This window comes from Paramormyrops kingsleyae, chromosome 11 (assembly GCF_048594095.1).
Source record: "Paramormyrops kingsleyae isolate MSU_618 chromosome 11, PKINGS_0.4, whole genome shotgun sequence".
Classification (NCBI taxonomy): Eukaryota; Metazoa; Chordata; class Actinopteri; order Osteoglossiformes; family Mormyridae; genus Paramormyrops; species Paramormyrops kingsleyae.
In genome coordinates, this window is record NC_132807.1 from 4694090 (window position 1) to 4833181 (window position 139092).

The window sequence follows — 139092 nt, forward strand, 5'->3', positions numbered from 1 at the left end:
ACTCGCTGAAGCCCCTTAAATCCTCTTCCCTAGTTCCAAGCCCAAAGACCTTCTTTTCAGATGCTAATGCCTTCAAGAGCTCAATCGACGTGCCGATTCAGAGTATCGGCCCGAGCACACTTCCTGTCCCCTCCCCCCCCCCACCCACCCCCAAATATCTCAATCCAGAGCTGATTCAAATGCTCGCAGCTAGTAGGAATGAGAACTTTGAGGGTCTACCAATGACCATCATCTCTGGTCTACGGTCCACTGGTTATTTCACTACCTGTACTCATGTGCTTTACCATGCCCTGCCCCGAAGTCTGTCAAAGCCTCACCATTTTCCACTCCCAGTCAATTCTATTCTAGTTAGCCAGTTGTGAATGCTATCTGTGTACAACCCAGCCCCCAGCAGGAAACTGGCCATCCAGCTGCACCTACTTGTGACATTGACATGTCATTTTATGTGGGCGACTTCCCCCCCCAGTTTTCTTCCAGTCTGAATGATAATGATCCCTTTGCTTAAATCGCAACACTATGTCTGCATTGAGACCAGGCAAATAAAAGTGCTCTGAAAATCTGTTGCAGCAGTGCATTCTGGGTGTTTCAAATGTCCAGAACAGAATAGGTAATACACATAACCATGATGCTTTTCAAGTGTCCCGATTATGAATTGACTCATCGGTTATCTCACAGATGCACTCGGCCCAAAATGCTAGCTTAATTAAACTGCTTATTACTGAACGGCCAAAGACCACTTTTTCTGTTGTGTTTGTATTAATGGGCAAAATTAATAAGTAATCCATCCTTGATATTTTTAAGATGGTTTTCAGCTGACTTCCTGTTTGCTGATCTTTAAAAATGCAATTTACTGGCGTGGTGCCATCAATCATTGCGTAAACATTAGTATAGTGCACACAAGACCTATTTTTCAAATGGGATTTACATATCAAATGATATGCAGGTAATTTAAAAATAGAAAAACAGCTCTTTATTTGCAAGGCTTTAAATTTCTGATGATTTACTGCATACTTCCCAGATGTCAGAGATCGATAAAGATTCCCAGCCCATCTTGCAGTCTAGCTGACTGATGCTTGGTCTCCGTAGCGACAGAAAAACTCCTCCTTGGAACCCGAGACCCAATCCAGGTTGATGCTGTGAAGCAGGTGGCCGTGTGAAGGGCACTGTTTGTGGCGATCCTGCCCCCTGCTGGTCCCAGGATGTAGGCTGAAATCCTGAGCAGTTTGCCATCTCTGTGTGACCCCTGCATAGTCTGCATGCAGGAGACTGACTCCTGCCATTTCCTGGGAAGGTTACCCGTGAATACAGGGCAGGACGGTGAGGATGGAAAGAACCAGGTTCCTAAGAAGACGTGAAGGTTGCAGCCGTTCCGGAAAGTTCCATCATAAAAGCAAACAAAGACGTTACATGGAAGTTTTATTTACACAATTGACCCAATTTATTTGCCTTTGTCCTCTATATGTTGCATTCTTTCTCACTAAATAATGTATCCATCTAAGACAAGGGTAAAATAATCTGTTTAATGGCAGTGTTGACCTTTAGATGACACCTGCTGAAGCGGCCAGGCGCAGAGTCGCCCCTCTGTCTGCTGTCGGCGTGCTGGGGGGGCGATACTGTCACTGGAGAAGCATCTGCCTTGGACGCCCATAACACACTGGGGCTAGCGGGGAGGGGGGGGCTGAAGGAGAGCAATCGGATCACCATTGCACAGCAAGGTGCGGTCAGGCAGACTGGGGGCATGGGTCCCTGCAGAAAGAGAGACGTGCAGAGCAGAGCTCCGTCTGAATGCAAGGACTGCAGATTTTGATTGGACAATTGCCCCCTTGTGAGTGTAAACTCTGTTACAGCTGTACCTCTCCCCACTGGTCATTTAACAGAGTTTATAAGCCCGTTCTGTAAGTCAAGACTGCAAGGTCGACCCTGTTTACAGAGCGGTATCTTCTGTACACCATCAGCATTTCTACAAACCGTTTGATTATAGAAGCTCCGGGGGGCATCAGGGCGGAAGGTCGTTGTTTTGAAATCCAAAAGCTATGGCACAAAGTATTTTTCATAAACTGCTTAACTATGCCGTCCAGCTGCATAAATTTGAATAAACAGCAGCAGATTTAAGCAGCTATGGCTATTCTGGGAACGTGAGTGGCGACCTTTTGGGAGCTGGTCTTCCCTTTCAGGGTTCTAAGCTTCCCCTGTGCTTCTCTGTGGTCCTCTGCTCACTGTGGAGATTCTACGGTGTTTTGGAAACACGTATGTGACTGGCCTCAGTCCCCCTGCGCCTATGGGTACTCCCCCTTATAGCCCATTCCAGTACCCTGCGACCCTCGTCTTTTCAATGAAAAAAAGTGTACTAATTAAGGAAATCACAGTGATGACACACATGTATGCAATAGCAAGCTTGGCAGGGAAGGGTATCATGGAGCTGGGTGTTTAAGGGTCTGCAGACACACGACTATTCTGTCAAATCCAGGCTTGAACCAGCAACCTTCCAATCACAGGTACAGTACAGAGACTTAGCCCACTGAACCATGATCCATATCATAGCATTGTGTTGTTGTGATCAAAAGGCTAATGCAGAGCATTTTTGCTAACCTAGTTCTAAGTTAGATTTATTAGCATTTGAGAATCTAATTTCAGAGTTGAATGGACATGTTTGTAATGACGTGTGTGTGGAGCTGTGATTGGCCCACCTGCGCCTCTGTCATATAAATCATAAAGCTGACATTGCTGGATTATTCCAGTGGTGATACGGTCCATAAAGGAGGGCAGGCTGGTCATAACAGCTGGCAGTTACTGTGAAGATAAACGTACAGAATATAATGAGTCTGTACATTTCAAGGCTGTATATCGTAACATTAAAAATGTCCATGGTGTTGAACCTTGTGGGTTACTGTCAGAGGGGAACCGGCCATCCTCAATCGCTTTCATTCCCATTCCACACTCCGACAAGCAAAACGAGCTGAAACTTGCTTTGAGTTTGTGACAGATCGGGCCAAGCCGTTGTCAGTTGTTACAGAGTCTTGGTTTAAAGCAAAGCCGTGGCATAAGAATGGGAGTTTCCTAAAGGAAATCTTCTTAGGAAAAAAAAAAACTTGATTCACATTATTCCAGGAAATGAGGAGGCGTTCTGTGTAATTTTTCACTGAAGTTCAATTTACTGCCAGTTTAGTTACAGCAGAACAAGCTGGATATCCAGCTTGTTGGAGGGAATCTGTGAGCCCTGCACCTCCTTGTTCATCCTCCAGAAGGCTAGGAGCGTAGCCTCTGAGGGTGGCGGTGCCATGCAATCTGATTAGCTGGTTTGGCGGAGGCAGATCGGCGCAGAGGCGATACAGGAATCCAGTGAGCAGGATCAGTGAAGCGTGAAGCTAAAGATTTGCATTGCAGAGGAAGCAGGGAGAGCAGCTCAAACTCAGCCAAGGGCAACGGATGATGGGGACGGGCGAGGTATGAAATGCTAATTACCACAAGCAAAAGTGCAAAAAGAAAATGGAAAACAGTTCTGGCTGGGAGCATCAAAGAGATGTGCAGTGAAATGTAACTTTCAGCAGTGCCGTCCCCCTGAGACGTTTCGCTTCACAAATTGTGGAGACGTGCAGAGAGAAAGCCTGTGTGTTGTTTTACTGTGGCCGGCCAGGAAGCTCCTCTACAGGGCCACACCCATACATGTGTTTGATTTAACGGCCTCTGAATACAGACACCCCTCCAAAAACAACACCCCAGGGAGAGTAATTGTAAATACACATGATAAGACATTGCACGCACAAGAGCAATTAAGAATAATTGTTAATGAAAGCAATTAGACATACATTGCTGCATTATTTACCACAATATTTATGATAATGTAACATCTGTAAATATAAGCACTTTCACGTGGCTTTCTGCTACATTAGCGTGCGTTTCAGTGCATTTCACAGTGCCCATTGATTTTATACGTCCTGATTATCCTCTCCTCCCTCTGAAAGGAGCTCTTATTTTCATACAGTGCTGGTTCTGCTGAAAAATGCACTCCCTTTCTAAATCGATGCAGAGAAAACCATGTGCTCTCTATGTGGTCTGAAACTCCTCCACGCGGTCTGAAGCTCCCGTCGTGATCTGAAATGTCTGCTCGCAGTCTGAAGCTCCCAACGCAGTCTGAAATGCCTGCACACACTCTGAAGCTCTCAAAGCGGTCTGAAATGCCTGCATGAGGTCTGAAGCTCTCGATGTGGTCTGAAACACCTGCACGTGGTCTGAAGTTCTTGATGTGGTCTGAAACACCCGCACGTAGTCTGAAGCTCTCGACACAGTCTGAAACATCTGTGCACGGTCTGAAGCTTTTGATACAGTCTGAAACACCTGCATGTAGACTGAAGTTCTTGACACAGTATGAAACGCCTGCATGCAGTCTGAAGCTCTCTACGTGGTCTGAAACACCAGCATGTGGTCTGAAGCTATTGATCTAGTCTGAAGCTCTCGATGTGGTCTGAAACGCCTGCATGCGGTCTGAAGCTCTCGATGCGGTCTGAAACACCTGCAAGTGGTTTGAAGCTCTTGACAAGATCTGAAACGTCTGTGCATTGTCTGAAGCTCTTGATGCAGTCTGAAGCTCTTGATGCAGTCTGAAGCTCTCAACATGGTCTAAAATGCCTGTATGCAGTCTGAAACTCTTTGGATGGTGCTGCAGTGCAGCCAGCTGGTGTGGGATGTTCACCACAAGGTCCACCTGTCTGCACAGAGCACAGGCTGCCAGAGTCCTACTAAAATCCCTCATGAACCTTGGCAGGATGCCCCCTGCCAGCCCTGGCACTGAACATACCCCCTCAACCTGCACCCACAGAGCACCCATAAGGCAAGGCCGGGTGGTCTGTGGGCAAAACCATCTTAACCAAACACTGGGTGATTTTGCCCACACATGCAGGATGCAATGCAGGAGAAAAACTGCCTCTAGACTTAAAACGCTGCAAAATTCATAAACGAGTCATTTCCCTCTCAGGAGTTACGAAGGAGCGTAAGCTGATTCCACAAAGTCCATCAAGCCAGAAAGACAACCTACACACAGCACGTCCAGCATTTCATCAGCGTAAATCAGGACGTTTGCAAAGTAGATAACACTGAGTGCTACATGGTATGTAGACTATATAGATTATATATACTGGTATATAGGTTATACAATGCCGAGGTGGGAAATAAAATTCCCAAACTTCCCAAAGGCCATTCCCTGCCTGCTTAATGCTCTGAAAACATTTTCAGACCTGCACCATGAATGGATTCATTTATTTGTACCTGTAACCCTTTTACAAATCTTAAAAGATAGATCATACAGATAGACAAGCATCCCATTTACCTTAGATGCCTTTTAAATGCTTTCTGCTTAGCTCTTCAGTCTCCTTCTGAGGTGCTTATATAACCTCCTATCAGCGTTTCTCTTAGACTTACTCATTTTACTCTTAATGCCCAAAACTGTAATCTGACGCTCTACGGTACCTTATCCGTGGAAAACAGCAGTAGATGCGTGTCTGTTAGTTGATGATGTTGTGAATAATTGATGCTTTGGGGCAGCTCTGCTGGGAAGTTAAAAATACATTGAATTGGACTTATTATGCAGTGAGTGACAACACAAGGATCTCTCACATGAGAGCAGAGGATTCTGGGAAAAGTCATTTTCTTTAAAAATTTATTGCTGGAAAGTGGGTTTGTAGCCACAAGCTTCTAAGTGTGCCATTTGTTCAGATTTTGTTTGTGATGACGGTGCTGGCTGTCCCATGGTTGACCCGAAGATCAGGGGCTGCAGGTTCAGCGATTCACCATTAAACAGTCGTATACTCAGCTCGTACATCATGAGGAAATGTGTGGTGTGTTTGATTTCGCAAGGATTTTACAGGGTGAGATCTACTGACAGCCGCTTTCCCCCAAACAATAAAGCACTCATTGGACAGCGTTCCTCAGCGTGGATCAGAGAACTATCTGGATGGGATGACAGTTCCCACAGGGGCTTTTGGCCGTTCTCTCTGTATAAGTCTGGAAACGTATGCTTTTCCTCTGAAAACAAGAAATACTGACCACTGTCAGACACCTTCATTACACCCAGGTAGTCAAAGCACATTGTTAGCAGGGTGCAGTCAGGGTTCATGGTAAAACAGTAACTCCTACTCCTGCATGCAGAATGATGCACAGAAAACAGTGCAAGCTTAAACGGTACCCAAAATCGGTTATGTAACTGAAAGGTGACTAATTTTCCAACAAAACTGTTACCGTGGGCAATCTAAGAAACTCAGGAACACATACACTAAATATCCAGCAGCACTGGGATCCTCTGCTGAAGGGTGGGTTTCACTTTTTACTCTCCAATAATGGTCTGAAAAACAGCGTGTAAACCAGCCGTTTTTTAACCTTCTGATTCTGAAGCATTAAAACTGACACATTATGTCTGATTATGTAACTTCATCGGACAGACAGGCAGCTGTCAGTGTTTCTGTGCATGCTGATGTTCAGAGACACGTTTTACTTGTGATCTCTTTCAGGGTCTAACGGAGCACGCCACCAATAGCCGTGAGGGGTGGTGAGGTTTCAGGGCATGTTGTGAGCCTGTTGACATCATGCAATTGCTTGAAACTGATAATAAGCTCCTGGCGTTAGAGGTTGTTTTTTCTTCACCAGCCTCCGGAGGATTTTTCTGGTTTTAACTGCCAGTGTTTTTAGCCAGTTTTTTCTTTCCTGTGCGTAACACTCATGCGTAAGTCCTCAACAAACCTACACATTTCATTAACAGCTTCGTTTTGGTATGTGGGGGGTGGGGGGGGTGGATTTCATTATTTCAGGGGGATTTTCTTTCATTAACTCACCAAACCCATGAGCAGCAGTCTGAAAATATGGTGGAAGCTTTGAAATGTTAAAATAAATAAATGCATAAATCATAAGCGATGGCGTAATATGCTTTGCAAAGCCAACAGATCTATTTTTAACCCGTAGGAGAGGCCTAACAGAAATGAGGAACCTAGCTATTGGATCAATTCACCTGCGAGCGCTTATTCTGTCTGCATAAGATATTGGACAGCACACTTATGTTTTATTTTAATTATTTATTTTGCAGCAACGTCAATCCATACTTTCGAGCTACACAGTTAATAAATGGAAAGTCACTGGAGGTTTAAATTGGGTTCTGCATTCTCTCCCTTTATAGATTCCATCTGTGCAGAACGAATTAGGCCGATTTCTCAAAAGAAACTGTTTCTTCTGAAATGAACGCGCATAAATCAATAGTACAGAAGGCCTTTGTTGAGAGCAATGCTTTTGTTTATGTAAATGAAGAACTTGTTGCCTGTGAGCCTTTAACCCCAGATGCACATTCGCTTAGTAGAGGTCAGGTCCCTCATAAGCGATAAGCGGAGCACCTTCTTCCGGAAGGACGTCCCATTGTGTATCTTTAATGGGTAAATCTCCGTTTCTATGCCAAAGCATTACAATAGAGTTGAGGAATTGTGCTTCTGGGGGTCGATTCCTCCCTTTGTGGCTGTGAACTTGACAGACAGATATTGATCCGGGGTCACTCTGTCAGCAGAGATGAGAGGTCCCTCTGGTCTGTATTAAAGAGCCCTCGTCAGATCTGTTTCCGGCTCTGGCTGAAACAGATCTGCAGAGGACTTTCCCAGCTGGAATGTGACTCTCTTTGAGGTAAACAGGTAATCCCACGTAGCGGATGGAGATCTTTCTCTGGATTATATAAATCCTTGTCAGAGACTCCAGAATCCGCCTCTGCAAGGTGCACTGCCAGTCTTCCACAATAACTAGCAAAAGGTCGACCGATTTCAAGTAAACATTTGTCCTCTTCCTCACACTGTTTTCTAACTCGATATTTAAGGTTACCTTCCACCCATCCATACATACATACATTCATTTTCCATAAATGTTTATCCACTGGAGGCACAAACATGGGACACCCTGCACAATACACTGTACGTCATTTTAATGGGCATTTTGGTAATCCTGATATGCAGTCTGTAAAGCAGCATAACATGTGGGCCATTTACAGAGGTGGAATAGTTCAGATCCAGAAAGTAAAAATCCGGGCCAACATTTTGTTTCAACCAACCAATTAATTTAAAAAAGTCACAGTCTCACAGTCACAAAGTACTCAACTGGTTGGTTGAAACAAAATCTTAAATTTTCAATTTCTGGACCGGAGCTATCCACCTTTGGTCATTTAATGTATCTGTATGTTGTCACACCAGGGAATCGCCTCACTGGCATTCAACATGCACAGGAAAAGCCACCAATGTGTACGAATAAGATGGGTTAAGATGGTCCTCTCCATGTTAGGACGGCAAATGCTTCCAGGTGCTGACGAACGCGGTGGGGATCAGCGAGTACGGTACCGTGCTGATGCTGTTCCAGCTGTCCGACGTGGGGTCGTAGCAGTCCAGCGTCTTGCAGCGCTGAGTCCCGAAGTAGCCGCCCACCACATACAGCTTGTTGCCGGACGCCACGGCATGGCAGCTCATCCGCTTGGAGGTCATGTCTCCGACGCGCGTCCACTGCCTGCTGTCACAGTCAAAACGGTAGGCGCATGCGGCCGTGAACTCGGTGTCCCCGCCCATGATGAAAATCTGGCTGCCCAGGACGGCGGCTGCCGTGTATCGCCATGGCTGTGGGCACTCGGCTGCCACCGCCCAGCGGTTCTCGGTGGGGTGGTAGCACTGCACCTTGGGGGCGCCATCCCTGTGGAGGGCCGAACCGCCGAAGACAAAGAGCTTGAGCTTGGCGCTGACCACGGCGGCGTTACAGACGCCATCCATCAGCGGGGCCGTCATCACCCACTTGTTGGACATGGGGTCGTATCGCTCCACCTGCGTCAGTGACACCGACGGCGATGCGGGAAATACGCCCACTGTAGCCGTGTGCCCCCCCACCACGTACAGTGAGTTCTCCAGCTCTGCCGAGCCATGCCCAAAGCGGGCAATCAACATGGGGGCTCCTTTGGACCACTCTTCGTGTACTGTGTCGTAGATCCAGACGTCCTTGGAGACTCCATTCTCAGACCCCCTCCCCCCCGTCACGTAGACTTTGCAGCCAATGGCGCTGGCGCTAAACTCCTTCCGGGGACTCGGAAAGTCTGACTTGGGGATGATTTGCTTGGCCTTGTGGTCCACCTGGTAGATCTTGTCGCACATGAAGGTCTGGCCACCCAGGATTAGTAGCGCGTGGCCGGCCTTGCGGGGACGGGCGTACGGGCTCATGACCACGCCGTCGTTCTGTAGGATCCTCCTCTTGCACCTCATGGCTTCCTCGACAATCTGCCGGCTCCGCTTGTCCGCCATGACCAGTTCCTCACATGCCACCGCCTCCATGAGGCACTCGGAGGGCAGCAGTGCCAGACGGATGCCACCCAGCAGCTCTGGAAAGTCTCCCCTGCGGTTGTCCAGGTCGTGGCGCACCCATCGCAAGACGGCACCCACCACGACCCGCTCGTCCTCGATCTCCAGCTCGTCACTGAGGATCAGGTCAAGGAGCTTATCTTTGGAGAGGCTGTAGAAGTCCTCAGTGTCTCGCACAGCTTCGAAGTGCAGCAGGCACATCCTCCAGGAGAGCTCGTATAGCCGCCTGCACTGGTGGGCATCTGAAAGCAACATCATGCCCAGGCAGTTGGACACATGCAGGTTCTTCTCAAGGAACTCGGCGGCGGCATCTCGGACGTCGTGGAACTGTAGCATGTCTGCGACCTCCAGCAGGGACTCAGCGTTCTCCTCGTCAATGATGACCCTTGACGAGTAGGCAAAGTCCAGCAGCACTTCCAGCACCTCAGGATGGACACTGTCGCGGAAGTCCACTTCGCCGTCCAGGCTCTCCCGGAGGCCCGCACCAAACATGGCCTCAAAGTAGCAGCTGCAGGCGGCCAGCACGGCACGGTGGCAAGGGAAGAAGCGCCCCCCCGCCCGTAGGGTCATGTCCGTGAATGTGCTCTCCTTGCGGAACGCATTGAGGTGTGCGAGCATGTCATCAGCATGGGATGGCTTGTGGAAGAGTGAGATGTTGACGGAGCCCATGCTGCTGCGGGATTTGCGGTTTTCATGGTCGCTGACAGACATTTCGCCAGTCCCTGGAGGTCCCACGGTCTCTAGTTCTTCAGCTGGGGGAAGGGGGGGGAGGTTCCATTAGATTCTTATGTATTATTAACTAACAGAATTAATAACGTTCTTAATCAGAAAGGACCACGAACCACTAAATCTTTGGTTGTGTTCCAACTGTAACGTTTGTAAAATTTTAAATAAAGCTTTAACCGAAACTGTTTTTTTTATACTGAACACCACCATTGCTTACAGCTTGGAGATTCGCTCATTCGCCACTCTCGGTCCTACAGTATGTAGTGTCTAAAGCCAGTAGTAGAACGACTGACAACTAGAAGGGTCGGCATCCACATTAGCCCATATCACAACAACAACAACAACAACAATACCTAGATAACACAAAACAGCTACAGCTCATGACAGGACAGAGATTCCAGCTTATTTGGATGGTGACAGGGAACGAGCAGGGCTGTTTCCTCCCAAGTCTAAAAGAGTGAGTGCATCACAGACCACAGCCTCTGAGGAAGATCTCAGGAGGACAGGGAGGAGGGCAGCCGTTTCATTTACTGTGCAGTCATCTGTTACGGCCAGAGTCAGTGAGAGACTGAGGCAACTTTGAGTCCTTTCTGTCTTTAAGTGTCTAGGGGAATAGTCTGTAATCTCAAATGAGGCAGTCCACCCCCCCCAAAAAAAATCATAGCTCTGCCGTACAAAACAACATCTTTCCCACCTCAGGACTGGTTCTGTTCTTTCAATAACAGTCAGTAATCCAGAATTTACTCTTTGTGATGCTATGGGCACCAGGAAGAGGGACTCCCAAAGTCAGAAGATGCCCCAATCCCAAATATTATTTCTGGGGGAAAGGTTTTTTCCCCTAAGGCTCTATGAACTACGATGAACATAAAGTTAATTCAAAAGCAAAAATACACTGGAAAAAAAAATCTTGCGAAAGAAACGCTAACCACAACACGAAGCACAGCCCCTATTCCCCTACCCCCGACAAAAAGCACACGACCGAAATCATTTCATTAATGTTCTTGTTTCTTGCTGCATATATTGATACATTGTACAAAAACGAGAAAATGCTGCAGAGATTTCTGCAGGCATACGCAAAGTAATCGGTTTTAGTTTATAGTGCACTTAATATTCAGGCGCCTTTGAAATTGGCAATAATTTGTAATATTTAACCGAAACGGCAACCGAGTTGGAACTGCGCATTAAACTACTGACATTGTACAGCTAAACTTAAATCCATAATGCCCAGTATGTACGGTATTACGTTATTATGGTAATATACGGAAACAGAAAAATAACAGCGTTAATAAATTTGATCAATATTTGGGCAAAATCTTAAAAACGTACAACACACCTGAGCCTCTAAGAGCTGTTCCTGGGCACACAAGCTGCTGACATACATAACATACACAACAGCCTATTATACGTCACATGCAAAGATGATTTTAAGTTTTTCCACATACGTAACATAATATTATATCACATAAAAAAGACAATTTTAACTTTTTCCTGTACGACTTATAAGTTCCGATAATCGACGGTTCCCGATATCCATTCCTTCCAAAACGATGCCTTGAAACTAGTAAAGAAAACATTTTTTTAAAACCACCTGACATGCAGCGACATGCAGTGGGGAAGCACTTACACGCATTTGTTAAAGAGGGTTCCAGACTTTCGGCACAGTAAATGTTATCATCCTTGTGTGATGCCAGATCTCTGCACAGCCTCCAGTCCCCCCGCTGCGCTTCGGGGAAAAGCGCAGCCTCCTGACGCACCGGGGAAGTCTGTGATGCACGTCTGACGGGCGGTATTTACACAATCCGCTCAAGGACTAACATGCCATGTGCGCTTTATTATCCAACAAATCAGATTTACCTTGGTTAAAAATTAAATTATCACCCGTTTTAATATGTAGAAAAAAAAATATTGGATGCTGCATGGTTTAGTTTGCGGATGCATTAATATAATACATGTAGCCTGTATATAAACTTGGGTATACAAATGTGCTTCCTTACTGCTGGTGAATATTGTCAATATCAGCGAATATTATTTTGAAATTTACATTAATTACGGGCGTAATGTCATCAGGTAGAGACAGTCACCGTATTTTTTTTCGGGCGTAAATTACACGCCAATTACACCGCACAAAAACGTGATCGTAAACGTAATAGGTATTTTATTGGTGTTCAGTACCCTCTAGTGGAGAAATACTGCTGTTGCCATTCCGTATGCTGAGTAGTAAAACCGTTGGAGTGGCTTGTGTTACTCGGACTCCCTTGACAAATTTTGGCGTGATCCATTTTATCTTCGTCTTCTTATATATAAACATAATTACACGATTTTTTTGCGTCTTGAGCTGCGCGGTATACTAAAATGTTGCTTATTATACGTTTATACGCAATTTTCCACTTCAATAAACTCTAGTAGGCCTATAACTATATAGTTAGGGATGTGAATGTAGCTATTCCAGAAAATACAATGATTCAATTATACATTTTAAAACTGTTACGAACAAGGTTATTCAGGGCTACTCATGTCAGTGTGTGACCAGCTCCCAACTTAAGACAAAGAAATACAGTGACTGAAGTAGAAAACCTCAGTAGTGCCAAAAGAAAAAAGGATGAAAATATTTTTTTGTGTTGGTTACAGGATTGCTGAACTCCCTTTCCTATATATTTGATGGTCTTATAAATAAATCTCATATCCTTCGATTTAACTACAGTTATATAAACACATTTTTTCTTTGCATCACCCGGATTACTTGGGAATATTTGCACATTTCTCAGAAATTGGCAGGAAGTACCGATAGTGCTTCTCGTCACTGGTCCCATCAATGACTACCCTAAAAAACCTGTTAGAAAGACACGGACAGTATTCTGTAGTGCCGTAGGGTGGCCTACTGCACAAATGGAATCAACATACATATATACACTCACCTAAAGGATTATTAGGAACACCATACTAATACGGTGTTTGACCCCCTTTCGCCTTCAGAACTGCCTTAATTCTATGTGGCATTGATTCAACAAGGTGCTGAAAGCATTCTTTAGGAATGTTGGCCCATATTGATAGGATAGCATCTTGCAGTTGATGGAGATTTGTGGGATGCACATCCAGGGCACGAAGCTCTCGTTCCACCACATCCCAAAGATGCTCTATTGGGTTGAGATCTGGTGACTGTGGGGGCCATTTTAGTACAGTGAACTCATTGTCATGTTCAAGAAACCAATTTGAAATGATTCGAGCTTTGTGACATGGTGCATTATCCTGCTGGAAGTAGCCATCAGAGAATGGGTTCATGGTGGTCATAAAGGGATGGACATGGTCAGAAACAATGCTGAGGTAGGCCGTGGCATTTAAACGATGCCCAGTTGGCACTAAGGGGCCTAAAGTGTGCCAAGAAAACATCCCCCACACCATTACACCACCACCACCAGCCTGCACAGTGGTAACAAGGCATGATGGATCCATGTTCTCATTCTGTTTACGCCAAATTCTGACTCTACCATTTGAATGTCTCAACAGAAATCGAGACTCATCAGACCAGGCAACGTTTTTCCAGTCTTCAACTGTCCAATTTTGGTGAGCTCGTGCAAATTGTAGCCTCTTTTTCCTATTTGTAGTGGAGATGAGTGGTACCCGGTGGGGTCTTCTGCTGTTGTAGCCCATCCGCCTCAAGGTTGTGCATGTTGTGACTTCACAAATGCTTTGCTGCATACCTCGGTTGTAACGAGTGGTTATTTCAGTCAAAGTTGCTCTTCTATCAGCTTGAATCAGTCGGACCATTCTCCTCTGACCTCTAGCATCAACAAGGCATTTTCGCCCACAGGACTGTCGCATACTGGATGTTTTTCCCTTTGCACACCATTCTTTGTAAACCCTAGAAATGGTTGTGCGTGAAAATCCCAGTAACTGAGCAGATTGTGAAATACTCAGACCGGCCCGTCTGGCACCAATAACCATGCCACGCTCAAAATTGCTTAAATCACCTTTCTTTCCCATTCTGACATTCAGTTTGGAGTTCAGGAGATTGTCTTGACCAGGACCACACCCCTAAATGCATTGAAGCAACTGCCATGTGATTGGTTGATTAGATAATTGCATTAATGAGAAATTGAACAGGTGTTCCTAATAATCCTTTAGGTGAGTGTACAAAAACCTTTGTATTTCCTCCACAGTGTGTGTGTGTGTGTCATGTATATATTACATCGTGGGGACCAAATGTCCCCCCAATGTGAAACAAAAAAAAGTTATTTTGATGTTGTGGGGACCATTTTTTTCAATCCTCACAAGGGGAAACTCATTTCTATAAAAATCTGTGACTGCAGTCAAAAAACGAAAAATGCTTCTATTTTGTTTGGTTACTTATGGTTATGGTTAGGGCTGGGTAGGGGTTAAGGTTATCATAGTTAGCATTAGCATTTTCCCCATAGAAATGAATGAGCAGTCCCCAAAAAGATATGATTACACGACTGTGTGTGTGTGTGTGTGTGTGTGTGTGTGTGTGTGCGTTTGGGGCTTACAGATTCTGGTTATGGTAATTATTATTGTTATTATTGTAAAAGCGGGGGGGGGGGGCATTTTAGCCTACAGTTGGATTTGTTGGGGAGCTTGGAGAAAGATTGTTGTTCGTACTTGTACCTTTGATATATTTCTATTAAACTTTGATCTTCGGATTGGCTTTTGACTTGGACTGACTGCCCTTTTTGGATTGTGATTTGACTTTCTTGTGTTATCTTATGTTATGTTTGTGTATTTCGTGTTAGTCCCTGGTTAATTCTGTAGGGAGTGGCTGTCTTTTTGGTTTCTGTCTATATGTGTTTGGATTGTGTTACAGTAGGTTAGTGTTTGTCTTTTATTTGGATTTTCCTTTGGTTTAGGGCAGGGGTGTCAAACTCCATTCCTGGGGGGCTGGAGCCCCGTGTAGCTTAGCTTTTTCCCTGTTCCCACACAAATGACTCAGCTCAAGAGCTGTGTGGTAATTAGCACAAGGAGTTGAATCAGGTGTGTTAAATGAGGGGAAACCCAAAAATGTGCAGGGCTCCGGTCCCCCAGGACTGGAGTCTGACACCTCTGGTTTAGGGTATCGGCCTGGGCCACCCCTGAAGTTCACGTTGGTGTTTCTGAATGTGATGTTTTTGGCAACAGAAGAGTGTGACAGATCAGTTGTTGTTCTGACTTTGGTAGATTACTGTTGGTGCGTCTTTCATGTGAGCCCCGAAACGGCTGTTTGTCCAGCTTGTTGTTTCATGATGGTGTTGATATACCCCTATTTTCAGTCCCTGTGTCGTGGAGATTTGTTCGCTGTCTCATCAGGTGCAAAAAAAATAAACATTATTATTATAATTTCTTCGAACAGTGAAATCCTACTGCAGAAAATAAATTAAATTACAGTATCACCTGCCACCAGGGGGCAGTAGAGTTACGAGCTGTTCTACATTAATGTTTCATGTCTAATATCGGCATATATATAGTCGGTATATATAGAGTTGGCCAGATCAGCATGCAGTGATACAAGTAGTGGAAAGAGATACGGAAAAGTGATTATGGTGCTTTTTACTTTTGTGAAGTTGCGTATGGGTTCACATGCGGAAAATATCATTAAGAGTAACCGAGCTATTCGCAGTTAATTCGTATAGTGTTCCAGCCCGTTTCATGTGTACGTCCATGTGAGGTTAGAGATAAATTACAAGCAAAGTAAAGATCCAGAGCAGCGGAGCTCATTAGAGCAAAAGCGACCCGACAGCCATGAAGAGAGAGTGGGCCAGGAATGGGACCCGGTGCTTTCCTGCCCTCTAGGGCCAAGCTTCGTACTTTCAGCATAGCTGCCCTTGCAGCTTACAGAAAAGCACTTAAGTCAGTCGTCCTGCGGTGGTTTAGCAGTCCCATATTTAGATGTCGAATGCCAGCCTCTGAAATTGAATAATGTGTTGAGAACAGGCGGCGATCTGGAGGACACAGCGATACGAACAGCTGCTGGGATATCACTGCTATCAGTGCGGGATTTAGGGGACCTTGCTAATTTTATCATATCACAGCCAGCATAGAAAAAATAATTACTTTGGAAAACCTTTTCACTTAGGTGTTAAACTCAAAGCTTTTTATCCAAGCCTACAAAATTAGGTGTGCCAGCCCCTTGCGTAGTAAAACCATTTTGGGGGAAGGTCATGTCAGGATTAATGTTTAGGGTAATACCTGCTGTGCAATCCTTTGAGGTCCCGACCTGAAGTAAACATTTTTTTTTAAATTATTATTATTATCTGTGCTCAGGTTTCCTGCAATATTAACCCCACCTCCTCACCCAGTCATTTTAAGCTGGAATCGGACTTGTTTTTTTTTATTTTATTTTTTTTTCGTATTTCTCCTTTATTCCTGTGTGTGCCACCTTGACTGTCAGTTCCTTTGTGTTTTTAAGGTGGGCAGGACCAAACACACAAACGAGTCTAATTCCGTGTACGTGATGGTGTACCTGGTGCTCTGATTACTACCGTCGCTTGTGATTTTAACGAACCATGCTGACAGTGATTCTATATAAATAAAATCTGAATTGATTTGCATTGAAATGTTGACACCTTTTCCAAAATTAGACCCAGAATGTAGATTTTGGTCTTTTATCTGCATTGCACAGATTCGGCAGTATTATAATAACAGCCCATCGACTTTGTTATCTCATATAATTTCAACGTTCTTTATGTGCACATAATGTCTTTACTGTACAATCAGAGCAGATGTCTTTGAAATCTCAGTGTCATGAATTTATAAACTCCACTGTTATAAGAATAGCAGCATGAATCTGCGCCTTAATGAGATAACACATTCCAAACTCCAAAACGGAAAGGCTTCAGTATATCGTAAACAAAGTAGGCACTATGCATACACGATTTATGATGCACAGAACAACTGGATTTTTGGATTGTAGTTTTGCCTCAGCTGTAGCCTTCAGCTACTTAGTGATACAGGACTGATGTTGAAATAATAGTAGACTTTTGGTCATATTTATTCTTTAGTTACTTAATGGCATTGGATATACACTGGACTAACATTGGACTAACGTTGGGCTAACTTTGGACTAGTGTTGGGCAAGCGTGGGGTAACGTTGGACTAGCATTGGGCTAACGTTGGACTAGCATTGGGCTAACGGATTAACGTTGGACTAGCATTGGGCTATCGTTGGACTAGCATTGGGCTAACGTTGGACTAGCATTGGGCTAACGGATTAACGTTGGACTAGCATTGGGCTAACGTTGGACTAGCGTTGGGCTTTGGTTTCTGCCCAGCTTTAGTCTTAAGCTCCTTAAATCTTTTGCTGCTGTTTGCCTGCATTGGCAGTTCCTGCCCAAACACTGTGCTGACAGGGTCCTGGCAGAGTACAAAGTTCTTAGGGATAATTAGGCCTGTCTCCCAAGCTGTGCCCAACTTCGGTGGGCTCTGTCTCTCTCACATGCTAGGGGAAGAGGGCTAGACCCTTTGGCTGTGCCGTTTTATCTTCTTTGCTAGCATTTTCGGGCCTTCATCAGGGTTGTCCCTCTGAAGGTGTCTATTTGCAGGGAAAAAGCATAACATGGGCCCAAAACATGTGTGTCTCCGGTCGGGAGGTGAGACGGCGTCTTGTAGTGTGGCAACTGGGACTGTTTGGTTTGACTTAAGCCTCACAAAGAGAGTGAAATTCAATCTGCAAGAAGAGCAGCCTACAGCATGTCGGCATGGGTAGGACATTCTAGACTGCAACGTGGCACTGATGTGTCGGGTGTGAATATGATGGCATTGATCTGCATTGATGGTGTTTAGTGCGGCACAAATCTCTCCAGTATGTGTCAGTGCATTATCATTGGAAAATTATAAATGTATTAAAACAGCACAGCGGTGCTGTATAACAGAATCGACTATTTTTTTGCTAAAAATGCATTTAAGAAGATTTGGCAAGTTGGAATATTGATTTGAATAAAAGTCTGTAAATAAGTAGACACTTTTTTATTAAATGCCAAGTTATTGAAAGTTAAAAATGAGTCCTTTCATGTGGGGTGAAGTTAATTTAATCTTTAATCTAGAGCAGTGGTCCCCACCACGGACCGGTTTTATTCCATTAACATCGGACGGGGGGGGGGCGTGTTGAGAGACATGTAACGGTCCCCAACCTTCTTTGCCATGGTTTACATTAACTAATTTCATGTAAAACAATATTTTCACGGACCGGTATAGAAACAACTAAAAACAAAGCCGAACAAAACTACAGCTAAAAGCGGCCCTGGGGACCAAATTGTTTGTCCGTTATAAGCGTAATTCCGTTATATGCGAGTCCGCTATATCCGATGCTTTTTCTGCATGTTCTTAAAGGTGCGCGGCCGGGACCAGCGGACCGCGTCCGTTATAGACGATATTCCGGTATAAGCGAGTCGACTATAACGGGATTTTACTGTAATCGCCAAGTGCGTTGCCTTATCGCACCTATGAGCCACAGATGTTAGTGTTTTCCAAGATGAAACAGCCTCTGTTATCCGTTCGCCGCGGCCCGGTACCGGTCCGTTCGCTGCGGCCCGGTACCGGTCCCCGGCCCCGTGCTTGCGGACCCCTGATCTAGAGCACTGTAGCTGCCCCATTCGCTTCTCCCCGGACTGACGGTGACACGAATAAGAGCAAACTCCTCTGATATTCATCTTTACCCACTTCCACCCTACGCCACCTAGCTAATATTGCTATATTACAGAGTTTCCAGCTGCTGCTCTTCACGTTACACCCTAGTCTTGTCGCATTTACTGGGATGTTTATTCCATCTTCACTTTCTAATTATATGAGATATCACAGTGCTGATTGTGGAACGTCCGGGGCTGAAGTTCCCCGTGTTCTGCTGGGCAGAGGCGGGCCGGTCCTTTTCACGGCCCCCTTTCGGCTCTCCTCTGGCCTCGGTGTCACCCGGTGTGTCTCCGTGCTTGAGCCATGGAGACAGGGAGTTACATAACAGCAGGATGTCTCTGTGCATGAGATGCGTGAGCACAGGGCCCGGGCAGTGTGTCGGGGGGGCGGGGGGGGGAGGATCCACAGCCAGAGAGTGATTGGATTTCAGACCCCCTTATCAGCCCTGGAAAAGCGCTATTTCAGCCATCTGTGGCACGCCGACTCCTGTGCCCTGCCGATCGCTTGCGTTACCAAGTGGAAAATACAAGGCAAAGCAATTTCCCATCCAAACCAGCTTGGGGGTTAGGGGCGGAGGAACTCACCCTTCAGTTCGGGGTGGGAGGAGTAGCAGGGTCTGAGCAGTTATGTGCAAATGACCATTTAAACCAGCATTTAATATCTGAAGCCGATCCCTGTTTATTTACACAGATGAAAAAGGGGATGAAAGATTCAAATTCGCTAAAATACTCAGGAGGCCCAGCAATTGGATAATCCCAGTCATGTGACCCCCAGTTCTGGGTGATGGCTAAAATGGTCTTATCAGGGCTAATTGTCTACTGGAGGTGAAGTGCATACCTCAACGTCGTGTTTAACCTTTGTTGTAAACAACCAGCAGTTACTATTACTGTTGGAAGCCACTTACTTGTGACTCATCAGGACAGATGACCTGGTCACACTGGGATACCTGTCAAGGAGTTTGGTCAGTTTTTTGTAAACTTTCATAGTAATCTATAAAATTCTAACTTTGTTTTGATGGCCAGAAATAGGTGGTTTATAAACTTGTCAAGTGGATAATTTAATGCTGACTATATATCTAACTCCATTTATAATATATAGGGTTAACCTGACTGTTTTTACGGTGATACATTTAATGAAAAGCTCACGCCTGAAGATTAAAGAATGTCATCACAGTGAGGAATGACTCCTTTGTGTTACTGGCTCACGCATGGAAATGACTTACAATTTAATATTTAAAATGTGCCCATTTTTTCTCGTTTTCCTAACAGAAAACTATGGATTTCTGCCTGTGAGGAGGCTATATTAGTTCCAAAAACACCGATGAAGGTGTTGAGTGTTCTGGTCTGTGGCCACTCTGCTTTACAGATCAATCTGTACTCTGCTCTCTGCTGGAGCCCTGCCGGTCAGGTGACCTCGTTACCCATCCTGCTGAAGGAGAACCAGCATCTGCTCCTTCATTGATACTCTTTCATGTACGGAGATGTACAGAAGCCTGATGTTTGTAGAATGAGAGCTCCATCTGTGTTCAACTGTGTCTGTGACTGTGAGAGAACATTCGTTCTAAATATTCCCCTGACCTCATAATGTTTATATGAATAATTGAACACAATGAACATTAATAATCTACATCATTAAAAAATGCTGTGGGGACGATTTTGGTGCAGAGGGTTCCGCCTTCTTTGTGGAACTCTTATGTCTTCAACCCAGTTGGTTCTGTCACACACGCCTGAGGGGACACCATTGGTGATGCGTTGATGGACTAAGGATCCTAGCGCATGGGGGACGGAGCAGTCACATGTCTCCAGGTGTTCGTCAGAAGCTTTGAGACAGCAGGGCAGAGCAAACCGGACCCTTTGAGTATCAATACTGAGCTTCTGCATAACTGATCAATCTCAGTTTAATCACAGCCTTGATCCATCCATCTCCTGCTTACCCAGTACAGGGCCTTGAGGAACCTGGACAGCCCAAATGGGACATATGAGGACCTGGTTTAAGGATTAGCCAGTCGAGCTCTCTAGCTATGCTAGGCTCTATGAAAGTGGAATGTGGGGTGAATGTAGTTGCAGTTGCCATGGTGAAACCAGGGAAAAGGCCTCGCACTTCATAATCATATATGGGAGTGTGTGATTCTATAGTGAGTGTGCACACATCCTTGTGACTGATTTGTTTGAGGCTGAAAAGAGGTTTTACATTATTCAGACTGCGGCTGGAATATGAGGAGTGTCAGTCAAAGTTTATTAATGGCTTTTCGAGAGCATCAAAGGGGAAATACATCCCGTTTCCGAGGAACGCCCTGTCCAGCCAGCGGGTCCCACGCTCTGGTCCTCTGGCGCCGCCAACAGCCCCCCCACTAGGTGCCAGGGCCATGAGGGCTGCCAAGGTGATCCGCGTCGCCAAGGACGACAGGGTCACTTAGCGCTGTCACTGTCTGGCACCCGGCCCCTCGTTGGGCTGGGGGAAAAAGGCCGTTTATAAACAGCAAGGTGGGCCCCATTTCCCATGGTCATGCTTAGCTTTCGCGTTTGCGCACCTTCTCAGTACGGTAAAGGTTGCTGTGTACACAGGGCCTAATTAAAACCCTGCTTTATTAGGACGGCAGAATTCTGCATCTGCTGACCTGAACTTCTCTGAGATTCACTCTCTCGATACTCATATTACGCTGCAATCCTCCCCCCTGTGAGGTCTCTTACCTCATTCCCTCCCCGAATGGCACCTTTTAACCTCTTAATTGGCGTTTTTGCTGCCTGCTCAGATGCCATTTCGAATGTACCATCTACATCATCAAGCCTGCCCACCCAGAACCATGAATCTGAGTCAGCTAAAGGTTTGATTCTGTGTCGCTTCATAATTTTGAGCTGGGGACCCAGAGGGTTGTTTGATCTCACCCTATCGACAGTTTCTGTCTCCCAAAGCCCCATTTTCTGTGCCAGGAACTGGAAAAGGGCACCTGTGGTCACTTTCTGGTATCTCCCTCAAAAAGTCATAGATTCATGCCCAGCTGTGCACTTCAGATGGAACGGCAGTGTTCGCCCGGAAAGCAGTGCATGAGGGTGCTGTGTGGGAATTTAAACTCAGAGTGGTGCTAAAGAGATCCCCGACCCACCAGCAGAGGGCAGTCTGCACAGAGACAGGTGGCCTAATACAGGAGGCAGCCCTCTGTCTGGGTGGATTTGTAGTTGCGGGGGGTGGGAGGTGGAATTATCATGGCTGTGACAGGTGGAGTGACCTTGCCGACGAGGGTGTGAGCTCTGGGAGATGCCAGTCGGCTGAGCAGATAGGCTGCATGTCCTCAAACCCACGGCCCTCTGTGAGGTTGTGTGGTGATGGGTTTAAATCCCTTACATATGCCACCATCAGATGAGCAATGGAACCAAAACAAAGTGCCCCCTTCTCAGCCTGGCGTCTCAGGCACACGCGTCACTCGGCTATGCCGGTGCAAAAGACCCGTGTAAGACTACGCCGCTGTTTTTATCCGCCAGAGAGCTTCAGCTGAAACGCTGACTGTTAATTTTAGCCCTGCAGGACTCCCGTAGGACGTATAAATATTTGAATGTTCTGCCAACCTCACTAGAGGGATTGGATGAGCTTAACTTTTAAAGCTGAAAGGCGTAACCTCGAAGCTGGCAAAGCCAGAGCCTTGAGCTGAGTAATCTGGCTCCAGGGTCAAATTGTTTCTTATTAATAGTAAATTATTTACTCCACTGCAGGACCTACGACGCTGTATGTGTGTCCTTCAGGGATAGACAGGGCCTAACCCTAAGCTACCGAAGCAGGCCACCTCGTCTGGACCTCATCCAGAAGGTTATCCTCTGTGCTCTCGTTTCAGGTTACCACGGTGACAGGATTACGTTTCGTTTGCTATGTTTGTTTGTTTATTAGTTTGTTTGGCTTGTTGTGTGGAAACAGTATTGGTTTTTAGCAGGAGGTTAAAGGTCATCTCCCGAATGTTTACTCACTTTATTTGGGTGCTATTTTGCTTGAGTCTCATGTGTGCATTTAACTAGAGCTGACATTTTCTTCACTCCGTCAGATTTTTTCTGATTTTATTAGGTGAACTTGATGGACGAAATTTCACAAAATACACCCAGTGGTCAGTTTTATTAGGAGCCCTGACTGGAGAACCTGCTCCTGCAAACAGTCATCATGTGGCCTCAACTCTAAATACAGTGTCAAGAGGTTCACCTGCTGTCCGGCTGAACATTAGCTCTAAGTAGTTTTGAACATGTTATGATTGTTGTTGGACAAGGTGCTTCCAGCATCTCAGAAACAGCCACCTTCGTATGTTTTCATGCACAACAAAATCTACAAATAATGGTGCAATGAACCATTCTGTGGCTGACAACACCTTGTTAATGAGAATGGCCAGACTCATTAAAGCTAACAGAACAATCACAAAAATAGCAGTTCAGCATAACTTGTATGCAGAAAAGCTTCCTTGAATGCATCCTACTCCTGAAGTGGTTATGACAACAAAATTGGACCCTACCTGGTACTAACTAGGCATAACTAATAAAGTGGCTCTTACCTGGTACTGTTTAGGTGTAACTAATAAAGTGAGTCCTACCTGGTACTAACTAGGTGTAACTACCCAGTAACTAGTTAGGTGTAACTAATAAAGTGGGTCCTACCTGGTACTAGCTAAGGGTACATAATAAAGTGCCAACTGAGTAGATATATGTAATTTTAAGTTATAAATATAGCTTTATGTTTGAGGTTATAATACAGTCCAAAGCAAGCCTCCCTTTCACTGCAGTTATACAATGGATTTCTGTATCACATATTCAGTATGGATCCACCTACACAGCACTTTGGGGATTTTGTACAGGGACTAGTTCAGATCTTCAGAGGCGTGTGGGGTATCTGAGGGAGGTAGTGGCAGAGAATGAGTGCTGGAACCTCACTCCTCTCAAAATACTGTATGGCTACACTTCTACCAATATTCAATTACCTTGGATTTGAAGGGACAGTTCCATGGCCTTAAACCAGGGAAAGAGTTCTCCAGACTATATTATTTTATGGAAGATCATCAATTGTAAGTTATTACATGACATATGATCCTCTTTTTCTGTTGACATGCCAGCCCATAATACTACTGCACCAACTCAGTTCAATCTGATACCTCCAATCTGAAATATAATTGGCCGAACCCTACTCCAGGATATTTCCATAGTGACCCAAAACACACAGTGAAAGGTGTCAAACACATGCACAAGTCCTGACGCACACAAGTAGCCCAACACCCCTAACCTGTACTTAACCTTGAATCATTATCTGCACCCTAATCAGACAGACAGTATCTTAATCCCTGAAACATCAGCTGTTGTATGATGGTTGCAGTCACCTAAATAAAGTATTTAACTTAGCGTTTAGCTCCGCTTCCTCACATGTATGAAATATTGGTGGTTGTCATTCCACTTTGCTTTAGCATTCAGCTTAATGGTTCTTGTAAAAACTGCGTGCCATTTAAGGTTTTCTGATAAGTATTAACATTCATAGACTCCATGGCTTTCTCTGAGGATGTCTCTAGAGAGAATGACATATTTATATGTTGGCGGTGTTTGGAAATTGTAAATCATATGACATGTGAAACTCCATGTCATAAGGCCGCGATGTGTTGTAGCGGCCTCTGTAGCAGTATGAGGTACAGGTTAATGGCTTTCATTAAAGGAGGAACATCCCAGGCATCCAGTCTAGTCTTCTCCAGTGTCACCTTCTTGCCGCCCTCGGGTTTAATGAGTTACGTTTGTCAGTAAATTACTGGGGGGGAGGGCATGCTGTGGAAGTCCCTTGGTCATTCGCTAAGCTAGTGTTTGTGGGAAAACGCTTGCCTTTCATAAATCCACGCTCTGCTCTGCCGAGTCGTGTTTTCTTCCGTGTCGCAGAGAGGAACATGGCTGGCCCCTATCCTAAGGACCACACTGTAATAAAGTTATACGTGGTATGGGCAGATGGCGGTCTTTGCATTCCTTCGCCCGGTTTCCTCTGTCCGCCAGCGGGCTCACGGCCTGCTCCGTGTCAACAGCGGCTCCTCGGGTGAAACATGGAGGCTTACTGAGGAACCCCTGCCCCAAAAGACCTCCTTCTTTTCCGCGTCAGTGGCCAGACTCGGTCCACCTGTCCACATTCGTGCTTCCCGGTGACTTATGGCAGGGCCAGTGGGCTTATAGCCAGGCCCTCACACGGGGTATTGGATCTGATTCTTATTTTCAGGAATACAGAAAAAACAACATATTTGTGTAAATTTTAAGTGAACAGAAAATGCGTGAAAAGTGAGATTGAAGTATGTGGTACATTACATATTAATGTATTTCTGTTATGTAGCAATATTTGTAATGACCTGCTCTCATATCATAACAAGGTTACTGAATTGCAGCATAACATTATTTCACCATTTCATCTGGAGAGTAAATAAAACCAGAAACCTTCCCCTATAAGGTACTTACAGATGTCTCCTCCTCTAGACTAAACTATTTTCGATAGCTAATCTTTCAATAGGCTTTCCTGCATTAAACTGGGAACATCGCTCACTTTCTAAAGTGTGCTTAACAAGAATTCCGATTTGCAGAAGCCATGCAGAATAAGGGCAGCCGATCGCAGAGACATTATGGACTTCATTTGCAGGGGTATCTCTGGTTGTACCTCATACTGTTTATCTGCTTCCCGGTGCAAAGTGAAAACAGCCGGCTTGGGCCCTCTATTTTAAGCGAACCTCTGTTTTGGATGCTCAGCCTCGCTTTGGCTAATCCGTGCACAGAGGCCATTGGAAGGGAATCCTGGGATGGGATGTGGAATAGAGATACATGACACATGGGCTTGAGCTGTAGGCTACAGGTCTATTAAAGGTGACAGGTACCTGGTATGGACAGATTCAACTCAGCACAACAGCAGAACCACAAAAATTAAAATACCAGTTCAGCAAAAAAAGGGCTAGAAAGAAATCAAAGGTAGCGTTACAGGGCCAAACAAAGCGAAGGGAATCTGGGACTTTGCTGATGCAGTTAAATTAATAAATAAAATGTGTTTGTGTGTGTGTGTGTGTGTATATATATATATATATATATAGAGAGAGAGAGAGAGAGAAAGGGGGGGGGGGACTGAACATATACATAGGGAAGAGTGAGTGCAGGTCAACTGCATTATCACCTACAATCCTGGTCACCTGTTTCTTCATCCCATGGCAGATGATGGTCCCGCCCCCATCTGCTCACAGCCATAGATCAGTCTGTATAAATATACAATTCCCTTTCTCTAATTCTATTACTTTACAAATGTTTCTCATTAATGCTGTGGAGGACAGGGTATGGAAAACAACTGGAATTTCCAAAGCCCCCTCTTATAGCAGAGCTCCCCAAATTAATTTTTGTAATAAAACTGAACAGAAGAGAATGGAAACCCTTCACCTAACAAGTGAGGAAGAATGTAAACTGTAACCTGATACCATGGAACGCTTTAGATTATTTTCAAAGTATTTCAATGTCCACGAAAAATCTAAGATTCTAAAATAAGAGTCTGAAACATTAGCTGAATAACAAACAGCAAAACCGCTTATGAAGTGAAAGCCTGACTTTTTTTTCCTTGTCACACTGGTCATCTAAGCATCAGCATAAATAAGTGTATCGCCCTCTAGTGGCTGAGTAAGTACTGCAGTCATTTACGGTGAATATTGGAGGGGGGGTTCTGAAATGGCACCGAAAATTGTCATTTGCACCTTTAAAATACCTTAAAGTGGCTTCCAATTTGCCTTTTCAGGGCCCTATGCCTTGTATTAGGTTTTCATCCATGGAGAGGAATATGCAACATTTTTTAGGCAATAATCAGACATTTTTCATTCATATTTACATCACTTACATTGCATTTACATTTTAACACGTAACTTGAATGAAACATATACTAATTCATGCATATTAAAATGTGGTTAGAAATTCAAGTTTTGTAATGTAATTAATTGAATAAGGGGTGTCTTGAATGCAGGTGGCAGTACCATAGGGATGAGGAAAAAAAATGAATATTTCATACAGATAGGATCATCAATAGAGATGACGAGAAGAAACTTGTATGGACCTTTTCTTTTTTTTTTTTTTTACCTAAATTCACCTTCTGCAGGATTTTCATGAATGATTTATCACAGAAACAAAAGAGACATGTGAGTGAGCACGGTTGTGGTGACCTCTTTTTTGTTTGAGAAATGGGATAGAGGACCTGAGATCACATTTCAATTTTTCATTTTCTCCAAGTATTACTCAGGGGTTTTCCAGCATGGTCCAGAAGAGACCACTCTTTGGGGTAATTCTAAAATTCTAAATTTCTATCTTGGCCTCTCATTTTCTGAGTTTTCTTTATCTCTGGAAGCTGTAGCGGTAATGTGATGTTCAGTAATCCTAGTGAATTTGGGGTCACCCCTTGTAGTATACAGTGGTATGTTAACAGAGGTGAGATACCTTCAAATGCACAGAAGTCATCAGTCAGACATTACATGTGGTGCAAATCAATTATATCATCAGCATTTATCTTACTAGACATGCTTTAATTATTTGTGCCTCATGAGAGATTGGCTTCCTGTCCAGGGGTGTCCCCTGCCTCATGCCCTTTGCTTCTTGAATATTTTCCAGGCACACTGTAACCATGCACTGCATAAGCAGTCATTAAAGGACGGACTCATCTTTCATCGTATGAGTAGCTGCACACCTCCAAACATTCTGTTGTCCTTAGAACCCTCACATCATGTTATCTTGACTCCTACCAGAAAGCATATTGAAGCTGAATAATTCTACATCTCTCTCTCTCTCTGTCTCACACACACACACACACACACACAATCAGTCTGTCATTCACAAACGCACACGCGCGTGCCCAGTCACTCGCTCACTCGCTGTAGCGCTACGGACGTTGTGTTCCGTTATTTTATGACCAGAGTTCTTGCTGAAATGCCCTGCTGTCACCAGCCGTTATTTAGTGTTACCCTTTCTCTGATCTCGGGGATAAAAATAGCTGAGCTCTTTCCCACTCAAACTTCACGTTTAGCTTTAATTCGGTTTTGACAGGAAACGCCCCAAATCCGTAAATCCATACGGCATCACAGACGCATAAATCAAAGTGCTGGGCTTCAGCGCGATGGATCCTGATGGCCCGGCCCGGTATATCTCCGCTTCTGGAGCGAAGAGCTGCGCCGTTACCGCCCCCGAAGCGCGCGACCCCGCCCTTGTTGCTCGGCAACGTGTTTACGCTCCAGCTAGTCTGGTGCACGCTCCGGCTGCTAGTGCGTCACGCGCTAACAGCCCGCTTCTGACGGTAAGGAAACAGCACCTTCTCCTGACATTTTACACCAGTTTAACTCTTTTAAATGTCCCCCTGGCGTTGTTCCCCGTGAGGTGTTCAGGATACTCAAAACGTCACCATTTCATTTTTCACAAGGCGGTTTTAGCGCCGCTTCACGGAGAGCTGTACTGGTCGTGTGGCTTTAGGGTACCAGCCTCTGGTCGCCTCTCATTTCCCCCTCTCCGCTTTCCCCTTCGGTGTATTGACTGTGGCTTTGGTACCTGTCCTCAGCACCCCTAAGACACGCAGCATTTATCTTTTATAAAGTCACTTTGACAGAAAAGCTTAACCTGTAACCTATAATCTCTCCCCGAGATTTGTTCTGCGACTGGTCCACATAGCAACATATCCTTTATGAAGCTGCAACTTCTTGCAAAAATCCTAATATGTTTTGAATGTACAGTACTGACCTGCTTCCCTGCCTGTCCTGTGCAGAAAGTACAAATCCAGAGTAAGATTTTGTTTCAGCCAATCAGTTGAGTACTCTGTGAGTGTGGCTCTTTTTACTCAACTGCTTGGTTTGAACAAAGTCTTGGTCTGGATTTATACTTTCCACCACTGTTCCTGCTAAGGGCAGCCTTTGTTGTGGCAAACCACACTGTGCCTGGAGTGTTATAGGAATCCTCTCCCTTCTGACTGTTCTGCTGCATAATGTCATTGTCACGTTTAGGGGTCACAATTAGGGTTAAGTAACTGGAGATTGCCCCAACTTCCACTGTTCTCTCACTGTTAAGTAACTCCCCCAACTTGGTCCTTTTTATAGGAAACACCACTCCACTCAATGTCCTGCCACAGACGGTTTAGTTTGTATGTGGGGGGATTATCTCGGGAGCTCGAGTTTCAGTCTGTAAGCAACACCCCCCCCCCAGCCCTGGCCTCCCCACCTCCCACCCCCACAGCGTGGTGCTCCCTTTTTAAATTAGCCGGTAGTGGTGAAGCCATCCGGCTCTTGGGACAGTGCTGTCTGAGGCTGGGATAGCAGCAGGTTTTTCTGCTGGTTTCAGAGAGAGCAAAGTTCATCGGCATGGCGACGCCAGGCACTGGTGGCCTCGAGGTCCTTCTGTCCGCCTTGAAGGTAGGTAGGCCTCATGTGCGCAAAGGCGGGTGCGTAACACAATGTTTTATATTCTCTTGTGTTCCATGTGTGCATTCCCTTTGGGAAAACCCCATTCCATTTTCCAGAAGAACTCCAGTACACTTTTCACCTTGTTTCAAATGGTTTTGCTGGACACCTAAGCTGGTGTGCAATGTGTACCGTTCCATCAGCAGGTTCAGAAGTGGGTTGTATTTCTTGAGACCCGGATTGGTAGACCCACTGGTGAGTAATGCAGTCCAGCTGTTCAGCTGTCCAAAGAAACCATTAGGAAATATAAGGTCCACTGGCTTCATCTGGAATTTCCCCTCATTTCAATAAATTCAGCTTGATGGATCTGGCAGGCTTGATTGCCTCATCTCCTGCCTCTTTTAGATAAGCCAAGATTGGGTGAGACTCCCCGGGCAGCATTCAGTGACTGTCCGTGATTATGGCATGCCGTTGACCTTTTCAATTTCACTATTCATTAGACTAAACAAAATTAAACAAGTTTTATAATTAAGAAGTATGAAATATTTGAGCCCAGAACACTTAGCAATGAAGTGAAGGTGCTAAAGTCGATTTATTAGATTCATTAGCATGCTAACAATCCGCTCGCTGTGTATTTCTACTTTGCTTCCTGGTATCTTTGAGTCATGGAACTGTTGATGAGAGCTATTGATTTTAGGATATTGATTAAATTCCTCCTTTATGCTGCCCTGGTAGAGCTTACTGTGCTTGCAGTTATGCCCCTGTGTCTGTGGCTTTGTACAGTGAGCACCTATCCCTTTCAAATTTCAAAGAAGGAACTTCTAATAAAGTGCTAGTTTTTCACTGTGTGGTTTTGGGAGTTCAGTCTACTTGCATGTTTTGCTGTCTGCTTTCATATATCAATGTGAGTGATCTTACCAAAATGTGATGACTTTCAGTACAAAATAGTGTCAGTATTATATTTGGTGTACTGTAGTAATTAAAAAGTATCAAATGGATCTTTATAAGCATACATATGCTATATAACATACATATGCTATGTAACATACATATGCTATGTAATACAGTGAGTAACATTTAAATGCACTTTTTAAGGTACAGCACTTACATTTTCTTTGGCATTCCTCTGCCTGCCATTTCCACGTATATTTCTTCAGATAAAACTTGTTTTTTAAAATTAATCTTTAACCTGCTTACATAACAGGATAAAGAACAGAAGACAATTTGTGGGGTTGAAAATCAGGAGAAAGTGTTTTTAGTGGTGTCAGTCCAGGTAGGAGCTTATGGGAATAAAAGAATAATTCAGTATATCAGGTATCCGGAGCCAGAGGACAGAGGAGGATTGTACAGCCTAAGGTTGTTGTCCTTATTTCTCAGGAGATACATTCGGTAATATTGTGCATATAGGTGGATTCAGTTGTGGTTTATACAGTTGTTTACTTTAAGGGATGTACCTCTTGTGTATTTAGGAAAGCATTAAAATGCTTTTTAAAAAGCATTAAAATGCTGAGCCTTGAAAAAAAAAAACAGTTTAATTTTGTCTATTGTTCTTCTCCCAGGTGATCCATATCTTTAATTATTATTTTTTTACTTCCTGCTTATCATTATGGAAAAAGAATGAGTGTCCTGTTGCGTAAATGTGCTGTGTCTAGCAGGGGGTAGTGGTGGTGTACTTTTGAGGAGGGAGGGACACTCTTGCCTGAGTTAGCATTTTTCTTTGTCTTTCAAAACAGCTTCTTGATTTTTCATGTTAGAGCTGGTATTCACCCCTGCCCTGCCCAGACCCCATTATTCCTGAAAATGAAATCCCAATAAACCTATCCTTCCCTCCCCATATTACATGCTGAAATGGATCATTAAATGTCTTAACAGAGAGGTTAATTTTTCTGGTTTTCTATTAATATATAATAAGTTGTCAACACACCGTGCCAGTAATGTGTACCGTCCTTATCACGCTTCCAAATTGAGGAGCCAGTTTAACCCTATGTCAGCTGCAAAAATGTGAACCAATATTAGCACACTAAGATGAACATACAAGATTCCCTTTTGCTTTCATCTAGCAACACAAAACTGACGTGAACATTGAGTTTAATGTCATTTCCTACCTGTGTTCCTGATTTCTGTCATTTTTTATGTGTGATCTACTGTCTGTGTTTCTGATCACGGTCAGTTTTCATGTGTGATCTGCTGGTTGTGGTGTTCATTTCTGCTTGGTGTTTGTCCTCTCTCAGTTAAAAGAAACACTCTGCTCACATACTGTACTATATGTGAAATCCAGGTCCGGATCCAAAGTGCAGTCCTCTTTAGCGTAATTACTTGTGAGTTTGGCTTGGCTTGGAGTGACTGCTCTAAGCTATTAACGAAACAGGAATTGTGGCACAAATTTTCCAGCTTGATGCCTGGGTAATGAGCACGACACGCCAGCTATCCTGTTTGTGTCTGTGTTCGCATCACTTGCAGTCGCTGGGACCCCAGCAGCAGCCCCGGTCTGTGCCGTGTTGATCGTTTGTGTCACGACTGCGAGTCGACAGAGGATATGCCTTCCCTGCCTTTGTGCTTTTTGTTGTCACCGCGTCATACGCCGCACGTCAAGGCAGTAAATGCAGATCTGCTTCGCGTGAACGTTAACGATGTGTGTTTGCCATTGCCATCAGGCGCCTCTTTGTCATCCCTCCGCCCGCGAAGGTGTGTGCGTGCCATGCCAGCTGTACCCATGATTCCATGCAGATTACGCTCAAACTGACGGCCTGTCATTTTGAAGCTGGCTTCAGGCTCCAAGCCTCGTGTTCTTTCTACGCTCCTCTTTCAGGTGTTCCGATGCTGCTTGGCACACCCTGTCTCACCCGGCACGAGTTCAGTACAGAGTCGTCAAAAAGATTTCCATGCAAAACTTTCATTCATAATCCTGTTGCCTAATTAATGGTGCAGAGTCTATGGCCAATGCCAAAGGTGCTTCTTCAGAGGCTGTGAGATTTAGGGTTCTACAGTAGTTCTGACAGAAGTGGTTTGCTGAGGCCCGTTTCACTTTAATTGTCTCTGGCTGTGTTTCAGCACTGCATATTCAGCCCTTAGAGCTCTAAGAGAAAACAGGGAGAAGTGACATAAAGAGTGATCACATGGTCTTTCATGGATAAAATATGCTTTATTTTTTAATACAGGATTCTGAAAACACTGAAAGCTTGCTGAATATTCTCAATGTGCTGGATGAGCTTCTGTCAGCCGGTAGGTAACTTTAATATAACATGATGAATATCATGCCTCTATATTTGGACTGCATATATATTGCTTGTGTATTTTGTTGTTGTCAAATATTATATGTATGTATATGTGAAATATGCATAAAATTCCCTTTTACAATTTGTTTTCCATATGCAGTATCTTTTATAAACCATGTTCCCTGTAACTACTGATGGAAGAAGGGAGGCTGCAGTCCCATGGTGGGTGTGATTAGCGTGACAGGATGCAGTGCGGAGGCCTGCTAGGGGGTAGGGCTGTGGTTTGGGGGAAGTAGGATTCAATCAAAAAATCCAAACGGAATATGCGGTCAGTGACCCTTTAAAGAAAATTAAAGGAAACTATTTCTGAACAAAATGCATTATTAACTGAAGCACAAATTGCAAATGAAACTATGTCTTAAAACCTGGGACTACACAAACAACAGCAGCCTTCCAAATCCGCTCAGCTAACCCGTTTTTAACCGTAACAAGGTGCTCAGGCGTTTGTAGGCACTGGCTTGAGGATCTGTCACTACGGAGGCGCCAAAGTTCAGTGGAATCCAACCCATTGGCGTTGGCTAGTCGCCCACCATGTCACGGCTGTCGGTGGCTAAGAGATCTAAGCCAACAGCGATCAATAAAGTCACTAATGGGCAGTATGGTTAAGCCTGTTGTTGATGGACAGGTCTGAATAATCTCACCCACACTGGGTTTGACGCCTTGTTTCCCACCTGACCAGCCGTAACCTGTGTTTGAAGAAGGTGTTCAGTGCCCTGTGCAGTCTTCTTCTCACACTCCATTGCACTGCTCCTAGGCACAGACAGAAGGATCCACTACATGATATCCAAAGGCGGCAGCGAGGCTCTCCTTATGGCCCTGTTGAGCGTCGCCAGGTCCTCCTCTCCCAATGACAGTGTCCTCCTGCCCCTGCTCCATCTCCTGGCCAAACTCGGGCACAGAGGTGAGTGACAGATGGAGATGGGGAGGATTCATCAGACATGCCGGCACAAGTGGCAGCCCTCTCGTATGGAGTGACAGTCTGCCAGGGAGTTTTTGGGTTTGCCCTGGGTGAGCTTGTGTACACATCTCCCATTTCCTCCAAGACACTCAAGGTCACATATGAAGTCAACACAACCACGATAGTAGAAACTAATAAAAAGGAACGTGCTTGTAGTATATATTTTTTCTTATATTCCCTTTTTTGCTTTTGCAGTATGTGTTGATTACCTAGTGCTGTTGTAAATTGTTTCAGGTTCTCTTGCTGTTTGAAAGTTAGTTCAGTTGAAGTGCAATCAGAAACCCACTTTCAGAAAGACAGCTGGACAGGACTCCTAACATCGATCCATCATGTTAACATCACTGTGATTGGATTCGGGTCGGTGGCTGCTGGCGAAGTGGTCAACACAGTTCAAATATGTGTGGGAGATTTGGACCTTCAGCTGCCCATTTAGGACTGTCAGCAGTAGCTTTTCATCCAAGGAATGATCAAATTGGTTAGTGGCTTTCAGAATGTGCGTGAGTCACCAGGTGTCATCTGTCAGTCTCTGTCTTAGATGTTTGCTACAAGGAACGGCTTATATTTCTACCTCTTCACTTTGGGGCAGTGCCAAATCCCAGTTCTTTAAACTCCCCAGACCAGGTGCAGTCAATCATTCAGAAGCCTAACATGTAACTGGAAAGAGAAGTGCTATCTGCCTAACTTTTACATATTATGGTATAAGTAGTATTTTTTTTCAGGATCTGTTTAATCATTGGCCTTGTTCATGGATAGTCCTGTATTTTCGGGCTTTGCTGTTTACCGCTTCAGAAAGTCACGCTCCAGGGTTTGCAGTGTGTTCTGTGACTTCTGGCTCTCACTGCTGAGCTGTCCGAGCTATTTAAAACCCTTGTTCTGCCCACATGGTATAGAATCTCCACCTGTTTTTAGAGGGTTTCCAGGCCAGCGTGGGCCCCGGGGAACTTCTGTGTAGTAGCAGAGGTGTGTAACACCAATAAGTTGCAGCCGCTGTCACCTATGTAGTCAGAGAGCCAGCTGTGTTGACTGCTTACGTTACTGTGTTGGTTTATTTTAATATGGAAACGCATCCCTCTGATATCAAGCAAAACGCGCCAGTGTAATTGCCACCTAGCGGTAGTCTGGAGTTCCGAGAGTTGAGCCTTTTGAGGTCTGACATAGACTGTGCACTGCAGACAGGAAGATCGGTCTGAAGGCAGAGAAGATGGAGGCCGCGCTCCCAGTGCTGGACCTGCTCCGCCAGAACGTGAAGCATGCCAGGAGAGCGGCGGCCTGCCTATGGGTGCTGCAGGTCTTCTGCTACTCTGGTGAGGACTCTGTCGGCCCTGCCCTGCCCTGTGAAAAAATACAGGCCTCCGAAAGTGCGCAGAGTACGCTGCGCTGGAATGCAAATGCCCTGCGTGCACATGCATCGGCCTTCATATTCAGGCATCATCATCACCATCATCATAGTGTCTGATGGCTGTCAACGTGCTGAATAACGTGCGTTTTTCTCCTTTTAGTTTCCACGGCAACCTTACTTGGCAAGAACAGGGGGCTGGACATCATTTTTAAATTAATATCGCCACACACAACAAAACAGACTCGCACAGTGAAGTGAGTACCGCCTCGCCTGTCAGGCCGCCCCGGTAACCAGCGCGGGTGGGCTGCACAGGCTCCTATCAGCTGCTGCATTCCGGAAATCCTTGGCATAACGTAGAAGCTGCCATGCTTTTTATTAAACAGAGACTAACAAGCTCCATGGGGACTCTGGGGGGGCTGTGTTTGTTCAGTCTCCTATTGATAGCAGCAGTAACCCTTTTCCCTAATATCCCAGATGTGCTTGATTTGTTTTTCTCCATGGAGTTAATGTGGTAGTTCTCCTCTTAGACAGAACAGAAATATTCTTCTCATACAGGAGTAGGAGTACTTGACTTGTACTTGCATGGGAGTTCTCCTGTTTTTTACATGGTGTATATCATGTAGTATCCACCCCCTGTATATGGGAGTTGTCACATTACACAGGACAACTAATTGGAGTACTTTTAATTTTTTAAGTGTAGCCATATTAGAGATCTCACATTCTCATAGGCTGGAGCACTTATTTCTGTTTTGATCATCAGTCTGCATTAGTGCTCCTCAGGTCCTGCTCTAAGTGGCCATGACTCCTGAAGGTCCCGATAAGCAGTAGCGCCTGACCCCATGTCCTCATTCCCCATCCTGCTGTGTTAGGGTCCCTAACATGCCAGCTTGTGTCGCCCCTGCGGTTTTCTGCTCTTCTTCATTACACGAGTCATAAATCCAGCCATCTCCAGGCTCCTGCTCTGTCTAGCTAGTTTGCTACCATTGTTACTATAATTAAAATTTTTTCATAGTTTTTTTTTATTACTTTCAATTTTAATTTGGAGTCCAGCTTTGTTTTAGTTTTAAATGTTTTTTTATTTGTTATTATTGATATATTTCTGCTTAGTTTTTATATATAGTTTACTTTCAGTATAAATGTTTAGTAATTTTATTTCTTGGACCAGATTGAAAGTTGTGGAGCTGAAAACAGTAATATCCTCAGAATGGGCAAAGCATCTTTTAGGTATTATTTTAATGGTAATTAAAGATAAACTAATCATTACTTTAGCCTAGTGTTTTCCAATCCGGTCCTCAGGTACCCACAGACAGTCCACGTTTTTGCTCCCTTGCAGCGAGCAAAAATATGGACGGTCTGACTCTCTGCTCGGAGGGAGAAAAAACATGGACCAGTTGTGGGTCCCTGAGGACCGGATTGGGAAACACTGATTTAGCCAAATTATATTAAAAACAGTATTGGAAAGTATTTGTTGATTGTTTATATTTTATTTCAGCTAGTTTCAGTTTAGTACATTTATAGTTTTCATTTAGTTGTTTTTTTTTTGTTCTATTTTTGTATCGTATTTCAGTTTATGAAAATATTTCCTCAGTTTTAGTTTTTGTTTTCTTTAACAATAATAGCCCTGTTTGCTACTCAGTTAGCCTTACTTGCACCTCTTTGCTCACTGTCATATATGTTCCCAGGTCTTTTTTTGCCTCTTTTTTTAAAAAAAGGTACCCTTTAATAACTGTTTAATCCCATATGGACAGTCAGTTACTGACTGCTACAGCAAGACCTTCTTTTGGCGGACTGAGTCACTAGGTTGGTGCAAACTTTGTGAATGATTCCATAGCACACACATTCTCTCCATGTGCTCTAACCCATGCGATGCTTTCTGTTTGGCAGTAAATCTTAATATAGAAGTAGGATCATGTGGGAGCAATTCTAATGGACAGGGCACACAGTAATTTTTAACGTGGCATGATGCAACATACTTTAGACTATCACCCCACTGTAAACGCCATAAACCCTGTCACTCACTAATCACACAACCTGTAAACTGCAAACTGAGACAATCAGGAGCATAAATATCACATAAAATGTTATAATTTAAAACATGTCATATATGTACAACACACACGCACAAACATATCTTTGTGGGGACCGCTAATTCATTTCTGTGGGAAAAATGACAATGGTAACTATTACAAACAACCTTAATCCCTACTAAGCCCTAACCATACCCATAAGTAGTCAAACAAAATACAAACATTTTTGCATTTTTAGTTTAGTTTTTTGATTGCAGTCACGGATTTTTAGAAAATTGAGTTCTGGTCCCCATAAGGTAAAAAAAAACACAACAGGTATTCATTACTTTGTGGGGACAATGGTCCCTACAAGGTAAGGTATACCTGGACCCCACACACACACACACACGCACACACACGCATTCACTGGTTTTTATAAAAGGTTATCCTTGTGGGAACTGAAAAAATTACAGATGCACCGATCTGAATGTCGTTGCCGATCCAGGCCTATTTGACGGTTCGGGTATTGGTCATACATGACCGATCCAGGTCCGATACTCACTTATTTAGGTTTTGGCAGTCTCTAAAAAGAGAGCTCCGATTCCCTGTCTATTTGTACAATCAATCTATTTGTACAATCAATCGCATGACAGCTCTTTCCCATGCTAGATGTTGTTTTTGTGGCATTCTAGCTCAATGCTAACGATGCCTCTCAGTTTTTTGATACTCGGTGGGTGTGAGCGCAGTGCCTTCCGCCTGCTGTGACGTCATGCGCATACTCTCCTGGAAGATATTGAGAGTGAACTGCAAATGCCTCAAAAACTCTTAAAACAAGATATACAAACAAGGTAGAATAGTACGTTATGTATGTTTTTTATCTGTATTAACTAGTTGAAACATATTAATATACACACACATATATATATATATAATACATTATATATTTATTATAATAAAATATTAATTGTATTGAATCGGAATCGAGTCGGAACTAAAAAAAAAATGTGGATCGGCCCATCCCTAGAAAAAATTATTCCCATAAGGTCAAAAGTTACTGGTTTATCACATTGTGGGGAAATCTGGTCCCCATAGTGTAATAATTACAAAAACGTGGTGCGACTGAGCCCAGATGTGCCAAGCCATGTTTTCCAGCTGCTGCACTGTTCAGTTGTCTGTTTACCACCTAATGGTCTCAGAAATGTGGGCAGAGTAGCATGTAATTCTGTAGTTAATTAATAACCCAGGCAGACCCAAAGCCCAGCTACGTGTAATTTATTAATGAATGACCTGCTCCATGCCTGCTACGTGCCTAAAGCCTAATTTGTACCTCCACCAACATATCCTGAACTGACAGAGGACCTGTAGTATCAGACATTAAGTACACATTTATAAAAGCTGTTAGGAATCGGCAAAAAAAAGGCAGGATCATCGATGGATTACTGCTCTCCTCACTCATATCGCAAGCACATACGTGCAAGGCAGGATGCTTAATTACCCCCTGCCTTCCAGAGCTGACTTCCTTCTGGTTTACACCAGCATCCCACAATGAAAGGCATTTAAAAACCAATGGAGCAGCTTCAAAATGTGCAAGAGAACTTATCTGGACCTTTTCTTTGTCATTCAGGTTTGAGCACTAAAATAGAAAGCTGCTAGCTTCGCAACCGTCATAGAATTTTCTGTTTTGGTTTCATGGCTAGTGATGAAAGCTGTGGGCTGATTTTAGACATTTAAACTTGATATGAGCCATATGTATGCGGATCGTCTTCTGGAAGATGCGCCTAATGCGTTTTCCGAGGTAGCCCTGGGCCGCATATGTAATGAAATGCGTAAGCCTGTGAAGTAATGGAATTAGGAGTATCAATCAGCACCACTAAATAATGTTTAATGGGAATTTGCATAAACGTTTAGTGTGGGTGTGCATTAGGATGTTTGGATCAGATAATAAATGAGAGGTTTTAGAGGGGAATTGAATTAAGCACTGTACATGAATAATCTTAAGGTTTGCAATGCTGAGAGAGCTCTTTGCGCTGCTGATCAATAAAATACTGTGATATTTCACTTTTTTTAATATGGCATTCGCAGTTCTGTTACACTTTATTTGCTTTACTTATGGAAGAAGGGGCTCTATTTTTCTCTGAGGCAAACAAAGCAACTGTGGTTTGGTTATTATAGTTTTTTATTTTTTAAAAAAAAGCAAAAGCCTCCCTAATTTGGCAATCATGGCATGTGTGGATTTTCGGGTTCGTGCCATTGTCCTCAGTTAGCAGGAGGTAAACTGTTCAATGATTCATTTTTATTGTTTATAAAAGGTGGCAAAGGTCCCAGGCTTTCTGAGAGAGCTACTTTTTTCATGAGGAAGTACTCTGATTCTGTGTGATGAATGGATTTGCATAACTGGAACTGAGTCTGAGATGTTGATGGTAATGTGGAATATTATAGATAGGCAGAGAGCTCACTCATTTTCTGCTCATCTAACAAACCTTCCACTGGCATCTGCAAAATCAGCCAAACGGCACCCTTTACTACACACTACAGTTTCGGGCTGTACTATGTTTCATCGTTACAAGAACTGATAGAATATTGTGGTTGTTAAGTTCCAAGCCATTTATTATTTTGTAATTTAGTTAATGACAAATTAAATGATGGTAGTGTTGTTGCAATCTGAAATCAGCATGCACACACATTAAAATGCTTGTGCTGACTTTGCTTGGGTTTTATGTATAGCTAAATTATTACTTTAAATATTAATCCCAAATATGTCTTCTGAGGAACGCCTCTCCTCCTGGGCCATTTGTCTTTATTAAAGGTGTTATTGCTCCATATCTCTGAGCTTTGAAGTTTGAGAAGATTTTTTTGTTCCCTTTTTTCAGAGCTGCCACAGACACGTTCGCAGCACTATTGCAGGCAGGTAAGCTGCTGTCCCGCTTAGGGGACTCTGTCACATGCGCTCCACTGTCCCTGTGACATGGCCCTGCACTGCACGATAGCGAAGCCTCTCTAACCTGTGCTGCCTGCCCTGCCGTGCCTTGGCCTTTGTCCTGTTTGTGTGTGTGATCCTGAAAGACGGTAGAGTACTGTACGCTAGTTAATGGCTGTGAGCCGACATTCATAAACATCATGGTTAAGTCAGTTTTAATGAGCGTAGACCACTCTATTTCATATGTGATGTGTAGTAGTATTGATAGTTTTTTTTTTTCTTCTTCAAATAAACGGATAGATTGTTGTTCTGGTTTAGTGTAGCCTGCAGAGAGGTATTTTCAAATGCACACCTGTAGGTGGCAGTGTGACTCCTCTAGTCCTGTTTGAGTACGCATCCCGCACCTACTGGTGCACTGCGGTCTCTGACTTCTTTAGCTGGTGAGTGTTATGATGTCGCTGTTCTTTAAGCTTCCTTCTCAAAGACATGCGTCTGGCCACTGACAGTCTGCCACACCCCCCCCCCCCCCCAACCCCTCCCGCTCAGTAGGCCCTGGCACGGCCAATTTTCCTTGGCAGATGTGTGCATTGAGCAGTGCACTCAGTTTTATTTTTCAGCCGTCATGCATTTGAAGGTCAGAAACAAAAGTCTTCGAACATTTAATGTCGTCCCAACATGCTGCGCATTATAACAAGACTTCAAATTCAATTGCAATTACATTCAGGTACCAAAGCAGAAGATGTGGCATGATGCGTTGGATTGGTGTCTCACATGCTTATTTACATAATCATTTAGGCTTCTGTGCCCTTTGAATAATTTTATATCAAGCAGTCCATTTTTGGCTGTAGCAGATTATAGCAGACGGCGGCCAGTGAAACCCACCAAGTACAACCAGTAACACCCATTCCATTCATTTTATTTGATATTTGCATTGCAGGTTTGAGTCTGTGCCCTGTGCAGCTGGGCAAGCAGCCCTGGGGGGTCAGAGGGCCCTGAGCTGAACTGCTGCACCCTGCGACCCAGAGTCCAGTTTGTGTATTTGGTTACTCTTGCTTCTTATCTTCCCCATTCCTTGGAGGTGAAGCTGGTAATCACAGTAGCAGTCTGATCTAACCTGTGCAGCCACACATTACTGAATGAGTGATTTGTCACAGTCACCCCCACCCTGGCTGTGGTTCTTAGAATGCCTTGCTGGGTGTTGGGTCGATCCTCGGAGGGGGTCACAGCCTAGCTAATTAGTGAGTGATGGTGGCGGTCAGGAAGCGTTCTTCGGTTTTCCACTGGATCGACATTTATGGTCTTAAAGAGATGGGTTTTGTCTCTGGTTTCCAAATGCCCACAATCCCTCGGGAGGTGTCCGGAGAACCATTCCTCCCCTCGTAGAAACGCTGTCCGTATGGCACTGCCTTCCACGTAAAACGGAATTGTGACAGTGACACCATAAATTAGGGATCGGCTCTCGATGCAGCGCCAAGTTATCAATTAGAGGCTGGAGAAAGATGCTGGGAAATTTATGTGCAGTTAATTATAGCCACATTTCTCCAAACAGTTTGAAGAAACACAATAATAAAAGATTGAAAGGCTAGATGTAAAACGGCAGGCTTCCTGAATCAGCTTATGACTAACGATGCATGCAGAGCAGTGTTTAAAAAAACTTGTTTTATTACTTCAAGTACCAATAATAAGAATGCTCACTTAGAGATATTAACTATGGACATTTGAACTCCATCTCCTTTCATGTTCATTTGCAGTCTTGTTATTGTTTTCTTGCATTACACAGTGGTCATAGTATCTGAGGCAAGGATTAATAACTGGCTTTTAACTGCCTTCATTAATAATCTTGCTCTCCTTTTCTCTCTCAGTTTTCGTAACTTTATTGATAACAGCATAAGACGATTTTTCCCCTGCCCATTCCATCCCATTTTTCATGCCTTTCCTTCCACATGCTGGACTCATGCTGCTCAGGTGAATTGCAGGCTAAATAGCTCGCAGCACATTCCCGTGTGTGCCTGCGTCCGGTTGTAAGTGCGTGACTGTGCATGCTGGCATGCCCTTCGATAGCCTGCTGCCTTCGCCCAGGTTGCCCGTCAGTGTGCTCCAATGGATGATTTGTCCTCAGGTCTCAACAGCCGGCTAGCTGCCTCCAGGGGCTATGTCTCCGGCCTGCTGAAGCTCTATGAGGACTGGCACCAGAAGGACACGGAAAACACCGCCGTACCCATCCGCAGGGCCCTGCTCCACTGCCTACACCACGTAACAGGCAATAGAGCGGGCAGAGCCGCCCTAGTGGCCGACAGGGGGATGGAGCTGCTTTACCACACCACACAGGTGAGAACCGTCTAGCCCAGGGCTCTTCAAATCTGGACCTCGATCCCAAATCCAGGCCTTGTTGTCATTTCTCCCAGGTAGTTAGTTTAATAATTACTGATTCTGATTGGTCAGAGGCTTCACACCTGACTGACAGGTAAAGGAAGGCGGGAAAACCAGCAGTGCTGGGACCCCGAGGACCGTGATTTGAATAATAGGGGTCTAGCCCAAGGTTTCTCAACCCGGTCCTTGGAGACCACCAGACGGTCCACGTTTTTGCTCTCTCCCAATTGGCAGGGAATTGGGAGAGAGCAAAAACATGGACCGTCTGGTGGTCCCCGAGGACCGGGTTGAGAAACCCTGGTCTAGCCCATGTCTGTTGCCGCCTTCTGCCACAGAGACCCTGGGGTCCTGCTCATTTACTTTTAAAAATGAGCCTTTTATCAGTCATCATTGTTTTATTATATAGGTTCTTGATAAATCATTTGCATGCAAATACTGCCAGTCCTTTGAGTACTATTGAAGTTTAGTGATATGTATTTAGTGCCTTTTATTTAAAACTAGCATCTAAGGTGTGTAAGTCATGTTTTGCTGAGTTCTCTCCTGTGTGCATGTTAGTCCTGCTTGTCCAATCAGAGCCTGGCTTCTCTGGTGGAGCCCACCGTCCAGCTGATGAGGAGATGCCACCCCAAGTGCCCCGTGCCCGTCAGGTCTGGGCACAGTGTCTACAGCTACCCCCTTCCTGGGTGGCCTGTTTTGGCCGGGGACATGCTTGCAGGGTCCCAGGGTAAAGACCGCCGCTGGAGAGGAAAGGTGTATCATACTGGCATCAGGAGCACACTTTACATCTGTGTCTGTTTTCTGTTGTTTTATTATATTTAACTTCAGAGTTGGCTGTTGCATGAGCGTCTTAATCCAACTCAGATTGTGCACCTTTATTGACAGCTATACACTGTGGTCACAGGTATATATCCAGAAACTTCTAACCTTTTGGCTGTTTTCTTCAAATGATCTCTGATCAGTATTTTTCTGAATACATGGGGACTACTTCACAGTTTTTTGTTTATCATTTTGTTATTTTAGACTTTAATCTAAAATAATGGGCCGTGTTTAGTTTTTATTTGGTTCGATGCCTTTGCTGCCTTTGGTCTGGTTAAATGCCATCGGGGAAATACGACAGCGGTCACTACCAGCTCTGTAAAGACTGGGATACCCACTCCTGAAAGGAAAGACAGAAGAACAAGAGCAACAGCATGAGTGATCAGTTGCGTGTGGGTTGAACATAAAATATGATCAAATTATTGATTGAGTAGAAAATCAAGCTTTTCTTTTTTTTTAGTCCGACATAAGTCGAGTCAAGCATGAGTTGTACAAAACATTTGGGGACGATGCATTCTGTCGTAATGTCTTCCTGGTAACTCGTAACTCGGTCTGGGAAGTCGATCCCTGTTACCCAGGCAACCCAGGCAACCCAGGCCAATAACATGGCAAGCACGGCCCCCACCATCAGCTGTCCTCCTCATTTATCTATGGCGTGAGGTGAAGCCCTCTGTGCACGGTGGGAGCTCCGGTGGGGAGGACGTGCAGAAACCGCCATCGTGTTGGGTTAAACCCCTGTGTGGGCGAGGAACAGGCTCGTTTAGGGGCTTGTCCAGGAGGTTACGGTATAGCAAAATGGGAATAGAGATGCTGTTCGTGTTCCGTTCTGTCAAGCTGTTATCGGACCAGATTCTGAAATGGCAGGGCGTTATGGTGATGTAGTGGTTGGTGCCGTGGCCTCACATCTGGGGGTTTGGTTCACATCCCTGTGTTGCACAGATGTCCTCAGATTCCATTAGTTTCCCCCACAGTCCAGGTCCATGGTTAGATAAATTGGTCTCTCGAAATTGCCCTAAATGCCTGATTGTTTGCCCTGTGATGGACTGGCATCTTGTCAAGGGTGTCCCCCTCCTCTTGCCCTGTGCTTCCTGGCATAGGCTCCAGGCTGTCACCCATGAGTAATTATGGGATATGAATGGATGGAAGGGTGAACTTTGCAATCAAATGCAAGAATGAAAAAGAATATCTTTATAGATGAACCTACGAATTCTTTTGTTTGTGCTTTCATGTGCTGCAATTCCTGAGTTAAAAAGGCAATTCTCTCTACGGATAGAAGCTTGCATGAGAGGCAGTTGTTTAAGGTCATTCAACATTAAAAATTGGCACTGTCAGCAGGACACTTAACACCTTGACTAGGAATGACCTGTTTGCTGATTAGCACACAGTATTTGTCCTTAAACCTGAACTCCCATCGCGTTCAGGGTTGCCAGGAGCCGGTCAAGGGCTGAGCCTTGCGCTGTAATCAGCCAGGGTGCCCTGGACTTCCTTCTGCGAACTTTGTCTTACCCGTTCTGCTTTGCCATTGGCTTCATCAGTGTGCTCTTGAAACAGGTATGATTGCAGACAGAATGAGTGCAGTCATCCAGTAGCAAGCAGAAGCTTTCTTTTTTTAAACGATCCATTTGGCAAAACTCTTGACCCTTTTCCAAGCCCTGCGAATACACTGGCACAGTGCTGAGAAGAATTCCTTGTCTATTTAGTGCCCACTGATGTATAGCCAAGGTTTAAATTGCTGATTAAACTGTATTTTCATTTACAAATGGACTGCCAATTTGACCTCTTTTTGGCTCAATATATCCTTAGAAGTTTACAAAGTCACACAATTCAGTGACTATAGACTATGAAATATTGCTTGTTTTGTGTATTTTATAAAAGTACCTAGTGATTTCTTTGTCTGGTTTTGTCCTACCTTTAGATGACATTGTGTGGAAACTAACAAAATGCACACACATACGCACACACACATAGTGATTCTTGTTCTGTTAAGCTGAAGTGACTCAGGACGTTGATTTAACAGAAATGGACCTAAGACAATCTGGGGGAATGATCTGAACAGCAGGTGAAAGGCACTATACATCACCTCTCTCCCTACCAGACTGCAGCTCAGAAGATGACAGTGATGACGACCCCAGGAGCGATGAACCCACCTGCACGGAACTTGTAAGTCTTCAGTTTGTTCACTTGATGAGGGTATAGCAGTCACAGAGAGACACAGGTGGTTTGCCAGCCGCATTTGTTTGGCCCGTTACCTTGGGCCAGTACCCTCAGAGAACCTACATTACTCCAATAAGTGGCCTGTGATGTTCCTATACATCAATGCCACCACAGTGCATTTCTGCCTGACAGAAATTGTGGAGCCATTTTATTAAACTTGTTTTCTGTATGATGTGTGTGTGTGTGTGTGTATGGGAATATAAACGTGTTTAATCCTACTTAAGGTCATTCATAACTGTCCGTTGAGACTATGTGATTAGCTGTAAAGATGAGACAAACTGATCCACAGGCAATATTACAACAGGAATCACAGAGAACCTTGTTTCTATTGAGTCTGCTGGAACAGTAGCACTTCTGTTTATATGCAGGATGAGGACCTGGAGACAGACCTCAACAAGCTGTGTGTGAAACCCGAGCCTGACAGAGGAATGGAGCAGCTGGACCAGTATGTCAGTCTGTGTCCAGAGCTGCGCCATGACTTCCAGGTAAAACTCATTTTTATAAACTCGGGCGAATTAAGATGTTTGTACTTAGTAGAGATTCCTAATGGAAAGCCAGAAAACAAATACTGAAAAACAAATGAGATACCTTTTTGGAAGACTGGTACCAGGACCTGCACCAGAACTCTGAGGACATGGAGAACGAGAGTAACACTTTGCTGAGTTAGATTCTGAAAGGGGTCAAGCGCTCCCACTATGAGGACATGCCTGTTTGTTGGAAAGGGCCGGTCCAACATTACATTTCTGTCAACAAAATGAACTATTTGAGAGATTTACTCCTAAACGCTGTGGTTTTTTTCTAAGGATCTTCTGTTGTCCGGTGTTGTCTGGTGCCTCTATGCCAGCTGACACTGTGCGTTCAGATGAAATTCATGGCGATACCCACACTGGGTTAGTACAGGCGGTTGGTTTCCCATAAAGGTGTAGAGTCACCTTGCAGCTACTTCTGCATCGGAACACGGACGCAGTGCTGCTGCTGGAGCTCTGTGTCAGTATCTGAAATGCCAGGGGAAGACATGTTTAAGAGCAAGGGTTCAGCCATAGTGCTTGCTGAGTGTGAATGCTGCATGAACATTGGTGTGGGGAGGGTGGAGTGACAGCCAACAGCCAGCTGAGGTGGGATGGAAAAGGCTCCTTGGACTCTTAGAATGACCTGTTTTGACTTGAAAAACTTTCCTCCCAGATGTATGCAGGGAAGATCACTAAGACAAATTGTTCCCAGCAGTATGCGTCCATGTCTTTGGCATGACTAATGTGCTTACACTAATCCTTAGTGTGTCCCCGTCCACACCTCTAGGGGTCAGTCGGCTGCACTGGCCTTTCGTGTGCTGATGAGTATAAATCAGCTGAAATTTCATCATGCTTCCAGTTCTTTCTGTGTAGCCTGTCACCAGCAATTCCATCCCTGTAATATCTCTCATAACAATAAGCAGTGACATTGAAAAATTTTGCTTTTCAGTTAATTTATGCATGTTTTCTCCTATGTAATAATTCAAAATGCAAAAAGACAGCTAGTACATTGAATTATTAAGATTCAGGACATTACAAAATAAATATTGACTTCTCACAAGAAGGTCAAATTTTAAGGATTCTTAAAGCATTTGCTGATATACATGTATTCCACATAACATCAACTGATCTTGGAAATAGGTTTGAATGAAATCATTTGTTGCAATAACCTAAGTGTTAAAATGGGCTGTTGGAGCCTATGAGAGCCATATATTTTAGTTTTGTTGTATTGATTTTGATCTATCTGCAGTGTAATTAATCTTAGTTGTTTTGCTAGGACAACCACCCAATCTCTTTGTTGATTCACTGTTATTCTGCATGTTATTGGTTGAGATTGTTGAGTTACGCAGTGCTTGTTTATATCGATGTGCTCATCCCTTAGCTTTAATTTGCCACCTCAAGTATATTAAACAGTCACCATTTTATTATGTTTTTGTTGTTAACACACTACATAAAGTTCCTCTCTCCATTTGTATCCATATTAAACAAAGTTATTGCTTATTCCATTAATAAACTACAGTTCATGTTAGCATGAGCCTAGCCAATGTTAAATGTATCGATTATTTGGAGTACGGACTTCTTTGTACATCCAGCCCCCTTAAGGTCATATTTATAATGGGAAGCATATCCCTTTTTGGCCAATATTATTTTTAAAATTACCTGTAAACATAGTTTTATTATCCACGTATATAGTATATATAATACACTCTATGGACAAAAGTATTGGGACACACCTCTTAATCACTGAATGCAGGTGTTTCATTCAGACCCTTTGCCAAAGGTGTATAAAATCAAGCACCCACACATGAAGTCAGGTTTGCAAACGTTTGTGAAAGAATGGGTCGTTTTGAAGAGCTCAGTGAATTCAAGCATGGTACTGTCATAGGATGCCACCTTTGCAATAAGTCAGTTTGTGAAATTTCTTCCCTGCCAGATATTCCATGGTCAGCTGTAAGTGGTATTATTGCAAAATAGAATAGACCACATAAAGTAATGGGGCAGGGTTGCCTAGTGCTGAGGTGCATAGTGTGAAAAGTTGCCAACGCTCTATTGACTCAATAACTTCATAGTTCCAAACTTTCTCTGGCATTAACCCAGCATGAAAACTGTGCACCAGGAGCTGCATGCAAGCCTCACATCACCAAGCGCAATGCCAAGTGGCCACCAAGTCTGGATTTGGTGGATGCCAGGAGAACGCTACCTGCCTGACTGCATTGTGCCAACTGTAAAGGTTGGTGGAGGAGGGATAATGGATTGGGTTGTTTTTCAGGGGTTGGACTAGGCACCTTAGTTCCAGTGAAGGGCACACTTAATGCTTCAACATACCAAGACATTTAGGATAATTCTATGCTTCCAGCTTTGTGGGAACAGTTTGGGGGAGGCCTTTTCTGTTCCAGCATGACTGTACCCCAGTACACAAAGCCAGGTCCATAAAGAGATGGTTGGGTGAGTTTGACATGGAAGAACTTGACTGGCCTCACAGAGCTCTGACCTCAACCCCATAAAACACTTCTGGGATGAACTAGAACGGAGATTGAGCCAGGCATTCACATTCAAAATCAGTACCTGACCTCACAATTGCTCTTTTGGATGAATTGACAGACACACTACAGAATCTTGTGGATAGCCTTCCCAAAAGAGTGGCAGCTACTGTGGACGCAAAAGGGGAACCAAGTCCATATTGATACTGTGACGTCTCTCCTTCCTTCCTTGCTGCTGTACTCCTGTTCTTTCTGCCATCAAAAGCAGCACCAGCACCTACATGCCATCACCTGCCAGCCCCCCCCCCCCACATTGAGACTCAAATCTTAAAATATGGACAGTTGTAAATTAGGATTTTGCCATCTTGTTAATTTGACTTCCTCTGCCGCCCTCTGGATGTGCTGCCCCTTTGGGTCTGGTTCCTCCCAAAGTTTCTTCCTTCTATGGAGTTTTTCCTTGCCACTGTCACATCTGGCTTGCTCGCTGGGGGCTTTGGGCAGTGATATTGTGAAGTACTTTGAGAGAATGAAAGGTTTTGAAAATGCATTATAAAGATTGAAGTGAAGTGAAGTCAATTCATGCCTATGGATTTAGAATGGGATGTCATATAAGTTCCTGCAGGTGTAATGGCCAGGTGTCCCAATGCTTTTGTCCATATAGTGTATGTGTATGATGTAATGTAATGTGCAAATTGTTTTCTGAGATGCTGTTAGTCCATGTTAATGTTTAATTGGACTTGTGCACAAACTGAGATTAGGGATGATCCTGGCTGACAGAAGCTTTATGGATTGAAGTTGTAGGAGCAGAAGGGTGAGGAGGAGCCTGAGGAAGGTGGTATCAGAGGTTTTAAAGGAGATGTTTGTAACAAACAGAGTGTCTTATGTGAAGCAGTGAGTTTCATATACTTCATGGTCTTGCGTACCAGACCCACACATGGGTCATTATTCAAACTTATCAAAAGATTTGAAAACTATTAAATTCAAGGTGACTCCCCAGTCTTTCTTGTTGATTCGTTGCACAGTAAGATTGTCTGCAGAAAATGGCGAATTTAACTGTTTTATAAACATTTTTTAAAATCTGGTTTTCTTACAAAATGATTTAACTGTTGACAATCAGAAGAGATCATTCAAAAGTATGTGCAAAGAAGAGTCTGATTTCATCCTGCTAACAGGAGAATCAGCTGTTGTGGGAGGCAATACCTGCAATGGGAAGGGTTTCCCTGTCTTCACCGCAAGCCATGGACAGCAAGAAACTTTTTCTTCTAAGCAGATCATGATGATTACCTGAAGTGTCATCCTTGACTCTGTGTTTGACTTGGAAAGTAGTACCAGTTATGAAATAGACCTAAATTTATACTTTTAAATACTTTCTTCCCCTCTTCCAGCTTGGAATACTTAGTCCTTGCGATTTCGTTAATGTTCTCTGGGGCTTGTACGGTAATTGGGCGACCCTATCTGCTTTAAATATCAAAGGCATGCTCACCTTTTGATGTCACCATGAAAGAAAACCACATGCTTTTGGGTGAGAGCATCTTGAAACCGTTCTCTGAACGGTAAACTGGATTCCTACACTTGAAAGCACTTGTTGTCCGAACGGAGATGTATATAGGTTCACGTATTGTTGTATATAGAGGGGAAAAAATGCTAAAAACATACAGTGGATTTTCCTGCAGGCTATTGAGATGCGTATGTGTGAATGCGTAGTGTCATATGGCCCTGTGAAAATCTCACTCTCCAGGGTTTAATTAGACCGGAGATGCTCAGTCGTGATATCCTCTGTCGATACTGTACATATGCTCACGCTGCATCACACGGGCACAGCAGGAAGGGAAGGTGAAGCTGGCTGGAAACTCGCTGACGGTTGAAATGCCTGCTTTTCAGGATCTGGATTCAGGCACTGAGGAGGAGAGCTCAGATGAAGAGGCTCTGCTGAACAGGTACCTCAGCCTGGGGGACCGGGGCCCCCGTTGCCGTGGGAGACCCACCGGTGACGGCCATGACCAGGGGAACTTGAAGTCCCAGGATCAACCCGGTGAGGGGCTTCCTGAGCATCTGAGAGGCAGGGGCCTCCACAGCTCCTATCTGAGCAAATCTGGGGCCAAGAAGGACGTGTGTGGGATGGTGGAAAGATTACTGGAAAAGCACGGGGCCTTCGTCCCGAACCACGACCCTCATGTGTACACGGCTGCGGCCTCCTGCACGAAGTCCGTTCCTGGATTCTCCGTCCTGGCCTTCCCCGACTTCTGGGGTCACCGGGCACCCAGCTGCCGCGAGCGAATGGCTGAGCGCAAGCCGAACGTGCAGAGGTATCCCCTCCCTTCCTCTGTGTGCTCTCCTCTTCTCCATCACAGCCTTAGGACTATTTAAAAATCCAGTGGCATTTCTTCTTTCAAACGCATCATTCTTCTGAGCGCTTGGCAGGAAGACAGAGAGATACGCCTCAAAGTCAGAGCCGGTCCTGAATCTCAAAGCTATGATCTGAACGATGGACTTCCACTTTGAACAACTTGTCTTCAGGGCCCATTTATTACATCTTCTATGGGTATATAATGAGCTACTAGATATTTAACTGCTGGTCTTTTGTGGTTTTCGAATAATAGCTCTTTAATTGATTTATGGATTTGTATGATATCTGCACTCCTGGGAAGCATAGGAAAACGGTTACATTGTTATGTAATCAGTGACCTGGCAGTTACCTGCAGATACGTGCCTGACAGTGTCATTGGACATGAGCTTCATGACTGTATGGTCATGCTGGATTTCCGGTGCCTTCTCTGGATGGTCTGCGAGCCAGCCTGTTTCTGTCCTGCATGTCTCTTGAGGTCTATAAATATGGAACACTGAGAGTATCATGGCTTTCTGTTTGTTGAGTTTACCTCATATCTCAGCCAGGGAACCTTTCTCTGCTTATGTCCTAATTACTGTTGATTTGTCTGTCAAACTGTCCCCGCACTCATATCTGCTGGGCGTAGGCATAAAGTAAGAAGTGATCAAGGACCCTTTAAAGTTTGACTCCACTAGCTATTTATGTATTTACTACGGTTCCTTCTATGCAGTCATGTTTTATATGTGTAAATAGCATTTATTTGGCATAATTTAGTCAGTTTTCACAGTGGAGCCATGACCAGCAGTCTCAAAAAACGGAGATTCGGATTAAGGGTCAGTTCCCGCAGAGGTAAACATAGAGTGAATGTTTTGATGTTGGGTTATTTGGACAGATAGCTTTACCAGCCCGCCGTGCTGACAGCGAGATGGTCAGCTTGTGAGTCTGTAGGGGAGCAGTGATGTTTCTGAACAATTAGGCAATTGGCTGAGCAGCGCTGGAAAAGATCCAGGCTGGGATGGCTGAAGCTGCCTAGGTCACAGTATTGAGAAAATGCACAAAAGAATGGCTGACAGAAGCTGTACTGGCATGTGACAGTCAAGCAGTGTGTTCTGAAGCTTGCGAGTGAGCCTTTCATGTAAAGCACTTGAGAGCAAACAGAAGCAGCTTCCTGGTTGTGCCCTGGACAGAGGTGTGGTTTAGCTGTGTTTAAATGGGTCAGAGATTGCCTGTCTTTATTCACCGCTCTCAGAAAATGTCCCCGCAGGCTTATATTTATTGAAATGGTTTCCTGTGACATTAACTGCATGGTCTTCATTAGAATAATGATGCTTGTATGTTCTCTTAATGGCGATCAGACTTTGCTACTTTGACTAAATAATTATAATTATTTTACCAAGGTTAAAAGGAGTTAAAAGGAGGCCTGGCTTCAAAGACAGCGGCAGCGGCTGGAGGTGGTAGCAAGTCCCTTGGGAATGTGTTAAATTGAATTTTTTTAGGGGGCTTTCCAGTTTGACTGTGGGGTGGAATGTTCTTACTGACGTCTGAGCCTGGGGAAAGGGGAAGCGGGGAAATCAATGGAGTCGAAGCCCTGTATAATTCATCCTTGCCCAGCGTGACTGCAGGTCTCCGTTTTGTGCTGCGGTTATCATGAACCCCTCCTGCCCCCACCCCCCCCCCAACCTTTTTTATCAGGCTGTTTACACAGGCCCACTTCCCAGGCCGATTAGGAGACCTGTCAGGAATGCAAGACATCCACTGCACTGTGCTGTCTTCTGCCTTCCCTCGTCTTCTTATGTTATCGTCTCCCACATTGCCTGGTTAGCCGTTCTCCTTATCAGGAAATTAAAAATAAAGTCTCATTAACTTGTAGTTAATTGTGATGTTTGCCCATGTGGACGCCCAGTATGAAAAGGGAATGCACGACCACGTCGGTAAACACCAAGATGACTGGACGCGAGAACATAATAAAGATGGCTGTTGCCTGATCTGTCCTGCCATGCTGAATCTGAGGCTTGAAGTGACTTTAGATTCGGTCCTGATGTCTGTGACCCTTCTCTGCTTCTGTATTTAGCATCCTGTCTGCTTTCGCTGGGTTTGTTGTGCCTTGCAGGATATTTCCAGGTGTTAGGGTTAGAGCTGTGTGCTTAAGAAGAGCTTATGTGCAGAGCTGCGTGCTTAAACAGAACTTAGACTGGGAACACGTAGGACCAGCATGCTTTTCAAAGTCATCAATATCATGGATCTAGCACTAGTTTAGCCAAAATTGCACAGTAAGGAGGAGCTTTTTTAAACATTTGCCACTTAATCACGTTATCGCACTTAAGCGGTTTCTGAAACTAGCAAACTATCTAATTGTAGGCAAACAGATTTTAATATGGTACTGTAGATGATTCTTCTGTGTTTCCATAGTTTGCCACTGAAGGACATTGAGGATCTATTTTTTATTTCCTATGTTGAAATATGTTGCACATACAGTGTAATGCAAAACGGACACCACCTCAGTCAAATGCTCGCTCAGCTGCCTAATTTTTTCATTTTCACCGGTCTCACTGAAGAGGGACCATCAGTTTTTCTTGCCATTCGTGTTCTGACATTTGGGACGGGACTCAGTGCTCTTCGCGTTCCTCTCCATCAGTCCTACGGGGGGCAATGAACTTTGGCAAATGAAACAAATCATAAAGTAAGGGAACAGTTACAAACTGCTCAGAAAGGAGCAAAAAGAAATATGGATGCTGTTGATACTAATGATTTTATATACCTTCAGCAGATTCCTGGTCTTTGTCAGGGTGTTTTGTGGTTCCTGGAATTCTGGGATTTGCCTGTAAGAACCTGTCGTTTAAAAAAAAATATATCTTAAAAGACTGGGCCATTGGGGCATAATGCAAGTCAATTCTATTTGGCTGTAATTTAAGACCAAAGAACAATTCAGGACTGTAATATGTAATAATGGGTTGGTTCCCAGCAGTCCCTTGTTGTTATGTATGTGAGGTGAGTTTTATAGCTTGTTCTCTTCCCCAGAGGGAAAGTTCTTGAAGACATCCGGCGTTACCTCCATCCAGAGGATCTTATTAACAAAGTTGTGTTTGACTTGGAGGACCCCAGGTAAAGTACTAATTCTGTTTAAAAATGAATGTTACATAAGAACATAAGAAATTTACAAACGAGAGGAGGCCATTCGGCCCATCAAGCTCGTTTGGGGAGAACTTAACTAATAGCTCAGAGTTGTTAAAATCTTATCTAGCTCTGATGTAAAGGAACCCAGGGTTTTAGCTTCCACTACACTAGCAGGAAGACTATTCCATACTCTAACTACACGCTGTGTAAAGAAGTGCTTCCTCAAATTTGTTTTAAAATGTTCTCCCGCTAATTTCCACTTATGGCCACGAGTTCTAGTATTTAGACTAATATTGAAATAGTCATTTGGCTGAACAGCATCCAGACCCGTTAGAATCTTATAGACCTGAATCATATCCCCCCTTAGTCTCCTTTGCTCAAGGCTAAACAGATTCAGTTCCGCTAACCTCTCCTCATAAGACATTCCTCTAAGACCAGGAATCATTCTCGTAGCTCTTCGTTGCACCTTTTCCAAGGCAGCAATGTCCTTCTTGAGGTATGGTGACCAAACCTGCACACAGTATTCTAGGTGGGGTCTTACCAAGGAATTATATAAGTGTAACATCACCTCCCTTGACTTAAACTCCACACATCTAGAGATATAACCCAACATTCTGTTCGCCTTTTTTATTGCTTCCCCACACTGGCGAGAGGGGGTTTGGCTAATGCATGATGTCCTAAGATGAAACTTTCAGCTTTCAATGAGGAACATAATGCTGCTAATCGACATACCAGCCCTGCTCTAATAACCTTAACTGAAGGACATTTATGCTGACCTGGTTATAGTTGGTCAAAATCTCAAATTTTGCTCTGAAGCATTTCTTAGTTGTGTTTATATCTTCCAAAAATAAGTTGCGAGCATTGATCCGCAGGGGGGCCATCCATGTTCTCCGTGTGCAGGAGTCCTCCAGTGTCGCTTTGAAATCTTGGTGCCCGTGGCTGTCATCTTTTCTCCCACAGAGCTGGGGAAGCACAGGGCGTCAGAAATAGCATTCTGCCACGTAGCTTAAGGCTCCTCTGTGCTTCTCCGTCGTGGGGGTGCGCCGACTTAGGGCTTTTCGTTTGGTTTCAGGTGATGTCAACGTTTGCATAACAACACAAGGGATGGGGATGTGCCTAGATAGTGTTTCTATCCTGATACCAGTGGAAGAACATTGGTTTTGACGTGATGATATCCAGTGTAGCCGAACACAGTGTATGTTTTTCACATGTATAAGCACAAATGTGGAGCTGCGGCAATGTTTGGATTATGAAATGAGAGGATTACTCTAAGCTCAGAAGAGACAAATCAGCCTTTTCCAGCTTTATAATACGCTCCGTCATCCTTCTTTGTGCCCCACTTGTAATGAATAGTATGTTCCTTCACTTTGTGTTTGTTCCACGTGGCTGTTTGTAGGTGTTTCTATTGCAGCATTTGTTTCCCTGGAGAATGAGTGGCATGGCTGTGTAATTCATCGTTTAAAACACCCTTTGATATGAGTCTTTATGTTGTGGTTAACAGTATCAGCTATACACATAATAGAGAGCAGAGTCCCCTTGGTTGCCGAGATTTGATGATCAGGGGTTCTGTTCTCAGTGGATCCATGAATTGGACACATTAGCATCACGTTACACACATTGAACTGGGGTTTATTTTTTTTTTATCGTTTTTTTTTAGACCCTCACCTGGAGGTAGCTCTAAAATGCATTAATTTTTCAGAACACTTTATTCACGGCAGGGTCATTGTGAGCCTCAAGCCTATCCCAGTAAGTACAGCGCAGAAAGGCAGGGGACACCCTGGACAAGATGCCCATGTCAGGGTGCACAGTCTCACATACTCACGCTGTAAGGGAGATTTTGAGATACCAGTTGACCTCATGTTTTTGGACTATGGCAGTATGCCAGAGTACCCAGAGGAAATGTGGGGAGACTGTGTAGATCCCACGCACACAGCAGGAGGGGGATCAGACCCCCAGCCCTGGAGGGATGAGGCCACAGTTCCGCCCAGTGAGTCACCCCGGAGCACTAAAATGGGGAATATAAATGGAAAAAAATGCCAGTGGGTTTTTGAATCTGAAAGACTGGACTGTCGTCTTTCAGGTTGATCTAGGGACCAGATCCGGTTCGCTGTTTTGGGGTACAGCATTACAATTTATTTTTTTGGATCCAGTGCCTTTTTTTCAGTCCCTTTCCGCAACCTTGCCATTTATTTTCTGGCCTCATGTTCCATCATCTGCTTTTCACTTCCTGTTTTTTTTTCTCACACCAACGTCACAAACATGGTGGCTTAGATCAGGGGTGGCCAATCTTATCCACAAAGGGCCGGTCTGTATGCAGGTTTTTGCGATAACCTGTAGATCAGCTGTTCAAACCCAGGTGTGAGGACTCTTCAGCCAATCAGTCCTCTAATTAGTAATTAGTTGCAGCAAAAACCAGCATACACTCCGACCCTTTGCGGATAAGATTGGCCACCCCTGGCTTAGATGAATCTTCCAAACTACTGTATGGTGGTGGTGGTGGTGGTGGTGGGGGTGGGGGGGGAGGTTAGCTAGTGGCTTTAAAGCTTTATAGAAAAAAGAAATGCTAACTGGAGGACATGTGTAACCTAATTGCCCCGCTGTGTGGTGCGTGTGTCTCATCTTCTCGAAATGGCCACCCTCCCAAAATGCTTTCTCCCTCCTGTGTCATCCAGCTCCCGGTCCTGTTCGGAACGATCTGATTCGCTTTGCTTCTTCTCCAAGTTTGAGAGTGGTAATCTACGCAAGGCCATTCAGGTCCGCAGGTAATGCTGTGCTATTCATGCCCACGGAGCCACTAAGTACTTGTCACATGATCACAGTCGCCAGTGCTCTGTTTTATACAAGAGAGGCCCTCAAATCACTCATTGCTAGAGCTGACAGCAGCCTCCTCTTTTATAGAATTAGCTCACCAAGCTCATTTACAAGATCATGGAAGGTGGCATTAGTGAAAATCCCCAACTCAGCAGAATCACACGCATGTTCCCCTGGCAAAGTGACTCCTCGCTGTGGTACATAATGGTAAAGATCGAAATAGATGCACAGGCACGCGTCTGGGATAATGCATTGTGCATTACAATCCCCCCACCCTCCCCCATACAGCCACGAGTATGACCTCATTCTGAATGCAGACGCCAATTGCTCTCAGCACCACCAGTGGTTCTACTTTGAGGTCAGTGGGATGGAGGCTGACGTTCCATATCGCTTCAACATCATCAACTGTGAGAAAGCCAACAGCCAGTTCAACTACGGTAAGCCAACCCATAAACACATGAGCATGGAGTCTTTGCCCGTAGGAGAGCAAACCGCTGCGGGAGGAGATGGACACGGGTCAGTAGGAAAGGCACATTACATGGTCAGGGACGCAGTAATGCTAAAGGGAAGTACTCTATACCGGGGCTGCTGAGTCCTCTTCCACAGAGAGCCATGTCTGCAGGTTTGTGGCATACCTTTGCACCAGCAACTGATTTCCACCTGGAGCACCTGGTGAACTTCAGGCCGCGTCCTAATAATATCCGGAGTGAGGGAGGCACTTGGGGACTGAGGCGTGCTGCGGAGCAGCAAAGCCCGTGGACCTTGGTGGGCCACCATCCCTCAGTGCGCATTATTACTTAAAAAAAACCTCCTGACACCATCAGTGAAACCGGGTAAAGGTGCCCAGTAGGACAAAAATACATGGGACAGAAATACCCAGTTTGGATATAAAATGAAATGCAGATTTGTGTCAATAACCACTCTGGGGGAGGGGCGGGGCAGTGTGACGAGGGGTTGATAACAGATGCTTTTTGACCTTAGGCATGCAGCCTGTTCTGTTTTCTGTGCGCGAGGCGCTGGAGGGACGGCCACACTGGGTGCGTGTCGGGAGCAACATCTGCTACTACAGGTGAGAAGACGGCGCCCACATGTCCTGACATCCTGCCAGCAGGTGACGCTGCAAACTACCCGCGCGACCTTGCCCATCTTCCTGTTTTCAGGAACCATTTCTGCCCAGTTAGACCCCAGAAGTGCAACAGATACTACACCTTGACCTTTACCGTGACCTTCCAGCATGGTGAAGACGTCTGCTACCTGGCTTATCATTATCCCTATACCTACTCTGCACTTCAGGTGACCTGCTGCTTGTTATGTTCTCTTGTGTTCTTCTGCCTTGTTTTTACCATGCCAAAGATTCTGGGGGCCACGTGTAGGCAAAGCCCTGCTTGTTTTGAGTGGGTGTGTAAATCGAAGGATGAATGTTTCTGAATGTGATCATTTGATATTTTGTTCCTGATAGCAGGAATATTTGTGAGGAAAACGTGTATATTTATAATACTACTTCTGTTTCTATGTATATCATGTATGTTATGTATATATTAACTACCTATATTTATATATTTAATATGAAAAAAAATATATGTGTGTGTATGTATATGTATGTGTGTGTATATATATATATATATATATGTATATATATATATATGTATATATATATGTATATATATGTATATATATATATGTATATATATATATGTATATATATATGTATATATATATGTATATATATGTATATATATATATGTATATATATGTATATATATATATATGTATATATATATATATATATGTATATATATATATATATATATATATATATATATATATATATATATATATATATATTAGTGCTGTCAAACGATTACAAATTTTAATCAGATTAATCACAGGGTTGCTGTGGATTAATTTAGATTAATCACGATTAAATATAATTCATTTTTAATCTATATTAATCACATTTCATTTTGCATGAGCAAGCAGACTCGAGTGAAAAGGGAATATATATGCACTTAACATGTTTATTGAACATCTTGAACATGAGTCGGATGCATTCCATCTGCCACAGAAGTGCAATACCATGGACCCATATCAAAAAGCAAGATTTTTTGCTTAGCCGGACAACTTGTCGTATTTAAGGTACCTCAGTTTAAATGGTCTTTATCTTCGTTCACTTACAATTAGCCCGAACTACAGTAAATCCGACAAATAATCTGACTAATCATAAAATCCAATTCTAGCCCGGTTAATTACCATTGTTAGCAATATCAGATGATAACACATTACGCGCGGTGCTTTATGTATAAAACTCCGTAGCAACTAGGGTGACCACCTAATCCATATCAGGAGGGACACTATGAGCTACTTCAGCTTTTACGAACTACTTTAAAGCTGAAAGGGTTCTGTGCTCTGCTAAACTGTTTGGTTAGTTCCTAGATTGAAAGACTCATCCAGCTGTTTCGCATTAACATTACTGACACATATGCATGATTATAGGAGACTGACCAATCAGCAAGAACCCAGTGCTGAAGTGAAATCCTGGTCCTTTTAATTGAAATGTATGAAATGGTAGTTTACAAATCCTGTTGTAGCTCATAGTGTCCCTCCTGACATGGATTAGGTGGTCACTCTAGTAGCAACACATCCACAGATAAGTTGCACGGTATAGTGTGTGTGATCGATTTAATGAGCCACAAATGAGAAGCAGTGCTTAAACAGTATAAAACTACAACTTTCCCTTCTGTTGATAAAAGGCGCAGCCGTCTTGGATTCTGAACTCGGGATTGTCTGTACTGCTCCGAGATATTTCTCCGATCTCCAAAAAACGGGAGCATGCATGTCATCACTTCCGGCTTCAATACTCGAAATCCGACTCGGAATATGAGTTCCCAGGGCAAAACTGCATCAAAACTGCCCGAAATGGGTTGCCAGAGACATTTCAGGGATTTTGAGTCATTCTGCGCTGCAGATGGGTTAATTGCGTTAAAAATTTTAATCAGATTAATCATGGTGATGGATTAATCCGCGTTAACCCGTTAATTTTGACAGCCCTAATATATATATATATATATATTAATATAATATGTGTGTGTGTGTGTGTGTGTGTGTAAAATATGGAAAAAAGTATTGGGACTCACCTCGAAATTATAAAATTTTCATTCAGACCCATTGCCATAGGTATATATAATCAAGCACCCAGCCATGAAGTCAGATTTACAAACATTTGTGAAAGAATGGCTCGTTCTGAAGAGCTGAGTGAATTCAAGCATGGTGCTGTCATAGGATGCCAACTTTGCAATAAGTCAGTTTGTAACATATATTGCTTGTTTGATATTCCATGGTCACCTGTAAATGGTATTATTGCAAAGTGGAAGTGTTTAGGTACAACTGAAACTGATCCATGAAGTGGTACTGTAGACCACCTAAAGTAACATCGGGAAGTGCCGAGGCACTTAGTGCGTAAAAGTCGCCAATGTTCTGTTGACTGAACTGCAGAGTTCCAAACTTCCTCTGGCATTAACACCAACACGAAAACTGTGTGCCGGGAGCTTCATGGAATGGGCTTCCTTGGCAGAGCAGCTGCATGCAAGCCTCACATGCCAAGCGTCAGTTGGAGTGACGTAAAGCACCCTCCCATTGGACTCTGGAGCAGTGGAAACACGTTCTGTGGTGCAATGAATCACTCTGCCTGGCAATGTGATGGATGAGTCTGCTTTTGGTGGATTCCAGGAGAACGTTACCTGCCTGACTGCATTGTTCCAACTGTAATATTTGGTGGAGGAGAATAATGGCATGGGGTTGTTTTTCTGGGGTTGGACTAGACCCCATAGTTCCAGTGAAGAGAACTCTTAATGCTTCAGCATACCAAGACATTTGGACAATTGTATGCGTACATCTCTGTAGGAACAGTTTGTTGTTCCAACATGACTATACCCCAGTGCACAGAGCAAGGTACATGAAGACATGGTTTGGTGACTTTGGTGTGGAAGAACTTGACTGGCCTACAGAGCCCTGATCTCAACTTTATGAAAAACCTTTGGGATGAACTACAACGGAGACTACAAGCCAGGCCTTCACATCCAACAGCAGTGCCTGACCTCACAAGTGCTCTTCTGGATGAATGGGCAAAAAATCCTATGGATTTAGAATGGGATGTCATAAAAATTCCTGTTGGTATAATGGCCTGCTGTCCCAATACTTTTGTCCAACTAGTCTATATACAAACATACACGACAATATATGACCCTTGCACCCAGAAAACAACTACTGTACTATTTGTAAATATTAATCTGCTTATTATTATTACGTGTGATGCATGGATGAGGAGTGCCTACTTCCACATTTCGTTGTGCACATGCACAATGACAATAAAGTTGACTTTGACTTGACTTTGACATGACTCTTTGATGTTCACCACCAGACGAAAGGGCATTTTCCCATCATTTATACCACTTTTTAACTGTTCATTTTTACTGAGTCTATGAGGATTAGCAAGCCAAAAAGAAGTAGAAAAGAAGCATTACTTATATTGCTAATGACTGGGCAGGGGTCCTCTTAGAGGTTACAGGTGATGTGGGAGCCATATGGGTCTTGCTCTTTCAGACACACCTTCAGATGCTCCAGCGGTCCTTGGATCCCCGCAAGGTCTTCTTCCAGCAACAGAATCTGTGCAACACACTGGCAGGAAACCCCTGTCCCCTGGTTACCATCACAGCCTGTCCCCCGTCCCGCCGCTGGAATGACCTGCAGCAGCTCCGTAAGTAGGCCAGCATGCTCCTGTCCTCTGCTTCTGCTGAAGGTAGCAAAGTAGCACAGCCTCCTTGATGGAGGAAGGGCTGCCAGCCCCGGGAGAGGCTCTGCTGAGCAAGGTGCTTAAACAACACCTGGTAAACAAAACATAAATGGACCCGCAAGATCTCCTGGGAGGAGCCTTGAGAGATCGATGAGGATGGTGCTGGAGGTGGGAGAGCATCCACACAACAATATGTACAGTACAGCGTGAAAATCTGGAAAGTCGTTTCACTTCCTCCACTGGCAGGTATGTTAAACTGAGCATCTTCAGAATGTCTGGGTACATTCAGCGCCTGGCAGCTGCCTTGGGCAAAGGCATCTGGGAAGTAACTACAAGAGGAGTTTACTGCGAAGCAGCCGAGAGATGGAGGCAGATATGCGGCGGCCACTTCCCCCCCAGCTGGCTCGCTGCCTGACATGCTCGTCCCCAGCAGCGCCCTTCTGCATATCTTTGAATGCAATCCACTACATGGCCTGGTGTAGCTCACGGCCGACGGTGATGGATGTGTGGTACGGGGATGAGAGCTGAGAGATGGTGTGTCCTGGCCCTTCCTGTGTGTATATGGGGACATCGTCAGGCCCTGGTGCCAGGAAGCCCTTCTCAGTCCTGCTCCTCCCCCTGATTAATATGAAGGTGAGACAGCTGTGCCAGGCTCCCCCAGGAGATCCGGAGCATATGGAGCTCAGAACAGCGAAGGAATGTATTATCATATCAGACTGCTGTGTTAACACACTGTTTAGATTCCTGTAGGGAAGAAGGTGGCTTCGTGGTGTGTAAGAACTCTGTATTTACCATATGCTGTAGGTGAATCAGATGCACAGTATGACTTCATATTCTCTTCAGTACAACCATCATAGAAAAAGCATTGTGAAGCAGAATGACAGATGCTTGTGTGTGATATGATTACTGCTTATTGTAGGTATAAGTGCGCCTGCCAGACGCCGGGATCCATAGAGGTCCAGAATGCCGCGATGCCAGGCTGCCTCACCTGTCGCGCCATGGCACGCTTGGCACTCCTCACGTTTGCTGCAGGATCCCTGCTTTGAGGTCACCTGATGTTGGCTTTCTTCTCGCTCTAGTCTGAGCCAACACAAATCAACTAAATCTGACAGCGACGTCGGGAACAGAGCGCTCCCGTGTTTACCTCCCAGACGATGTTTGGACAGCAGGATGTGTTTTTTGTGACATCGGATGAACGATTATAAAGGCCGATATGTAGAGGGAGCGTGCGCTATCGGAGGGGGCTTTCAGACGTCACAAACAGTGAGGCAGCGAGCGATATGGAGTAGTGCAGGGATGCAGGACCCAGCATGGTCCTTAGGGTGTTTAATGCATGAATGTTTTATTAGTTGGGTGGAGCACAAAGGACACAGAAGCAGGTTGTTAGTCTCGCTCCAGGCAGGACAGCAGAAAGAAACATGTGACACGGGCATAGGAGTAGGGATTGGGGACTTTATTTAGGGATGGAAGGGGACGTGGTTAAAAGAGCAGCAGGGAACAGTGAAAACAGTCATTTCAGCTTAGCCAAAGGCATGCAATCCAGGAAGAGTTATAACTGGTCAAAAGAAAACCAGTAAGGACTGATAATAAGCCACAAGCAACGCGAATGAATGCTCTCGTCACCCGGCTGCACTTCACCCCATCTCCTGTACACCAGAGTACAAACATAACATAATACGATATAACACAACGTAACACTGGCACTAAGAAAAGCCCTATGCCAATTTTGTTGTGCCAGGAGTTGTCAGGATGTGGCTGAAAATGATTTTTAAAAATTGGTCACAGCACAGAATAGTGGGCATGAAATATTAAAATGCATCTTTCTCCCCACACAGGGCTCCACAATATGCGGTGGAGGCTGTTCTTGACACAAGGCAGAAGCTGTGAAATATTTAAATATCAAAATATAACTTTCTGCTCATGTGGGGCACTAGAATATGTGCTGGAGCTTGGTCATGACACACAGTAATGACTGTGAAATATTGTAAATAAATGTCATATCATTCTATAATTCAAGATCCTAGCCAAGGCATTTCAAGCGAAAGTGTTTAATATTTATTAATATTAAAACAGAACATTTTGTTTTTGCCGATATTGTGTAGAAATGGCCGTCGGAGCTGTAGAGCCATTGTTTGTTCACCTAGGAAGCGAGATACTAGCTAAGAATTTCGGAAGTTTTCTGAACACGATATTAAAATGGCAAAGGGAGCTGAATTATACTTTTGGTTTTCCCAGGATGAAAATATTCTGTACATATTGAGCCTGGTGCCCTTCCCAGGAAGCAGAGAGGCCATACCCCATGGGATGCCAGTCCATCACAGTGCATGCACTAACACAGTTGCCGATTTAGGAACATCAATCCACATCTGAAGAGCATTTTGTATTAAAATTTTAGTGGATGGAGGTTTGGTCTCTGCTGACCACCTGGACTCCTTGATTTATGGTGGTGCTTTGGTCGGAGGGACAGAGATACCCTTGTGAGGTAGAGCAGGTGGGGCACAGCTGAGAGAAAGCTCAGTAACTCACTGCACTTTCTGGAAACACTGTGAGAGGTGTGATGCCCATGAACTTGTGAACTCGTTCTCTCATCCGTACGCATGGTTAATGTCCTCACGCAGCCGGTCATAATGCCATAGACCACATGGCATTATAACCCAGATACTCTGAGCTGTGCTGCAGCAAACTTGGTGCCTCAGCCTTTATCAGGTGTCTTTGGAGGGATTCCCATGCTCACAGCATGGTTCTGGTCGTTCATGGTCTGCCGATCTCTGATTTACCCTTGATTAAACCATCAGGCCTCGGCGTATGTAGCTAACATGGTGATACAATGGAGTTCTGATCCTGTTCCGTAGCATGGTCTGAAATTTTCTCCTGGCTTGGTTAAGGTGGGCTTCCCAAGCTGGGCCCTCAAAGAACAAACTCTAGGACTGGGGTCATGCTGTAGTTAGCATTGCACCCAACTGTCCCCAACCTGGCACTCTCATGTGTGGCATCATTTCCTCCTGTTAAGTTATAATGGCTGTAAACTGTGCTTCACATAAGTCCCTTGAGCTAATCCTGGTAGTTGCTAGCTCTGTATACTGGCAACATAAATTGGTAGCTGGGTGATTTCCAGATAGATCTCCAGACAACGTGATGTATAGAGCACTGTACCAGCAGAAGTTCTTGGTAGCCGCCTTCATTACCCTCTGAGTCATCGATGTTCTCACAGTGAATATTACAAGCTTAGGGGGGGAAATCCATTTTGAAGCTGAATGCTTTTAGCTAAACTGTCATACTAAATAGAATTAGGTTTAATAATTAGATGAGGCAACATAATTGCAGTGTGACATCTCTAATAATTAAACTGGAAATTAAAACCACATTTTCATAAGCTTCACAGGGCATATTCATTCCACGACTCAAAATGGACATCACCCTATCTGTAGCAATTAAGCAGTATTTGCATGTAGATGGTGGGCATAGAGGAGAATGAGTTGACTTTCCCATTGCCAGGGGTTACTTCATAACGAGGTCGATTCTATATTAGGATCTATTGTTCCGGAGTCTTTTGCATAATGGGCTACGCCCCCAAAGATTTAGACAGAAATCATTGATTTTTTGTATTTGTTTACGCCTGTGTAGTTTGTGGAGAGGTGGAAGCCTTGGCTCATCATCATGGGCTAGGTGTTTGTGTCCGGAATCCCAAGCCGAGCTGCGATGCTTTGATCTCAGCAGTGAGTACATTTATGGATAAGGCGTGATTCGACATGACAGCCATGTTTCCGTCGAGCATCTGGGAGAGGCAATCCCATCTCCCTACTGCTGGTCTTCACCTCCAGAATCAGACCTACTGTTCAGGCAGACCTAGTGGGATGAAACTGTAGGTGAGGGGACAGCTGTTTTTCCGTCACAGGCTACCAGAGATCACTAGACAATCAAATGAATACCAGCGATAATGCTGGACTTTATTATTTATTAAAGACCTCAGCATTTTATCATCAGTGAAAGCTTTTAATTAGCCATAACCTTGAAATTGCAACATAATTATATTACATCTGTTTTTCAAAAGTATTTCAATATTTTGCAGAATTCGAGAGCTAATGAACTAAATCCAAAAGTAACGTGGGTTAGGTTAAAAAATATAAACTGTATTTAATATAGTGCAAAGTTTCTTGTGAATGTGTTAGAAGTATGACTCCAAAGTCATGTGACCTGCCCCATGAGACTGACTACATGTGAAATAATGATTGCACAAGCCAGGTGCATGTGCCTATTTCATGCCTATGGCCGCCTATGGGGTCTCGGATGGTGCTGATTACTATCGCCTTCCCAGAGCGGTTTCACGGTATGTTGCTGGGTCGCTGTACGGCTCTCATGCTCAGTCCTCTTCTCAAAGCCAGAGGACACCGCTTGGATCTCGGATCACGGGCTGCCTTGTAAGGCGGGTCGCGATGAAGACACGCCACTTTGCTTCTTTAATGCCTCGCAGCAAACAGCATGTGAAGGTTTCCTTGCCTGTGACCTGTACACAGAGCCTCCTGATACGAGTGGGTTTTACTGAAGCATTCTGTTTTATTAGTGGTTCTGCTCCCTCGGGATCAGATGGAGAGGGAGGGGGGATAAGAATTTTTTATTTGATTAGATAAAAAGTGTGCCAGACATCTACTCTCTATCTTCGTCTGGGTTTGACTGTGTAGTGTGAATTTGTCTGTAGCCAAGCAGGATGCAGATCTTCCAAGGTCCCTCAGTACCTCGTGACTGACATGACTGTGAGGATGGGTCTCATCACTGGAGGGGCCGAGAGGTCAGAGTGGAACTGCTCTTGACACGATTGGCTTCTAAATAATACCTGTGTCCAGATGGGAAAGCAGTAACTCTGCACTCTTTCGGTGTAAACTGGCGCATGCATAATTGTGTCACATTGCCCCTCCACATACTGTACATATAACCGTATGAGACCATTAACATAGCTGTACATGATTATCAGTGGTCTTCATCTCTTGCCAATGGGTCTGTTTCAAACAAAAGAAGTCTTTACTCCTCTTAATTTGTTGTTTGTTCTGTTAGAATGATTTGTTGAGCCTGTGCATTTTTGGTTTAATGGACAAGACATGCAGAAAAACACTCTCTTTTTACTCTTGGGCTGGAATATAAATGATGAAGTTTCCAAGCTCACGTCAGCTACTCCTGAAGGAAAATGAAATCCTGTGCTCTGGGCTGATGTGATATTTATCACTCTCATTTCATACTCAGGACACTTTCTTCAGACACGTCCGTGTGTTCTTAATCTTCTTTTTTCTTCAGTTAATTTCAGTATGGGAAGGCCTTTGCTGAATTTTTTCACTTAATATTTCATATATTTTGAGGCTCCGTTATTCAGATGCAGACAAAGGGCTGTGTGTGTGTGTCCTTAATCAGATTCTCTGGGGGGACGAGCTTTGAACTGCATGTGGTTCACATATCAATTCTATGATATCTATGAGTTTATTACGTTCCACTCTAATGCTGTCAACTGCGGCCAGATAAACATTTCGACGTGTCCCTGATATAACGCGATAGAAAACTTGGGCTCTACCTAATATTGTTTTACAGGAAAATTGTGCAATGAATGTGGAATCTTGCGTTGCTTTAGTTTGCTTCTTCACTTCCTTGCGGCCTCCGCCACCCCCAAGACGGCAGTACGTACAGAACCTGAACAAACAGGGAGGAGAGTGCACCTCTGAAAGGTCAGCGAAAACCCATTACTGAGGGATCAATGCAAACACCTGGTGAATTTCTACCCCTCATACTGTCCTGAAAGGAAGCAAGGAGCACAATTGCCAGATTAAATTAAATTCTTAATGTGCTTCTGATATAAAATCCGCCTTGCTATCTTCTCTAAACATCAGCTTTTTGGAGAAAAAAATTGTAAAATTCTACCTGCAATAGAAACGGGTACATGTCTAAAAGTTTGATCCTCTTTATCAAAAAATGTCCCTTAAGTCAAACTCTTAACTATATACATTTTTTCCCCAGTGACTTTGAGAATCTTCTAATTCAGCAGTTTACATTTCCCTCTGTATTATATCATTTAAGGACAAATAAATACCATTGTCCATGTGTGTACAATGTGCAAGGAGGCTCTTCCTCAAAGCTGGCATTAGGATCTTGTTGACTTCTTGTTACACACTCAAACCATCTTAATGTGTGTTGCTTTGAGTTTGTTTCCTGAACAAATGGACACATGGTCTGAGGCAAAATGGCACCCAGGTCAGCAACAACATGCAGCATGATGTAAAAGTGGGATGGAAGCGCATTGAGGAGCTTTCGTGGTCTTTGAGGACGATGGAACGTTGGCTTACACCCAGGGGCGCCATAAAGGGAGGGAAGTTAGGGAGATTCCAAGGGCTCCTGAGTGATAGGGGGTCTAAGAATTTTGGAGCATAATTGGATTGGTCTGGGTTGGGGACCTAATATGATATGCTTTCATGGGGACCAAAATCTCTAGTGGTGCCCCAGCTTACACGGGTTCTTTTGGTACGTGATGAATCACAGATAGATTTTGGACTGAAAAAGCTTGTTCGCCGAATGCCGCATTAGACTGCAAGCTAAATCAGACATGCGGTGGCAAGCAGTCTGTCTGCACATGGATTGTTAATGTCTTGTGGGGGAGGAGCTATGATAGGTAGGACATATGTACCCCAAGTGTACAGCTGAAATACTAATTAGCCCTTTAAGAAACCACATAGCTTAAAGAAAAATCCTCCAGAAGTCTTTAAGGCTGCATCTTTCTTTGTTCTCTGCCAGCTCCATTCTCACTAGCTGGGTTTTCTAATGTCACGGTCTCTGGCTGTACCCATCAGAGCCAGCTGGGCATCATTAACTTTTGTGAACATCTTTGGGAAGCTCGAATTTTGTCTTGTCCCTCCAGTCCCATGTCTGGAAACCACTTCTCCTTGATTTAGATGTATGATTCAGACGGGAAGTTCACAGCTGTTGGACACCACATCTGTAGCTTGTTGTGTAAAGGCCCATATTCTAGTGATGCAAAGAACCTAGACACTGGTCTACAGATTGGGGAATAACTGATTTTCCAAGCATGACAGAGTGGAATATGGTCCTTCACATGAGTGGAAGACTCCTTCACACACCCCGTTGAAGTTGCTGGCTCCATTTTGTTTTGTTTCAATTATTAATGCTTTGCCTTAACACACGCATGACATTGCCACTAGGTTAATTACCATATCAATAAGCATTATTATTTAATTCCCTAAACGATGCTTTTATTTGAAATGATTCACAAATTGAATCTGTACAGCAAATTGCCCATCTTGAATGTTTGAAGGTGCAACAGCTATTATTCTCCTGATCTACTAAAACCTACCTCAAGTTAGATTAGAGGACTCCTCTGTGGAGGAGGCTGAGAGGTGTAGAAGGCGGCTGGAGATCTGTGTCCTAAGTGAGGTGCCCTTCCAGGTAACCGGCCCTACGTGGTGCTGACGGCGCGTGTGCACCCCGGGGAGAGCAACGCCAGCTGGGTGATGAAGGGCTCCCTGGAGTTCCTGTGCAGCGAAGAGCCTGCAGCCCAGGCTCTGCGTGAGGTCTACATCTTCAAGATCATCCCCATGCTCAATCCTGACGGGGTCATCAACGGATCGTGAGTCCACAATGCCCTTCTTTGCATTCCTCTGTCCACTCTCGTGTTGTGTGCTCACCCGTGGGGGGCATGAACTCCTGACACCCAAAGTTCATGCTGTAACCGTAAACCACCTGCCTGCTCTACCCGGCTCTCTTATCTCCCTGCTCTTCTTATTTTATATACACTCCATTGTTTCCCAGAATTAAATAAAGGCGATGCGCATTTGACAAATGACAAGCAAAATGCATCAGTTTTGGTAGATTTAATTGTTCGGATATTGGGGTCCCATTTAGGTTGAACCCTACCTACCTGGCCAAGCAGTGGGCCGCAGCTAATCTGTGAGGCCTGTTTCATGGCCTCCAGCATTTTGGCCATTAAGATGCAGCTTTTCCTGAGCTGTCATTATGGTCTTCTGAAGGCGCAGTGGTAGGTCAGCAGTGTCCTGCGTGCATCGCTCCTCCCATGTCCCATTTAAGTCCGAATTAGCATCCTCTTGAGAAGGGAATTTGGCTCTTCTTCCGCGTTACTTTGTCCTGCCAGTACTGCTTCCTGACGAAGAATGACCCGCTGGGTCCCTGGTTTCTCCGAGGGAAGGTTCCGCTTCGACTCAGAGAGCCGTCCTGTTTTTAAGATGGCCTGTATCCTCAAGCGTTACCTGTATCATACACACAGAAAGTCCTATTGGATTTCAGTTAAATTCAATTTATTTTTATATAGCGCCTTACATTACACAACAGAGTAGCCCCAAGGTGCTTTACATGGGTGTGTTGTGACACATTACAACATCAATAAGATTGAACAGCACAAAAATAGGGAAAAGGAAAGACAGAGAAATGAAAGAAAGCCAGATGACAATGGAGGAGAGGAACCAAAAACTCTCAAGTAGGGAGAAAAAAAGCCTCTAGGGGTCTGAGGTCAGCAGGCTGCCCCCAAACCCCCCCCCCCCGCCAGGAATACTTACTTTAAAGAAAAAGAAAAGAGTGGGCTTGCTTGCTAAAGACAAGGTGCAGCCTGTGATCAGGTCAAGCCTGAGTCCATCAATGAGTCAGTTCTCCACCCCGGTCTGTGTAGGGTGGCAGATTGAAGTCTGCACCCATGATATCACTGCTCGTAGGTCACATCTGGAATGTCACCCTTCCATAGGACTGAACCAGGATTTGATGGCACACTTAAGAACATGGCTGTTTTTTCAGTTCCAGACTTTATAAGTAAATGTTTCTTACCTTAAACCATAAGAATGATTTTACATATTGAAAGGGCACATTCATTTAGAGCAGTTTTATCTCGGAGTGAATAGACATCCGCTGCACGATGAGCAATCACAGCACATTAGAAGATCACAGAAGCCGCGTGGTACACTCATTCTAATGGAAATGACATGACTGCACAGTTTAATGTACTGTGGCTTACATTAAAACGAGATAAAAATAAGAGATGTGTTGTATTGTTAGCATATGGCACATATTGTCTATTGAACTGTTGTTTAAATAAGGAGCAAGGCCTTGTGAGAATTCGTTACTGCTCCCTTTATTGGACCCGTCCTTTTCTAGCTTTGGCAATTAGACGCACTGCTCCACCAGACAGAAGCAGCCTACCACGATGAAAACCAAAGGGTTAAAAATGTGTGCAAAAGTGTAAGGATTGCACTTTCTATTATTTGTAGATAAAGAGCCACACGTAGAGGGAGGCTGTGGGGCTGTGACACACATGCATGCCAAACCCAACATCGTAGTTTTGTCACATGGTCTCCTGACTCTCCTGCTTTTACTGCATGTAGGCAAAGATTTGAGGTTTTGGAGCAGACTGACCTCGCCAGCTGTCAAATGGCAGGAGGTGAACTGTGGGGTTGCTTAGTCCCCCTCTGGGGCCATGCTACATGTCTGGCCGCTGATACGTACCATGTCCTTCTGCAGATGAACCGCTGGGGAAGCAGATCTCAGAAGTATGCTGGTGGTTCAATTTCTGTTTACAGGTGTTTAATATGTGCTGCATATCCAGTAATCTCTGCCTGTCCAGCACCTCATGTATATTAAAATTCACCCCTTTAACATTTCCCAGCAGTCAGTGCCAGTCGACCCATTGGGCGACATTAGGTTTTTCGGAAGTGTGGCACTGAATCCTGCCATCACACACATAGCTCAGATCTGTACTGTCCCACTTGAGAATGGATGCGGGCAGCAATCTTCAAGCAGATCTTGAGAGCCAAAAAGAACTAGGTTGTGAAGGGAGTCTGGGGTTTAGCTGGGCGAGGGAGATGTTGTGCTGTGGTCAAGCTTCAAACAGGATGGTGCTTCCTTATTTCTCTGCACTTAACCGGAGCTGTAACATGGCAGTGAATCATGACATTGATATTTTATGAATGTGCTCCAGGTTTCTTCAGGCACAGATAGGTCATATTCCCATGTCTGCCTCTGTCATTAATTCAGACTTTTTCTTTAAGGAGTCAGGGGTAGCAGTAGGGTGACCACCTAATCCATGTCAGGGGGGAAAATATGAGCTAGGACAGGGTTTGCAAACTACGATTTCAACCAATTCAATTAAAAGGGCTCTATCCCATTGCCGCGTACTTCAGTGGTCGGGGACAAGGAATTTGTTTGTCTCTGGGGGATGGTGATTTCATTTGTACCAGGGAGCCTGAAGACTTTGGCTTCCCTGCCTAGGGTTTGCACTCCTATCTTTTTGCCCCACACACCCAATCAGCCCTGGCCTCTTACCGAAAGATCCTGCCCTCATTCAGAAGTTGTTCTCCCTGTGTTACGTGGGCTTCTTCCAGGTCATCTGATTCCCTCATACGGTCCAAAGGAATGCAGTTAGGCTAATTGGTGTTTCTTAATTCATCCATAGTGTGTAGGTATATGTGCCCTGCAGTGAACATCCCCTGCTTGCTCCCCCTGCTGCCTGGAATTGGTTCCAGGTCCACGTCGTCTCCAAGATAAGTGATCAGAAGATGGATGGATTCATTTTGTTAGTTTGTTTAATATATTAATTTATTTTAATTATAATGCCGTGCGCTTTTACTGCCAATGAAAGCAGAATAGAGAATAGGAATGATACCTTTATTCAGGGATATACACACAGACACTGACAGATGGGAATAGAACAATGTAAAGAGGTTTAAACTTTGCAATTCATCCAATTCAAATCACAGGGGCAATAACCAGTGTCATTTTTACTTAGAAAAACTTTCAGGTAAAGGTCCATAGAGATATATATATATATAGACACACACACACACACACACATATATATATATATATATATATATATGTGTGTGTGTGTGTGTGTGTCTATATTTATATATATATATAAACCGCTGAAAGTTTTTAATATATATATATATATATATATATATATATATATACACTCACCTAAAGGATTATTAGGAACACCATACTAATACGGTGTTTGACGCCCTTTCGCCTTCAGAACTGCCTTAATTCTATGTGGCATTGATTCAACAAGGTGCTGAAAGCATTCTTTAGAAATGTTGGCCCATATTGATAGGATAGCATCTTGCAGTTGATGGAGATTTGTGGGATGCACATCCAGGGCACGAAGCTCCCGTTCCACCACATCCCAAAGATGCTCTATTGGGTTGAGATCTGGTGACTGTGGGGGCCATTTTAGTACAGTGAACTCATTGTCATGTTCAAGAAACAAATTTGAAATGATTCGAGCTTTGTGACATGGTGCATTATCCTTCTGGAAGTAGCCATCAGAGGATGGGTACATGGTGGTCATAAAGGGATGGACATGGTCAGAAACAATGCTCAGGAAGGCCGTGGCATTTAAACGATGCCCAATTGGCACTAAGGGGCCTAAAGTGTGCCAAGAAAACATCCCCCACACCATTACACCACCACCAGCAGCCTGCACAGTGGTAACAAGGCATGATGGATCCATGTTCTCATTCTGTTTACGCCAAATTCTGACTCTACCATTTGAATGTCTCAACAGAAATCGAGACTCATCAGACCAGGCAACATTTTTCCAGTCTTCAACTGTCCAATTTTGGTGAGCTTGTGCAAATTGTAGCCTCTTTTTCTTATTTGTAGTGGAGATGAGTGGTACCCGGTGGGGTCTTCTGATGTTGTAGCCCATCCGCCTCAAGGTTGTGCGTGTTGTGGCTTCACAAATGCTTTGCTGCATACCTCGGTTGTAACAAGTGGTTATTTCAGTCAAAGTTGCTCTTCTATCAGCTTGAATCAGTCGGCCCATTCTCCTCTGACCTCTAGCATCAACAAGGCATTTTCGCCCACAGGACTGCCGCATACTGGATGTTTTTCCCTTTGCACACCATTCTTTGTAAACCCTAGAAATGGTTGTGCGTGAAAATCCCAGTAACTGAGCAGATTGTGAAATACTCAGACCGGCCCGTCTGGCACCAACAACCATGCCACGCTCAAAATTGCTTAAATCACCTTTCTTTCCCATTCTGACATTCAGTTTGGAGTTCAGGAGATTGTCTTGACCAGGACCACACCCCTAAATGCATTGAAGCAACTGCCATCTGATTGGTTGATTAGATATTTGCATTAATGAGAAATTGAACAGGTGTTCCTAATAATCCTTTAGGTGAGTGTATATATATATACTCACTATTTAATTCACAAAAAATTAATGGAAAACAGAGGTCCAGTTATCAGATCATGTTGCCGCTGTGACGTACAGCTCTGGCATAAATATCTGTGGTCTGTTGTGACGTATGAGGTTTGGAAGGTGATTTCAGGGTCTACCTATGTTAAAATATCACGCTTCCTTGTTCACCCACCAACGGAATGCAGTTTATAAAGTCCTGTGTAAGCTAGAGTAATAAAGTCACACACAAAAGCACAGATGGTACATAAATGTGTCTGGTTATAACAGATCTGGGAAGAGGGGCTCGGTGTGTTGCTGAGCAATTGGGATACAGGTGAGAAATATAATTGGCTGTGTATGATTGGATGCTGTGCAGCGTATGGCTCCCAGAGGGGAACAGGCCATGGCATTCTGCGACAGAGCCACGCCCAAGCCATCAGACACGAGGACAACACAGCCGGCGGTGATGACGCCTGCATTTCATTAAGAGCATCATGCATCATTCTGAAGGAGCGTGCTACAGTCACCGAAGCTAAACCGAAAATGCCAGACAGTTTAATTAAATCGCGTTCAGTCAGAGTTATCAGATTCATGCAGGCCAATAAGGATTCCAGCTCGCCCAGAACAGAGACCATTTTCTCTAGGCTGAAACATCTTAATTTGAATTTATGCTTCAAAGTTTTCGCCAAAGAGGTGCCGGCTGTGTCCAGTTAGCTGGTTCTTATGGATTTCTTACTGTTGCCATACTGGCTATTATGTCATGAACAAAAGAGGGAAATAAGCACATACTTCACTATATATAAAAAATAAAGGTAAATAAAAAATAAAAATATGCAGGCAATGGTGTAAAAACTCGAGTCAAAGCACTCCACCTCCTGAGAACTGTGGGTAGGTTTCAGAATGATGATCCATGACATAAGAATCAATATACATAGTGATTTAATTAGTGTCTCACAGTGCTACTAACCACACAAATGTAATCATTCATGAACATGCAAACAAGAGAAATAAATTAGGGATAAGTGAACCTGGGCAGATAAGAGGAGGTAATCCCACTGTGGAGAGTTCTGTCTGCCAGCTCTGTGGATCGGCCAGTCTGCTCCCATGGCATCTGTCACACTCTTCTTCTGTTGCGCGTAGTTCGTCTCTCTGCTGGCCCGACAGCACTACTGTCATGGACGTACAAAAACACAAACCGGTGTGCACATTACCAATGAATTTATGAAACGAGGATATATGGAAATACAGCTTTGCTTCTCTGCTTTGCTGGTTACGGGAGTGATGCTTAACCTTGTTTGGAGTCCATGTGAATTCATTTCTTCTGCTGTTTTCATTTTTCCATTAGTATTGGAAATGCATCAAAAGCTGTGGATTTGTACTAATTTAAGTGTATTAAAGCAGTAAGAATAATAAAAATGTATCTGTTAATCCCTGGCAGTCTCACACGAGAGCAATCTCTTATCCTTTCTCTGCCACCCCTTAGAAACCCTTTGACTGTCAAGCATATCTCAGTGCCCAAGGAAGACAGTGCAGGTAGACACCACCGTACTCCCCCCAGCTGATGCCCGGTGCACCTGTTGAGCAGCTTTCATGAAGTTTCTTTGGACTGTCAAGATGTATTTAGGAGGTCAGGGATCTGAGAATGGTGTGCAGGCAGCATGGCACGGCCACACAAAGGGGCCATTTCCATTTTCTAAGTTTGAGGGAGCTGTCTAAGTCAATCCAGAAATGGTGTTAAAAGGATGAGGGTCAGTAATGGTCCAAGGTCAGCGGCAGGGCTGAACATCCAAGGCATCATAGATCATAAATGTTAATTCATTCAGGTTTTTATACAGGCAGACAAAACTACCCAGAAATGGAAAATTACAACTAATTATGTGATTATGTCTCTCAAGTAATGGCTGTGAGGATGAGAGCAGCGGAGAAGATGGTGTCAGAGGTTAGGAGGAGGGGAGGATACCACAGCTCATGGGGAGGACTGGTGGTGTCATGGCTTGTGAGCATGAGAGCCTTGGAGTGGATGGTTCCCTGCTATATGGGGTTAAAGGTCGCCCAAGAGTAAATAATTCATCTCCCTTCAGGCCTGATGCAAGGCGGCAACATAAGCGATTCTTGCCATGGCATGAAACAGTGAGGGATATGTGCAATGAGAACATCTACACAAGAAGCCAAAACAACCAGGATGACTGTGCACTGACTTTTGTGTTCATATGAAGGACGGTATGTTTTCCTGTTTAGCTGTACTCCATGTGACAATGCAGTTGGCCACGGTGTGCCCGTCCAGCACCGGTTTGCTGATGCTTACTGCCACCTGCACCAGCTCTCCTGCCCTGTAAACCTGCCTAGGGCACCCAACCTTGGCAAAGCCTTTGAATTCCATGCAAGATATTCTTCAAGGGGTAGCAGACTTGTTGAGAATTGCCCCCTCAGGTTGAGTCAGCTTTCAGTTGTCTTTCTAGGTCTAGATTCTCTCCAAGCAGAACATGCATGCTGCATAAATATCAGTTTGATGTAATAAGCCATAACTTCTTTCTGACTTGCAGGAAATTGCATATTCAAACCAACACGTTTATAGTCAGGAAGAGCAACATTTCTTATTTCAAAATCAGAAATAAATTGTCAGCAGACGTCTGTGCTAGAAGCTGGTGGTTTGAGATTACAGTTGTTCCGGAAGGATCTGCTGCAAGCTCAGTCGATGCTGGCTTACGGCTCTATCAGTCAGAGGCTTTTAAAAATTGAAAATATATATGGGAAAAGATATGTGGCAGAGCAAAGGGGACTGTGCCAGAATTACTCAGTTGGAGTTTTGCAACAGTAAACACTTTAAGGTATTTAATGGAATGGAAATAAACAACATTTCGACACAAATCAGTTCATCTGTGTCTGCATGTTTGGGTAAACTGGCTTGGTTAGATAGGTGTCGCATATTCAATTAAAATGCAAACAGCAATGGTGGAAGCATTTGGTCACAAAGCGTGCTTTTGCGTTTTACTGTGTAACGCCCGACATCTGGACAGGGTTTAAATGACTTTTTTATCTTCTATGGGTCCCTCCATTTTCACAGCACTGGCCAGTCTGAGCAATATCCAAACGTGCATTTTATTCTGCTGAGCAGGTGTTATATTTTGAAAAACAAAACAAAAAATGCGTTTTTTTTGGTTTTGCTTTAGTGCTTCTGTTGATTGCCTTTGGGTGAACAGGCTTTTCCATGCAACTTTAAAAACCGGAAGGCGAGTCAGGAATCAATACTGGCGCTTTCAGACTCAGGGTGCAAATGATGAATAATGTTGTTTCTGAGAACGCAGCGTAACTATTTCTCACTAAATATTGTTATGAAAAACAACGCATGTTAGCAAGTTTGAAATAAAGCACCTCTGAGTTTCTTTGACATAGCATAGTTACTTAACAACACTCCTGGAAGAAGCGAGAGGGGACGGACTTACTTACGTTCAGTTCATCAATATACGACAGTGGCCCTGAATGCTGAATCTCGCTACATTTAATATCAGTTCTCTGAAACTGAGACGTACATTTATTGAGTTGTGTTTCGAGTCTTTGTTCAGCCAAACAAATATATGGGCTGTACTGGCACTGAATTATGTAATGGTCTATGGTCATATTGGCGAGATCGCTCAGTTGTAGCATTTAAAGCAAGCATGCTTTCCAGTCCATTACTCTATAGTCTCTGATTGTATCTGGGGTTTGTGGTAGCCAAGAGCCCATATTTCAGGAAGGCGTTAGGCAGGTCTAGTCCTGCATAGATATCCAGCCCGTCACTGAGAGCACCTCTTTGCCCCAAGAACAGCAAGTGCGATTCAAACACACAACCTTGTGAGGCAGCATATCCTAGGTTATTCTGTTTCAAATTCCACTATGTTCTAGTTTGGGTGCACAGCTCTTAAAGAGCAGCCATGCATACAGCAATGCCTCATGGTCGTAGGAATTGTTATGCATTTTTCATATGGACTGTGGCAAAGGGATTTCAGGCAGATATATATCTATATGTGTGTGTGTGTATGTGTATGTGTGTGTGTGTATGTATATATATATATGTAATATTTTATGTCATCTCAGTATGTACTGATGTATGTATATACCTAACATGTTCTTATTTTACTGTGTTTGCTCATAAGTTTTATTTTTATAAGATCCATTACACCAATAAATCAGGAGCAGTTGAGATGGGGAGCTACTAATCATCTTACATGAAGTACTCTTTTTTTTTTCCATGATAGTCTTAGTGGAGTGTGCTTTGCATTAGAGGCCATCTGACATAGCGTAAAGCTCCCCGTGCCCCCCTGAGCCCAGGCAGGACAGAGTGTGCCGACTGGGATGGAGACAGGAGGTCCTGGAGCCTTTACCCTAAGCTCCACACCTATTACTCACAGGCTGTACTAAAACACACAATACTACAATGCTACTATTATGCATTACAATAATAAAACAACTGGAGTATAATATGTACATGAATTACACCATTGTGTGCTGAGCATATGTACTGCTGTCCATATGTACTGAATGAGTGGAGTGGTATTTAGGTGTGTCAGGTGCAGAGCTGTACAGACTTCTGTCCCTGCAAGTCCTTTCTGAGTAAAGCCACGAGCCCTGTCGATTGGTCACAGAGTTTTGCATTAAAAAGGAAACTCAGCAGAATATTAGGTCTGAGGAACTGGGTAGGACCTGAAGTGCTTAAACAAGCACAAAATCTCATGCTCATCTCAAAAGAAATCTTTACAGAAAATCTTAGGGAGAACAGAACCCTAAAGCACATTGCATAATGATGGCGTTTTCTATGAAGATTTTAAGCATAATGCAAAAAACATTATGAGTAAAATATGAGTAAGTTCATATATACTGTGTAATGTTCATACGGTATCACCTAGAATACTATGTACTTTTATTAGCTGACATGGGATGTATTCCTGTTATTGAGGTGTGGTTTATTTTGTGTTTTTTTGTTTTTTATTTAGAACTCATACAGCAAAACGTTTAAATTTGTTAACAGTTAAACAGCGCTTCAAATTGTTCTGTTTTGGTGAGTTTCCGTATTTTCATTCCGCGTGGTGATGAAGTTTATTAGAGGGACATCAGGGCCTGTAAGCTCTGCCGGCATCTGATTGCTGATCAGGTGCCATGACCCGTCATCCCAGTGCGGCTATTTGCTAAAAGCTATCCCATCGGGATCACTCTTGATTTTATAGCACAATTGTAATCAAAGGCATAAACATGGGATTCTTTCAGCTGGTAAACTGCCAGTGTGGATTGCTGTGCTGTGTTCCATATTGTGTTCACTTGGATATCACATTAGTTTTGGGTGAGGGGACATTAGCTGATGGTTAAAGTAATGTTTCTACAAAGCACAGCAAAACAAAGAACACGTCATAGGCACAGCACAGAAACCTGTGAAGTAATTTTAATAAAATGCGATGGCTGCAGTGAATTTAAAATGATCCTACAGCAGATATAATACATTTTTTATGTAGACCTGTTCAATATGGTTGAGTATATTTTCAAAGAAAGCCATTCTTCTGTGCTTACCATGTCTGTCAGTGGTAGCAAAGTCCCATCTGTAGTTACGTGCACGCTCGGAGGGCCTGCTGTGCATCCGCTGTCTGTAATTACACACATTTTGTGCGTCATGCCCCCAGACTGGAGAAAAACACGGCTGTGACATTTTGGGACGGTCAGGTTGACAGGAAGAGCTGAAGATAAGATGCCACAGGCCCACAGACGCAGAGCTGGCACCCAGAGTGGAGAGAAGTGTTTCGCTCTGGGCCAGGCCTCAACGGAGCTCTCAGGATTGGTGTTAAACAGGTGAAAGACAGCACACAGAACTGGGCCAGATCCTTCCTGTGCAGCAAGGAGGCAGGCAGATACCATCAATGAGGAATATTCATTTATACTGAAGTCTTATTGGCAAACGTCTGAAGAAGAATCCCTAATTAGATTTTATTTTTATTTTTTTGGAGTTTTTATAAAAACAGAAAGCTTTCATTTGGGATTTGAGGTAGAGCAAGGCTTCATGAAAATGCAGAGGGAAACTGTGGTGTCACTGTGGTCTGGTGTCATATTTGCTGCTTCTGATGCGGTGTCACTGTGGTATGGTGTCATATTTGCTGCTTCTGACGCGGCGTCACCGTGGTATGGTGTCAAATTTGCTGCTTCTGACGCGGCGTCACCGTGGTATGGTGTCGTATTTGCTGCTTCTGACGCGGCGTCACCGTGATATGGTGTCATATTTGCTGCTTCTGACGTGGCTTCACCGTGGTATGGTGTCATATTTGCTGCTTCTGACGTGGCGTCACCGTGGTATGGTGTCATATTTGCTGCTTCTGACGCGGCATCACCGTGGTATGGTGTCGTATTTGCTGCTTCTAACGTGGTGTCACTGTGGTATGGTGTCATATTTGCTGCTTCTGACGCGGTGTCACCGTGGTATGGTGTCGTATTTGCTGCTTCTAACGTGGTGTCACTGTGGTATGGTGTCAAATTTGCTGCTTCTGACGTGGCGTCACCGTGGTATGGTGTCATATTTGCTGCTTCTGACGCGGCATCACCGTGGTATGGTGTCGTATTTGCTGCTTCTAACGTGGTGTCACTGTGGTATGGTGTCATATTTGCTGCTTCTGACGCGGCGTCACCGTGGTATGGTGTCGTATTTGCTGCTTCTAACGTGGTGTCACTGTGGTATGGTGTCAAATTTGCTGCTTCTGACGCGGCGTCACCGTGGTATGGTGTCATATTTGCTGCTTCTGACGTGGCTTCACCGTGGTATGGTGTCAAATTTGCTGCTTCTGACGCAGCGTCACCGTGGTATGGTGTCATATTTGCTGCTTCTGACGCGGCGTCACCGTGATATGGTGTCATATTTGCTGCTTCTGACGTGGCTTCACCGTGGTATGGTGTCATATTTGCTGCTTCTGACGTGGCGTCACCGTGGTATGGTGTCATATTTGCTGCTTCTGACGCGGCATCACCGTGGTATGGTGTCGTATTTGCTGCTTCTGACGCGGCGTCACCGTGATATGGTGTCATATTTGCTGCTTCTGACGTGGCTTCACCGTGGTATGGTGTCATATTTGCTGCTTCTGACGCGGCATCACCGTGGTATGGTGTCGTATTTGCTGCTTCTAACGTGGTGTCACTGTGGTATGGTGTCATATTTGCTGCTTCTGACGCGGCGTCACCGTGGTATGGTGTCGTATTTGCTGCTTCTAACGTGGTGTCACTGTGGTATGGTGTCAAATTTGCTGCTTCTGACGTGGCGTCACCGTGGTATGGTGTCATATTTGCTGCTTCTGACGCGGCATCACCGTGGTATGGTGTCGTATTTGCTGCTTCTAACGTGGTGTCACTGTGGTATGGTGTCATATTTGCTGCTTCTGACGCGGTGTCACTGTGGTATGGTGTCATATTTGCTGCTTCTGACACGGTGTCACTGTGGTATGATGTCATATTTGCTGCTTCTAACGCGGTGTCACTGTGGTATGGTGTCATATTTGCTGCTTCTGACACGGTGTCACTGTGGTATGATGTCATATTTGCTGCTTCTGACGTGGTGTCACTGTGGTATGATGTCATATTTGCTGCTTCTAACGCGGTGTCACTGTGGTATGGTGTCATATTTGCTGCTTCTGACGCGGTGTCACTGTGGTGTGGTGTCGCCAGGGCCTGAATGCCGCAGCCGTTCCAGCTCTCAGCACTGACTGAATATATTTAGCAAAATCAGGTTCTTAGGCTTTAGATGACATAACTTCCCACAACAGGAAATCGCTTCTCCAATTCACAAGTCAATCGCAGGACATGTTCTGGTTCTCATCCAGACGACTGCCTGCTGTTACCGTAAATGATTTTTCTATTTATTCCCATGGCGGCCCGTTCCGTCGCACTTCATCAGCAGGTGTGGCCGGTTGGAGACTTTGTCTCTCTGCCTGACACTGTCCTGCAGGAGCCAGGCTGAGCCTAGCCAGCATCATAACATCCGAAATCACCTCCCACATTCAAAGCTGAGGCTGCTTTGTGTATCTTCCAGATCTGGATTTTGTCATGTCCGCAGGGTAATGTTTTGCAGCTCTGCTGAAAGCCTGGCAGCATAATTGATGAATTAGCCGCGTGCGTCTTTCACATAAAGATCTAAAAGTTAACTTTGTCAGATATTGAATTTTTTTATTGGAAATGGCAGACATTAAGTTTATTGGTTTGGGAATATTTTAAATTATGATTATGAAAACTCTAGAAAAAAACTCCTAATGAACTTTTAACTGCCTGTCTGCAGTTCATCATTCATTTTGCAACCTCTGTTGGTAGGACTCGGGAATCCATGGTCTGCTCTTGGTGTGAGTACGGTAACGCAGGACATCCTTAATGGGTCAGATGGTGAGAGACGGAGAGGGACAGGCCTTGCTATAAAAAGACATATCAGACGCATTCATAAATTTTTACCGTGCTGAACAACACTCTCAAAATAAAATGTCTTTCCAGGGGCCCCTGTCATTTTCAGCAAAGCTTTTCAAGTGTTAAATATTTAACATGGAAGTATAAGAAATACATCAAAATGACATAACAGAGAGAAGCAGGGAAAAACACGTTCTAAAGTCTGAGTCTCTATTAAAATGATATTTATATATGGCTGTGATGTCACACCTCTGGGCTTGTGGGTTCTGCTCCTGCCTTGGCTCTCTCTCGGCCTGCCTGTTCGGTCTGTGTGGGCTTCCTCCACCCGCTAACCAAAAGCATGCAGCTTAAGCGGAGTGACGTGTCTAAATGAGGGTGGTGTGTGGCTCAGCAGGTTAGGATGCTGTGCCTGTAATTGAAAGATCGTCGGTTTCGGTCCCACGGTTAGCAGAGTTACTTCAGCATTGGGCCCTTAACGCTTAGTGCTCCAGGGATTGGCTGACCCTGCTTACGTCGCTTTTGATAAAAGCATATGTACTTGTGTCCTGGGTTGGCATTCTATCCAGGAAGGAGCTGCCGTGGGATTGGCCAGGCGCTCATTGTGACCCCGTACTGGATACGCAGTTCTGCAGGGAATGATTCGTCCGTCTCGGTCTGGCCTGAATCAGTGAGAAGTCCACCGGGAGCCATTGGTGCTGCTGGGGATACTTCATGTGGTTTAGGGCTGCCCGGCAGTTTCCATGGTAGCTGGTCCAAACTTCACTTTACATTAATGCTCCATCGCCAAAACAGAAACCGAAGCCAAAACAGTGGCTTAGCTGTGTTGCAGATAAGCAACCTCAGGACTGGATGCTGGCGAGTCAGCAGGAGCCCCACTCTACACGCTGCCATCTGCTTTGCTTCAGTGGGGAAAGGCACACCACTGCCATTCAGCTGGCCGAAACAAAGATAAAGCAAGAGAATAAACGAGGGGGGGGGTGGGGGGCTTTGTGATGCTTGGGTGCAGCTCGTGATTCTTGTGACTTGCCAGGACCCCTCTGAAATATGTCAGTAGGAATTAAAGCTTTAGAACCTCAATCTGAAATTAGGGAGGACAATGCCAGGTTGTACTTCTGTCTGAAATGCCCATCAGACTGGCAGTGCGTCAGGAAGAGGCTCACTTTGAGCCTTAATGTTTGTGTGAAAACATTTTTCTCCCCGTAGATGTTTGTCTGAAGCTGCGTTTATGCGTTCCGTGACTCATGTTCCATCCTGTAAAACTCTCTAATAACATTTCCTGGCTTCCAGCGTCTTTCTGTAATAATAATGAACGTCTTGAAAGAATTTCTGTATGAATGCTGTGGGTTGTGTGGGAATGTTTGATTTGGCCAGAACACTGCCTGTGTTGGATACCCTGTGGAAGGGAGGTGGGTGGGATTCCTTTTTTAATCGGCAATTTAATCAACTGATTCATAAATATGTTAACTATAACAGGATTTTTGGGCCAGAATCTGACTACCTCCGCAATCGCGTTTCACAGGAAACCTCTAACTGGCTTTAAATTTCCAGCCAATTACATACTAAAATATTACCACCTGTAATATAAAAATGTGTAGTCAATGAAGAAAAAACGGCTTGTTATTATTTTAAGGAGAAATATTGATCAGGTTAGCATGGACTGGACTCTAAAGGTCACTTACCTAAATTAGAATGTAGGTAGATATACTCTGTCAGCCTGTACAGTATGCTTAAATTAAAATACATGACCCGTTTTGGCTTCTAAGCAGAACTGTTGCATGCCCAGGGCCCAATTCAAGTGATGGCCAGCACCTGTGCTCTGTGAGACACCGTGGTCCTCCTTGGCAGGCACCGCTGTTCCCTGAATGGCCAGGACCTCAACAGGCAGTGGATGAAGCCTGAACTCAGCCTGAGTCCCACCATCTTTCATGCAAAGGGACTCCTGTACTATCTCAACAGCATCGGCAGGACCCCGCTGGTGAGTCCCCCCGCCCCCCGAGCCACGTCGAGCCCTTTTAAAAGGACACTTTGTTTCTACTCCATCAATGTCCAGCAGCTCCTTTCCTTAAAGGACAATCAGTCCCTGTTCAATATTTCATCCTCTGTACAGGAATAAATGGAGAAGGCTCTGTAAACTGAATGAGCTGTCCAGTTTCTGCCGTTCTCTGGCGTAGGCTGGCTCATTGGGGTCAGCATGGCAGATTTCGTGATGATTTTGGCAATTCAAAACAAAAATGATGTTTTCATCTGCTTACACTTGTCTGGAGAATTTATTACGTGGGTTTTACATTTGCCACACAAAGAACCATGACATAAGATTATTCTTTGTTATCCAAACATGTAGAAGTAAATATTGGCAGCAATGCCAGGCATTTGTAATGTGCTTTTTATTTATGTATTAGACATCCAGTGATCCTATTAGTTTATCAAACTGAAGGCTCAGCTCATAAAATGGATGTAAACATATATGCATGTATTTAGAGCACCTTAAAGGGACAGAGTGCCACATGTTCCTTGAACTATATAAGGGTTAACCATGGATCAGTGTACGAGACTCTTGGGGAAGAAAAAGCCTTTGAACAGAGAAATAATTCTGCCCTGTTGTGGACATGGAAGCCCATTAAACACTTCAGCTGTGAGCAATGAGAGAATATCATGGGGTAATGCAACAAAAATCCTCATTGGTTGTTGGGTTTTCTCAAGTATCTGCAGGACTTATGAGTGCAGCAAGGGATGGCACTTTACTTTGAGATAGATAACAACTTTCATGAACAGATGCATGCACAACTGCTCCTTGCTCATTTCTCTTCGTACATGCCCTGGGTGCATTTAACGCATCTTACTCTTCCATATTAATTGGAATTTAGGTTGTTACATTAATTAAGTAGAGCTGTACATCTTTAGTTGATGTCCTCCTTTTATTTTCCCATGCCTTGACAATTTTAAGACAAGATTAGCGAACATGTTTTTACTCCAAGTTGTAACAATTTATTGAATTAATTTCCCAGGTACATTAAATAGTTCAACCATAATTTATTAGTGCTGTTAATTGGGTAAAAGACCCACACCGTTAAGCTCACAGGCTTGTGTAATCACTGAACTAGAAGTATAATTGCATAATAATTGTAATTCATTGAAAATAATTCATGGATTTAATTGCAGTAAATTGTAAATCTGCCATTCAGAGGCAGCAGTTATTCCTCTGTGCAGTTTGGGGTGGCTTCCTCCAAGGCTCGTCGGCTTCAGTAATCATTTATTTCCGGACTGTAAGATTAAGTAGTTGAGCTCGAAGCTGGTTCTGGTAAGTCAGAGAAGCTCAAAATTTAGCCCCTGGGACATGCTTTTAAGGGCTTTGGAATGACAGAGCAAATGTCTGCCTTCAGAAAGCCATCGGTCTTCCTGGAATAAGGCGGGATTTGACTCGTTCTCCACACTTTGCATGAACCCTCCTGGATTACGGGAGGATCACGGAGCATGCTCTGTGTTACATCTTCTGCCGCCCCCTCCCTGACAAATTGAAATATTGTGCTGTCACAAAAGGGAGAGCTAACTGTGGGCTCGGTGCTGATCCAAAAGGTTTTCTGTGATTACCACGGCCACTCGAGGAAGAAGAACGTTTTCCTCTACGGGTGCAGCGTGAAGGAAACCCTGTGGCAGTCTGGCTCTGCCATTGACACCGCCACCCTGAAGGAAGACCCCGGGTACCGGGTATGCCCCTCAATCTCTCCACTCACTCCTCTCTCAAGATGTTCCACATTTAGTGTGAAAACAAGACCTCTGCTCTTCCAAGAGTGACCATCTCAATGAGGCACTTCATCTCCCAGGTCTGTTACTAAAGGATTTCTCACACACATTAATTAGAATTAATTTAGAAATAATAACGATACGTTTCCTAAGTCACCACCCTTAACTGCAAAGGCCTAGTGAGTTACACTTCACCAAAGGTTGAAATGGACAGAGGTCCTGACAATGAACCATGACCGTTATTAAGCATCATGGAGGTGAAGGCCCTCTCTGTCTTCCACAGACAATCTCGAAGACCCTGGACCGTATTGCTCCCGCTTTCTCCTTAAACAGCTGCAACTACCTGGTGGAGCGGTCGCGGGAGTCCACGGCACGTGTGGTGGTGTGGCGAGAGATGGGCGTGCTCAGGAGTTACACCATGGAGAGTACCTACAACGGCTGTGACCAGGGCATCTACAAGGTGCGACAAGGTCCATCTGTCTCCGCGGCTAATCCTGCCGATTAGCTTCCTTCAACAGACATGAAATCTGCTGTATAATTCCGCACAGGCATTGCACTTAATTAACTCCTTTGACAGCCACTGAATTATGATGGTGGGGGGTGGGGCGTTCCTTCGGAGGAGGAGCTCCTGTTAACATGAAAGGCCTTTGTTCAGCTTAGTAGACAGAAACATATTTGGGGACATGAAATATATTTACGTGCATACATTCACTTAACTTTCTAACAGAACTCATGTCATAATGTGTAATTCAAAGTATTTCTCTTTAGTAATTATAAACAAACAAACAAAAAGCCCTCCAAAACAACAATTCAATTGGTTTATGGGTTTCTGAGAACAAAAACTTGAGGGAAAGGTTTGCGGGGCCTAGACTGGTGCGTGAAGTATGACGGGGTGAACTGCATGTGGAATGTGGATGTTTCAGTTGGAGATCCAAGGTCCGAGGACAGGCCAGTCCACGCTCCCGCGATTCATTATTCAGGTCTATAAAAAGCTTTCTGTGTGTTAGTCAAGACAGCCTCACTAAAAGCAATGGTAGGTCATTGGTGGGTTTCCCATTCTGCATGTTTAAGTTACGTTTGCCCATATTTCTTGAGAATAAACAGAACAAAAATTATCGGAAAGTATAAGATGTTTCACTAGGAAAAAGCTGGTGGCTGTCAACGGTTCAGCTTAATAGCGGGAACATGGAAGAGCACTCCGAGACAATATGTCCATCCATCCATCCATGTATCCATTCCATCATCCATCCATCCATCCATCCATCCAACCATCAATCAGTCTGCAGTAACCGCTTATCCATCTGGAGTCATGCTGATCCAGAATCTATACCAGGAAGTGCAGCGTAGTGTAACATGGTCTCCCACATGATCTTACACTAAGGCCAATTTGAAGTCTCTGTTTCACCAGAACAGCATCTCTTTGGGTCTAAAATTAATTTTCAGCCTCAAATTTCCAAGTAAAGCAAATAGCAAATAGAAAATAACTTCTTCAAAGACACGCGGTATAAAAATAATTGCCCCACAGTTGGTCTGAAAGCTGGTGCTTTTATCAGTCAGTCACATACTGTAGCCAATCATATGCAGCCACATGTGAACTAGACAGCCTGGGGGTGGGGCAAATCCTCACTGGAGAAGCCTACTGACAGAGCATTTCAGCACTGGTGGCTCTCATCAGACAGCCAGCATGCAATTCACTTGATAAAGATATTTGAGGCCGCTGACGCTAATTCAGCAGCATGGCCAACAAGTCACAAAGGCAGCCAGGGTATCAGTAGAGCCACATACAGTACAGTAAGGGAACATTCCACAATGTCAGTAGATAGGTGTATGTTCATGATGTAGATGATTTAGGCCAACATTAGGTCAAGTAACATCTCAGTGAAGAGATGGCTTTTTAAGATTCTTAATAAGATTAATATAACAAGTGAGTGAGTTTAGTTGCATGTTAATCAGTTTTGTTACATTCATCCGTCAATACAGCTGCTGGTCCTAGACAGGCCGCACAGAGCACCAGGTAGGCAGGCTGCCTGTCCATCACTAGGTACACACACACCCTCACACGATACATCCACCCATTTCCTCTAATCACTCCTCCTATTCAGGGTCATGGGGGGTTCGGAGCCTATGGGCCCAAGGCAGGGAACAATCCCGGATGGGGTGCCAACCCCTCACAGGGCACACCATTCACTCACACACCATTCACTCGCACACCATTCACTCACACACCATTCACTCACACACCGCACACTCACACACCATTCACTCACACACCATACACTCACACACCATTCACTCACCCACCATTCACTCACACACCATTCACTCACACACCATTCACTCACACACCATCCACTCGCACACCATTCACTCGCACACCATCCACTCGCACACCATTCACTCGCACACCATTCACTCACACACCGTACACTCACACACCATTCACTCGCACACCGTACACTCACACACCGTACACTCACACACCGTTCACTCACACATCATCCACTCACACACCATCCACTCACACACCATCCACTCACACACCGTACACTCACACACCGTTCACTCACACATCATCCACTCACACACCATCCACTCACACACCATCCACTCACACACCATCCACTCACACACCATTCACTCACACACCATCCACTCGCACACCATTCACTCGCACAGCATTCACTCGCACACCATTCACTCACACACCGTACACTTACACACCATTCACTCACACACCATTCACTCGCACACCATTCACTCACACACCATTCACTCACACACCGTACACTCACACACCATTCACTCACACACCGTACACTCACACACCATTCACTCACACACCGTACACTCACACACCATTCACTCACACACCATTCACTCGCACACCATTCACTCACACACCATTCACTCACACACCGTACACTCACACACCATTCACTCACACACCATTCACTCGCACACCATTCACTCACACACCATTCACTCACACACCGTACACTCACACACCATTCACTCACACACCATACACTCACACACCATTCACTCACACACCGTACACTCACACACCATTCACTCACACACCGTACACTCACACACCATTCACTCACACACCATTCACTCACACACCGTACACTCACACACCGTACACTCACACACCGTACACTCACACACCATTCACTCACACACCGTACACTCACACACCATACACTCACACACCGTACACTCACACACCGTTCACTCACACACCATTCACTCACACACCATCCACTCGCACACCATTCACTCGCACACCATTCACTCACACACCATTCACTCACACACCATCCACTCGCACACCATTCACTCGCACACCATCCACTCGCACACCATTCACTCACACACCGTACACTCACACACCATTCACTCGCACACCATTCACTCACACACCGTACACTCACACACCGTACACTCACACACCGTTCACTCACACATCATCCACTCACACACCATCCACTCACACACCATCCACTCACACACCGTACACTCACACACCGTTCACTCACACATCATCCACTCACACACCATCCACTCACACACCATCCACTCACACACCGTACACTCACACACCGTTCACTCACACATCATCCACTCACACACCATCCACTCACACACCATCCACTCACACACCATCCACTCACACACCATTCACTCACACACCATCCACTCGCACACCATTCACTCGCACAGCATTCACTCGCACACCATTCACTCACACACCGTACACTCACACACCATTCACTCACACACCATTCACTCGCACACCATTCACTCACACACCATTCACTCACACACCGTACACTCACACACCATTCACTCACACACCGTACACTCACACACCATTCACTCACACACCGTACACTCACACACCATTCACTCACACACCATTCACTCGCACACCATTCACTCACACACCATTCACTCACACACCGTACACTCACACACCATTCACTCACACACCATACACTCACACACCATTCACTCACACACCGTACACTCACACACCATTCACTCACACACCGTACACTCACACACCATTCACTCGCACACCATTCACTCACACACCATACACTCACACACCGTACACTCACACACCATTCACTCACACACCGTACACTCACACACCATTCACTCGCACACCATTCACTCACACACCCTTCACTCACACATGCACACCTACAGGCAATTTGGCAACTCCAATTAACATCGGCATGTTTTTGGACTGTGGGGGGAAACCGGCGTTCCCAAAAGAAACCCCACGACATCACGGGGGGAGAACATGCAAACTCCACACACATGGAACTCTGGCAGAGCCTCAAACCCCTGGTCCCAGAGGTGTGAGGCAGCAGTGCTAACCACTGTGTCGCCTTTCACACAATGCCGCCTCTCACACGATGCATATTATTTATAATGATAAACCAGGCAGCCTTGCAGCAATGTCTTCCTATTTGACATTTTAACAGTGATTGTCTAGTGCCCTGCCTACTATGAGATGTGGCAGTGGTAAAGAGCTGTGTAGCAGGCTCTTAAAATCTCACTCGCACCAGGTGTACAGACCTGTTAACAAGGCACAGGGGGAGTCGTCTTCAGCGGGAGCTCGGAGTGCTGCTGGAGCAGCCTTCTTAGGGGCTGTGGGGGGTCTTTTTGGTGCAGATTAAGGCTTGATGGTTGCAGGCGCAGACACTGGCAGGGGAAGTGTAAGAGCAGTCCAGGGCGGGCAGGGTGACACACACGCTCCTGTCCAGATGAGGCACAATCGCTTAATGAATATGGCTCCATTAAGGTTCATCACAATGCGTGTTTTACTTTCATTGTTTTATTTTTCAGTTTTTTTCAGTTAGGGCCACTCCATTATGCCAAAAAAACACAATTGTGTTTATTTTGGTCAATTTTGAGTTCAGGATTATTAAACACAATTAATCATAGACTTTAGAAATATCATGCATCTATTGAACTTTTAAAAGACTTTCTTCTTGAAACTCTAAATATATAATTCAACTGAGAAACAAAAAAAGGGGTTGGAAAAGGGGTGGCGCTGGATTTATAACACAAGACAAAACGGGAGCATCATTGTGAAATGAAATGTGGCATAATAATCACTTTTTCTAGATTATTTTGTTTTGATAATCATTGGAAGCCAAAATGGTAACTGAAAATGGAATCCAATTAATTGCCCAGCCGTAATTTCAGAGAAAATGTGGTATTGTTTGCTGCCACCCCCCCCCCCCCCCCCAAAAAGAATCCTGACTGACCTTAAGGAAGTGAGCTGTTGAAAGCGAGCTCTGCGTAATCGCGCGGCTTCCGAATCCCGCTCCTCTGTACTCTCCCTGTGTGCTCGGGCCTCTTGCCTGAGCCTGAGCCTGATTCGATTTGGCTGTATTCCTCTCAGCCCCCTGAGAAGCCCCGGCCGGCCAGGGCCAGCATGGACTGTGGCAGAGCGGGGTCTGGAAGAGGGCAGCTGGTGTGCCAGTAGGTGGCACTCTTTCCATGGTGCCAGCCCTCAGGTGGTGCCGTGTTAGCTCTTTTTAAAGATGCGTCCGGCAGACCCCTCTTTTTCAGCGGGGGTGATGCGGTACACCGAGACCCAGACCACAGTGTTCTTAGTGTCCGGCCTGAGCCTGTACAAGGTACTTAAATTCCCTCTGGTATGTGCCCAGTCCTTATATTAATCAGGAAGCGGAGTGGCTTTGGACAGGGAAACGGGGAATGTGACCATTTTATTAGCTCTGCAGTCTGCTGTGTCGAGAGGTCTCTGCTCTCCTCGTTTGTCTGTCAATGAGCTAAAAACATGCATGTATTGTGTGCAGGGGTCACCGGGTTTGACACGTGACCCATTCGCTACGGGAGCGTTTGTCAGGTAATTAATTAAATGCTCCCTAATCGAAGGTCCCTTTAATTCAAACAGCGGGGCAGTGAATGAAGTTGTTCATAGCTAATGAGTAGCTAAGGAAGAGCGAGTGAGCACTGTGTTATCAGTAAACCTTGTGAGTCCAAGCCCAGGCGCTTTGTAAGTCCTGAATGGTCCATTTTCCCTCATTATCCCGATATCCAGGGTGCCCGCTTTTCTCTGACACTCATTAAGGACGCCCAGGCTTCAGCCATTGTGTCCTACTGTCATTTCATAATCCGGTCTCACCCCTAAAATTGCATCTGAGTACCTTATTTTCCCTGCCAATAACCGAGTGAGGAGAATGCAGTGAGCAGCCGGAAGATGAGCGCAGCGCCCCCGCCTGAACCGCGCCCGTCATTACTCTCATCTTTCCCTCCGCTGCCCGGCTCGCCGCTCTCCGTAACATACCTACTGTACACCTTCTAAAGCTGACTTCCTGCACCAGCACTGGGCTGCACTGCTGTGTGATACCCGGATTCTTACGGGTATTAGTCATTAGAGACTGATATATTATTTTGGTAACATGATTCAGACAGGTAAGATAAATAAATAGCACACGCAGATAGTCCCCGACTTACAACTTATGTGACTTAAAATGACTCAAACAAATGGCCGAAGTTTCTACATAAATTTAAACAAATGTATGAAAAAAAAAAAGAAAGAAAAAACATTTCAGCGGCAGCGTTATGCTACCTAGTGCGCACTGCGCATCATACAATAGTTGCCCCAGGAAAGTACTGTACTGTAAGACAGTGTGATGCCCCCAGCCTCACACACAAATCCCCCTGTCAGTGTCAGTGTGGTTATCCTATTCCAATATACGTCTGTTTTAACATATGACCTGTCTGACGGAGAGCAAGCTTGGGATAGTCCATGCTCAGCTTTGCATTCATATTATGAAACGGGATAAAATCTGTCTCCTGATTAATTATGCGGATAAGCCCCCCCCCCCCCCCCCCCCAATAGTGTGATGCTTCACATGCCCAACCCAGTCTGCTCTCCCCTAAATAAACAGCTGTGCCTGTGTTCATTCCAAACTTGAACTCCACTCCAGTTTCTTTCCAAGCGGCCAAAATGTAATCCATTGAACACGATGAACTCTGGCTGCACGTTCTAGCCCAGTGTCGCTGACTGATTGGCAGGATCCATTGGGATGGGGGTGGGAGACACCTGGGGGGCATTTTGAATGCAACCCACACTACATCTGCCCAGGGAGCTGGGGATGTCTGGGGTGGGGGGGACTGTGAGCTGCAAGAAGATACACGCCAGTGGAGACCCTGACCTGAGTCCCAGCTTTTCTGGAGGCTCTGAGTATATCTGTCCTGTTTTTTGCAGTGTGTGGGGAAGCCAATGCGAAGGCCGCACAATGCTAATGATATCCTGAGCATCTGTGTTCAAAAATCATCTTCTCCTTTATGTTCTTTTATAACTAATCTCACAATGTGCTGCCAAAGGGAATGAGGTGGAGTGTAGTTAGTCACCGTGGATCCCTTGACAAAGTGACAAATCGTAAATCAGCTGTTTGGCCAAAAAGTACCTCTGTTCCTGTCAAAGCCTCCCCAATGCCCCCCCCCCCCTTTTAGCTATGAGCCTCTTGACTCAGAAGGTGTATCGGCCTTGGGTTTCCGGGGAAATGTTATTGCACCTATAAACAAGCCACTTAATCTCGACTTCGTGTGCAGAGATCTGGTTCTCTAAGTAGCCCACATCAGCAAACTAAATATTTTTCGTCATTTAGTTCACTAACCCCCCCCCCCCCCCCGCAGGGCAGCTAATGGCATTGCTCTTTCCCACACCAGGGCCTTCAGACTGGTACCAGGGAGCTGGAGGAGATGGGCCTGAAGTTCTGCCAAAGCCTGCTGCCTCTGAGGAGGAACTCGATATTACACAGCAGGAAGCTCATCAGCCAGCCCTCGCTGCTGTATGACCTGTACAACGGCCTTCAGGACCACCAGTCACACAAGTAAGTCACTCAGCCTCGCCTGTGTCTGTGTATGGGTTACATTCACTGCATGTCTGTGTAGGGTGACTAGATAATCCATGTCAGGGAGGACACTTTGAGCTACTTCAGGTTTTACAAGCTACTTTACAACTGAAAGACTACTGTGCTTGGCTAAATACTGTAGTTCTGTTATAGGAGACCAATCAGCACACTGCCATAACTGCTGTGTGCTGATTGGTGCTAAAGTGAAATCCGGGTCCTGTTAGTTGAATTAGTAGTTTACACATCCCGTCCTAGCTCAACGTGTCCTCTCTGACATGGATTATCTGGTCACCTTATGTATGTGTGCTGCTTGGTCATGGCCATAATGTTTACAGTGGACGTCCTCCTGGGATGGTTTCTTTGATTATGCATGGCCCATACATAACATGCTAATCCTGACCTGGATCTGGGGAGGATGGTGTGTAACGTTGTTCAGGGACATTATGGTTCATTGGGCAAAATGAGGTGTCATTTACTGCCTACAGTAAATGTTATTTCAGAAGAAAATTCAAAAGGGCCTTTCAGACTTTCAGTGGGTTTAAGTGAACGTCAGGCTTCAGTTTGAACTTCTATTAAATTCATTCTGTGTAACTCCACAGTCCTGCCTTGTGGCCTTACTGAACTTCAAGTTCAAATTCCATTTAACTTGGACACAGCCTCTTTCCATATCTGCAGTTCAAAACGATGACAACACTGAATGTAGGTTTTTGGACTGTAATTCAAAAAATAAATTATTATTATTATTTAATAACAATAATAATAATTATTATTATTATAAATTGTAATTGTGAGTGTCAAATTAGTGAAATTAATCCAATTAACCAACTGACTATCAATCCAAACAGGATTAGTTAACAGCCTTAGTTAACAGTGTGCGGTTAATCGCTGCATGTGTGTATACGTTCTTCCATTTGTAAGGCACTGTTGATGGACAGAGGAGTGTTGGTCAGCAAAGCCTCAGGTCTCATATAGGCCTGAATAGTTGGAGGCCTATGAGTCTGTACCTGTCTGCTATCAGCCTGTACCTGTGAGGGCTGTGAGCCTGTACCTGTCTGCTATCAGCCTGTACCTGTGAGGGCTGTGAGTCTGTACCTGTCTGCTATCAGCCTGTACCTGTGAGGGCTGTGAGCCTGTACCTGTGAGGGCTGTGAGCCTGTACCTGTGAGGGCTGTGAGTCTGTACCTGTCTGCTATCAGCCTGTACCTGTGAGGGCTGTGGGCCTGTACCTGTGAGGGCTGTGAGCCTGTACCTGTGAGGGCTGTGAGTCTGTACCTGTCTGCTATCAGCCTGTACCTGTGAGGGCTGTGGGCCTGTACCTGTGAGGGCTGTGAGCCTGTACCTGTGAGGGCTGTGAGCCTGTACCTGTGAGGTAAATCCCATCCCATCCAAAATATTCCCTTAACTTTGAGCTTCTGAACACGTTGAGGTGCTGGCGTGTTCCCGCCAGCATGTAGCCTCTTACAAACACCGGACACGGATGATCACTACACACACAGGCAGGAAGCCTGTATCAGCACAAACGTCACGTTTGTGTTTCCTACGGCCAATCTCTAGTCTTGCTCCCGGCTGTTAAATAATCACTTTTGAAATGTTCTAGAGACCAGAAGGTCCACTTGCACAGCAATTACATTTTTGAGACATTTTTGATCACGACCTTTCAGCTTTTAGGCTGCTGGTTACAAATCTTACTAATTCCACACTTTCCTTACTCCAGAGAAGAATCGATCTTTGATTGCATTGCCCAGACAGATATAGGCACAGCCTGTATCAATTATAATGACAAACCAAAAAAAGAAAAGCATTTGTCTGAGTGGCAAAATAACACATTAAACGATGTATTCAAGACAGATTTCATCTGTCACCACTCAGCTTGTCTAGGGAAAGTTCTGCAGGGATAAAAACTCCTAATAAACAGGTCCTTCACCTTGACCTACACTGCTACCTGTGTCCCTTCACTGAACAGCAAACAATAGTGACGCATTCTGACTGGATTTTTATAAAGGGCCAAGTTACAGAATTACAGTGAGTATGAAAGGTACTTAATTGTAAATGAAATGTAGATAATTGTTTTCCATAAATATGACATTTTCATAGAATTTTACAAAGTGCTACTGTGATAGTTGCTACAGTACTGTGTAGCAGGTGTGCATCAGAATTCTAACGTTTGGAAATGAACACACACAGACCCATAGATTCGTGGGGACTCTCCATTCATTTCTTTGAGAAAAACCCTAATCCCAACTATGACAACCTTAACCCCTACCCAGCCCTAAACGTAACCATACATAACCAAAGAATACAAGACTTTTTGATTTCCACAATGTACTATACACATGACCGCCCATGCATGCGCGCACACACACACACATAATATATCCAGGGCAGGAATCGAACCCACGCCCCCGGAGACATTAGGCCACAGTGTTATACACTGAGCCACCCTGCTGCCCTAATTATAATATATTCTGAAATGTTTTTAAACATTTTTAGATGTGTGACATGCATTGTCAGTCAGGTCTGTGGAGCTTGTATGAATTTATAACAAGTTCTTTGTGGGCCAGGAGGTGCTAACGAAGGTCTCTGATGCTCCCTGCACATCATGCGCTTGTTAGCGGACTCAGTATTATCTATGCAAATCACCTGCACTGCAGGGGCCAACATGGTAATCCTACAGTATTTCAGCTCTGTAGCTGTAACAGGCTTATCCCCCGTCAGCGTCAAGAAATTGCGGACCTTCCTGCCAAAGTCGACTGTACATTAAACATCCATTTATGTGCCATTCAAATTCCTGTACATGACGGCTGACATTACTGTATACTCACATTTTACTATAGGAACCTCATGGTACAAGAAAATACACATGCAGATAATTTGATTAATTATAATATTAAGCTTTAAAGTGTAAACATAAAAACTTGACATCTATAATGTATCAATCAAATTTAATCCATCCATCCATCCACCTATCCTACACTAGAACCATCCATCTTCTAAACACTCATCTAGTAGCCAGAGAAACCCCCAGATCACCTTTTATCTGTCAGTTAATTGCACAGCTATGTAAAATCCCACATCTTTATGCTGACTCTCCTGTATTTCAGACAGCTCTGGACACAAATACTTTGGGTCTGTCTGTCAAAGTGTCACTCCTATGGGAACTACACTCTTGAGTCTCGAGATCCCATCTTGGCTGTGACAGGCTCCATGGAGCCAGCGAAAGGCCTCGTTTAACGCTGGTGCTGCTCTTTGGCGGGAGGGAGACGGCCTCTCTGATGAGTCTGTGTGTTGGGCCCGCGCCGGCCTGCAAGTACAGTGGGCCGGCCTCTGGGAAGCACAGCCTCACCAAGCCGCAGGTCTGTCTGCTTCAAAGCCCCAGACACTGAACCATCTTCAGCGCGAACGTCGTTCTTTCTGCGGAAACATGGGAGCCATGAACTAAGGAGGTCTAACGGGGGCGGCATTGCAGTGATGTGCTGGAGGGTTTCAGCGGTAGGCAGAGGCAGAATGACGACCTCCTCAACTAACAAGCTCATTCCTCAAAGAGGAATTTGCACATATAGAGCCTGATTTATACAAAGTTATACCTGTGATTTCTCTCATTTGTTCAGTGAGAAGAACACTCATATCACTTCACATAGCAGAGGTCACACAGGGAAGGCCCCATGTCTGTGTGTTTAGTTATCTGCATTCATAATTGTTCTTATTTGCAGTGGTGCAGCCCTCTCCCACAGTACTGTAAGCATCATGCCGTATGGTAATCCTCTCTCCAGCCAGCAGGAAATGAACCCTTTGTATCTCTGCCATCCTATGCATCACTTGCATTGGAGATAAAAGATTTGTCATTGGGGAGCGGTAATGTGCTAAGCTGTGGCGTTCAATACGCAGATAATGGACAGTGGCAGACATTGTCTCAGGTTGATCAATATGGCCCCTGTGTGACTGGATAGTGTTTCATTGCTTCAGAATAGGCAGAGCTTTTAATCTCTCACCAGCTGTTTTTTCCAGTAGGAAAAAATCAGGGAAAATGCTTTTTACTTAAATATAAGTGTGTGGTTTTAGTTGAGCTCTGCGCTTCGCAGATTCAAATGAAGATCGGACTGCTCTCGTTTTCACAGCAGCCTTCAAACTCTTGAACTCAGAGCCAGGACGTGCCTTGGGGATCGGAGGAGCTTGGCGTGTGCTCCACTGAGTATTTCTGTCTTATTATGTCTTTTGTCTTATTTTTAATTTTGGCTCATTTCATATCTCCTTCTGTAATATACTTTTGCGCCTGTAATAGGGCTGTTTTGTGAGTGTTAAGCGAAACTATATGAAATTCGTGCTTCTAGCTTAAGAAATAATGGATGAGAAAAAAGAACTCCTGGCCCGAGTTTTCTAGCTCCTTAACATTTTAAAGGCATCTAAACTAAATAAAAGCTTAGGACACCGGACACATGTGAGCATGCAGTAAAACTACCATTTCCCTGGCATGACAGCATGGTCTGACCCTCCGCTCCATGCAAAAATGGCACCATACTTTCGGGTCTTAGGACGTGGAAAGATTTTTTTGTATTCAGGCTTTATTTTTCATTTAGGTCAGCACTTAAAAACAGTTTGAGCAATTAGCACTTCCCTGCTTGATTCTTGCTCCCCCATACATATAAACGTGCTATTAATAACATGGCAATACTCAGTCTGCTGAGAGATCCTTCAGAAGGAAGCACTGTCTAACCACTCACCTGTCACCCTTATTAGGAAGTCAGGCCCAGCCCAGCCCTTTTCTTACTCATCACTGCTCCCCCCAGTGCCACCTACCGGCACAGAATCGGCTCATCAGGGGCAGGTCAATAGCCGTCCCATCAGGCTTTGGTCACCGTGGTGACTCACCTTGGGGGCGAGTAACCGGCCCTAAAATGAGAGCCTGTGAAATAATTTCCCGGGGTGACATCTCACGTCAGCATGTCTGGCCGTGTCTGGGGCATGCTGCCGTGTGGCATAATGACTCTGTGAGTCATGCAGGAAGACCGTGGCATACGGGAACGGTAAACCATGCTGTACCATGGTGTGCAGTGGGCTGTATTCACACGCGACTCGCCGTACAGATGGAAAAAAGGACAACTAAACTGGACTAATTTTAATAGCATATTTCATACTTTCCAATGGCCTATTGTGTAACCATATGTCCCCAAATTAGTGTTAGCCAACTGAAGCTAGGGTTAAGGTTACAAACAAAACGTGTTTTTATGATTGTTCAGGGCCCGTGTATAATGGGAAATAAAGGTTAACGCAATTTAATAGCATATTTCATATGTTCCAATCGCTCCCCAATACGTTCCCCAAATTGAAAAGCCTATAGGAAAAATACGAAACATACTATAAAAATATAGAACTTTACATTTTACCATATATGATAACATATGCCTTTAGTAGGAAATACAGACGCTCCTCTACTTACGAATGAGATATGTTCCAAACAGCCATTCATAACTTGAAATGTTCGTAAGTCGTCATTCAATATAATTTTAAGGGTATACGCAAGTACAAAGAATTAGGATGCTGGGAGTACGCACGCTACGCTGCTGCGCGGCGGGAGTAGCGGCCAGAAGTCATACTAGGCGGAATTGTCGCACAGAAAAAAAATTGATGTTGCGGACAGGAAACGGGAGCCCAGTGAACACAATTTGGACTTACAGTCCTCTTCGTTCGTATGTCTGAAAGTTCGTAAGTTGAAAGTTCGTAAGTAGAGGAGCATCTGTACATGGTAATTGCTTGTTGTTTCTTAATAAAAATTTTATGCTTTTAAATTATTCTGATGAAAGACATGTATGATTTCTGTACATTCAGTTGGTTTAGTTAGATATGAGAAAATTCATGTTATTTTCTCAGAACACAAACTGAAAAAGGATGTTTCCTTTTCAAATATTAATTCTAGTTATGTAGAACCACTGTCCATGATTCAATTTAGTTAATTCAAAGAATTATGCATAAAAACTAATACTGACAAATCATCAATGTAGAACTTATGTGTTTGCCAAAATATAGTTTTACATGAATATAGGACATATATGACTAATGACACACATGTTGGATGACGCAAAAATATCATACGTATTTTAAATTAAAAAAGGACATACGGTATGTGTCTAATGGGTTGTATATTTGAGTGCCATCTAAAGACCTTATGTGATTTGGGTAAAATGCACAAGTATTATTTTAAAATAACTTTTCCCCACTAAACCTTTTTACCACCCAGGTCTATAGACATTACAAATTCAGTTACACAAACAACTTAAAAAGATGCCTTTGTGCAAGAAGATGGTATCTCTGGGGAAGCGATTCAAAGATCCAGTTGGCAGAGGTGTCGTGGCTGTGAATGGGCCTGAATCAAGCCCGGTTTGGGCACACTGTTCAGTGCGACACACCTTTTAAGCTGGCCTCTTCATTTCTGCCAGATTTGATATATAAATCATTATGCTTGGTCTTGTGCTTTCACGAGATGAATGACTACTGCTAGCAATGGCGAAGGGTATTTTCTCAGTGTGATCATCATTTCTCAAGAGAAAAAAACTAGTGACTAGAACTATAGATATGTCCCACCGTGATCCAGCCCTCTGTATAACCAGTGGATTGGTTCCCAGCAACATGACGTACTGCATTCCTAGCGCTAACCCTAACACTTACAGCAACATTCACAGCAACCCTAACAGCAAGCCTAACACCCACAGCAAGCCTAACCCCAATCCTAGCTCTGACACTCATCCTAGTTCCTGCCCTAACTGTTGCTGTAATCCTAGTCCAAAAAAAAACAAAGCAAAAGATGTGAGATTGATGAAAGAACACCAAGTCATGATATCATCTGTCCTTCCTGAATGACACAGAGAAAGAAGGTGAGGACAGGATTGCAGGAGGAGAGGTGTGTTAGTAAAGGAGGGCACAGGAAGTGAGGTGTGAGCTATGCCACTCTGCACTGTGCTACAGTAGCTTGTTGGGTGATAAACATGCTTGGGCAGCTAGATCCCCCAGATATGTGTGAGGCCCCTGACACGGTGCAACCTCTCCTCCTAGCTCCTTTGAGGATGATGAGCCGCCGTGCGTGGAGGAGATAGAGTACCTGAACGCAAGCTGCACGGAGCACATGGCGGACACGCTGGATGCCGAGGTCAACGCCAACGGGCTGGGCTCTGATGAGGATGAGGAGCTGCGGCGGCCGGAGAGAAAATCACGTCTCATCCCCTGCTTCATGCACCGGGCCTCCCTGGACACTCTGAGCCAGAAGCGAGGTTCACGTCAGGCCACGGATATCTCAGGCCAGCTCTTTGGTTAGCAGGCCACACTAACATCGCTAATCGCTGCGTTCAACTCCCACCCCCTCTGTGAATTGTGCACAGATGGGATCTGGAGTGTGGCCTGTCATTTTATTTAAAACACATTTCTATTATACTTCTTATGATTGTTGAAAAGCGCCTATTAAACTGTTAAACAACCATAAGTGAAGAAACATTTAACTTAACACTTACAGTTTCAGTTTATCGAAAATGTTATACATATAATTTTTAAAAAAGGGTAAAACTATTTATTGAGCATCCCAGAAAGCTTTCAAAATAAATAGGTATAAAATGTATGGTATATACTGTATGTAGGACTATTTTTATGAGGAGTGCTGTAACACTTTTACCTGCCTATGTGCACTTTTGTCCTTATATGTAAGTGGTGAGGTGAGAAAGACTACGAAACAGGTGTAATTTCATTTCATTAAAAGACTGTTAGGTGTCCAACAGGAACATAGAGGCTGTTTACTCTGAAATGCCTCCGGCGAACTGCACATACTGTAAAGGCATAGCCACAAAAATTGTGTGAAACTGCTGAATGAAGTCAGTGATTGAATTACCCAATAAAAATGTATTTATTTATCTTTTTTGTTGTGTTTTCTTTACCAACATTGAGTTAAACCATGTGGCAGTGCCTCTGGGGGTTATGGGTAGTATTTGCATGCCAGGATGTGTGAAATGGTAAAAATGAAGGAATCACATGATGTCCTCCAATGGCTGTGTCCGAATTCAGGGGCTGGACCCTTCTAAGGCTGCATCTGAAGACCGAATGCATCACAGCGGTGCAACACGGCTGTTCCATTTCGAAGGCTCTTTCAAATGCAATCTAGAAATGCATCCTCTATTTGCCAAGTCATGAAAGAGCCATCCAATGCATACTGTACTTCGCAGCCCAACATATCCCAGGACTCATAGGGCAGAGGTAACGTGGGTGTGCCCCAGCTAGACGATATGAGTAGCACTTCATGATTTAAGGGTACGGATGGAAGCAGCTGGTGACGCAAATAGGAAATTTTACATAGGCCAGGCTGTCCTGTTTGACAACGCTTTCTGTTTGACCTTCAAAGAACGCAGCCTACAAAGGCTACAGCTTCATATAGACCGTGTCCTTTGAAGGATGCAGCCCCGGAATTCGGACGCAGCTAATGATTGATGGTTCAGTGGGAGATTCTCATGTTAACATTACCTGTATATGAACAGCCACGTGCAGCAGGTATCGTATGTGCCACATGGACACAGAAATACATTCACAGGTGGTTGTTGCATGTCATATGCTCAGTTAGCTGCCTTTTAAAATTCGCTTAACAATCCGAACCCACAGGTCATCAAAACTCAGAAATACACAGTAACAATTTTTTTTTTATAATTTTACTTTTTTTTCTTGTGTTTTTGTTGTTTCTTCAAGGTCTAACCATCTGTTGATAGAAGACTGCTAAGCCTGTCCACTCACAGACACAAAGAGCTTCATCTCTTAGTTTTAGCTTCCCAGAGACTGACTTTCTCACCCCGGAGAAGCATCTCTCTTCCAAGCGGCCAGTCTGTCTTTTTATTTCAATGTGGGGGTGGCCCTTGGTGGCTTAGTGAGGAGTCACCATTTTCAGACCTCTTGGAACCAATTTCCTTTACAGAAAGGTTGCCTAATTACATACTGCAGCTGTAAGTACAGTAACATTCCAGGGAGCTTCTACTTCGATTGAATTTCCGACAGTTTAACTCTAATTATTCCCTTGCTCCCCACAAAAGCAGTTCACCCCATTATCACCCACCTGCCCACTGACGACAGAAGCTGACTGATCTGTAACAAGATCCTTATGTTGCCAAATTAGTACATACCTTTTCACATTCCGTGCACAAGCACGTGGCCTCAAAAGGCCTTGAACCAACAATTAACATTTAACACAAAGTTTTGCGAGTGTGACCTCTTCTGATGCGTGTAGCATATGACTGGCCTCATTAGGCGATGGTCCATTCGTGAGCAGAAAGGATTAATATCTACATAACTGATTCACTGAATCCGTGGCCTGCAAATGTATGATTTAGATTTACACCTTTGTGGAAGGTCCATCTGTCCGCCCATCCATCCTTCCATCCATCCATCCATCCATCCGTCATTAAACTTCACATGCTGCTCAGGGCACCATGTTGAGGGACAACCTGGATGTACCAGGACAATTGTTGTCATAAAATTTTATTAGATTTTCCCATCCCGGGACAAAAGCTCTCAGTTAATTTTTATACTATAGACTGTTCCACAGACCAGGGGACAGTATTTGTAACATTTACGGCTTCAACGATTTTATTTACTGGAGGATTTTCAAAAGCACCATCCTCTGATCAAAGACTTACTGATGGGTTAGCTTAGATGACTGGCCAAAGCTATTTGTGCCTTTGTCATTTAACAGCTATACCCATACTCAGATTTACATCATCTAAAATACATTAAAATGAATGGTCTAAGGCTTGTTCAGTTGTCAGTGTGGATATTCCTGAAATACTTCCCATGGAGAATAGTCATAAGGCCAGTTATGATCTCATCGATCATCTTGCATATTAAATTTCCCTCTGTATTTGAAAAGCCTCACTTAAAACTTCAAACCTGCAGCACAATGAATCCATGAGTTGTATTCTTGATGTGAGTATATAATCCAAATCATTCTAGTGATTCTAGTTGTACAACATCTGGCAGTTGTGTGACGTGGGCAAACTAAAGACAAATAATGATTTGTCTGAGGCGCAGATCCTATTGCTATACGGTAGATTTTTCATACACGGTCACCTTATTGAGCAGCGGGTGTTTCCTGTTTGGTTCTCACGTTCAGTATCATGACCCCCTACGCATTTCCCTTTTCTGCTGCACAGTCATTAGCAACAGGACTGATCTTCATGCTAGCAAAGCAGGAGAGCATCTAAAATACATTTTATGAATAGGATATTAAAGGCAGTGATGTACCTTCCCCTGACATCTATAGCAGGTGGCCAAAGTCATCGCAGATAAGAGCAGACAAGGGGAAAAAGGACCAGCTTTCAGATGATATACGGAGCCCTGCATTATCTGATTAGTCAGGAAGCAACATTAATTTCCACACGACAGATAAGACCTGTTTGCACAGGCAACAATATGAACATTTTTATAGCAATGCTTCTGCTGGGCCTCACAGGAAGCTTACAAACAGACCGGAGGGGCCATCGCTAGGGGTGGCTGCTATCTGGAGGAGCTAAAAGGGAAAAAAAAAACGCCTTCCTGTGGCTGTATAATCGCTGTATATATTAAAAGGTGTTGTATGGTTTTTAGAATAGACCCTGACGTGTAAGGCTTGAAGCACCAATTTTCTAAGGATAATTCCTTTCACGGCACAAACCAGGAAACATGGCATTAATAACTGTTAAACATGAATGTTATCAAGACAGAATCTTTTTTTTTTTTTTTTGGTAAAGCGAGAAACAGCTGCACAGGAAGGTGGGAGGGGGCCACTCAGACCCCCATGTTCCGGTAAATTACCACCCGTGCAATACTGAACAGATGCCTTTGAAGCTAACGAACAAGTGAATGATTTCTTCATAATATTCCGTTACAGTTCTGATATTCACTCAGTCCCAGTCCCTGTTTCTACAGCCTTAAACACTCCCCCCACCCAATCAACACCAAATAGTCCCAGCCCAGAAAGTAAAAATACAGACCAACCAGCTGAGTACTCAACTGGTTGGTTGAACCAAAACCTTGGTTTGGATTTGTATTTTCTGGACCAGAACTTTCCACCTCAGGATGATAGTGTGCTAAAGGATCTTGCACATCACCCCTGGGGCCCCAATTTTATATATATATTCAAATTTTACATATAATCTTGGTCTGGATTTTTACGTTACGTTTTCACGTTCTGGAGGTTGTCCAGTATCCAAGGTTATATTGCCGTTGTGATACATTAACATAAGATGAAAGTGCTCAGGGGTGGTTAACCACTTAACAACTGATTCTGGGCCAGATCTGCCTGCATCTCCAATAAACTGGGCGCCAGTGACATTCAGGCAGATGAGTCTGAGCCATAATCTGACCAGAGTTCTAAATGATTACAATTGGTGTGTATAGACTCTGAAGATTCAGGGCGCATTCGCCTGACCATATATACATATGATCAGTCACTCACCAGATGCGCTAAGAATCATAAGGAGCATGAAGGATCACATTCCGGAATGGGTTCTGTTCTTGGACCTATTAGCAGCAGTTTCAACCAAAAGTTTCCAGAACAAGCAACCATCTGTGTAACACAATACAGCTGGGGCCTCTGCATGAAGGTGTGATGGGCATCTTTCCCGGCACCGTGCAGGAAACATAGTGAGCTGACACAAGGCAGCATCCAACTATGGGCTGGCGTGTAGAGAAAAGCCAGGTGCATCAACAAACATCAGCGAAAACCTAATCTGCTGGACCACTGTAGACAGCAGGAGAAAAGGCTCTGAATTACAACTACATGACATCGATAAATAATTCAATTACGGTTTAAAGCCACAGGCTTTTGGTGTGATTGCGCCCTGCATACATGCTGTAAAAGTGAATTCAACATACAGCGTACACTAAAATGCACAAAACTGCTTGTCAGTCAGAGATGAGATGATCACACCTAATCAGTAATAACACTAGTAATGCCAGCGCTATTGCAGTAGGTCCATTTTGCCATTACGTGATTCAATTGGTGCCTTTAGTGGGAGTGCATGTTTGAAACACACTGGACGCCATCAGGTCGCGGTGAGAGGTGTATGTACTAATACATGTGTTAAGCTTCTCAGCAGCGTGTCGTAAGACCCAACATGCAGGGAGTGGTAGCAAATAAAGGGGCAGACAAGGAGAAAACGGAGAGCTTGGGATGTGTGGAGCCTTTTATCCTGGCATAGCCGAAAGACCCTCTGACCACACGCATTTCCCAGGGAGGATGGACCAGTGCTGCGTGCAGGTAGCTAAGCAACAGAAACCGCCGTTTCTGCTGCAACAGGCAGAGCATCTCACCGGGTGCAATGTAGGGGCGACACATGCATAACCGCCACCCTCCTTCTCGGTGTTTCTATGCAGCGAAAGTTCAACCCACAGTAATAATTCAGACAGAAAACACCCTTGAACAGCTTTCTGACTGTCTCATGGCCCATTCCTGCATAGTGAGTCAAACCCACACAGCCTTTTAAATGAATATCGCCATTTCCCACACGTACTGTATGTCCCTTTAGCCATGACCTCGAAAAGAGAAATCATACGTAAATAAATAGCACATTAACACTCTCATCTAAAGGGGTTAATTGTGCTTATTGACATCGAGGTGGGGGCCGTGAGAAAGACTGGGCCCCTGGCTGAATTCTGGCTCGGAGTCGGGTTTCGGCAAGGCCCACGGGCCGCCACGTGCTCAGAGCCATCGGCAGAGCCGCGGCGGAGACGTTTCACGGGCGATTCATTAGCCCCTTAATTACAGTGATTCTTGGCAACAGCTGCATGTCGACTGAGACTGATACACAGATACTGTAGCAGTGCTAGCGGCCTTTTTTAAAAGAAAAAAAAAAACTACAAATAACCGCAAAATAGATAGGATTTGACGCTTAGCCACAGTTTCATTCCTTCCTCTCGCTGTTTTTAATTAAAACAAAAGAAAAGAAGGACTCCTCTCACAGAGACAGCTGGAATTAAAGGCGTAGGCGGAGAGGAACGATTCCCTGCTGTGGCGTGTCTCGTGATAAAAACGGGGGCACACCATGATGAGGGTCCAGGGCCGGGCAGCGCCAGGGCAGTTAATGAAGCGCAGACTGTGGATGTCCACGCATGAAAGCACCCCCTCCTGCTAAATGTCACTGTCCAGAGAGCCTCTCCCGCAGCTCCCAGACGGAGCCCCTCACTCTTCCACAGTTCACCCGCTAGGCAGGTCAGGTGGGGTCAGAGTACGGCTCGTTCCCCACAATGCACAGGCCAGAGTGACTCAGCTATGACTCACTTCTGTGTCAGAGTAGGTCAGGAGGGTTCCATTCCCCTTCTGTCCCAGAACAATAAATGACTGGCTACTTTGCTAACAACGTGCCAAGCTCTACCTGTTTGAAGTTTTCCAAGCTTTAAATTTCCATCCAGACTCTGCTTCCTTCCAGTACAAGATGCTTGTATGGCACACATAACACCTAGCTCCTCAGCCACTTAGCTACTCAAACACCTAGCTCCTCAGCCACTTTGCTACTCAAACATCTAAATACTCCAACACCTAGCCCCTCAGTCACCAAGGACTTCTAATACCTGGCCCCTCAAACTCCAAACTACTCAAAGAGGTAGCTATTCAAAGAGGAAACAACTCAATGCAGAAGTTTGACTTACAGCTCAGACTGAAAAAGAGCTCATACTTGGTTCGAAGTTCCGGCTTCATATTCATTTAGGTGGTGCATACACTACACACTGTACATCTCTCAAAATTTTAAACAGAACCTCAAGTGGCTTTTTTTATCACTGTACCAGAACACCAGTAGGACACAAGGGTGTTTTTCAACTAATTAAACTAATTTCCTGAAAACTTGCAATCGGCTCTTGACTGATCCTCAACTGGGACTCCTTTGGCTGATAGCCTCTCCATCGCTCAACCAGAAAAATATGTGGAGCGGCATGCAGTGATTCCGACCGAATACGATGACACCCACTAGCCTGCAGTCCTGATTTCTCCTCAAACCCTTCCTTTTCCATCTCATTTCATTTCTGGTGCCAACTCATTCCCCTTCTTCGCTTTGGCGGTGGTGCGTAATACCGTCTTTATCACTAAACGGGGCTTGGTGTGTAGGTGCTGGGGCCAGAAAACGAGCGAAATGCAGAAAGGGAGGGCCTGGGGATGTGGAGGTGGAGAGCAGGCGAAGGAGCCCATTTCATTTGCCACCCCATACAGCCAGTGAAACATGAAATTAAATTAGGGCCTATATGCTTCAGGAGCTGAAAATGACAGCAGGTGCCCAACTCGCCAAAAGAAGTACAGTATTTATTTATAATAATTTCTCAATTTTCCATCATGTTCATCTTTCTCCATAATCTGACTCCTTTTTACACCAGGTACCTCAATCCACATATAATTATGGGATTACTTTCTGTGAACCTGACACCAAGAAAAAGGTTTTTTTTTTTGGAGGGGGAGAGGGGGAATTGTAAATAACATGAAACTACATAATGCAATTTTGAGACATTTTTAAATAAATGTGCAAAGTCCATAAATGGGCTTCCAGTTTGCAAGAAGCCCAATTTGTCAAATCTTCCTTGTAGCGCCGCTTTGTGGAAGATCCCTGAGCTACTTGATGGGATTTCAAATGGGTTCGATTAGCTTGTTGGAGGTGAACTGAGGAAATGCATTACAGGTGTAAATGCGGGTCTAGTGAAGCTGAGAACGTAGCTGTAGATGAAGGAGGGCTGATTCAAAATGGACTGTGGCTGAAAGTAAAAGAGAACAGAAAAAGAGATGAATAGTTTTGGTAGGAGAGTTTGAGTTTCCTCATCTTCCAAAGAAGGGATTTAAAAACCTGTAAACGATTTAATAACATAAAATCAAGGTAACTTTTGTCACCTTCTCCATAATCATGTATTCAGAGGAATAGAGGGGCTATCGGAAGTGTCACGACATGAAACAGTGCAAATAGCTAAACACTGACAACCCGGGACAGCAAGGGTTAAGTACACAGCTATGAGACGTTAAATAGAATGAACAGATGGATGTATATCATTGTGAGGCGGGGGTTCCAAGACCAAATCCAGCTCAGGGATGCTGTTAATTCCCCAGGTCTCCTGTCATTTCGCACCCATGGGACAAACCATTTCCCGAGCTGTATTTAACGGAATATAATGGTGCTGTCACGCATGGCTGTCTTTCAAAGATGGCTGCCCCGCTATATATGTATTATCACCCAGCTGGTCATGCGTGAGCTGTTTTCTACAGCACAGGCACAATGGCGAAGCTTAGGAGAGCTTCCTGTCTGACTGCAATGCTAAACCCCACTGACAGACCCAGACCGGTCTGACATGCGGGTGAGGGGGCAGAGGTACGCAGCATGTATGCTGTGAATTCACGGATCCACCTCCCACCAAAAACAGCCTCCTGTCATCACGAGAAAAGGTCGGCCTTCCGGACCATGGTGATTTCAGCGTGATGGACTCTGCTGTAACTGGCGTACATTTCTGATTGATTGGACTGTGCTCAAGAGAGCTTGGCAACAGGAAACTGCAGTTGAATTAATCACTAATTCACTGCTTTGCAAGTACAAACCCATGCTATCTTATATCTAGATAATTATATTTACAATAATTAAGTAAATGTATCTCTCTCCTAGCCTCATCCATGCATAAATTACACATAAGTTCCATAATTGAGGAACACAACCAATACGTGACCCACATGAAGGTTAATTACAGTAAACGATAGAAGCAATACAGGCACTGAATGAGAGGATCGTGGTTGGTCAGTTACTACCATCAATCGTCAACTGTCAGTGGACATGAAGTCCTAATTAAGACTCATCTGGAAGGCATAGAAAAAAGTTCAGCTTTCTAATGTCATTCCTCGCCTCTCTTCAGCTTTGAAGATTGCCTTCATGCCTGGCGGGGTCTTGTCATTTACAACCTTCTCTTTTCTGTGGGGGTACGTGGAAGTGGCGGGTGGTCATGGCCTTTTTCTTACGGTCTGGCCTGTATTATTGAATCTTCATTCACTTGCCCTGCAAGTGGGATAGTCGACACCTGTTGTAACTGACGTTAATGTGATGGAAAGGAGGATCGTCATATTGAGCCCTTGTTTTATTCGGCATTATGTACACAGCGTGTTTCCAGAGACACTCTGTCAGCGACACAGCTACAAATTCTAGGCCCCCTGGAAAAGTGTCACCTTGAACCCCCCCAACTGGGGTTGTCACTTTCTGAAGAAATACGAGATGCCAGTTTCTTCCCCAGCTAGGTACACTGGGCAGGTGTGCAGGAGCGGCATAGATATGTTGGCAGATTATGGGGGCCCGACATTTCACAACAGCCCCTGAATACATGAAATGATGTGTAAAATTTGGCAGAGAGTAGAGCAGAGGTGGAAAGTTCAGGTTCAGAAAATAAAAATCCAGACCAAGGTTTTGTTTCAGCCAGTCAATTGAGTATAAAGAGTCACAGTCACAGAGTACTCATCTGATTGGTTGAAACAAAACCTAGGTTTGGATTTGATTTTCCAGACCAGTACTTTCCACCTCTGGACTAGAGTGTATTACAGGATAATGCACATCACCCCTGGGGTCCCAATTTTACATTTCATTTTACGTAGGCGAATGTCCCTGTCACGTGCCGGGCCCCCTTAATCTGCCAGGGTATTCATTAGGGCTGCAGAAAGTGATTTTTTTATAATTGATTAATCACGTGATCAGGCTATCGACTAATCAATTAGCTGGGCCAAAACACTGGGTTTAAAGAAAAGTGCCAATGCTTTATTTAAAAAATATCAAGTCACAGTAATTAAAACTTTACGTGGTAGAAAGAATTTAGAGGTGCAATGATTCACAAAAGTCAAGGCTTGGAACACACTTTGGTTTTGGGTTCATGGTTTGGTTCAAATTTGGTACAGTAGGGAAAACAGAATTTGTTTTTAATTTTATTATTATTAAAACTACAAACACAATTATAAACAGTTATGAACCAAACACAAGGCAATGCGTCTGTCAATGAGTCTAAGAGATGCTCAATTGCACACTAAAAATAAATATGTAAAATTAAAATATGTTTAAAAATTTAAAAATATTACGGTATCATAACCATCGTAATGAATAAAATCCCATTTAAATCTACAACTGGGTATGTCGCTTATCTATAGCAATAAACACCCGAACAGAAGTACAGTAATCGTTTGTGAATTCTCTGGCAAAAGCTCCTTAAATGCCACAGGGAGACTAACTCAGAGAGGCTGTATCTGCCTTGCCCTGCTTATACACACACCAGTCTCAAATGAGTTAGCATGTCGGATGTAGCGTCATATGCAAGTTCGGTATAACAGAGGCGACAGACATTCTTGGTCTTATCAAATACTCTCTCTACGGTGTTGGTATAATTCATCGAGAAATCGAAATGTTTCCAAACTACTAATTTATGTGACACAGGAGAGTGTTTGGGCTCTCCGGCACCAGCCGTAACAAACTCACGGTCTCAATTAACAAGATGTTTTCCATTTCCAAACATCTACTTGCAGATATAGGTTTCTTCCATGTTAAGATATGTATTCCCTTATAAAAATGTGGTAATTAACAATTCAAAGTCCTGTGGCAGAATACCACACAAAGTTTGTGTTCTTGTGTTCTTATTTCTTCTTGCGTTACTGTAGATATTCCTGAAGTATTTTTCTGTGTGTACTGTGAGGTTTGTGTGGTATATTGGGACATATTACCACAGCATGTGTGTAGTATTTTTGTAGCATTACTGTGGTAGCCCCTGTGATATTCCTGTAACCTTGTCGTATTTCTGTGGTATTTTTACTTGCTGCCACTGTAGTATATTACATGGACATTCTGTAGTATTCCTGTGGTAACTTTGTGGTATTCCTGTGGTATTATTACTTGTAGATTACTTTGTCTTATTACTTTTAATTTTTTTTCCTTTTAAAATGGCTCCCAACCAACTGATTTATTCAATTTTCTAAATTTTACAAGTTAAGCGTAAATGTAAATAAAACAGCTACTCAGTGCACACAATGTGCGTCATGACATCATCAATGTCAGACATTAACAGGACAAGCTGTAGACCACATCCACTCGTGGGATCATTTTGTGGTGCTGTTACCCTAGGCAGCCAAAGGCCATAATTCATCATCATTCCTCCATTTGTATAAACATAACCAAACCTCTAACCAGCTTTTATACTGTATGTAATGATGAGGTTTTACTCCAATGAGAAATTAACAATTAAATAATGCCAGCCACAATTCTCATCTTACAGAAGAACAAAAAAAACATAATGTGTCAGATGCAATTCATGTGATCTCCCAAATTCAGCAAAATGATCACTTATAGAATTCATATATTCACAAAAACAGTGAATATAGGAGTATGAATGTGTTTTCATGAAAAACTTACAGCCAGAGAGTTTAATCCAAAGCAACATGCAAGTTAGGAAAATAGCACATAACAAACATACTTGCTATCAATGATTCAATTGGGCATTTTCATTTGATTTAACTAAAATGAAAAATGTAATAGGCTATCCTTTTTTCAGCCTAGGTGACAGCCGCTATATAAAGCCTTGTTACGGCTTTCCGAGACTTGAAAGGTTTTGACCACTCTTATTTACAGGTGGCAATGACAGTTGGGATAAAGACTCTTCAAGATCAAAAGCAAGATGAAGGCATGGAGGAGGAGGAGATTAATTAAGACTCAAGTTCATGTGCTACTCCCTATTGCCTGCAGGGGTCAGAATGGCAGAATACCAAGAGATCACAGCAGACATAGCTGGATCCAGGACTCGGTCAGGAAGGCAGAGGGAATGGAAGAAGAGAATGAGAACTCTACCTGTAAATGGGTGTCAGCACATGGATAAAGAGGGACAAGAATAATCCTTGGGACTTAGGGAGCGAAATGAGGTCTGCACACATGATCTGTGATGCAACGTTACTAAGGTGAATGAAGGGACTCATCTCCCGACTTTATCGCGCCATGGGACCAATGCGGCCTTGTGCACATTAGAAGGATCTAGAAGTCATCGTTTAACATAGAACACAGAAGCACATACCCTGTTTAGGTTTTGGCTGAGAAGCGGACTTGCCCCTAGACTACAATGCAGGCTTGAGTTCTTACCAGAAATCTGTAGCACCATGAATTTTTGAGAAATGAGGCATATAGGACTTCCTGCTTTATCTTTCATGACCTGACATTTAAACAAATGGAAACACTTTATTTAAAGTCATGATTTAAGTCATTTATAGACACGTTCAAAATGTATTACTTCAGTAGCATATATCCTACTTTGTAACAGTCAGTTGTTTCACCCTAAGGCCCCAAATTAGGGTTAGGAAATTGAGGCTAGGGTTACGGTTAGGATTAGGGTTAGGGTTAGGGTTAGGGTGCCAGGCATGAAAGTGTGTTTTTGTGATTGTTCTGGGCCCCCGTATGATAGGAAACCACACTTTAGCTTGCATTAGAAGCATATTTTGTACTTGTTGTTTCACCCTAAGCCCCCAAATTACGGTTAGGGTTAGCAAACTGAGGCTAGGGATAGGGTTAGATAAAGTATGGCATTTTCAGGCATCAGCATGTTTTTTTATGACAGTTCTGCTCCCTTGTAGGATAGGAAACCATAGATTAGCATGCTTTAGTAGCATATTTCCTACTTTGCTTTAGCCTATCGTTTCACCCCAATGCCCCAAGTTCGGGTTAGAGTTAGGCTAAGGGTTAGGCTAAGGGTTAGGCTAAGGGTTACGTTAAGGGTTAGGGTTAGAAAATGTCATTTTTAGGCATCAATATGTTTTTTATGATAGTTCTGCTCCCCCGTAGGATAGGAAACCAGAGTTTAGCATGCTTTAGTAGCATATTTCATACTTTGCAGCAGCCTGATAATTCACCCTAAGGCCCCAAATTAGGGTTAGCACAATGCATTCATAAACATGGTCAACATAGGCATAAGAACATAAGAACATAAGAACATTATAGCAATGTTTTATGTAATATAAATGCTCTATGAAGCTCCCATCTATAATTCACCATAGATATATTTATGATGTAATACAAAGAATCCTTAATGCTTTGATCAACCAATTCATTATAAAGGTATTATCAATGCATTATCAATGACAGCTTCATAAGGCAGTCATAATGAATAATACACATGGTTATAATGTTTTATGCCTTTACATAAATATTTATAGCCATGTTTGTAATGCTTTATGAATGTATCATTATTTGTTATGAATATGTTTATGAATGACATAAATAAAGTGCCACCAAACAAACTCACCATCAGTAAAAGCTGCTTTTTATGTAGAACAAAAGTGCCCCTTTCTGTTCCCTGAGCAGAAGCATGGATGAGGAAACCCTTCCTGTCTTTTAATTAGACCAATACCTCACAGGTGAATTCCCTCAGTGAGTAAAGAGCTTCTCAAACCCCCCCTTGTGGCCTATTAAACATACCGGCATATTTCACTGACTTCTTAAATGATAAAGGATATGCAAGCCTACATAATCCTGTGATCAGCGGATGATGATCTCAACTCATATAAAGTCATAAAAAGCAGATTCACACTGGGTTCATAAAGAATTACAGAAAGCAATCTTCTACCTCCTCGTAAAGGATACGTTACTCCGCTTGTGTGTGTGTTTTTTTCCATTTCAAACGACTTACAGTGCTTTACATATTATGAACTAAAAAAGAACGGCATTTGATCCACAGAACAAAGCTTTTCATTGTATATTGTATTCACATTCAGTGCTTTACTCATATTTAAGATTTTCACATCCTCAATCAGTGAGATATATGTATTATCAGCAACAGTCATGTGACGGACAGGCACATGAAGACAGAGACATTTATAGAGAGAGATGTGCTTGTATGTAGAACCGGATCTACCTTTTCCGGGGCCCCATCAAAACAACTGGTGAACATTTCACTTCTTGCGCAATGCAGCTAATTTGGAGCTATATAATTCCTTGTGAACCTGGCGCGGAGAAACAGATATATATATAAAATTTGGGAGAGGGTTTACTAAATAACATGAAATTACATAATGCAATTTTGAAATATTTTTTAAATAAATGTGCAAAGTCCAGTTTGCAAGAAGCCCAATTTGTCAAATCTTCCTTGTAGCGCCACTTTGTGGAAAATCCCTGAGCTACTTGTTGGGATTTCAAATGGGTTCGATTAGCTTGTTGGAGGTGAACTGAGGAAATGCATTACAGGTGTAAATGCGGGTCTAGTGAAGCTGAGAACGTAGCTGTAGATGAAGGAGGGCTGATTCAAAATGGACTGTGGCTGAAAGGAAAAGAAAACAGAAAAAGAGATTAATAGTTTTTGTAGGAGAGTTGGTGTTTTCTCATCTTCCAAAGACTGGATTTAAAAACCATACCTGTTACCTATGCAAAAATATTTTAATTTGGTGAATATGTTTCACTTTTTATTACTTTTAATTTTGTGTAATTTGTGTAATTATTCATTCACACACACACACACACACACACACACCATGTTGCCAAAAGTATTTGGACTCTTGCCTTTACACACACATGAACTTTAATGACATCCCATTCTTAATGCATAGGCTTTAATATGGAGTTGGCCCAACCTTTGCAGCTATAACAGCTTCAACTCTTTCTGGGAAGGCTGTCCACAAGGTTTAGGAGTGTTTATGGGAAATTTTGACCATTCTTCCAGGAGAGCATTTGTGAGGTCAGGCACTGATGTTGCATGAGAAGGCCTGGCTCATAATCTGGGCTCTAATTTATCTCAAAGGTGTTCTGTTGGATTGAGGTCAGGGCTCTGTGCAGGCCAGTCAAGTTCCTCCACACCAGACTTGGCCATCCATGTTCTTATGGACCTTGCTTTGTGCCATGATGCGCAGGCATGTTGGAACAGGAAGGGGCCATCTCCAAACTATTACCACACAGTTGGCTGTGAATGCTACAGCATTAAGAGTTCCTTTCACTGGAACTAAGGGGCCAAGCCCAACCCCTGAAAAACATCCCCACACCATAATCCCCCCTCTACCAAACTTTACACTTGGCACAGTGCAGTCAGGCAAGTACCACTGTCCCGGCAGCCGCCAAACCCAGACTCGTCCATCAGACAGCCAGACAGAGAAGCATGATTCGTCACGTCTCCACTTATCTAGAGCTGTGTATATTGTATGTATATTTTCATGATTTTGTCTGGTCCCCGTGCACTGATCAGGCTCTTGGTGTCACGCCCTGCATATAATGCCTACTGTATCTCAATCTCTTCTCTTAATCATTTGTCTTATCTCTCATTTCAGCCCTCGTGTGACTTACACCAGCTGCCTCTCGTTTGCTCCCTCATTAGTCATGCATAAGAGTGCCTCCCTGTCCTGTGTTCTCCAGTCTGGTCATTGACGTCGCCCCAGTGTACAGTATGCTCCTGTGCATTCCACTGTTGTTAGCCCTGTTCAGTTGCCCTAATAAAACCCTTATTGTTTGTCCTTATGCCTGTTCCTGCTGCCGTCATTTTTGGCATGTAACGCTTGGCAACTCCTTAGTCTGTTTATGCCTAGATCTGGCCTTGCTCACACATCTGCTGTTGATGTAGAGAGCTTCTAATTCCCCATACAACCAGAAAATCATTGTTAGGAAGAGGCTACCATTTGTCACACATGTACTTCCCAGAAGTTATATAATTTTTTCTTCACATCCTGTATTTGGTAGAGTCCCTCAGTTTTCCTTGTACATATGTATATGAGAAAATCTCATAGATATTTAAGGTAAGGCACCAGGTTTCAATCCGACCAGCAATGTAGCCATTTCAGCAGATTATCAGGACAGAGGATCAGTCAGCTGAACTAATGAGCTGAGGGTTCATCTCAGGAAGCTCAGATCTTCGGCAGATACTCCAGGGGCTGCTGTCACTCTGATAGCAATCTAATGTCAGTCCAGTGAGCTCCACAAATGAACTGAAGCTGTTCACCTCCTGAAAGTATGAAGCAGATAATTAATTTTTTAGTCAAACTGTAATAAATTAAACAATAAACACAGGACGGCATAGCAGATTGAGGATGCCCATGGTGTTGCAAGGAAGAAAGGATGAAAAGTTAAATAGCCATGGTCCCCCGTGGCCATGTTTACACTTTAATAGGTCTTTTTTAAGCGTGTCTAATCCCCAGGAAGGCTGCCTCGTCAGATAGATCATAATGATAGATATCTCTGCCTTTAAAAACCGAACATACCTTTGAAATGCTTCCTGATAAAATAGCATCATTAAAATCCAGGCATGCACCAATTTAGGCTTTTCTGTGAACTATTTGGCTAAAATTCAGTGCATTATGGTACAGAACAGTGACCGTAACTGAAGCCATCAGCACAGTAGATGGATAGAGGCAATATGGCAGTAAAATCCTGTATATCATGTACTTTAGTCACTTTTTCTTCCCTGTTTAATATTATGGTCATATTTGGTTACAAATAGCTATATTCTTTGCACGTCATTGTTTTTGCTATATACTGCAAAGAAGTTACTCTAAGAAGCACATCTGACATGACTTTATTCCATGTTGCTCACTGTGCATATCATGCAAAAGCATATCATTAACACAGTCTATAAGAATCAGGGTAGCACTTTCTGTGAATGCCATGTCTAAGAATTTATGAATACATTCACAGCACATAAAGCATTATAAACATCGCTATACATTTATAAAAACGTATATAACATTATAGCCATGTTTATTATGCATTATAACTGCCTTATGAAGCTCTCATCTACACTCACCTAAAGGATTATTAGGAACACCTGTTCAATTTCTCATTAATGCAATTATCTAATCAACCAATCACATGGCAGTTGCTTCAATGCATTTAGGGGTGTGGTCCTGGTCAAGACAATCTCCTGAACTCCAAACTGAATGTCAGAATGGGAAAGAAAGGTGATTTAAGCAATTCTGAGCGTGGCATGGTTGTTGGTGCCAGACGGGCCGGTCTGAGTATTTCACAATCTGCTCAGTTACTGGGATTTTCACGCACAACCATTTCTAGGGTTTACAAAGAATGGGGTGCAAAGGGAAAAACATCCAGTATGTGGCAGTCCTGTGGGCAAAAATGCCTTGTTGATGCTAGAGGTCAGAGGAGAATGGGCTGACTGATTCAAGCTGATAGAAGAGCAACTTTGACTGAAATAACCACTCGTTACAACCGAGGTATGCAGCAAAGCATTTGTGAAGCCACAACACGCACAACCTTGAGGCGAATGGGCTACAACAGCAGAAGACCCCACCGGGTACCACTCATCTCCACTACAAATAGGAAAAATACTGTAGGCTACAATTTGCACGAGCTCACCAAAATTGGACAGTTGAAGACTGGAAAAATGTTGCCTGGTCTGATGAGTCTCGATTTCTGTTGAGACATTCAAATGGTAGAGTCAGAATTTGGCGTAAACAGAATGAGAACATGGATCCATCATGCCTTGTTACCACTGTGCAGGCTGGTGGTGGTGGTGTAATGGTGTGGGGGATGTGTTCTTGGCACACTTTAGACCCCTTAGTGCCAATTGGGCATCGTTTAAATGCCACGGCCTACCTGAGCATTGTTTCTGACCATGTCCATCCCTTTATGACCTCCTTTAGGTGAGTGTATAATAAAGTACAAAACATCCTGAATGCGTAGTTCTCTTCACCAGTAACTAGAACAGTCAGGCAGGGAATTCTGGTTCAGATATATGCAACCTGTATGATCCTCATGGATTGGCTCTTTAGCTTGGCTGTGGGACGAACACAGACAGCTGACTGGAGACCTGCTTTCGCTGTAGCTCTATGCTAATATTTTGATTTGTGTAGTATACTGTAACAATGGTAAACAATAACTTCCACTGCGTATGACATTTATCTCTAATCCAAAACACAATGGAATATCCCTCGGATGAACTAGAATGTTGACTCATGTCAAGATTGGCTACCATCCACAAATTAGCAGAAATCGTTCACTGATGAAGGCCAAAGGGAGGTGGGCACACCGGCCATTTCTAAAAAGGGTCAACATTAGGGCACTCTGAGGCTTTTTTGTAGCATTGGCAGTCATGGGACGACATTCTTCAGGAAAGAGAGAGCAGACCATGAGGGCAGCTGAGGAGCACATCCTGAGACACTGTACCTCTGCGCTGGAGGATCTCGGATTCCACAATAGCGACTCACATAGAAGGAGAAAGCGTACGTGTCATTTTGTTTAATTCAGCCACATTCCCCGGCATTCACACGGCAAGTACGTAAAAGACAATTACAGAAGAACTCAAGAAACAGACACACCAGCAGGGTTTCCCTTTAAAGAAAAAAAAAAAGAAATTCACAAGCTGACAGACCGACCCCCCTGACTCGCCAAAGCTTCAGTGATCATTGTCCTATAGGGGCAGATGACATGCTGATTAAATATAAAAATAAATACATAAGCAAATAAATAAATGCCTGACAACTTGACATCAGCAATATGTCAAGTAGAGAGACGACAGACAGCCGAGGTCCCCTAGCTGTTAGGCAGCTCCATGACACGTCTGTACTCATCCTGCCAATTAGAGCTCCTCATTTACAGGAAGAAGGATGAAGGAGAGATCTAAAGAGGATATGCACAAATTCAGCATGTTGCATACATGGGGAAGGGATCCAGGCTTTAATGCACAAGGAACTGCCCCCCCCCAAATTCCAGTCACACCTACGTGAGGTACCATCATCAACTAAAAGCTCGTTAGGAAAAGAAATCAGTCTGCCAGTTTAGGGACGTCTGACGAACAGCCAGTCTAATTGTTCTGGTCATTTCCTGCACTAAATGAGAAAAGTGTTTTTCTTACTTTTTCTCACTAAATAATGAAAAGAGTTTCAATTGTTTATCTTTTTTTTGTTAAAGCTAAGCAATGTTTTTAAATATTTAATTGCCTGCTCAATATTTGGTTATTTAATTACTCTTAGAATATTTTATCTTTACACTCCTAAGCCCTTCCTGTCAGGCGAAGAGTGCCAGTGTACAAACAAATAGAGAGTGTGAAACGCCTGTCCTTGTAAAGTGAAGTTGTGAATTCTGTCTGACAGGCGTGCGGGGGCTGGGGGGTGTGCGGGGGCTGGGGGGTGCGCGGGGGATTGTCTGCTAGTTCTCAGCCACGAGCCAAAGCAATTAAACTGACCCTTTGCTTTAAATGTTTTAGGACAATAAAATTGCTAAATTAAAAATGTATGGGGAGTTTTAAATAATAGTTCAACTTGAAATCATTGTATAAGAAGTTTTATATAACTTCATCTTAAAATATCAACGTTTCAGACATGTAAAATAGGCTGCTAGCTCACTTAGAGGTAATCTATGTTAAAACATTTATATGGAGAGCATGCTGTCCTGATGCCCAGCGACTGTCGGTTTGAGCTTGGCACCAATTGGGTTTGCAGGTTCTCCCAGCATCAGGGGCAGTACCAAGGTCAGCATGCTGCATGCTCCTTGCAGTCTTAGCCATTCAGTACTTCTTATGATTATTTTCTTGTCCTTATGAAGGAATTCTCTCTTCTCCTGCTTCACTCCTCAATAATGCAGCCAGTGCTACGAGTGAGCAGATCAGTGAAGGACCCCACAGTGTGCATGCGGAGCGCTTCATGAGAATCGCAAACCATCCCAAAAGAACCACGGATAGTGGTTGATAATGGTAAACTGGAGGAGTCGTGCTTTATTTTTCAGTTAATAAGCTTACACTATAGTGTAAGCCTATAGTATTGAGACACCACTCCTAATCACTGAATTTCATTCAGACCCATTGCTACAGTACAAGTGTAAAAAATCAGCATCAACCCACGAAGTCAGGTCTACAAACATTTGTGAAAGAATGGGTCGTTCTGAAGAGCTTATTGAATTCAAGCATGGTGCTGTCATAGGATGCCACCTTTGCAATAAGTCAGTTTGTGAAATTTCTTCCCTGCTAGATATTCCACAATCAACTGTAAGTGGTATTACTGCGAGGTGTTTAGGAACAGCAGAAACTCGGCCATGAAGTGGCAGAACATGTAAAGTAACAGAGCGGGTCAGTGCTGAAGTGCATAGTGCGTAAAATTTGCCAACGGTCTGTTGACTCAATAACTGAGTCCCAAACTTCCTCTGACATTAATCCCAACATGAAAACTGTGCGTCGGAATGGGCTTCCATGGCCGAGCAGTGGCATGCAAGCCTCACATCACCAAACGCGAGGCCAAGGATGGGGTGCTGTAAAGCCAGTGGACACGGGAGCAGTGGAAACATTCTGTGGAGTGACGAATCACGCTTCTCTGTCTGACAGTCTGATGGATGAGTCTGGGTTTGAAAGATGCCAGGAGAACGTTATCTGCCTGACTGCATTGTGTAAAGTTTAGTGAAGGAGTGTTGATGATATTGGATTGTTTTTCAGGGGGATGTGTAGGCCCCTTAGTTCCAGTGAAGGAAACTTTTAATGCTTCAACATACAATGCTTCAAGACATTTTGGGCAATTCTATAATTCCAATTCTATGCTCTGTGCCAGCATGACTGTGTGACCAGGGCACAAAGCAAGGTCCATAAAGACATGGTTGAGTGGGTTCGGTGTGGAAGAACTTGATTGGCCAGCACAGAGCCCTGACCTTAATCCCACTGAACACTTTTGGGACGAACTAGAACGAAGATCTTCAGGTCCATCATCAGTGCCTGACCTCACAAATGCGCTTCTGGATGAATTGGTAAAAATTCCTACAGACATGCTCCAAAATCTTGTGGAAATCCTTCCCAGAAGAGTGGCAGCTGTTATAGCTGCAAAGGGGGACCAACTCCATATTGATGCCTATGTATTTAGAATGGGACGTCATAAAAGTTCCTGTAGGTGTAATGGCCAGGTGTCCCAATACTTTTGTCCATATAGTGCAACATTAGTTATCACTGAGTACTGTAGCCTGGAGATTGATGCTCTTTGTAATAAAGTTAGCTGGCTAATAGACATAACAGTAAACAGGCAGCCTATCTGATTCCGTGCAAATGTACTTTCATTTGTGCTTGCTGGACATGAACTTATCTATTTCCACACTAATAATAATAATAATAATAATAATAATAGGATGATGAGGGTGATGATGATGATTTGGTTTCAGTGGTAGTACAGTCCTGCTTAGATGTTACGTAAGTAGTTTATCTTGTGTTCACAGGCACGTACAGTATACCCACCTTATTTTACACTACACCGCAGACTGTAACCACAATGATAAGGGCCTGAGGCATATTTTAACACCAGTTTGGTGGTTGGGTTCCAATTGTACCTTTATCATTCAAAGGGCCTTTTGAATCTCATCAGCATTCAGCACACACTGCACGATTCCTCACCTGTAGAGACATTGTGCATCTTTCCTGACGCCCTCAAGGCTTCTGGTGATGTCACTTACTGGGGACATAAACCTTCCCCAAGGTGCCTCAACATTCTGATGAGGTTTGTGATGTCACTTACTGGGGACATAAACCTTCCCCAAGGCGCCTCGACATTCTGATGAGGTTTGTTTTGTCAGATGAAAGCAAAGTGCAGCAGCCTATGTACAAAGGATAGAGAAATATTGGCAGTTACCACCGGAAATACTAAAAATTACATCTATCTTTTATGCTTAATGTCCTTTTAATACACATAGTTCTACATAAAATGCATGCTTTGGAGTGAATCGGCAAAAAGAATCTTAGAGCAGATGCTTTACCACAAACGTGTACTGTTTAAAAACTCCATATGATGAGAAAATTGCTTGAAATCGTGGTTAAATTTCATTAAACCCAGAGCTAAGATAGTTTCACAAATCCATTAGTCTGTACGAAAGACTACAGAATACCAAGTGGAAAAAAAAACGAGAAACTACAGTAGCTGTGCAGGAGAAGCAGCTCCCCAGAATGTGAGCTGTGCTGCTCAGGCTCTAGTTTGCTGCAATATGATGGTTCTGTTTTCTGGGAATCTCAGGGAACCACTGAAATATGCCAGGTTACTCGAGATCGGAGCACAATCACTCCTCCAGTCGACATTCATCTGTCCTGTGACTTACTGCATTCATGGGAATTTTACTTACACAAAAATGTTTTGAGGGCACAAAGAAAAGTTATTGGTTCAGAGAGATAACCAATCAAATCGTAAAGGAGCTGGGACCAACCAATGAGATGTTTTTGTCCTGCCCCCTCTAGTTGCTTGGACCTGCCATCTCTACAATCTGATTGGTTATCTCTCTAAACCCATAATTTTTCGTTCTGCCCTAAGAACATTTTTGTGTAAGTGAAACTCCCACAAGCCACAATTTAGGGCAACATGGAAATGTATTTCACTTAAATACGTTTGGATGGTTTTTAAACTCCACACAGAGACCCTGGACGGGAATCAATCCCCAACCAGGTGATTAACCAGGTGATTAACCAGGTGATTAACCTATTATTATAAAACAAGTAAACATATGGGTGTCCTGCAGGTCTGTCTGGTTACCATGAGGACACCAGATCCACTAGAGGAGCACAGGAAGACAAGCTCCCAGCTCCCCCAAAACCAGGGCACACCCACTAATTAGCCCTCAACGGGATCCTGTTTAAAGAGCATGCAGAGCCAGGCTTGATGCTCAGTTTTCAAACTTCTCTCTGAGTTTGAGGCCGCAGTATTAGAGTCTCCAGATGACACTGACCCCATCTGCCTTGGAGGCTTGTGTTTCCTGCTGGACTCTCATTCGCTAATCATAACTCTACTCTGCATATCTCAGCACATACTGTAGGGCAGCTTAAGACTAACTGCAGTTTAGCAAGAAACTCCCCTTGCCCAACCAGTAGACGTCCTGTAGGCAGGGATGTCACCTTGACTCAGTTATTCAAGAGCAGCCTGCCAAAGCTTCAAAACCAATGCAAAGGATGGTTTTGGAGCCATTCTGGTGGAGGACCCTGAGCAATAGCAGTGGCAGTAGCTATGTTCCATAGCTATGTTCTCAACATGGCCACTGCCTGACGAGGTCAGACCAAAAGGCGGAGACTCTGCTGAAATCTACTCAGCCTTCTGTGACATGTAGGATCACCAAAACTTTTACTCCAGGTCAATTTTTCTCAAACTGGTCGTCAGGGATCTCCAGACAGTTTTTGCAGACATGTGGACCGTCTGGGGGTCCCCAAGGGTCACGTTGAGAAACACTGCTCTAGGTGTCTGGAATTACACGGATTCCACAGGTAACGCATGGCCTTCAGAACATAGCTACAGGCAATTGAGAGAAAACCTCAATCAATATAAGAGGAACCAAGAACAGATTTGGAGGTGACATCGGGAAACAGAAATCATCAAGTCGGCAAAGATCAGTAGGTGAATGAGGCCGCCAGGTCAGGCTTTCATTCAGACCTCTGAGGGAAACTTTGAGACTCATCACTGAGCCTCGTTCTGCATGCTCTTTAGATTTTTAAGATCCTATTAAAGCCTAGTTAGTGGATGTGCCCTAATTATGGTGAGAATTGATCTTCTTCATGGTCTCCTGTAGCTGTAGATGAAACACAAGTGGATCAGGATTCCTTCCTGTGGTTGGCTGATCCCATAATTGTGTGAAACAAATGGCTTAAACCTTTCAGCATAATTGTTGATGTATAATTTTTTTATAATATTTTCTTCAGATGTACAAGCAACAACCATATACCAGATTCAAAAGACCTTAGCAATCTATATTTTTAATCAGGCAGTACTTGTTTGAGAAGCTTAAACATGGATTTTGAAATTATTTTTTTTTGTATTGCTCAGCTCAAGCAACGACACTGAATACTGGTTAGCACTGTTGCCTAACATTTCTGGGACCCCAGGTCTGCATGTGGAGTTTGCATGTTGCTGTTATTGTGGGGTTTTCCCCCCACAGTCCAAAAACATGCTGAGATTAATTGAAGTTGCCAAATTGTCCATAGGTATGAATGGTGAGTGTGTCCTGTGATAGGTTGACATCCTGTCTAAAGTTATTCCCTGCCATGTGGCCATAGACCTTCATGTCCCTGCTTAGGTGAAATGGGTACAGAAAATAGATGGATGGATGTTTGGTTAAACGCAGCCAATAGTTCTCATGCTAAAATTGGCCTGCAGGTTCAGCTTCATTTAATCATTTTAATGGACAGTGTCAGAATTGACACATTTTAATGGACAGTCTTAAGCAAACGATTCTCATACATTGCAAACTTTGAATTTTGGTTTGTAATTATGCAGGTCAGCAGGTAGTTTATCCCCCTACATGAGATTAATAAGTGAAGTTGATGTCTACAGGATGATTTGCAGACACCAGATTATCTGGCTCTTCTTCATGATCAATGGTCAGAAGCCCCATCTGAACCCCCCTTAAATGTTGCCTGCCCCCCCAGTGCTGTTCCTCGTCATCAGGACCTTTTATATAAACTTTGTACAGCTAAATCTCTCATTCGTAAATTCTATATACGGCATACCAGGATCACCTAATTTCAACGGCTCAGGGACTCATTTTTCAATTTTCCTGATATTGGCATTTGGGGCTTTTAAACCACCCAATTTCAGCAAAGCACTTTCTCAGAAACTTGCGGTATACTGAATAAAGTTTGATTAAAATGTTTAGCCTGTATTTGACTTATGTGCGACTAACTACCGTAAAAGAATTAATATGCGATTAATTAATATGTGCATAATTAATATGCAGGGTAGCAAAACAAACACCTGAGCCAAATATGATCACTTGGGCTGAGATAATTGTATGTACATTGAGCAGAGAAACACCAAAATATGACACATATTTATGCTCAATCTGTCACTGACTTGCAGTACTGTTAAAAAGTCTTAGGCAGTCAAAGAAAATGATGTTTCAATGATCTTCATGTTGGTGTAAAACTGTTGTCTGTCGAAGTGTGTCAGCTTAGTCATTTCAAAATCTCTCATGGCCCCCAAGAATTTGTAATAACCATCCAATATACCCATCTATTTCTTGACTTGACCACTAGCATACCATATGTGGCTAATCAATACCCCATAAAATGATTTAAATATTTCAGTTAATTAATTAAGTGAGCTGGTATTGAAATTTAATGTATACATGGAATGGCTGGTGTACCAGTGAGGAGTAGTTTGGGATCTTAAGCTACACTCTTCTAGTCAGAAAGATATCAATAATGTTTTGGAGAACAGGAGAAAATCTTTTTCAGTTTAATCATCATTTGCATAAATTGTAATGTTAAATTTTGTGTGTTTTTTAACGAAAATATACACTTACTACCTGAATAAATAGCTTTTAAAAATTATGTCTAATACTTTTGCAGAGTACCATATATCTGCATTTGACGCCAGATTGTTACCCTGTTATACCTAGTGAAGAAAGGATGGAAATATGGCCTTTTATGAATCCTCTTTACAAGAACTTGTAAAGTGTGTGGCCTGTTATAAAACAAATTACTCACAATTACACACTAATGCATTTCCCAAGTATTTTACCTTTCAATGTAAAGAGGTTATCATAGTAATAAACCCTGAAACTAGGGCAATAACCGAATATTAATGCCAATGTAATCAATCATGACACAGGGCAGGAAAATCACATCTGGGGAAGCATTTTAAATAAATATGAATCTACAAATTTCCTGTTCCAGACTGGTAATACCTCGCCTCATATTTACTCTTGTTAAAAATTACTGATACATGCCCAATGAATTCATGTGTCCCCCTGAACAAGAGAAAGACATCATTTAAGGAATTACTGGAATGAGTGATTGCTGAAATTTCCCCCCATTTCCCCCTTCCCCCCCACGCCTACACGTATCCATTAAGGTTGGGTGACTGGTTAGCCAGCCAACAGCATGACATGGTGACCTAGCGAGTCACACTGCTGTCTCACCCCTCAGTAATTGGGGGTTTGAACCTCTACTCTGTGTGTGTGAGGTTCTCATGGTCTCCAGCCCATACCTCCCGTGAACATGGATGACCAGGAAAAGCAACTTGAAGATGGATGGATAGATGGATGGAAAAATCCATCCATATATGAACACATGAATTTTATCAGCTGGCTCACACTGAACCACGTTCTATGCAATTTCTTAACACGTCAACCCAGAGCAGTGTGGCATTATGGGAAAACAGCCCATGTTTTCTTTGCACAGCCTCGGGATAATAAGATGACAAGTTACCGCACTGGGGAGCCCCACACCTCTTAACAGACTCAAATGGCTAAAGTAAGACATTCATGAAGAAACAATGTTACAGTAGTTGTTAATAATGATAGCTAGACCGTGACTTATGTGGCACATAACAGCAACCTCAGGACTCCCCTTTTTCATCCCCATCCTTCCTTCTGCAGATCTGGCCCCAAATGAGCTTTAAATAAACATACTAAACGGCACTGATGAATTTCTCACAAAGAGGGATTTCCCCTCTCAGCCCATTGCTTTTCAGACCCCCCAGACAGGGACAAAGTGTATCCAGCTGTCATAATGCACACTTTCCGGTTCTGGGGTTAAACCAGAGATAAATGAGTAATTCAGGATCTCGCTGTTAACATGGAAAACGTGAATGAGTCTTAATTACGCAAATTGCAGTCTTAAGCAAATGATTCTCATACATTGCAAACTTTGAATTTTGGTTTGTAATTATGCAGGTCAGCAGGTAGTTTATAACCAAAGCCTGAAGAGATTAACCTGTCCAACCAAATTCCATAACCATTTATCCAAAGCAGGGTAGAGGTGAGGTTGGGGGATGCCCTGGACATTACATACCAAAATTCTTTGATAATTATCAGCATCAGAAACATTAAGTTTATTGTATGAAGGGAGCAAACTGAATAGTTTCTTGAGATCAGTGGAGCGTTAAATTGGAGCTTCTTTTGACTTCGGATTGTCATCGTTTATCATCATGCGCATCATGAAGAAATCCAGGACCTGAACTGGACTCCTCTGCTCTCAGTGGCTCTGTTAACCATCTCAGCGGGAAGCTGAAGATTTACGCCCCTGCCGCCGCATGCAGCTCGTCATCGAACACTGGGGTCCGTCGTCTGTGCCAGGACAGAGGCCCCGAGGTCTACTCGAGCTGTGTTGAGCCTGTCTCCCTGAAGCTCCGCCTCCTATTGTGGTTCCTCCCCCTGGACACACCGGCACTCAGACAGACAACTCTCGAAGCCTTGAGGCTCAGACCCGTGCAGTGTTTTGGTTCGGGGGTAATGCGTCACTCTGCGGCACCAAGAAGGAGCTGGAGGTCCACATCAACACAGATCGCATCTCCCATCACCTGCTTATCTGCCACTTGCACTGTCTCTGGCCAGAGGGGAGTTTGTTAAATTACCTGCCAGATGAAAAAGACCAGGTAGGAATCTGGCCAGGTGAATTTTTTTGCAATCAGTGAAGCTGTTTTCCTGATACACCCTTGCAGAGCTGATACACATCTAATCAGGATATTAACTTCCAGGAAAGACACCTCTTCCCATTTCAAACCATTGTCGAAGAACGCTTCGTGTAAAATGTTGCATCTGATATTGTAGGTAACAAGTGGGGCTCATTTCCCCTTATAGTAATTAACGGTCCAATTTGGAGCACCTCATTTTTATTCAGGATGGGACATCTGCTTCCTCAAAGGCCTTGACGAGCTTCCAGGCAAAAGCGGAAATACCATTTACTGTGCGACTTCCACGTGCTCAGCTGTGACTCACGGACTACGGCACGGTGACTCTGACTCAGAAAGCAGCCTGGGGGAGGGAGGGAAAGTGACATGCTCCTCCGTCTGTTAGGGCGAGGTCAGAGCAGGGTGTCTGTGGCACTGAGGGACCGGCGGTGGCGGAAATACTGTGACGGCCAGGATCCGGAAGAGTGCAGACGGAAGGCTAAGTGGGCAGGATGCGCAAATCTCAGCGGCAGAAACCCTTAGCCTGTGCCTTGCTCGCTCGCTCGCAGAAGAGCCCCCCAGGACTGATAGTCCTGGCGAGCCCCTGGCAGCCGACTCAATAAAGAGCTGAAGCACACAGCTTAGAGTGTTGAGCCAAAGCCCGGCTTTAGACAATAAAGGAGCTTATCACTAAAAAACCGAACGCACAAAACAGGCACACGAGGCCGACAGAGAGGACGAGCTGAGCGGTGACCAAAAACACTGCGAGGGAACCCCAAAATAGCCACACGCCGCAGACGCAAACGCAGTCACAGCCGCAGCTGCAAAACGCAGTCACAGCCGCAGACTCAAACGCAGTCAAAGCCGCAAATGCAGTCACAAATGCAGCCGCAGCTGCCAACACAAATGCAGCCATGTCATACTCTGCACAAACACCCCACCGCAACCCAACCCAGACCAGTACGGATGACCCACATTAAAACCCAAGTGAGTGAATTAGTCCCATTAGGACCAGCTGGGCTGCAGTAATTGAAGAATCTGAGGGCTCAGGGTTGGTGATCAATTGCCATGGAGACGAAAAAGATTATCCAATCCCAACATTTCTTCTTCATGAGTAAAAGTCTGAAATATGTTAAAATGTCCTTGATGAATCATGTAGATATAATGTTGATTATATAAGTAATTAATGGTAATGGCAATGCAGATAAATCCTTTTAATGTTCTAAACATGCTTATCTTTGCTAAATATAATTTTTCAAAGACTAACAGTTCATACATTTATGCAGTATTTAAATCAAAATCTATATTTGAATGTTATTTATGCAGCATATGACAAATTGGGCATGCATAAATATAAAATATCGAAGTGATATTAGACTATGTAGATTTTTACACTCAAAACGAGCCCAAAGGAAGCTTTTTGATTGTTCGGTCTCTCTGGTTCCCAGGAAGCACAGCATGATACAGTATGAAGCTGCTATGCAAAGTTTCCCCAAAGATGCTCCAAGCATTTCAGGCCAGAATTTTAAGAACCTGTGTGACAATATGGATTCTGTAGAAAACTGTCAGCAGGTGTGATTGGGATTGAACTGATTGGTCGGGAAGGGGAAATGTGAGGTATCAGACGGAACCGCACCAGGCTTACCGGTGCCCAAGTGACCACGTCAGTCACAGTGAGGTTGTGACATTGTTTTATCTTCTGCATGGAGACTTTGGCATGTGGCCAGACAGAAATCATCTCACCAAGCCCCTTTTCCAGCAGTGACCGTGGTCTGACTGTCAGCAGCATGAAGGAGGATTAGGGGGCGCTGTTCCGTGGCTGCCCTCCTTGGCTTGCCAGCATGTGAAACGCCCCCCACTTAAAGTGATGGCCCAAAAGTCATGCCGTCCCGCAGTCCTTTAGCTGTCGCTTGGCCAGCAGTGGGGTCGAGTGCGACATTTAGCCCAAGAAGTCCTCGCACAGTGGGAGACCGTGCCACTCACCCGAGGGCCAGGAGCCAGCCTCACCGTCCTTGCTCACACACCCCTCCCCAGCCAGTCCGGTGACAGTGCTGGTGGCTTCCCTGGTCCCCTGAGGGAGCTCACAGTGTTTTCAAACAGCCACAGCTACCCCGAAAGGTCCCAAAGCTCCAGGCGACGCACACAAAGAGCATGAGAAGCAGGGAAAGTGAGGCCCCGTAGAAGCATCTGTGCTTTAGGGGACAGGTATGAGTTACCTCCGTCTTTCTAAAGCCCTAAAACATCCCGCTGTATGAATGTGCTTAAATAAATTGTAGGGTTTGCACAGTGCTTATCACTGAAACCTCACGCCTGTAGTGCTGTGGATCTGATAGCCCCCGACTGTGTGGTACTACAAGTACTTCCTTTTCCTCCTACAGCCTAGAGACATGCAGTCAGCTGAACTGATGATTCTAAATAATCTGTTGCGTGCATGAGTGTCCTGAGACAGACTGCTGTCCCACCCAGGATGGCCCCGTCCACATCCCTCTGCTGCCCGTGCCCCTGCACCAAATAAGCAGTTAAAAGACAGATGGAGACAAAGCACAAGTCACACTGGAGAGAAATTTCAGCTCATACAACATTAATATAATAAGGAGCGCGAGCAGTTGAATCCACGGGTGAAACACAAAGTGGATATGCAATGATTGTGGAACGGCAGGGAGGACTGAGGCTGTCCTCCGACACAGTGTTTCTCAATCCGGTCCTCAGGCACCCACAGATAGTCCACATTTTTGCTCCTGTGGGAGGGAACAAAAGTGCAGACTGTCTGGCAGGGAACTCGGAGGGAGCAAAAAAGTGGACCGACTGTGGGTCCCTGAGGAACGGATTTGGGAAACACTGCTCTAACAGGATCCAAAGTGATAGCTGTCTCTGGGTGGGAGACGCAACAGACAAATCAATCCTGCTATCAAATGCCTCATAAATAACAGAGTCTCTGCCCAGGAAGGTTTGTTTTCTCATCTCACGAATGTCACAAAGCTGTTGTTGGAGATGAGTGGCGCACAGACCTTCCTGAAGATAATGACAGCATCTGAGTTTCTGGAGTGACCTTTAAGGATGGTCAGGTATCAGTCACTTTCAACAGGTCTATGCTACTTCTGTGGCAGCTAAGGTGCAGAATAGATCGGCTGACAGTCATCTGGCAGTATTAGCAAATACAACAAGTGTTCATTGTAAATCATAAATAATTAAATCATTTTATCTGTAGCCTGTGTCCAAATGTGCTGAAAGGGTCCTCGGGCTGCCCAAAATGTAAACATGACCTTGCATTGGAAAATCACAGTGAACGGGAGGCAAATTCATTACAAATGAAATAACACCCACAGTTAATTTCAAAAGAATCAGATTCCAACACTAATGGTACTGTAGTGTGTTACCACTTCTCTTTTAAATGCAATAATTTATGTTGCTGAAAAGTGTTTGCAGGTAAATTATCTGCCATTAATCTGTCTCTAGACTCTGTGTAGTTTTGGATAAATTTTGTCTATTCTTTTTATTTTAGTCTAATATTTCAGCCCATTATTTTTCAGAGCGCCATGGATTTCTCCTGCAAAGTGTCTGAATTTTATATGGAGAATAATGAATGTACTTTTTCCGATGTGTCCTCCAGTTTGTTAATTTGTTTCGTTTCTTTAGTTTGCCTTTGCTCCAGTGACAGGGGTGGCTCTGTACCCATGCAGTCCTCACCTTCCTTCAGCTCCTCGGCCTGTTAAACCAGCATGCCCCTCTACTGCGGAGTCAGTCGGGCTATAGGCTGGAGTGGATAAAGTTTGCCATTATCCCACTTAAACAGAAGTTATACAAATGCCCGAAAGAAAATTAATTTGTCAAGAGATAATGACAAAAATAGCACTGGATTTCTTATATTCATCCATCCATCCCTCTTTTAACTGCTTACAGTATAATGCACAGAATTGCAGAGGGCCTAAGCCTATCATAGACAGCATAGGGCAGACACCCTCGATTGGATGCCAGTTCATCACAAGACATATAAATGCTTGCACTTACATACTACAAGTGGTGTAAAGATGCCAATTAGACTGGACTGCTGGTGGAAATGCTGGTGGAAACCAGAATACCTGGACAAGATATGAGGAGAACATGCAATCTATACACACACAGCGGTGTGATTTGAACACCCAACCCTGCAGGTGTGTTGCAATACAAGTGCTTTTCATTTTCCATTCTACAAGTAATTGACCAGACTCCTTTCTGGCCCTGTGAGTGCCTGAATTTCTTTCTTGTGTGCCGTACACGGGCGTATTTCTTAAAGACCAGTATGGAGAGGCTGCCTCCCTCCATATCTAAATGCGATAAGTAGTGGCCTTTTCAAACCCGGTCGGGCTGTGCCGGCTGGCTGTGTTACCCTTCGGTATTGAAGGTGCCCCGGTATCCTGAGGGCGATACAGGGCAGCAGCGCTCAGTCACAGAATGATTCACAGCATCAATGAGGACTGGCACGGAGAGAAGATACAAGCAGAGTGGAAGATATGGCAGACACCTGTGTGGCTCCATTCATAGCCAAATAAGAATGCACACACCTGCCCCTAAATACGACAAAAATGCTCTGTTTCGCCAACACATTTTTAGAATAGAAAACACATAAAGCAACATTCGATCAATACATAGGCGGCTGCGGCCTTAAACTGAAGCACTTAGTCATGGTAGTAAATGTCTGAAGTTGAGGAGCTTGAAAGCCACCATTCATACAAGCTTTGACCTCCTGTACATCTGTATACATCAAGGAGTTCATTATTAGATTTCATATCCTTATAAGGGTAACTATGGCATCCAGATTGTCTTCTCCTTAGGCATCAAACCTAACCTAGCAAAACCCTAACCCAGAACCCCCCAGAGTGTGCATTGCACAATCCCTCTTGAAGTAAATTAATGACAGCAATATGGGATCATTACTTATAAATCTGTGTGCTGCCCCTGACCCCCATGATTGGCTGAAAAGCTGTAATAATGTCAACATGAGCCCCAGCTGATGCCCAGCATGAAAAGGAACAAGGTTAGAATTTCTTAATTTTTCACTTTGATTAGATCACTGTGGCGGGGGTGGGGTGCCGGGACTGTGTGACGGCTTTTACAATAGCATTCTGGAAGTGTGCCAAACATCAAGGTTAAAACGTTCCCCCAAAGACCAGCTGGATGCTTGCTGTGGGTGTTCAGAGTCTAGCCAGACTGCTGGAAATTTGTAGGAAATCTGCTGGGTTATTTCAGGGATTTCATTCTGTCAGTGTCGCTCCCTGTTTCGCGTTTCAGTCGTACATCCTATAAATCATATGGCCCATGATCTTCCTCACAGCTTTGTCATTATTTGTATTTAAGCTAGTCCCGACAAACCTTTGTAAAACTGCATGTGTTTCCTGAGTAAAACATCAACACACATATGCACAGATGCTGGGCTATTGGAGATCAATCTGAAATAAAGGCATATCCAGATTTGCAGTATTGATGCTCGGATTTTGTTTATCCACATAAAAAAGGGATTTTTTTTTTTAAAGCAGGTATTGATCGGACAGCCATGAGATTCTCTTCTCGTTCCATCATTTTCAGAATGATCCGTGAGTCATTCCATACCAAGATATCCTCTAAACTGCAGCAGAATAATTCAAAATGGGGACATCAATGTATGGCTTGTTTGTTTGGTTTGAGCAAATCCACGTGCAGATTCATTTTAAACCTCTGATGCTGTCATAGGGAGCTGATTATGAAGAAGGCTCTGCTAGCACAGTGCTCATTTTGACCTGGTCTTAGTGATTGCCTGTCCTTCATTCCCTTGTTGTGCCACCAACACACTGCATGATGTCCTACACCCAGTGGAGGGTTTCTCTTAAAGAGGTTTTTAATCAGGACACTTGACAAAGGTGACAAAATTCAGGTATCTAATCAGTGGAGTTTCACATAGAGCACTACTATGTTTTTGAATCGTCAGTACAGTATCTTGAAGAACAGAAATAGCCTTAAACTAGAAGGACCAATCAACACTCACTTTGTTCTTTAGCTCCATATGAGCAGGGACCAGAGTATGTGGCCTTGTCTTCCATCCATCCATCCATCCATCCATCCTTTTTAACGACATACTTCATAATCAATTCAATCATACAGAGTAGATAACAGCCTGGAGAAAAATATTGGGGTGTTTATGTGTGAGTGTTCGGGTTCATTTTGCAAAGTAAAATGCACTTTTGTAGCTAAATTGGCTAATGGTAGTCTAATGAGTGCACAAACTGGAGTCCTCTAATTTCAGATTATCTGTCACTTTTCAAAATGCCTGAACAATATGGCTTTCTGCATTCAGGTCAATATTGAGCCTGAAATGTAAATTATATATTGAATTGTGTCTGTGCTGGACATGCTGGATTCCAGTATAAGAGTGCTCCAGTATGGAGAAATAATTCCCACTCCCACAGGAAATGAGTGCATAAGCTGACGTGGTGAGTCCCGCCCTCAGTGCCCGCAGAGTCCCTGTGATCAATGTATCTTACAGGCCCAGCTTCCTACAAACGGCTTATATATCAGTGCTTTATAGGTGCCGCTTCTACTACAGTGATGGTGCTCTGACTCACCTGTAATGACATCACAAAGTAAACGGAACCATCAGCAAAGGCCATATCGCCAGCACAGACCAGCTAAGAGCTGACCTCTTTACAGAGATAAGAATCTGCCTCTCTACATGATTGCTAAACATGAACCACTTTCAGCTGTAGGGTTACTGGGGGGGGGGGAAAGGCTGGGAGGATTTGATGGGTATTTCAAGGGAAAGAGAAAAGAGAAAAATAGCTACAGACCCAAATAAGCGGTGGATGGATGGATGGATGGAACATGTGAGCAGGGGCTAGACAGCTTCATTGATTATGTGCATTTTTCGCTCTCATTTCCATAAACGGTGCTGATTCCTGAGTAGCACCTAGGCTACTGTCCCTGAAATTTCACCACACATGAACAGTTTATTTCACCTGATAAATATTTGAGAAAAGCCCAATATTATACACATAAAATATGCATCATGGATAAAAGTATTCTATACTCAGCGGGTAGAAACGGTGGCCGGGGAATCGATTTGTCAGGAAAGAGGTGCTGTGTGCTCAAATCCGAGGCAACGTCTGGATTTTGTAAAAACATCTACTAATTCAGTTGTTAGCAGTTACTGGGAAACGCTGAATTTCACCAAACAGCCCTGTTTTCACAGAGGCCTGGTCTGCATCCTGCTGATGTCATCACCGTTATCCGGCTAATTCAGCAACTTGGTACTCCGTCGTAACTCACGACTAAACACGTTGCCCCTTCTCAAACCCATTCAGGTCTTACTAAATAAGCTGAAAGCTCATAGCCAACAATTCCACAGATTAATAAACCATGTATGGAAGACATGGTTATTATTTGCATCCCTAATAGCAGAATTTTATTTTAACATTGTCTAATAAATTCTGAAATGGGAATTGTTGTCCTCTCAGACATGTTAAACACATTTAGTTCATAAATCAGAAATGCGGTAAGTTAGGAGGGTGTGTAAGACGAAATGCCATCATCTCCCTCTATGATAAAAGAGATTTATACAGCTGGGTATTTTACAAGAGAAGTTCAAATTACGTGTGCTTGGGGCTCTAAGGTGGGAATCCATGTGGGATTTGAACATGTCGCCTACAGGGTCCTCAAGCACTGCTGCCCCTAACGCCTTCCGCTCATGGTGCTGGCCAGCATGGGTGCTTGTGAGGTCAGATAGAAAGTCACGGAGCATCTTGTGGCAGTCCTGTCCAGCCTGCTCCGCAATGACATGACACAGCCAGCAACAGAAATCTCTTTGACAGCCGAGTGTGAAGGAGCCCATTACGATTGTGTGTCTGTTTGTGTGTGCCTGTGTGTGTGCGTGCACCTATGCCGCTATTCAGGGCCCTAAAACAGCTCATTTATGGCCACCCGCCTGCTTCCCGGAGAATAAATCACAGGCCCTGTCTGTGGGGCACCAAGCTCATCAGAGGCGGTGAAATGCGTTGTGCTGTTGGGGTAGAGGGTCATCCTCTCTTCAGCAGCTTTACTGGAAGTTATCAGGCAGCCACAGGCCCAGAGACACTAATAGCTTCTGGCCCACCGGCCTGGCCCTTGCTGAGGAGTGGATTTTGAGGCTTTAATAAATGGCACAGTGATTACTAGCATTACCTGTATCATTTCCAACCTGTTGTGCTCGTGAGGCTGAATATCTCCCCTCAAGGCCATGCTGTGGCGCAGCTGTGAAGGTCACAGAGAGCCGGTCCGGGAACTGCAGCCAATGGGAGAGTGAAGAGAGCGCCACGTTTGGGTGTGGCAAGGCAGAGGGACAGAACATGAGCAGCTAGAGCGAGTCAGAAGGCTCAACTCAACGACAAGGTTGAGCCCTCTGTCCACTTCAGTGCTAAAAAGAGTCAGGGTTGGGGTTAAAGTTAGAGAGAAAAGTCAACGTCATTGGTGGCTACTCAGAGGGAAGCCTTAGGAAACAAACTGAATAAATCGCATCATCAGCATCAGCATCATCAGCATCATCAGCATCATCATCAACAACAAAATAACAACAACAAAAGGGATCCAGCACTGCTGGTGCTTGGACCCCTAATAATAATACAAGGCATCTTTACAATATCACAGGGTCTCAGCAGTAGATGCTGGTAGGTCCCTGCATGGAGGGTGTTGAGTGGGTTTATGTTTTGACAGCAGCATCCAGTGGACAGATGGGCAAAACTTTACTAAAGCCATTAAGAACTAGATCACGCTTCGAGCAGAACTTGAATTCTGCTGTGTATGTGCATTGTGCTCTACTCATGTAAAAATAAGCGATTAAAAATATGACGATCTATAATTAAATTGACCGTCGACTCAGTGACGAGATGTCAAGATAACGCGCACCTCAGTGTGTTTATTGAGTAAGCCTACATAAATTATCATAGCATAGATATAGACATACAGCTTCATTTCAGTTATAGATGGAAAAGTCAATGTAATGGAATTATAAAAGATGAGTGAAAAACAGGCGAGGCAGGAGCGTCCTGGAACCACGATCCGAAGGACCAAGTAGTAAAATAACTGGGGAATAAGATAAGCGGGAGTCACACTCAGATGAGGGCACGGAACCAACCGGTGCTATCGAGGCCCAGTCCGTGTATGACTCCGCAGAACCTTAATGGGTGTAAAAACATTTTCACTCATCATACTTAAAAATACTTTTATGAAGTCTAATATAGTCTAATTTCCTCCATTTTCTAGGAAGAACAGCACAAAATTCAGCATGTATGTAAATTGTATATTAAGTCCAGAAGTGTTGCTAGAGATTTTGGGCCCCATGAAAACATATCATATTGGGCCCCCAACCCAGAATAATCAAATGATATTTGAAAATTTTTAGAACCCCTCCCCCACCCACCCTTTGTGGTGCCCCTGATTAAATCCATCTATTGTCACACATTTTTTTGTTGAAAAGCAAAACAAACTACAAGAATAGACATGGGGGATGGCGTCTGTTTTGGTACAGTATGTGATACATATCAGTTTGGGAAAATTATTCCCCTCGATAATCAAGCTTCAGTTGATCACACCGGGAAGATTTAACATGATGCTGACATTATATGACATCATATGGATTACTTGTGAAGATATATGTGTGAATTTTTCAAAAGTGAAACGCATCAAAAATGATTTGTTTTGCTTAATGGTGCTCCAGCTTAAATTTTGCATTCGCAGGGCATTTTTTTTTGGGTCACAGACGGCAGCGGCCGGGAGCTCTGTCACTGTCCTGCACCTCGTCATTTTCTTGTACAGTGGTGGCAGATTGAAGATCTTCACAGCAGGTCACCAGGTCGAGGGACCGCCGTGGCACCAAAATGACGCCCTCTGCAGGCAGATGAAAACGGCGTCCGGGGCTGGGGTTTTATCTCCACACACCCTGGTGCCGCACTGTTACATTACTCTTCACCAGCTTCATGCTGAAGGTTTGGGCTTCAATCCTCCCAGCTGGAGCTTCCAGTGATTCTGCATCAGCGGCTCGCTGCAGATGAAAGGCTGAGCAGTGAGGGCTGTGCTTGGGCTGAGCGCGCAGGAATGTTAAATGTATTATTAAGAGCGGGGCCGCCCCGTTATGGTCTGTGCATGATGCTTTGCTAGCAAAATTAAGAAATAAAAAGGTTTGTCATGCACTAAAGCTTTAAATTGGCACGTAAAACAGCCACTGCACTGCATTTTTTTTTCCCTTTTAGTCTTTCAAATTTCCAACCTCCTGTACACCTCGCAGCTCAGACAGCAGGAAGCTTCTTCTGTTACATGATACCTGACCGGGAAAACATTTCCATGTTTAGGTACAATATCTGGCTGCTGGCAGACAAAATCTCACACTGAAGGCATTCATCAAACAGTGTTGAATTTTCACTCATATTATATATATAAAAGGCTGTAAACCAATATAAATATGAAAAAGAGTAATATGGCTTAACATGTATATATGTGAAAATGTGGTCAGTTAGATTAATTTACTTAGATACTGCACAATTTAAATTGTTTGCATCTTCCACATATAATATAATATATTATATAACCCTTTACAGCCCTTCAGATCAGAGGCCAAAAAAATGAGGTTGTAATTTAACCACCCTCCCCTCCATCCAAATAATACAGCTTTGGCCCTCTGTTCTTGATCTCTTGTGTTCTGCTTTAATCAGAGCTCTTGCTGGTACCGTCGCCCCCTCCTGGGGAATAGGACACCACGCAGCTGCTAATGGAGAAACTGAGGGCACCTCATTTGCTGACTCTATAAGGAACTAAATGCTGCCAGAGCAAATATATTTACTTCCCTTGCCCTCACTGCTCGTCCACCGGGACCTCCCCCCCCCCCCCCCCCCCCCCCCCCACAAATGCTAACCGCTCAGAAAACTGCAAAGAACACACAGTGTGAACAATCCTGGAAACACAGCAAGTCCGGATAAGGTGGAAGACGGCTTTCTGAATGGCATTAAAAATAAGACAATGAGCCTCTCAGGTTTTAACGGGCCAAACTCAGCCTACATTTGTACACAATGGACAGAGATTACTCATAGTCGGCAGACTTTGATAAAGGAGTAGGCATGTTCTTACGTGAATGCTCCCGTTTATCATTTGAAAAACATGAAAACCGTTACCGTGACAACCGGCTGCCAGCAGTCTGCAAGGTAATACTGGCGAGAATGGGGCTGTACTGTCCCAAGCACGGGTTCGACCCAGCCTTCCAGTGTTAGTTCATCTTGGACAGGAATATGGAACACAGCTTGGACCCTGAGCCCCAAGGGCCAACAACCACTCGCATATCCACAGGTATCAATACCACAATGATTTTTTTAACGGACTCTAATTTTGAAGTCTGAGTGTTTTCTTAGTCTCTCCCAATCTAACACTTTTACAAAGGATATGAGAAATGCCCCACCATACCTCCCTCCAGACTGTTTCCCTCTATATCAGGGTTCTTCAAATCTGGACCTCGATTCCAAATCCAGGCCTTGTTTTCAGTTCTCCCAGGTACAGTAGTTAGTTTACTGATTCTGATTGGTCAGAGGCTTCACACCTGGCTCGCAGGTAAAGGAAGGCTGGAAAACCAGAAGTGCTC

General features: G+C 44.1%; 2 protein-coding genes across 7 annotated transcripts; one reads left to right on the plus strand and one right to left on the minus strand.

Moving 5' to 3' along the window:
• Positions 1-7074: 7074 nt before the first annotated feature.
• LOC111844978 (kelch-like protein 25) lies at positions 7075-11826 on the minus strand. Of its 2 annotated transcripts, none has more exons than XM_023813957.2 (2): positions 11701-11826; positions 7075-10102 (listed from the first exon to the last, which is right to left on the minus strand). In XM_023813957.2, the coding sequence occupies exon 2, from the start codon at positions 10059-10061 to the stop codon at positions 8292-8294; it is 1770 nt and encodes a 589-aa protein (XP_023669725.2). In that variant the 5' UTR covers positions 10062-10102; positions 11701-11826; the 3' UTR covers positions 7075-8291. The 2 variants fall into 2 exon arrangements, with proteins under 2 accessions (XP_023669725.2, XP_023669726.2); XM_023813958.2 differs by lacking the exon at positions 11701-11826 and adding an exon at positions 11410-11658.
• A 15775-nt stretch (positions 11827-27601) lies between these two features.
• On the plus strand, positions 27602-101100 carry LOC111845017 (cytosolic carboxypeptidase 4-like). Of its 5 annotated transcripts, none has more exons than XM_072717872.1 (24): positions 27902-27974; positions 29006-29076; positions 32223-32286; positions 33094-33240; positions 34470-34601; positions 34797-34890; positions 39513-39550; positions 41679-41887; positions 42485-42653; positions 44841-44905; positions 45328-45444; positions 49830-50254; positions 53293-53376; positions 56061-56150; positions 56488-56636; positions 57181-57268; positions 57360-57492; positions 60799-60952; positions 68426-68606; positions 83406-83535; positions 85134-85265; positions 85585-85761; positions 93027-93190; positions 100256-101100. In XM_072717872.1, exons 2-24 carry the CDS (start codon positions 29026-29028, stop codon positions 100512-100514), a joined length of 3252 nt encoding a protein of 1083 aa, XP_072573973.1. In that variant the 5' UTR covers positions 27902-27974; positions 29006-29025; the 3' UTR covers positions 100515-101100. The 5 variants fall into 5 exon arrangements, with proteins under 5 accessions (XP_072573971.1, XP_072573973.1, XP_072573975.1 ...); XM_072717874.1 differs by lacking the exon at positions 29006-29076 and adding an exon at positions 32440-32501 and having other exon boundaries at positions 27958-27974; XM_072717873.1 differs by lacking the exon at positions 27902-27974 and adding an exon at positions 32440-32501 and having other exon boundaries at positions 29003-29076.
• The last annotated feature ends 37992 nt before the right edge of the window (positions 101101-139092 follow it).

Excerpts from the sequence above, each read along its gene's own strand:
- LOC111845017 (XM_072717870.1), top strand. The coding sequence starts at position 27,798 with ATGGATCCTGATGGCCCGGCCCGGTATATCTCCGCTTCTGGAGCGAAG. Across the intron at positions 44,906-45,327 it reads AACCCACCTGCACGGAACTT|GATGAGGACCTGGAGACAGA; the intron begins GTAAGTCTTCAG and ends GTTTATATGCAG. Across the intron at positions 85,266-85,584 it reads AGGAAGACCCCGGGTACCGG|ACAATCTCGAAGACCCTGGA; the intron begins GTATGCCCCTCA and ends TGTCTTCCACAG.
- LOC111844978 (XM_023813957.2), bottom strand. The coding sequence starts at position 10,061 with ATGTCTGTCAGCGACCATGAAAACCGCAAATCCCGCAGCAGCATGGGC.